At 36.9% G+C, this 144,179-nt stretch overlaps 8 protein-coding genes and 5 pseudogenes across 9 annotated transcripts; 7 read left to right on the top strand and 6 right to left on the bottom strand.

Moving 5' to 3' along the window:
- The first annotated feature begins 1,808 nt into the window (after positions 1-1,808).
- Positions 1,809-2,779, top strand: LOC143632499 (G-type lectin S-receptor-like serine/threonine-protein kinase At4g03230). The gene has a single exon (XM_077101005.1). The coding sequence runs from the start codon at positions 1,889-1,891 to the stop codon at positions 2,777-2,779; it is 891 nt and encodes a 296-aa protein (XP_076957120.1). The 5' UTR covers positions 1,809-1,888.
- A 1,575-nt stretch (positions 2,780-4,354) lies between these two features.
- LOC143632487 (G-type lectin S-receptor-like serine/threonine-protein kinase At4g03230) lies at positions 4,355-6,105 on the top strand (the record flags this gene model as incomplete). Its single annotated transcript, XM_077101000.1, has 5 exons — positions 4,355-4,591; positions 4,673-4,883; positions 4,980-5,217; positions 5,296-5,446; positions 5,526-6,105. Coding segments are annotated over 5 exons (1,149 nt in total), but the record flags the coding sequence as incomplete, so codon positions are not given.
- Positions 6,106-34,057: 27,952 nt separating this feature from the next.
- Positions 34,058-34,785, top strand: LOC143632478 (glutamate dehydrogenase A-like; annotated as a pseudogene).
- Positions 34,786-37,156: 2,371 nt separating this feature from the next.
- Positions 37,157-40,102, bottom strand: LOC143632468 (receptor-like protein EIX2). The gene has a single exon (XM_077100987.1). The coding sequence runs from the start codon at positions 40,100-40,102 to the stop codon at positions 37,157-37,159; it is 2,946 nt and encodes a 981-aa protein (XP_076957102.1).
- Positions 40,103-43,187: 3,085 nt separating this feature from the next.
- Positions 43,188-49,790, bottom strand: LOC143632458 (uncharacterized). Its single transcript, XM_077100979.1, has 4 exons — positions 46,810-49,790; positions 43,626-43,701; positions 43,466-43,552; positions 43,188-43,373 (listed from the first exon to the last, which is right to left on the bottom strand). Exons 1-4 carry the CDS (start codon positions 49,788-49,790, stop codon positions 43,188-43,190), a joined length of 3,330 nt encoding a protein of 1,109 aa, XP_076957094.1.
- Positions 49,791-50,721: 931 nt separating this feature from the next.
- LOC143632447 (glutamate dehydrogenase 2-like) lies at positions 50,722-64,165 on the bottom strand (annotated as a pseudogene). Its single transcript, XR_013153518.1, has 9 exons — positions 64,109-64,165; positions 53,317-53,419; positions 52,355-52,485; positions 52,190-52,264; positions 51,990-52,106; positions 51,639-51,889; positions 51,189-51,264; positions 51,030-51,115; positions 50,722-50,943 (listed from the first exon to the last, which is right to left on the bottom strand). The product of XR_013153518.1 is annotated as a glutamate dehydrogenase 2-like (transcript).
- Positions 64,166-64,187: 22 nt separating this feature from the next.
- On the top strand, positions 64,188-68,485 carry LOC143632436 (YDG domain-containing protein At5g47150-like; annotated as a pseudogene).
- Positions 68,486-77,020: 8,535 nt separating this feature from the next.
- On the top strand, positions 77,021-90,749 carry LOC143633463 (receptor-like protein EIX2; annotated as a pseudogene).
- A 1,634-nt stretch (positions 90,750-92,383) lies between these two features.
- Positions 92,384-97,626, bottom strand: LOC143632405 (uncharacterized). Its single transcript, XM_077100941.1, has 4 exons — positions 97,294-97,626; positions 93,057-93,386; positions 92,880-92,978; positions 92,384-92,690 (listed from the first exon to the last, which is right to left on the bottom strand). Exons 1-4 carry the CDS (start codon positions 97,624-97,626, stop codon positions 92,433-92,435), a joined length of 1,020 nt encoding a protein of 339 aa, XP_076957056.1. The 3' UTR covers positions 92,384-92,432.
- A 14,244-nt stretch (positions 97,627-111,870) lies between these two features.
- On the top strand, positions 111,871-118,498 carry LOC143633471 (receptor-like protein EIX2). The gene is made up of 4 exons (XM_077101779.1): positions 111,871-113,175; positions 113,456-114,467; positions 114,580-115,407; positions 118,286-118,498. The coding sequence occupies exons 1-4, from the start codon at positions 111,898-111,900 to the stop codon at positions 118,306-118,308; spliced, it is 3,141 nt and encodes a 1,046-aa protein (XP_076957894.1). The 5' UTR covers positions 111,871-111,897; the 3' UTR covers positions 118,309-118,498.
- Positions 118,499-129,615: 11,117 nt separating this feature from the next.
- On the top strand, positions 129,616-131,619 carry LOC143632397 (receptor-like protein EIX1). The gene has a single exon (XM_077100931.1). It carries the CDS (start codon positions 129,616-129,618, stop codon positions 131,617-131,619), a length of 2,004 nt encoding a protein of 667 aa, XP_076957046.1.
- A 3,127-nt stretch (positions 131,620-134,746) lies between these two features.
- Positions 134,747-136,936, bottom strand: LOC143632388 (receptor-like protein EIX2). The gene has a single exon (XM_077100924.1). It carries the CDS (start codon positions 136,934-136,936, stop codon positions 134,747-134,749), a length of 2,190 nt encoding a protein of 729 aa, XP_076957039.1.
- Positions 136,937-140,026: 3,090 nt separating this feature from the next.
- LOC143632376 (glutamate dehydrogenase 2-like) overlaps positions 140,027-144,179 on the bottom strand; it is a 10,514-nt pseudogene continuing 6,361 nt past the window's right edge.

The following is a 144,179-nucleotide window of genomic DNA, read 5'->3' as shown; positions in this document are numbered from 1 at the left end:
ATAACATAAACAATGAATGCGTGATACATTCAATATTGGTAAATGATTGGAGCATGAGCCGATAATATACAACAACCCGTGTTATAAAAATCGCTAGTCACTAGTCGGGCGGTGGGTGGGGACTAGCGATTAATCGGGATTAGTCGAGATTAATCGGGATTAATCGGATTAGACTTTAATATATGATTTTCAGTTTTATATATATACACACACATGTTTATATGTAATTTTCAGTTTTATAAATACATAAACACATTTTGGCCGTAAAGTGGCTAGAATATCGGTGGGAACTGCTGAGTTTTGTATAGATCTCGCGGGAAATAACTGATTTTAGTTGGAATCTCACCGGAACCGCTTATTTTGGACGAAATGACGCAAAAAACCGTGGATTTTGGCTAGAACCTCATCAGAAAAACGCCGATTAAGTTTGATTAATCCTAATTTTGGCCGGATTTGATCATTGACTGATTGTTTGGCCGATTAGCCCAAAATTAATCAATGAAGTGGGGACTAGCGATTAATCGGTGATTAATCGACGCCTAGTCAGGATTTTTGCAACACTGATAACAACCATCACTCGATTATATAAATGGTGGAAAAAGTTAGCATACAAATTAAATTAACATGCTAACTGTGCGAATCAAGTAGTGTAATTATGTATACAAGTAGTGTAATTATGTAACTACATCGTAGTATTACACTATGCTGTAATTACACTACAATATAATTACACTATGTTGTATATGTAATTACACTACTTGCAGGGCCGACCCCGATAATCCTTAACAATTCAAGGGTTCGGGCAAATGAAAAAATGGGCCCTGAAAATAAAACTTAATAACTTGTATGTAAAAGGTCAATATTACAAAGATAGTTATGATAAAATTAACAAAATAAAGTTATTGTAACATTGATCTAATTATAACATGTATACTTAAACAAATCGTGAGTCTCTTCTAACGTTTTTTATTTTAAATGAAAAGTCATTTTGGTCTGAAAATAAAAATTCAATAACTTGTATATAAAAGGTCAATATTATAACGATAATTATGATAACAATTAACAAAATAAAGTCATCGTAACGTTGATCTAGTTATAACTTGTATACTTAAACAATCGTGAGTCTCTTCTAATGTTTTTTATTTTAAACGAATAGTCATTTTGGTCTTTAAATGCATATAAATAAAATAATATGATAACAAAAACATTAACAAAATATAAGACACAATGACTAGATAAAAACGGGCGCATATTAAATTAACCAACAAGCCTTCACATTAAGACCCCAAATTTAAGTGAGGTTTGTGCTTTCCAACAAATAAATTAAAAAAATTGTCAATTGAACCTGAATAGTCAAAATGATAGAAAAAACATCCTACCGGTTGAACAAAATTCAATTTATAAACTTATATTGGTTTATTTGTATATGATATAAAAAATGCAAAAAAAATTTATGGGCCCTAAAAGATGTTGGGCCTTGGGCTAGCTGTTGCCCTCCCTGCCCATCCTATGGGCCGGGCCTGACTACTTGATTCGCACAGTTAGTACGTTAATTTAATTTGTAGTTGATTCAAACTCTATAAATGATTAACCTTCGGTATTTCTTCTATATTTTCCCAACTAATATAATGTATGGGCTCACTTTATTACCTATGAGTATATCACTAGAACATGCTTCGATTTATATCTGTCACTTTAGGCTACATTTATTTGTTGAGTCATCTTTCGACACTTGATTGTTTTGGTTACTAGAACCACTTTTGATTGAAAACAAAACAAAGCAAAAACTGAAGTTTACTCTCATGGTACTGCAGTAGGAGCGCCTCTAACAGCACTGAAGTTATATGATAATGGAAATGCTGTATTAATAAACGTTGCATCAGGAAGCATGTTGTGGCAAAGCTTTGACAATCCTACTGATACGTTTCTTCCTGGAATGAAAATGGGCACGGACATGAAGTTGACATCATGGAAAGGTGCAACCGACCCTGGATCTGGGAGCTTCCAGTTTCAGCCCGAACAAGACTCAACCCGGTATTCTATTTTGAACGGGCCAGCAACGTATTATTGGAAAAGTGCAAAGTCGTCAACCAATAGTTTTGATGACAACCAAATATTCTCCACGGCATTCAACTTACTGTCAAACACACCCCCACAAAAACGAAATATCATCTTACCTAACCGTACAACATCTTCTGAAACTGTTCCTGTGGTTTACCCTAATTCGAGGTTGGTAATGGATCGTTCAGGGAAGTTACAATATTTTATTTGGTTAGAAAGAACAAGACAGTGGAATTTGGAATGGCAGGAACCAAAAGATCAATGTAGCATTTATAAGGTGTGCGGGCCATTTGGGATGTGTTCGGGAAATAATGGCTCGTGTAGTTGTCTGCCTGGATATGAACCTATTTCACCTGATAATCATTCGGATGGATGCAAGAGAACTACTAAAATCTGTGATGGAAAAGAAACATTCATAAACCGAGCTCTGATTAGTATGGATGATCCAACTCTACCCATCTTTAATACAAATAATGAATCAAAATGCATAGAAGCGTGCCTTAAAAACTGCACGTGTGTGGCTTATTCCTATAGTTCTCAAAACAAAGGAGGGATATGGGATTCTAGTCGTGTGAGTACAGAAGGTTGCTGGTTCTGGGAAACAGAACCAAACAATCTTAGAGGGGGTGCACATAATATTTCCTTCCGTTTTTCAGAAGGTACGTTTTCTGGCACTCAACTTGTTGCACAGATTGCATGCTCAATGCACTTTTCATAGCGTTTCTAATTGTGTTTGAAGAAGAAACATACTAACGATAAAGCTGAAATCACTGACAGAGGAGTATGCTGTATGCTATATTAAAGTCCAATAATCAAAACAGGCTATTATACTTCTTTAAAATTTCTATGTTTACGCCCTGCTTGCGGTGCGCGCATATAATGTATATATGTGTGAACCCTCGGGTGGGCAAAAGTAAAATTGCACTAATTTTGACGTTATTTTACTAATCTCGTGAAAATAACGTTAAAAGTGGCGGAAGGTTAATCAGGCATCATGTGGTGGCGTTGATAGCCGAAAGACAAGAGCACATGCACCGATCAGCCGGTGTCCCGATGATTGAGTGCTATGTGCCTTATGTCCAAGGCTTGATGCAAAACTACTATCGAGCCGGGGGTCTCACCGGAAGCAGTCTCTCTATCCCTATGGGATAGAGGTAAGGCTGTCTACATCTTACCTTCCTCAGACCCTACCATAGCATTGCTATTGGTGGGATATACTGAGTACGATGATGATGATGATGATGATGATGATGATGATGATGATGATGATGATTAAAATTTCTATGTTGAGCCAAGTAAAATATATAGGTTCTAGCTAGAAAAGAAACATCCTAGTTTTAGCATGGATTGAAGCTTTTAAGCACCACATATACGAAACTGGTTTGCTTGGCATATACCTTCCTCTGCGGGCCAAAAAGACTTATGAAAAGAGCTAATAAATATCACTACACAGTACACAGTTTTTGTTGGGTTATTCGGTTTGTTTACGGGACACGCGGGTTAACGGGTCACGAGTACGAATGGGTCATGGTTTGGATAGCGGAAAGTGGGTTATCCATGTTAGTTACATATGAGGGAAAATGGAAGTTGAGTTTGACCGAGTTTGTTGGGTTTGGAATATGCATAATGCACTTTGAGTAAAAGAACTAGTCTTTTGGTTGTACCAGATTTTTAGGAAAAGTAGTGTTTTATTATTTTTGCATGTTCCCACGTTGTTATCTTTTATGGCTATATAAAGCCTTTGTTTATTCAATAAAGAGGTAACCCTTTTAGCATTTATCAAATACACAGTAAACATTCATTCAAATTGTGTGTGTTAAGTGTGTTTCTTTTGGGGCCTGAACCAACAGTTTTAATATAAGTTCCCGGCTAGGTTCAAAGTGTAAAAATATTATAATACTGAGGTTTCCTCACTAGCTTACAACTCTTTTATGCCAAAATACTCTCAAACTTTTACTTAGTTAATTGGGATGTTAATTAGGTGTTTCACTAACTTCATGTTCTTCTGTACATATATGCTCTACATGAACTCAATTTTCCTCGTTTTTATACCTAGACCCTAGCATCAATACAACATCCGGGAACTCCGACACTGAAACAAAATCGTCATCCACGAAACGAGTCCTTGCAATTTCTATGGTTGGTTCAGCCCTGGCCCTATCACTACTTTGCGGCATTAGCTACATTATTTACAAACAAATGGTGAACAGAAGAAGTAAGTCTATGACTACTGCATCTATAAACATTATTATTCATTTGAGTTTGTCATTAAAAGTTCTCGCTATAAAATGCATGCAAATCTTTACCCATTGCCTTTCGTTACACAGACAATAACCAAAATAACATAGAATTTGAGTCTCGTAATGCGTGGACACATATCAATGAGTTACTTCATCTCAATCACTCTAAAGAAAATGATGGAGAAGGCCTAGATGTGCCATATTTTGAGCTGGAAAGCATCATAGATGCTACCAACGACTTCTCAGAGGAAAATCGGCTTGGAGAAGGTGGTTTTGGGCCAGTCTACAAGGTAGGTAACAAAGAAGTTCTTTATATGTAATTTTTTTTTCTATTAAAGGTAGTATGTAAACTACTATGAATATTTGATCAGGGTAAGCTTCCGGGAAGCAAAGAAATTGCAGTAAAGAGGTTGTCCAGCCTCTCCGGACAAGGCTTACAAGAGTTCAAAAATGAGGTCACACTAATTGCTAAACTTCAACACATAAATCTTGTTAGACTACTGGGATATTGCGTTAGAGGAGAAGAAAAACTGCTACTCTATGAATACATGCCAAATAGAAGCTTAGATCATTTCATTTTTGGTTAGTAATTTTGGAATTCATATGCTTACATTTGTAGAAAAACAGACGCTTGTGCACGTTGTACATATTAATATTTATATGCTTATCTTTTGCAAGACCGGACACTTTGTACATCACTGGACTGGCCGATGAGATTCAATATCATTATGGGAATTGCTAGAGGACTTAATTATCTTCATCATGATTCTCGGTTGAGGATTATTCATAGGGATTTGAAGACAAGCAACATTTTGCTAGACGAGGACATGAATCCTAAAATTTCAGATTTTGGTTTGGCCAAGATAGTTAAAGGAAAAGACATGGAAGCAATCACGAACAGGGTTGTCGGAACCTTGTACGTTAGTGTTCCCTCTTCTTAAACAAGTGCGAAAAATCAATCATGTGTTCCCTAACAATACTTTTTGTTTCTCAGTGGCTATATGTCTCCCGAGTACGCACTTGATGGCCTGTTCTCTATTAAATCTGATGTTTTTAGCTTCGGAGTGGTATTGCTTGAGATAGTAAGTGGAAAAAGAAACACCGGATTCTATCAATCCAAGAAGCGTATGAGTCTTTTAGGGCATGTAAGTTATCTTAAGAACTAATTTGTAGTTACTAGCTACATAGTTTCTTTTTGCTAAATTTATAAATTATATATCTTAGGCCTGGAGCTTATGGGTAGAAGACAGACCATTTGATTTGCTGGATCAAGTACTAACAGAATCGTGCAATTTAAGTGAGGTATTAAAGTGTATAAGTGTCGGACTGATGTGTGTACAAGGAGACCCTGACGATCGTCCTACCATGACAAATGCGATCATGATGCTTGGAGGTGATATGGCCACCCTCCCAAATCCAAAAGAACCAGTGTTCATTCCAAGAAGAGAACAGGCGATTTCCTCTTCTTCCAGTTCGTCTAAACATGATATGCAGACAAAAAATATGTTGACGATTACAGAGGTAGTCGGGCGCTAACTGGGCATTTATTTCAACTATGGGTTCTCTGATAATTCTTCCTATTGACCACAATATTCTTTTGTAATCCTTAATAATGGTTATTGGGTGATAAGCTTTCTGTTGAGTAACCTATCCTTGTAAAATATAAGCTCAATATTTATGGACTCCTTTTTATGAAGTTTATTAAGCTTGAAGATGGAGCTCAGGCGAGTGGTGTTGCACTATCTAATCAGTTTCACTACCTAGTCTGAAGAAAATAACTGATTGAAAAGCACAGCTAAACAAAGTAAACTAGAAAACAATAAAAAGCAGACGAAAAGAGTTTTGTAATACAATAGGATACTACTTCCCCTCACTTAATGATAGCAGTTATGTTGATTAAGATAAAAAAACATATTTCATTAGTTTCATAGTCTAATACCCTATTCTAATTTCTAAGTCACCAGAAACAAAGACCTAGATTCGGCTAACTATCAATTATGAGGTATCATTCCTATACTTGGAAAAACAGAGAAAGGTGTCTTGACGATGGGGTTGTTACTTACCAAAATAACTAGCTATAGGAAACCTACTCTGAGATTTGATGTTACTTTTACACATAACTTATAAGCATTTATGAATAATAGCACGTCTCGTGTGTGAGACTAGCGTTTTTGCCCCTTACACCTCGTCTTTTAGGACGTTAACATAGACAGGTTGCGAAATGGGGTCAAATGGGTGACGTCTAGTTTTGGTCAAGAACTCAAAGTGAGTTGGTTGGGCTGCCTGCAAATATCTTTCACTCTGTTTCCGAGAGAATTAGAGAGACCAGATTTCATGATATTTAGCAACAACATGTGTGAGGAGCAATTTGTAACACCACCAAAGATGAAACATAACTCAAATTGACCAGTTTTGCATATATAAAGGGGAATTGCTCGCGAGATAACGATTTGTGAATCACAAAAATTTTGGATACAAGCAATCAAAATATGCATATAACGCAAAACATCGACATATTATACAACATTTTTAAACGCATAACGTAGTCACAAATACATAACTCAAAAATGAAAAACCTAACGCATCTTAACCTTTTTATTACCATGAGAGGGGAAAAGGCTCAATACAGCACTTTCATCTTTTGCCATTGATCCTTTCAATAACAGTAATCAGCCCCCGAGTCCCAAGCTTACCATCAACATTAACGGCCATACCTGAAAACAGTTGCTTACACAAACTCGCCCCGGGTAACATTGCCACCTCACCACCATCCTCCTTCACTACATCCAAACCCATCCCCAAATCCTTCACCATATACTCAGCAAACCGACCCAGCCTAAAATCCCTCCCTATCATCCTTTCTTCAAAACTGGTGTGATCAATTATGACACTTCAGGGGGTTATTGAGGATACAAGTCAATTAGTCGAACATCTGGTGCGTCCCAGCATCGCAAATATGATGTCACTTGTTCTACTGACTTCTGCTGGGAAATTGACTTACTTATAGTGGTACTGAAGTTGTAAACGAGTTAAGCGGTTCAGTGGATTGTATAAATGGGTTAAAAAAAGTCAGCTCAAACACGTACGCCACATTTATTTTACTAGACGGGTTAGATGTAATTACTCAAACTCTTCTCACGTGATTACAAAAATCCGTCTCCGAAAATATATATAATCTGTATTGTAACGTTAAACATTATGTTCTATTCGATTGTCTTGAAATGTTTAAATGACCAAACATATATACCGGATGATCTTTTGTAAGTAATTTTGTCAGGTCTAACTAATGACTTAGAATTGAGACCGATTCGCACTTATATACTTTATACAATCTATTTGGGTTACAGTGCAAGCAATCCAAGTTATAGTCCTAAAAAATAATAATTATGTATATTACGAATCAAGGACAAGAGGTCCAACAATAATACGCAGTTTCTGGTACCAGTAGTTGGTCCTATATAATCTTAAAGTTTTCCAAGATATCGTCAAAGAATATTGTTTTACAGTGTCGCTAGTTACCTCTTATATCTAATTGTCTTTATTAATAAGTATCAAAGTAGATATTAGGTTCGATCAAAACAAACAAGACCGGCCAGCCGCCAACAATCCATTTTTTATATAAATGAAAAGTATTTTAATAAACAAATTATAAAGAAAAAATAAATATGACCACCAAAGACTTTAATGACAAATAGTCGACGACTTTGATGAGTTCATCTACACCACTTATCATATATCATCATGCACATGACTCATGAGCACATCCAATATATATATATCCTCCTCAAAACAGTTCTAACTCACTGTAGAAATTAGTAACTTATATATAACCATGATTCCATCAACCACCAACAGCCATATGACCATCTTTTTGTGTACCTTTATGGTTTATTGTTATTGCTACTCTTGTTCAGCTAAAGACAACATTACAACGGGGGAATTGATCAATGACGGTTTCGGTTATTTAGAATCTGAGGGGATGAAGTTTCAAATGGGCTTCTTTTCACATGGGAAGGCATCAGAAGTAAGAAGATATGTGGGAATATGGTACACAATGGATCCAGAGACAGTTGTGTGGGTTGCTAACCGTGATACACCAGTGCTCGATTCCACCGGAGTTCTTACAGTTGCGGAAGATGGTAATTTCAAGGTGCAAAACAAAGATCCAGCTGGTTTTTATTTCTCAACAGACATAGGTAACATATATAGCCCAACTTAATTAGTTTATGTAATTTAATGTGGACTATAGCTTATTATCACATCTAGATTATAAGTCTGTCATTGTGTCATCAGTAGTCAAAGTTTGTTGGTTTTTTTGATCAAATATATTATTGGGTACTAATTTCAGCAGGTCACATGCTGAGTTAGTGAGTAGAACCTGTTAAATTATAAACTTAAAGACCAAATTTTAATGTAATATGGTTTTTTTGTGTTCTGCAATTGCAATAATGTTAGATTATTATATACTGCAATTGCAATAATGCTGGTGGCCCGGTTCACTATTGTGTCAACGTCATGTCCCACATTTTTGTCGTATCTTCTCATAAGGAAATTAATAATAAGAAAAAGACAAGGTAAATCACAAATTGACTTTTAAACAAGCAGCCTTGATTTATAAAATTTGACGCGCAACTGATCATTTCTCGTGCGAGAGATTCTTCACAGTTCACCACCTTTCTGAAATTAACGAAATAGAACCACGCATGGCGCACAAGATCCATGTTCTTGAGCCAGGGGCCCACCAACCACCAAGTCTCATCTCAAGTCAAATCCTATGCATGGCGCATTATAGCTGTGTGTAGCGGAGAGGTTACAAAATGAGGCGACTTGTAAAATGTGGCGCCTAGTAAGCAAATGGTAGGTTGTTGTTTTAGAGGTGAGTGTAATGATGTTGTAGCCATATATATATATATATATAGGATCAGGATCTTGAGAGAATTTTTTGAAATTGAGAACCATGAGAGCCATTTTTGACCACAAAAAACTCAAAAATAAAAAAAAATCATAAAATAAAAAAAAAACACAAAAATGAAAAAAGTAAAAAAACCAAAATTCTTATTTTAACATCCCGGTTTCATAAAAAAACTCGGTTTAGCCAAATTATATACACATATGTATAATATATACATATATGTACATTTACATGATTTTTTTATACACATGTGTATAATTTAAGATAAATGACACTGTACATATGTGTATATTACGTAACTAAAGATTAAATAAAATTATACATATGTGTATAATACGACGTTTTTTTTATTTTTTTAATGAAACTGGAATGAAATATAAGAATTTTGGTTTTTTTACTTTTTTAAAATTTTTGTTATTTTTTGTTTTATGATTTTTTTAAATATTTTTTTCAAAGGTGTTTTTAGTGGTCTAAAATGGTTCTCAAAGTTCTCAATTTGCCGTGGGTTCTCTTAGGATCCTTACCCTATATATATATATATATATATATATATATATATATATATATATATATATATATATATATATATATATTGGTATTGGATCATTTCAGAAAATGGTTAAAATTAAAAGACATGGTTTTGTAGGAAGAGTAGGAATAACATAAAATTTAGAGTTATGAAACTATTTAGCCTAAATCCTAGATCTTAGGAAACTATTTGGTATTTTAAAAACTACCAATCTCAACCACTAGATCATAAATCCAAGGGCTTAGATTTATTCTTACTCTTCTAGAAAACTATTTCTTTTTATTATAACTCACCCCCCTCTCTCTCTCTCTCTATATATATATATATATACGAGAATGTTAACGTACAAATGAAATTAATGTGCTAAACGTGATAATCAAGTAGAGTAATTATTATAGAGTATTTACATAATTACTCTACTTGATTTCTCACGTTTAGTCCATTAATCTCATTTGAATTTGATCCAAACCCTATATATATATATTATATATATATATATATAGGGTTTGGATCAAATTCAAATGAGATTAATGGACTAAACGTGAGAAATCAAGTAGAGTAATTATGTAATTACATCATAATCTTCACTTCTCGTTGCAAAAAAACTTCTGAAATGATCCAATACCATATATATATATAGGGTATTGGATCATTTCAGAAGTTTTTTTACAGCGAGAAGTAAAGATGTAACTCCATTAATCCATAATTTCACTCCCTTTCTTATTGTGTAGGTGCACATATGTACTTGTGTAGGTACGTATTTTTGTATATGTGTATGTATGTTTGTATGTGTGTAGGTATGTAGGTTTGAATGTGTGTAGGTACACATGTATATGTGTGTAGGTAGGTTTGAATGTGTGTAGCTAAGACATAAATACAACCAACCTACATACATGTAAGTAACATCATAAGAAAGAGAGTGAAATTAGGGATTAATGGAGTTACACCTTCACTTCTCGCTGTAATATCACTTCTCGCAAAATCCATCCACTATATATATATATAACACAAACTTATGATAATAACACAAGTCTGAGAGTTTTAAGTCTTCGCTCTAACAAACTTGAAGGTAAAATCCCAGATGAAATATGTCAGCTCAGCTCTCTTCATATCTTGGATCTTGCTCATAATTATCTTTTTGGGAGCCTGCCGACATGCTTTACAAATTTATCTGCCATGTCTGGAGGTGAGACCACAACTCCAATTATTCTATCATATATCTCAGAAATTAGCCCAAAAGCTACTGCATCGTTGGTGACAAAGGGAAATACTTATGAATATGGCACCACACTTTATCTAGTCACTTTATTAGACCTTTCTGACAACAAGTTTTCGGGGTCAATTCCTGATGAACTTGTCACACTTTTGGGTTTGCGATTCCTGAATCTGTCACACAATGATCTAACAGGAAGAATTCCCAACCTGTTTAGTCAGAATGGAACGCTTGAATCGTTAGATCTGTCTATGAACCATCTTGAAGGAAATATTCCCTTGAGCCTGTCACTATTAACTTTGTTGGGTTGCTTGAACTTATCCTACAACAATCTTGTAGGAAGAATCCCAACAGGCCCTCAGCTTCAAACCTTCAGCGAGTTGAGTTACACTGGAAATGCACTTTGTGGGGATCCTCTTCCAGCGTGTTCACGAAATAATGGCAATACCGAAGGGACTACCGATGGACATGTTGAAGCTAATGGTATTGATTGGATCCAAGTCATACTTACACTTGTTGGATTGGTTTTTAGTTTCTGGATCATCCTTGTCCCGTTGTTTATAAGTAGACGATGGAGAATTACATATTATCATTTTCTTGAAGAAATATGGTCGAAGCTTCAAAATTTCATCTTTCTCCTATTCCTCCGTAAGTCTTGACCTGAATTTTACATTTCCATTAAATTCCTTTTCTATTAAATTACACGGTTTAAATGTCTTTTTGTTCATAATTAAAAATTTTTAAGTAGAACCCGAGCAACTTTTCATATATATATTTATAAGAAACATTTCAAAAATGTTTAAAATGATATAAGGGCGGTTCCATGTTGAAAATTACACGTGTGTCATCCATCACGCATGGAATTAATTTCCTTTGTATATTATATGGAACAGAAACTCGAGCTATACCTCATTTTTTAACAACACACACCCCTAAATTTTCATCTATTTCTTTGTGTTTTGTTTAAAAAGACAACATTACCTTTATGTCCTTTCTTAACCATTTCTAGTCCACTAGCCAACCTAAATTTTAATTTAATATTTGATTTTTATTAGTTTAATATGAAAAAAAAACAACTTAGTTATTTTATGCTTTATTATTTATCACTTTATTTATTTCAAGATTTGTAATTTACCTCGTACTCGCTTGTATCTTCAATTGCATGTTCTTAAACCGGACAGAAAAAAAATATTAAATCGAGAGTTAGATATTGGACAATCGAAACTACTCCCACGCACATGAAATTTTTAAGTCAGCTACTGTTTAATTTTGATAATAAACATGGAGTTCTTGCAATCTATTTGCAAAAAAAGATCTAAGATACGTGATTTATTTGGAGGTAAATTTATATATACTTAGGTAATATAAATATCTCTCACACATAAATTTGCATGTGTTTATACGAGCACACAGAGACGCATACACATACACACATCTGACCATACACAAACTTTGCATCGAAGTTTTAATTTTGTGTTTTAAACTGATTTTTGTTTTTGTATATATGCTTGTGTGTGCGATTTAATTATGAGTTTATTTGAAAATTAGGGTGTCTTCACGTGTTGAATTTAATTAAGTGGAAAACATAGTTTTTAACACTTTTTTATACAAATAGCTATATATAATTATTCTTTACTTAATTACCTGTTATTGGGTTTGGTTGTGCTTAAAGAGAGTTCGCAATGATGTAAGAAGTGCCTAAAATAGAACAAAGGTGAATAAGATATGTTTCCTATGTGTTTGAAATAAATATAATTTATGAAATTGGGTTGAAAGTTGTTCTATTTAGGCGGGTGAACAAACCTTGAGATTGTTTATAGATAACGAGTCAATCTAAATGATAAATTCCTAGTTGTATTATAATCAAACAGCTACAAGGACGCACGGCAGTGTGCATGCCCTTGTTGTGTAGGCATGAATGTCCAACCAAAACATTTGGCTTACATTGTCGGATTTTACTCTGAACTATTGTCTTTCACATAGGATCCCTTGCCACTCACATAATCTTTCTCTAAGATGTGAAGCAAAAGAAATGTATCTTACACACTTTTTCCTAAACAATTCATGAAATGTGCATACTTTTATCAATTTGTTGACACAAAAACATGTATAGTATGTCACATTAATGATTGTAGGGGAATATTAAAAGATATACCAAGTATCTAAAATATAAAATTCGCAACAATATGAACTCTATATTTCTTAGTGTACATGAACTTTATATTTTATCACAGTTATATGTGTTAACGTTTGCTCTACAATTAATTCCTGGCTAGCAGGTCTCACAAGGAGGTTTAGGTCCATTTAAGAGGAAACATGATTATGGCTACTCCAACCGATAATCTTGGAAATAAACTTCGCCGATCAAGTTTAATTGAAAGTGTAAAACTAAGTGCTCTCTATTGTTATTTGTAATTAATGATCAATTATCCTATTCTTAGGTATGTAAGATATAATAAAAGTGTTTTATTCATGTTAGTTAAAATCTCCGGCTGGATTGGTAGAAGATCATCCAGTTATAACTAGATTGAGACCACGTTTTGGATTGAGTTTAGTTGGGGAGGAAAATATTAAATAATGTTGGTCAAGGGCAATAAGCCAAAAAGATAGTCAAAATTGGAGATTATGGAATGTTGGTGACAAATTCAAACGTTGACCAAAAAGTCAACAATAGTTCGAATAAAGTTAGCTAAAAAACTTGATTTGAAACAACCTGAGCTGACTTTGCTCATTTTTGTAATCGAGCCAAAATCGACCATGGCTCGGCTCAGGACATGGCTCGGCTCGTTGGCTCTATCTTAGGCTCATTTAACTTCATAATCAAGCTTAAGCCTAGGTAAAGTGGCATAGGATCTGTTGGGCCAAAATGAGAACAGGATATTATATATGTGTTGAGTAGTACGAAGAGTCTAAGAGGGCCTTGTTTTACTACGCTAACCATTTTAGTAGGGATTGTAGGGCTCAGAATAACTAGGATTAGCTATGGGCTTGCCAATTGGGCTGTTTATATTTGCAAGTTCAGGAATTGGGTTAACCGGTCACATATTGGATTTTATCTTCGAAATAGACGAATGTTGGGCATGAGTAGGCTATCAGATGGGATGCATTCAAGCCCTCGTGGAACAATTGGAAAAAGCCATTTAGTTATCAGTTAGCCGTAATAAAGTCAAAGACGAAGTCTTGAAACAATTTGAAGCGTATTTGGGAAGGTGGCAATCCATTTTGAGTTTGCTGGAATATAAAATGGGTTGCATCTTATACTCAAGGTGTCAATATATATAACACCTAATAAAGTTATAGATGTGTGACAAACTGATATGTGTTGATACCCTTTCGGACATAGAATTAATTTTGGTAGAAGCATTACATCAAGCAGTTGGCGCCATCTTGAAACCTTATCTTTTTGAAGAAACACTAACCGGACCCCGGACAGATTACAGGTAACCTGGGGGTTGGATAGCTGTTTCCCACGAGGGGTTAGACCCTTGGAAGATGGTTCTTCTGATAACCTGCAAAACAGGCACCGTGAGCTCGTCACTGAGAAGGGGGGGGTTCCTCCTTGTGACCACCCTCCGGCGTGAGAATCAGACTAGATTGCTCTTTAAATATAAAAGTATATTAAGAGATTGCTAGAGCAGATATCAGGTATATTATGATGATAATATGATAATGTAATGTTATTGGATAATACAAGATAATAATCAGATGGTCATACCATTTGGGGTATTTATAGCCGAAGGTAGGTTTCCAAGGAGGTATGGCCGGCTGCAACAGTGTTCCTGTTCATCAACAGTAGCCTACGCACGTGCCCTGCTGGTAGTTGGTGGGTAGGCAGTGGCTGATAGTGACCAGGCCTGCTGCACACTATTCCCTTTCTACCAACTGCCGGCTACGCACGTGGTATGACAGTAGTTGGTGAGTAGGCAGCGGCTAATAGTGATACAGTACAGGAGCATGCTGCTCGCCATACTGTATCAGTGAGCTGTCGTATCTCTGATCAGATCTTTCGCCCATACCTCGTCAGGTACGGTAAAAGATCCTTCAGTATACGGACTGGCTTGGCGGGAGTATTCCCCCTCCCGCCTCTGTGCGGGATTGCTCCCGGCTTGGCTCATTCCTTCAGGTGACACTGAAGGATCGAGAGCTAAGTGCCTTGTGCGTGTAGCCATGCTGCGCGGGTGGCCTTCCCTGATGGCTTGTATCCGAGGCTGCGGGAACAGGCGGAGTCCTTCACCATTGGGAGGCATTTCCTGCGGGACCAGCTTGCGTACTGCGCGTAAGGACGTCACGTCTCTGAGCATGGTTGGTCCTGCGGATGCAGTTGGTCTCTGCGCAGACGTCCCTGTTTAAGGTGAGTCTTGCGGGTCCAACTGGGCTCTGCTGGGACCTACCTCTTCAAGTCCCCCCAGTCCAATGTTCTTCTCATGCATGTTTAATAAAGTGAGGTGAACTTTTGGACTTAAGCAAAGGGTTTTGAAAAGGGTTTTGTAAGGTTTTCCATGGGGATTCTTTCCGCGGAAGTCCTTGTCACTTGCAGAAATGCCCGAGTTTCCTGCTTGATCTTTGGGTATGATGCGGGTAGGTCTGTAACCTCCTCGCAAGTCAGGAGCATTGAGTTCCAGTTGTATGGATTTTCCATGAGGTTTTGGTAGGTTTAAACATAGTGATCAATTATGTTAAGACCACCAATTCCGTCCTGGAGCTTCAAACAACGTAGTTCTCGACGTTCCTGCTATGCGGGGATGCTATTTCCGTTTCCGCAAGCATTGCCCAGAAGATCCTTCTTGGTTTCAATTCCCAGCGGAGCGCTAGGTATGTGAAGGGTTTTGCCTTAACACTGTACCTGCGCTCGTCTTACGGTTACTTTACTTCCAAGGTATTCCTGGCGTCAATTCCCTGCGGGTGCTAGGTATGTGGGGTTTTGCCTTAACATTGTACCCGCAGCCGTCTTATAGTTACTTGGTTGCCGAGGTACTTGGCTTCAATTCCCTGCGGGTGCTAGGTATGTGAACGGTTTTGCCTTAACACTGTACCCGCATCCGTCTTACGGTTACTTGTTTGCCAAGGTTCTTGGCTTCAATTCCCTGCGGGTGCTAGGTATGTGAAGGGTTTCGCCTTAACACTGTACCCGCATCCGTCTTACGGTTACTTGTTTGCCAAGGTTCTTGGCTTCAATTCCCTGCGGGTGCTAGGTATGTGAAGGGTTTCGCCTTAACACTGTACCCGCATCCGTCTTACGGACTACGGTTACTTGTTTGCCAAGGGGTAAGGGGTATTTTCCCGCTTATTTTTTAATATTTTCGAATTTTGAATTTTGAAATTCGAAGAGTTGGTAAGGATAAGAATAATCCAAACATCTGAAACGTCGTGCGACAGTTTCTTCTGACTGTGTCAGGACGTGCAGGAAGTTATGGTGACGTGACAGAACATGGTCATTCCAATCGCTTTTTCAGGCGCGTGGGCGTGATTTTTCGGGCGCGTGGCCGCGAAATTACTGGCACACGTCCTTTCAACAGCTGTTGCCAGCTTGCTTTTTGCCACGTGTCATAGTTTCATTGCACCTTTGATTTCTCTCTCCTCCGCATTAAATTCACCGCATTAATTGCGATTACTATATAAAGGGGAAGAGGGTTATTTGCAATTCACACTTTCACCTCTCTTCTTCTTCTTCTTAGTGATTTCCGGCAAATACTCCCCTTTTTCAGGCAAGCATTTTCCCGAAATCACTTCTCATTCTGCAAAAATGTCTTCTCATGATGCTGAAGCTGTAGCCGACGATAGGAGTACTGCTGGCGAGTGCCAGTGTGCTCTACCTGTCGATCAGTACCAGTACATCGTCAGGAAGTTCATGCTCGAGTCTCCCGAGCCTGAGTTTCCTGAATCTCATCAGACTGTGTACGATGCCCCCAGTGGCAAGATCGGGGTATATGCTGCATTCTTTGTTTATGGGAACCTTAGGTTCCCATTGACAAAGTTTATGTACCGTGTCCTGGAAAGGCACGGGGTGCACCTGACCGAGGTGCATCCGATGGCGATTGCCAAGGTCCGGCACTTCGAGTGGGTGTGCCGGATTCTGGGTATTGAGCCTTATGTGGACCGCCTGATGACCTTCTATACTTGGAGGTGCGTCCAGGGGTGGTACACGTTGACAACCCGGATTAAGGGTTTAAAGATCTGCGTGACCGAGCGCAGTCTCCGATCGTGGAAGCGGGAATTCTTCTACATCTCTGCCCGCGCCATCCCCATTGCTATGAAGTTCAAGAAGGGTCAAGCACTTCCGAGCCTTCACGCTTCCAACTACCAGGAGGCGGAATGGTTCGCGAAGATATCCCGGGTCCAATCTCCGGTTTACCGGTTTGCGGAGTCCGGGATGGTGCTGCTGGGGATGAGCCGGGTATGGAAGGATGCGTCTCGGTTCCCTATCCTTCTCGAATACGGTTTGAACTCTATTCCTTATGGTATGTCTTGTCTTTATTGCTGATATTAGTTTATTTTCTAACTGTTTCTTTTCTTTCAGAGGGGAATAATTTGGAGTCGCTCCTGTTCCCGCGGGAAGCTGACAGTCCCGTGCGGGTGGGCACTCGTGCTCTGGACGACAATGAGTTGCCCATCCTGGAGCAAACGGCGGATAGGTTTGTGGAGGTCTATCCGCCGGGCCAAGAGATCCTGAGCCACCGGCGGCCAGGTAAGGAGATATTCTATCCTGAACCTCTCAATGCTGTACCCGCTGTTGGAAATCCTTACATCCTGTCTTCCTCTGAGGAATCCGCAGATGGTCCTCCCCTTGTGCGGAAGAAGAAGGCTGTTGCCGGTGTGAAGGGGAATGAGAAGGCCTCAACAGCTGATCCGGTGGTTCTCTCTGACTCGGGGTCAGATAGTGAAGAGGTGGCGGGGAAGCCCGGTGGTGAGAAGACCACTGCTCCGGAGGCTACGACCGTTACCTCCGGAGAACCAACGAAGACGACGGTGACCGGTACCAAGAGGCCGGCTCCATCGGGTTCCTCCCCGCCCGTCCGTACGTTCAGGGTCAAGAAAACCCGTAAGTCTATTCATAATGCCTTTGTAGATTTGTCACTTTATAATTTTATCTAACACTTTCTTCTTTATGCAGGCGTGGATGTTGACGCATTCCGGGGTGAACCGCAGGGGAGTATCTCCCCGCCAATGACGGTAGGCTCGGTCAGCCTTCCTGAGGCGTCGACCCAGGCGCCTACGCCTGCATCCGCTGGTCCAGTTGCTCGTTCCTTCGAGCCAACTGTTCCGGCCGAGATGACGTCACCGCCGGCCGTGAGTGCGATTTTTACAGCATCCTTCACGGAGCCGGCGGTTACTGCTGCTGCTAAGGAGGCGGCGACCGCGACGGCGACAACGGCGACCACGGCGGCTGCCACCATGCCCGCGCCATCGGTACCGACAGCCGGACCATCAGGTACGCGCAGGGCTTCCCGCCGATCTTTGCCACCTTCCCATCTGCCTGACCTGTTCGATGGATTTCCTTTAGGTTCAGGTGATGGGTTTGGCGGATATCGGCCTGTCATTGACCCTACAGGTGCGTAGGGTTCTTCTTTTTCCTTGTATTTTTTTATCATCTTTTCCTTACTGTCTTTGTTTCTTTTGCAGTGTCGGATTCCAATGAAGTGTATGTTCCACGATGGAACATACGCCGAGGAACAACCCTTCGTACCCCTGTGGAGTGCGTGGACTGGGCTCGCCACGCTGCTCCACATGGTGCGTTGGGGGAAGCCATGGCTAGCTACCAGGAGGGTAGGCTAACCAATGAGCTTCGGGTTCTCCAGGCCCGGATGCAGCCGCGCGTCGAGCTGCTTTGTCGTGAAAACGACAAGTTGAAAGCAGCTCGCGCCAAAGACGTATCTGAAGCGCGTGCTCTCCGGGAGGAGAACCAACAGCTGGTGGCAGCTGCCGCCGCCAAGGAGAAGGCCTTCAAGGCCCTCGAGGTTGAAGTCCAGGCGTGACTCGAGGCCCGTTCCAAGGCTGCCCAAGCTGTGAATGAACAGCTTCGGCTGGCCAGGGACACTGCGCGAAACGCAACCGAGAGGGCTGCCCAGGCTGAAGCCGTTGCTGAGCCTTTGCGTTTGGAGAATGAAGAGCTGAAAGGCAAATTAGAGGCTCTCCAACGCGCTCATGATGCCTTGGCAATGGAGGATGCCAAGAAACTCCAGGAAATCCTGGACCAGAGGGGGGTGCTTGACCAGACCGAGCGGAAGCTTAAGGGCGTCGAAGAGGCTGCCGCTAAGGAAGTTTTACTTGCCAACCTTAACAAGAGCGAAGCCGAACGCGCCCATACCGAAGCTCAAGCTGCCCTCCAATGGCTTCTTCGAGAAGCGTTGCCTCAGGTATGTTTAGCTTTATCTTCACGCATTTCTTTTGTAAGAAAAGGTTCTAATACTTGTATTTTTTCTCTGTAGGTTGTGCGTCGGGTCTTTTCAGAGACCTCTTACGATGATGCAATGACCGCAGCCCTCAACGCTTCTCATGAGGATGGGGAAAAGGCCGGCTTCATGCTTGGTCTAGGGTTTGTTGAGAAAGGCGTCCCGCCTTCCAACTTCCCTTTGTTCGATGTGGATACCGAAGCCATTTATGACCAAGCTTTGAACCAATACGCCGCCTTCCCGCATCCAGTGGTGGAGAAGGTGGACGAAGTAGCTGCTGCTGATGATGGGTTAGCTGTCCTCAAAGCGTTCCTCGAACCACCCCGTTCTTCTGACGGAGCGGGTCCAAGTGGAAGCGGCCCTGAAGCTTGATCTTGAAGATCCCTTCCCATTGCTGACTTGTATAGTTTTATTCTTTTAGGCGGGTAGTTACCCAGCCATTCTTGTAATATATTGTGAAATATTAATCTTTTTGCGTATAAGATTGTTATTTCCTTCCTTGGGTTCCTTGCTTTATAAACTTATGACTTGCATACTTAGTTTAAATTAGCAATTTTCCAAGTGTTTAGAATGAGAACCTTTGAACGTGGTTGATGATGGGTTAAAGTTTCGCTTCCTCCTTCGTGATTGTGCGGGTAGAACCGTCACTTGCACTTGGTAGGATGGCTAAACTTTAACCTTTATCTGACCTGCGTGTAGGTTTTCCTTTTCGAAATTTCTAAGGCATTAAGTTAAACCTTTGAACGTGGTTGATAATGGACTAAAGTTTTCGCTTCCTCTTTCGTGATTGTGCGGGTGTAACCGTCACTTGCACTTAGTAGGATGGCTTTAACTTTAGACCTATATCTGACCTGCGTGTAGGTTTTCCTCACCTTTTGAGGATAAGTTAACCTTTGAACGTGGTTGATAATAGGTGAAGTTTTGCTTCCTCTTTCGTGATTGTGCGGGTAGAACCGTCACTTGCACTTAGTAGGATGGCAAAACTTTACCCTTATCTGACCTGCGTGTAGGTTTTCCTCACCTTTTGAGGATAAGTTAACCTTTGAACGTGGCTGATAATAGGTGAAGTTTTGCTTCCTCTTTCGTGATTGTGCGGGTAGAACCGTCACTTGCACTTAGTAGGATGGCAAAACTTTACCCTTATCTGACCTGCGTGTAGGTTTTCCTCACCTTTTGAGGATAAGTTAACCTTTGAACGTGGTTGATAATAGGTGAAGTTTTGCTTCCTCTTTCGTGATTGTGCGGGTAGAACCGTCACTTGCACTTAGTAGGATGGCAAAACTTTACCCTTATCTGACCTGCGTGTAGGTTTTCCTCATCCTTTTTTGAATTTTTGTTTTGAACCGTTCGACGCGCAGTTGTCAATAGGTTAGTGCAGTTTCCTTTAATGATTCGTGCGGATAAACCGGCACTTTCATTTAATGGGATAATTGAACTTCCCTTCAACTGACATGCGTGAAGGTTTGTAACGTTATTGGGTTCGTGCGGGTAGGACCGCCTTCCCACGCAACGACTTCACGTAATGTGAATGCCGTCACCAGTGTTGCATAGTTTAACCGTTCGACGAGCGGTTGTTGATAGGTTTTTATTCAGTTTCCTTTAATGATTCATGCGGATAAACCGGCACTTTCATTTTTGGGTGCTGAACCTTTTTTTCCCCTTCAACTGACCTGCGTGAAGGTTTGCCACGTTATTGGGTTCGTGCGGGTAAGACCGCCTTCCCATGCAATGACTTGACGTAATTATGCGGTGAAAACCGGCATATTAGTTCAGAAAAGTATAAATGTAAAATCATCAGCTTCGATGTTCTTAAAAGAGAATCATTTCCATTAGAAGTGGCTCTTGGCCTTTTCTTTACAAATTGGAATTGATTACATGCAAACTGTGTAAATGAGCTCCCTTCCATGTTAGGATGGGAGTGCCATCGAGCCGATACGCACCTGGTTCGGGATCTCGTTCTTTACGCAGCATGTAGTCTCGACATTGAAGCTGGAATTTTTATTCGTTTATCCCCATCTGGGGTTCTACACGCACCCGCCTGCTCAGCCTTTATTGCGCCACAAGGTGCGCGAGCGTCCCATCTCTGACAAATGCTTCGACCATGTCTTTTACGTCTATGCATTCTTCAGTGTTATGGCCTTTTGTCTTGTGAAAGTCACAGTATTTGCTTCGATCAGCATCGTGACGATGTCGGATCATTGGAGGCTTTGGCCACGGGAGCTCTTCAGTGGCGAATATCTCAGTGACGCTTTTGGTGAGTGGCGTCCATCTGGAGTTTCGGTGCGGCTGTACATTATCCCTTCCGCCCAACCGATGTTGTAAGCCGGATGAGGTGTCAAAGTTTACCCTTGACTGCCAAATGCCTAGCTTTCGTTTTTTATTTAGTCGGGCGGTGAGGATGTTGTCTTCCCTCGTCCTCTGGGTGTAGAGGTTTGTGCTCTGTGGGAGATCTCTACCCAGTTGCTTCTCCGTTTCCGCATAGCGTTTTGCTGCTGTCATGATGGCATCCCATGTGGATGGCATGCCATCTTTACCCGTTAGGGTGCGGATGAGTTCTGGGTCATGCGCGCCCTGGATGAAGGCAGCGCGAACAAGATCTTCGCTGATATTGCCCAAACTTAGCTTCTTTGAGTTGAAGCGAGTGATGAAGTTTGGCAGAGATTCATCTTCTTCTCGTATGCATTTGAGGATTGTCCATTGCTCCTCGGTATATTTCCGTTGCTGGCTGAAGTGTTGGCTAAACTTCTGTTCGAAGTCTGCCCAGTCGTAGATGTGGTTGACCGGTAGACGATCGAACCAAGCTCTAGCAGCCCCCACAAGCGTCATTTGGAACATGTAGCACCACGTGGGTTCCGTCCAATTGCTAACGGTTGCCCCCGCTATGAACCTGTTCAAATGATCGTCTGGATCAGATATACCGTCATATGTGCCTATGTTGGGCATTTGTTTGGCACTCCTTGGGGCGATTGCTTCAGCAATGTCCCTTGCAAATTTGGACGTTCCTGCATTTGCAACGTTTGGTCTGAACGTTTTGGAGAAGTCTCGTGGACTTCCACCTGTGCTTTTTGGTTTGTAGGCTTGTCCAAATTGCCTTTTCGGTTGGGGTTCCATTTCCTTACGCTTCCCTTTTGCCCTATGGCGAGGGTTCGCGTCGGAGTCGGATTCCTCCGAGTCATCCTCCCAGTATTCGAACTCGTCGGCCTGTTGCACGGAACGCAAGCGTTCGTCCAACTCAGCCTGGAATTCTTTTTGTCGTGCCTCCGCCCATGCCTTGACTTCATCGAGAGTCTGGCGGGGGAGTCTTCGTTTCTCAAACTGGGTATCGGTGGATCCCAGTAGGTGATTATTTACTGCACTTGCCCCAGCTTTGGTAAGTGGGGTAGTGTTCGTAAAATTTACTTCACTTGCCCCGGCTTCGGTAGCCGGGGTAGTGTTCGTAAAAACTGTGTTGCCGGTATTCCCCCCAATAGCTGGGGTTGTGGTTACCGGAATTTCTCTAACCATCTTTGTAAAAGTTTGAAAAAACTGGAGAAAATTGCAGTTCTAACTTTATGCACGGATGGCGCCAATGAAGAAACACTAACCGGACCCCGGACAGATTACAGGTAACCTGGGGGTTGGATAGCTGTTTCCCACGAGGGGTTAGACCCTTGGAAGATGGTTCTTCTGATAACCTGCAAAACAGACACCGTGAGCTCGTCACTGAGAAGGGGGGGGTTCCTCCTTGTGACCACCCTCCGGCGTGAGAATCAGACTAGATTGCTCTTTAAATATAAAAGTATATTAAGAGATTGCTAGAGCAGATATCAGGTATATTATGATGATAATATGATAATGTAATGTTATTGGATAATACAAGATAATAATCAGATGGTCATACCATTTGGGGTATTTATAGCCGAAGGTAGGTTTCCAAGGAGGTATGGCCGGCTGCAACAGTGTTCCTGTTCATCAACAGTAGCCTACGCACGTGCCCTGCTGGTAGTTGGTGGGTAGGCAGTGGCTGATAGTGACCAGGCCTGCTGCACACTATTCCCTTTCTACCAACTGCCGGCTACGCACGTGGTATGACAGTAGTTGGTGAGTAGGCAGCGGCTAATAGTGATACAGTACAGGAGCATGCTGCTCGCCATACTGTATCAGTGAGATGTCGTATCTCTGATCAGATCTTTCGCCCATACCTCGTCAGGTACAGTAAAAGATCCTTCAGTATACGGACTGGCTTGGCGGGAGTATTCCCCCTCCCGCCTCTGTGCGGGATTGCTCCCGGCTTGGCTCATTCCTTCAGGTGACACTGAAGGATCGAGAGCTAAGTGCCTTGTGCGTGTAGCCATGCTGCGCGGGTGGCCTTCCCTGATGGCTTGTATCCGAGGCTGCGGGAACAGGCGGAGTCCACCATTGGGAGGCATTTCCTGCGGGACCAGCTTGCGTACTGCGCGTAAGGACGTCACGTCTCTGAGCATGGTTGGTCCTGCGGATGCAGTTGGTCTCTGCGCAGACGTCCCTGTTTAAGGTGAGTCTTGCGGGTCCAACTGGGCTCTGCTGGGACCTACCTCTTCACTTTTCTTTCACCAAAACAAACCATTTCTATTATCACCACACATATAAACAATTTTTATATATCCAATAATAAAACAAAACAAGAAGACAATTAAAAGCTTGAAGATTATTACATTTGTGACAACAACATGCAGATTCATCATATATAGTCCTTTTGAATTTTGTCAGTGTACTCGAGCAAGCTGCTGACTGACGTCATCTCTAATTGCTTCTTCTTTCACCTGTAAAACAAAACAAACCCAAACTTCAATTGTTAGTTATAAAATACAAACCAACCATAACAACCAAATTGATTAAAAATCCAAATATATTCACACAGGCATTTTATCGAGCAGTTGGCATGCATAATTTCAAAACAATGTAGGAAGGTCAAACTTCACAAGAATCATGCCAGGAGGAGGAATTAGACTGAGGTAATTTTGATCAATGGACAACATGTCTCCTGGCCGCGACAAACCGACAGTGTCGGAATCGATCGCTCCATTAGCCGAAACCCTCACCAACAACTACAAAGAGCAGTCTTGGAAGTTCAACACTTCAACCTGCTCATTACCAAACTACTCTTCGCAGCACCATTGTTACAATTCTATTCGAGACGAACCAAAACTCCAAGAATGGCTACCAAAGAAAGAAATTAAACGAAAATTTTTCTTATTAACCACTAAAATAAAACGAAATAAATTAAATACAAAACTAAACTGATAGAAACGAAAAGTACTAACATCCAAGAATTATCCATTATATTGATGTTACGGGAAATTAAATATATTTTGCTAAATATTAAACATAGCTTAAATCCAGTGGCGAAGCTTGGACTAAGATACCGGGGCCGGACTCAAAATGTATACACGTTTTCACAAACGAGGAGGGCGGACTCAAATTTTTTTTACCAAAAACGGTTAAATTTACACTACGTGTAAAAAAAATATGTTGAGAACGGACAAATTTACACTACTGCGCAAAAAACAGTGGGGCGAGGCTAACCCGGGCCCTAAATAAGCTTCGTCAATACTTAAATCCATAATGATGTTTTTACTTTAAGTCATTGAGTGACATTAGGATTTTTAAACTTAGTTTTTAGAAGTATATATAATTTTCTTATGTGATATTTGTGTTCTCGATTGGGGTGGTCATTATTAATTAAGAAAGCTATCGGTGTTGGTGCATTCATTTTGAAGGTCCCCGCACAAGGACTTCCACAACTTTGACTATTTCCGTGGCGAAGAATTGAATGCAAGATACAGAAGGACGAGACATGCTAACTATTTTATAAATGGTAGGAAAATATATATAGGCTAATCTTTTTAATAGAAGCTAGGAGACAAAAATAATAATCTCTTCTTATGTTCTCTCTCTTTCCTCATTTGGCCTATGGTTTCTCTTGATTCGTCATTTTGCATGTTCTTGTAATCAAAACTCAAATCTTGTTCAATGCATACCCACGAGAGTTTGGCTCTTATTAATCTTAAGAACAATCTCATTGCCCAAGCAAAGCAAACGACACGTTGATGTAATGTTTTGACGAGGTGGGCATACAAGTAAATGATTGAGAAGTTTATGGGAAAAAAGAACTTTAGGAAAGATTAAAAAGAAAGATCGACCAATATATCTCTTCAACCCTTATGAAAGAAAAAACAAAACTAAATCTCTCTGCATTCTTCATCACGTTATTTTGTTAACGTGTTTTAAATCCATTATAAATAAAAGAAATATTTTAGCGTATATTTTGGTTTTATTATAATTTTAATACTTTAAAAAATTTCTAATTAATTTATTTGACTAAGAAATTGATTAACACCTTCTGATATCTTTTTTTGAAAGGTGAATATTATTAAAACCAAAAAGGGGCAACTTGCAAGTTACATGAAACCCAAACAAACAAAAAGGATATACAACTTATCAAGATGAAGCAAACAAAAACAAACCAAATTACAAAGGAAAATTGACAAAGTTAAACATGCATCAATTTTCCTAATCCACACTCGATCTTCGACTCCTATACATCAATCAGCCCAAAAGAAAGATGTAGATTTGATATCAGCAACCACCTTATTCACTGAAACCGGCTTATTCTTGAAACAAATCATCATTCCTATTTCTCCAAATCAACTAGCATGTTACAAAAGAGATTGCTTGTATTATCAAACACTCTAATCCTTATTCCTCTTTAGCTTTATCGGGTCTTCAGACAGATCCTTAACCGATTCAAAGTAGGAAGAACCCGAAAATTTGGCCCAGTTTTGAATAATAGAGCAAAATCGTATAGCGACTCTATAATGTACCATTAAATGCCCGATGATTTCGGAAATAAACTGCATAACTCACAAATATCATCACTAACGTTTATACCTCTACTCGTTAACGCCATTTTTATTGACGGTAACTCACAAATTTCACACCGTAGATAATTGACAGTAAAATTATCCTCTTTACCCTCTAGGTCTCGGCCCAAACCCCTTCCGATATCTCTCTCCCAAAATCAATTTCCCTCTCGTAACCGCAATTAATCCGCCATCGTCTTATGTTCTGTCAATGTCTTTATCTACACAATCTTCTTCTTCTTCCTTTTTTTTTCTGGTAGGTTAGATTTCGTCATAATTTTTAGATTTTTAGATGGTGTTTTAGTTTTTTATTTTGGTCTTTGCACGCAGCGTGTTTGATGAAATGCCAGACAAATCGAGCACTACAATTTAGAACCTAACGAACCGTTGCCACATGGATTTTGTCTAATGTTCGGTTATTGCTGACAAAAAAAATGGTGAAAAAGGATTTTGCATTTAAAGGTTTAAGTCTAAGGAAACTTTTTATACATTGATTTAAATTTAAGGAGTTTATATAATATAGGAGTGTTTGATAACTCTTTTTGTTCAATAAAAATAAGATTAAGACTTTTTTTTAATTTTAATAGAACTGAAAAACTTTAGCTGTGCTATCTTTTATTTGGACAAAGCACCTTTTCATGTTTTGTTTAAAAGAGTTTTTTTTTTGTTTAGTAGTCTTCAAGAAGTCCACCGACAAAAGGAAATTTAATAAAATGGTTTCTAATTTAAAAATAAAATAAAATCACATATATCTCTGCCCTCCCCCCCCCCCCCCCCCCCCCACACACACACATATCTCATCACCCTTTCCATTAATCATCACCACAATGAAGACTCTTACACTTCTTCCTGTATCTTTTTTCTCATCTTGCCTATGGTTTCTCTTGGTTTCTTCACTTTGCAACATATGTTTTTGTAATCAAAATTCAGACCCAGTTCAATGCATACCCACGGAACGATTGGCTCTTATTGATCTCAAGAACAATCTCACAAACCATGCATACCATCTATCTTCATGGGTAGGCAAAGACCGTTGTAGTTGGTCCGGTGTCGTCTGCGACAATATCACTGGTCACATCCACGAGATTCACCTTCGTGAACTTGACATTTTTAATGGACCTTATGACACCTTTGATGAACTAATGAAACATATGTTAGGAGGATCCATAAGTCCATCGGTGATCAACCTGTTACAGCTCAGACACCTCGACTTGAGCTGCAATGATTTCGGGAGCAGTTCGATTCCAGCATTCATTGGTTCTTTCCAAAATCTTGTATATCTTAACCTCTCACGCTCGAAGTTCGGTGGGGAAATTCCTCACCAACTTGGAAATCTATCAACATTGCATGTCCTAGATCTTCACGGAATTGATGCCAAATCTAAAAGCTTAGCATGGGTAAAGAATCTTAAAGGGTTGCAACACCTGGATATGGGTGACATCAACCTCATATTCGCTTCAGATTGGTTTCCGGTAGTCAGCAACCTCACTTCTTTGCTAGAGCTTCATTTTTCTTATTGTGGGTCATATCAGTTACCTAGTAATCCAACAACAGTTAGTTATACATCCCTTATTGTCCTTGATCTTTCATATAACAGCTTTGACACTAGTATGTTACCTGGGTGGATTTTTAGCCTCCGTAATTTATCTTTATTAGATCTTACTGATTGTCGTATTAGTGGTGCGAATCTGGGAACTCATGGTGGTTTCCATAGCATGCCTTCTTTAAGGACTCTTTTTCTTGCAAGAAACACTTTTATGAATTCTTCGTCCTTACTGAGTGGATTGTCTAAGCTAAGTAATCTTCGTCAGCTTGATCTTAGTAACTGTGATATTTCTTCACCGATCCTAGGCAACCTATAGAACTTGTCTTTGATTGAATATGTTGTCTTATTTGATAATCGGATTGTTGAGGAGATACCGAAATCATTAAGTAATCTTTGCAACATCACTACCCTTTATCTGAGAGGGAACAAATTTTCTAGTAATGTGTCGAAACTTCTTGAAGGGTTTTGTGAATGTGATTCAACTAAGTTGAAAAAATTAGCTTTCGGTGGTAATTATCTGATTGGTCAATTACCGAAAAGACTAGAAAAATTGAAAAATCTGATCTGGATTGATCTTTCTGGCAATCCATTAACAGAGGCCATTCCTGAAAGTATTGAACAACTCAGTAAACTATCATCTCTAGAGCTTCAGAACAATTTATTAACGGGCATTCTACCTGAAAGATAGGAAAATTGAAAAGTGTGATCCGGATTGGTCTTTCTTCTAATCAATTAACAGGGGCCATTCCTGAAAGTATTGTACAACTCACTAAACTATCATCTCTAGAGCTTCAGAACAATTCATTAACGGGTATTTTACCTGAAAGATTGGGAAATTTGAAAAAATTGTTTCTGATTGATCTTGCTTACAATCAATTAACAGGGACCATTCCGCATTCTATAGGAAGTTTGTCACTGTTGTGGGCATTATGGTTCAGTAACAATCAATTCTCAGGTTTGATCCCAAATACGATTGGTGGCTTATCATCGTTGGCACATCTGGATCTATCGTACAACAAGTTGAATGGAAGTCTTCCTGAAAGTATTGGACGACTCAGTAATCTACAAGATCTAAGTCTTGATAACAATTCATTAATAGGTATTTTGACCGAAAACCACTTTATCAATCTAACATCCTTAGCATTATTGTCGGTTGGGGATACCAAGTTGGTGTTTAAGCTAAATGTTAACAATTGGATTCCACCTTTCAAACTTCACGTGTTGAGAGCCGGTTCTTGCAGTTTAGGCCCTCAATTTCCTACATGGATTCAGTTGCAAACAGACTTACAACAGTTAGATGTATCCAATGCAAACATATCAGACACCATCCCCAATTGGTTTTGGACAATATTCTCTATTTTAGATTACTTGAATATATCCCACAACAACATTCAAGGAAAGTTGGGAGATGTTATTTCTTTTTCACCTGATGTTGCAACAGTAGATCTAAGTAACAACCGTTTACATGGTAGGCTACCTGGTAATTACAGTACAACAAAATTCCTGGATCTTTCTAACAATAGAATCTCAGGATCTCTAGAACAGTTCTTGTGCTCCGGTATTCAAGAACCGCAACCGTTAGAATTTCTTAATCTAGCAAACAATAACATGTCAGGTGTTATGTCAGATTGTTGGATGAATTTTGGTCGTCTAAACATTCTGAACCTAGAGAAAAACCGCTTTTCAGGTATAATCCCATCATCTCTAGGCAATATGTCTTACTTAGAATCACTGGAGATGGATGAGAACACGCTATATGGTAACTTACCTCCATGGTTACTGAATTCCACCAGCCTGGTAGTCATCAAGCTTGCAGAAAATGAACTGACGGGCAAAATACCATCATCAATTGGGAAATAATACAAGATTGAGGGTTCTAAGTCTCCGTTCAAACAAACTTGAAGGTAAAATCCCAGATGAAATATGTCATCTCAGATCTCTTCAGATCTTGGATCTTGCGCATAATGATCTTTCTGGGAACCTACCGACATGCTTTACAAACTTTTCTGTCATTTCTGGAAGGGAGACCTCCGGCCCGATCTATCTGTACCAAGCTACAATAATTACTGCATCGTTGGTGACAAAGGGAAATACTTATACATATGGCACCAAACTTTATCAGGTGACATCATTAGACCTTTTTGATAACAAGTTTTCAGGGTCAATTCCCGATGAACTTCTCAGACTTTCGGGCTTACGATTCTTGAATCTGTCACACAATAATCTAACCGGACGAATTCCCAACCTGTTTAGTCAGAATGAGACGCTTGAATCGTTAGATCTGTCAATGAACCATCTTGAAGGAAATATTCCTTTGAGTCTGTCACAGTTAACCTCTTTGAATTGCTTGAACGTATCGTGCAACAATCTTGTTGGTGGAATCCCAACAGGCCCTCAGTTTCAAACTTTTGGCGAGTTGAGTTTCATTGGAAACTCACTTTGTGGGGGTCCTCTTCCAGCGTGCTTACAAAATAATGGCAGTACCGAAGGGATTACTGATGGACATGGTGAAGCTGACGGCATTGATTGGATCTTGGTGATATTTACACTTGTTGGATTGGTTGTTGGCTTCTGGATTATCCTTGCCCCGTTGTTTATAAGCAGACGATGGAGAATTGCATATTATTGTTTTCTTGAAGAAATCTGGTTCAAGCTTCAAAATTTCATCTTTCTCCTGTTCCTACGTAAGTATTGACTTAAATTTTACTTTTCTATTACATTCTTTGTTTATGAGTATGAGTTAAACAAATGTTCGCTAATAAAAGAATTTGAAATAAAATCCAAGTACCTTTAGTTATAAATATTTTTGCTCATTTACTAAATTGACTCACAACAATCTTCGTTACACCAAATGCATTTCCCCATGAGAGATGTATAAAATGATCTTGACTCACACATCGATTTACATTATTTTTATATAAACACAAACAGATATGTTAGCGTACATATGCACACATCTGACCGTATACACAAACTTTGCATCCAGGTTTCAGTTGTGTTTATTTTTAAGTTCGTATAAATGTTTTTATGTGTGATTTAATCATGAGTTTATTTGAAAATTATGGTGTGATTGATGTGCTGAATTTAATTTAGTTGAAAACATAGTTTTCAATAGTTATTTTTATGCAAATAACTATATTTATAAATTGTTTATACACCTGTTAATGAGTTGTGGTCTTCTTAAATGGAGTTTCGCACGAGGTAAGAAGTGCCGCAAGTAGACAAAATAGTTGAATGAGTTATTTTTGCATAAAGTGATGTGTCTGAAATTAAATTAATTTTGAAATTGGGTAAGCGTTTGTTCTAAATTGGTGGGTGATTGAACAAACCTCATTATATATTAGCAAATGTTCTAAATTGCTAATTAACATGAATGTCCAATCAAAACTCTCAGCTTACGCAGCCAGGTTTTACTCCAAATTATAGTCTGTCTCATTGGATCCCTTGGCAATTACGCAATCTTTCTATAGGATGTGAAGCAAAAGAAATGAAAATTACACATTTTTTCCTGAAGTTTAGGAAAATGTGTAGAATTTTATCAAGTTGTTCAAACATAAGTTGTTACATTTATAAGTATGCAGATGTATAAAGAAATAAAAATTAAAGTTTTAACTAACAAGTATGTGAAAAGTAAAATTTTCGACAAAAAGATGTCGGTAGTTTACTGCAACAACATGAACTCTATATTTGGTAGTGTATATGAATTTTATATTTTATCCTAGTTATTAGTGTTAACATTTGTTCAACTAATAATAGATTGGTTCACATGCAGGTCTCACAAAGAAGTCTACCTAGCTATGTCCATATAAGAGGGACCCTCCTGCAGGAACTAATCTTGAAAATAATTAAACTATGGTGATTAAGTTTGAAAAAAGTGTGTAAAACTAAGTACTTGGGATATATGCTATTGATATGTTTGTAATGATTTTCTATACATTTGCTTACAATGTAAGAAACAATAAATATATATCTAGACATCAACATGAAATGGGTTGATATGGGTCATTTAATTACAGTAACCTTCGCATAGATGCAAGAAGCGACTGATGCACAAAATCTCATGAAATGTGCAAGCATTGCATCGATAACTTCTAACAGCTTTTTAAACTTTGGCAAACTTAGACGATGAACCGAATTAGGAGTACTACTTCCATTACCTCCAAGTTGTTCGTGGGCTACTGATACGTGCCTAAGTTAACTATGAAACAGACCACGTTTATTATTATGAATGTGTTTTATTTGTTTTGTTTTTAATTCATGTTAGTGGTTAGTTTATTAGGTTAGTGGGTATATGCATTATAGCCATGTTCTCCTAATTAGTTGCATTTGCACCTTTGATATTTTGCATCTTTGTATGCCTATTTAAGGGCTTTATCATTGAGTACTAAAGTAAGAAGAAAATTGATAAAACAATGTCTCGTTCTCTCTATTATTTCTTTGGAGTCTAACCCGCTCAAAGGGTCACTATCTTGGAAGATTAGCCATCTCGAATCGGCTTCTATCAGCTACCTAGAGTTTGACACAACCACACCGGAAGTCAGTACGTGATCACTAACACCCTGTTGTGGTTGAAATAACGAGTTGTATCAATATAAGTAACACAAAACATGAATAACCCCAAAAAAAACATTTCAAACAAAAAATAATAGGTGAACATGATTTCCTCAGTTCTAACTACGATAAAAGAATATCATAATTCTCAATTGAATTGACTTATTTAAGTAGGTCACTGCAAAAGCACTAAATTTACACCCAAATGTAAAAAATTATATGTCTTCACATATATGTTCTGCAAATAATAACAAATTCAAAGATGAAATCGTACCAAAACACATTGACGCCGCAAATCTGAGGGCAATTTCAAGTCGTCGTCGGTGGAGAAATCGGTGTTCATCAACGCTCTATTGGACACTTGTTTCTTTGGTTTTCATATAAACACTCGAGGCTAGAAATGATATCCCATTATGGCTGCAAACCAGCAAAATAGTTGCCTTGCCAAATCAATGAACATTTTTTTATGATCATCAGAGCCTTCCGAAATCTGATCGTACCACGTACAAACCTCATTATATATTAGCAAATGTTCTAAATTGCTAATTAACATGAATGTCCAATCAAAACTCTCAGCTTACGCAGCCAGGTTTTACTCCAAATTATAGTCTGTCTCATTGGATCCCTTGGCAATTACGCAATCTTTCTATAGAATGTGAAGCAAAAGAAATGAAAATTACACATTTTTTCCTGAAGTTTAGGAAAATGTGTAGAATTTTATCAAGTTTAAGTAACAAGTATGTAAAAAGTAAAATTTTCGACAAAAAGATGTCGGTAGTTTACTGCAACAACATGAACTCTATATTTGTTGTTGTATATGAATTATATATTTTATCCTAGTTATTAGTGTTAGCATTTGTTCTACAATTAATAAATTGGCTCACATGCAGGTCTCACAAAGAGGTCTACCTAGGAACTAATATTGGAAATAAACTTCGGTGGTCAAGTTTGAAAAAAGTGTGTAAAACTAAGTACTTGGGATATATGATATTGGTGTTTTGTAATGATTTTCTATACATTTGCTTACGATGTAAGAAACAATAAATATATATCATGACATCAACATGAAATGGGACGCTCAACCCCATGCCAGTAAGCGTGTAAAGCGGTATCGGGCACGCATAAGCGCAATATGAAGCCTTTACAGGTGCAACTCGGTGTGTCAGGACGCACACAATGCGACATCAAACTTTTACCTGTGCCGGTACACGGGTAACCCATTAAATGATTATAATCAAATCAGCTCATATTGCGCTGATTAGGTGACTAAAATCAATGAAGTTTACACAACAGAGAATTCTAAGCTTTGCTTAAAGGAATCCACAAATCACAAGTTTGATTATAATAAAAGAACATGTGAACTAAAGTCATTTTAGTTGAAGCATTTCATCGAGCAGTTGGTGTGCATCTGCAAACCATATGTTTTCTCTCATCTACAAACAAACCTGATAACATATTACATACCATTCCTTTTCACCTTTTGAATATTGTGAGTGTTCCCAAACTTCATTTGTTATATGAAAGATGAACCATAACAAGTGGATTGATTAAAGATCCAAATATATTAACACAGGAATTTTATCGAGCAGTTGGCGTGCATAATTTCAAAACAATGTAGAAAGGCTAAAATATGTTCATAGAGTTAATCAATCGTGTTAAAAAACAAACTCCAAGTTGAAAGACTGGTTTGAGTGGACTACTAACACTAACTGGGCTTGGGTATAATTGGACTTGTTTTTGCTTATAATCGGGTGCTCACCAAATGAATTGTCAATGAGTGAGCTTGAACGACATACCCGTGTCTTCACTCAAAAGATTCATGATCTTATTGGAGTAAATACCGACATTCCAGATATGGGTAACAATGGTCAGGTTTGTACTGTTGATCATATTTATGATTCTTCTAATTTAATATATTAAAGAATTTTGACAGACCATGGCTTGGATTTTGGATGAAAACTCGAAATTCCATGGTTACTCGCCGGCTATTGTGACCGGCAAGCCATTAGTAAGCATTTATGATATCAATATAGAGTTTCTTATAACTATATTGGACTATTTGAATTATTATAGCATGCCCTTGATTTCTAGGATCTTGGTGGATCACTGGAAAGGGAGGCTGCAACGGGCCGTGGTGGTGTTTATGCCACAGAAGCGCTACTTGCCATGTTACCGGAGCGATAAAGAACCCAAATGGTATTGATATACCTGCATTGCTTGGGCATAAAGAGAAAAATGGGAGCTTAAGTAGTTTTGATGGTGGAGATGGCATGGATGCTGATGAATTACTTGTTCATGAATGTGATGTACTTGTACCATGCGCCCTAGGTGGTGTTCTTAACAGGTATTGCCATGTTTTTTGAATTTTCTTTTTAAATTACCATTTAATGCCTGTTTTTATAGATTTATTTCAAGTTATATATAAACATTTTAGAGATGTGCCTAGAAAACAGTTAGTGTAACTGCAAAACATAAAAGTCTTATCTTGGAAACATTTATTATGATAAACGCTGATGTCAAATGAAAACTTCTAATGTTGACATTTGAGGTCAATAACTCAAAATAACAGATACACTTCCATTTTAATTCTAAATCAATAAGATTCGAACCAGATATGAATTAAGTTGCTTTTTAATTCTAAATCGAGTTAGATTCAAATTTGAATTTACTCGGAAGAAATTTAAACCCCAAGAAGCCAAGGTAATTCGAAACAGATTCGCAAAACAGCCATAGTGGATGTGCTAACCGACGAGCTCCTTTACCTTCTCAACTAGGTTTGTTTTTCGAAGTTATTTACAAGATCTTTATAACACGTTAAAAATATTATAATTAGCATTTTGCATTTCTCCTTTTCATGTTTGTTATTTTTAATTTGTAATTTTCAAACATTGTTTTTGTTATAAGTCTTCAAGTCCACGGAAAAATTATATTTAATAAAATGGTTTTCTAATAAAAAAAAAATTTAACCACATATATCTAATCACATCTCAAATCATATCTCATCACTCTTTGCATTCATCATCACCGCAATGAAGTCTCTTACACTTCTTCCTGTATGTTTTTTCTCATCTTGCCAATGGTTTCTCTTGGTTTCATCAATTTGCGGCATATGTTTTTGTGATTAAAACGCAGATCCTGTTCTATGCCTACCCACCGAACGATTGGCTCTTATTGATCTCAAGAGTAATCTCACAGACCATGCAAACCGTCTATCTTCGTGGTTAGGCAAAGACTGTTGTAGTTGGTCCGGTGTCGTCTGCGACAATATCACTGGTCACGTCCACAAGATTCACCTTCGTGGACCTGACTTTCATGGACCTTATGACACCGAAGATGAACTAATGAAACATATGTTAGTAGGATCCATAAGTTCATCGGTGATCAACCTGTTACAGCTCAGATACCTTGACTTGAGCTGCAACGATTTTGGGTACAGTTCGATACCAGCATTCATCAGTTCTTTCCAAAATCTTAAATATCACAAAGAGGTCTATGTAGCTTGGTCCATAAAAGAGGGACCCTCCAGGAACTAATCTTGGAAATAAACTGTGATCAAGTTTGAAAAAAGTGTGTAAAACTAAGTACTTGGGATTTATGCTATTGCTATGTTCGTAATGATTTTCTATACATTTGCTTACGATGTAAAAATAAATAAATAAATATATATCATGACATCAACATGAAATGGGTCCTTTAAAAAAAACTTTTGAGTTGATATGGATGATTTGTGAGTTGATTCATGAGATAACCCTTTCTATAAAACAAGTCGGTTGGTGTTATATTTCAAATGGGTCAGAATGGGTTTGCGTACGTTTTTTAATGGGTTAGAATAAGTTGCTTTGGAACACCCAACCCCGCGCCAGTAAGTATCGGGCACATAGAAGCGCAATATGAAGCCAATGTGAAATCAAACGCGTAACCGGTGCTGGTTGACGCATAACCCGTTAGATGATTATAATCAAATCAGCTCATATTACAAAACATATAATTAGGTGATTAAAATCAATTCAGTTTAAACAACAGAGAATATAGCCACACATACAAAAGATTCATGACATTTAATTCTAAGCTTTGTACAAAAGGAATCCACAAATCACAAGTTTCATGATAAATAAGTTACCAAAGATCCACTAATATAGTAAAAAAAAACATGTGAAATAAAGTCATTTTAGTTGAAGCATGTCATCGAGCAGTTGGTGTGCATCTGCAAACCTTATGTTTTCTTTCATCAACAAACAAACCTGATAAAATACTATTCCTTTTCACCTTTTGAATTTTGTCAGTGTTCCTAAACTTCATTTGATATATTCGCCCAGGCTTTTTATCGAGCAGTTGGTTTGTGTTCTGCTATGGAAACTTTTTATTGACACTCAACTTTCCATCATAACCGCATTGCACATCATATTCATAAATTTTGCATATTCTGCATGTTTATGTGTCGACAAATTGATAAAAATCTACACATTTTCATGTAATGTTAAGAAAAAGTGTGTAAATTACATTTCTTATTATATATGTGAGTGACAAGGGATCCTATTTGAAAGATATATATATGATCACAAAATCAATTTGTGCATCTTTCAAGTGTGAGGTGGGAAAAAGATGGTTTGAAGGTTACCTGATTTTGTAAATAGATTACTAGAATCCATGGTTATATATTGTCAATACTTTTACTTCAATTTCTAGAATACAATAAAATGTTTTCAAAAGTTTCTTCTAAATATTCATAAGAAAAGGTGCTTGGGCTTTATTTTCAAATCTTAATTTTACCATCAAACAGACATTTAGCTCGTACCAGCAAACAAATAATGTAATAGAAAAATATAATCAAGGTCAAGACTTACCGAGGAATAGGAGAATGATGAAATCTTGAAGATTGAACCAGAAATCTTCAAGAAAATTATAATATGCAATTCTCCATCTTATGCTTAAAAACAACGGGGCAAGGATGATCCCAAAACCACCAACCAATCCAACAAGTGTAAGTATCACTAGGATCCAATCAATGTGATTAGATTCATCATGTCCGTCGGTAGTCACCTCGGGATTGCCATTATTTAGTAAACATGCAGGAAGAGGATCCCCGCAAAGCGCATTCCCAGTGAAACTGGACTCGTTGAAGGTTTGAAGCTGAGGGCCTGTTGGGATTCTTCCTACAAGATTGTTGTATGGCACGTTTAACCAATTCAGAGCAGTTAAGTGTGACAGGGTCAAAGGTATATTTCCATTAAGATGGTTCATTGACAGATCTAACGACTCAAGCTTTCCAATTTGATTGAACAAGTCAGGAATTGTTCCTGTTAAATCATTGTGTGACAGATTCAGGAACCGTAAGCCCAAAAGTCTGACAAGTTCATCAGGAATTGACCCTGAAAACTTGTTACTAGAAAGGTCTAATGCTGTAACTTGATAAAGTATGGTGCTATATGTATAAGTATTTCCCTTCGTCACCAACGATGCTGTAATTATTGAAGTTCGGTACTGAAAAATCAGACATGCGGTCTCATTTCCTGACATGATAGAAAAGTTTGTAAAGCAAGTCGGCAGGTTCCCAGAAAGATCATTATGAGCAAGATCCAAGATCTGAAGAGAACTGAGATGACATATTTCATCTGGGATTTTGCCTTCAAGTTTGTTAGAACGGAGACTTAGAACTCTCATTGTGGTTTTATTTCTCCCTATTGATGATGGTATTTTTCCCCTAAATTCATTTTCTGCAAGTTTGATGACTACTAGGCTGGTGGAATTCAGTAACCATGGAGGTAACTTGCCGGATAGCCTGTTATCATCCATTTCCAGTGATCGTAAGGAAGAAATATTTCCTAGAGATGATGGGATTATACCCGTAAATTGGTTTTTGTCTAGCTTCAGAATTTTTAGATAAAGAAAGTTTATCCAACAATTTGAGATAACACCTGACATGTTGTTGTTTGCTAGATTAAGAAATTCTAACTGTCGCGGGTTTTGAATGCTAGAACACAAGAACTGTTCTAGAGATCCTGAGATTTTATTGTTAGAAAGATCCAGGATAATTGCTGTGCTGAAATTACCAGGTAGCACACCACGTAAACGGTTGTTACTTAGATCTAGTACTGCTCCAGGTGCAAAAGATATAACATCTCCCAACTTTCCTTGAATGTTGTTGTGGGATATGTTCAGGTAATCTACATAAGGGAATGTAGTCCAAAACCAATTGGGGATAGTGTCTGATATGTTTGCATTGCATACATCTAAAGACGTTAAGTCTGTTAGCAATTGAATCCATGAAGGAAAATGAGGGCCTAAACTGCAAGAACCTGCGCTCAACACTTGGAGTTTGAAAGGTGGAATCCAGTTGTTAACATTTATTTTAAACACCAACTTGTTATCCTTAACCCACAACTGCTTCAATGATGTTAGATTTGCAAAGTGGTTTTTGATCAGAATACCTGTTAATGAATTATAATGTAGAACGAGATACCTTAGGTTACTGAGTCGTCCAATACTTTCAGGAATAGTCCCTGTTAAGTTATTGTTACCAAGACTAATCTGAATCAGATTCTTTAATTTTCCTAGTCTTTCTGGCAGTTGACCAATCAAATTATTATATTGAAGAGATAACAATTCCAATTTAGGTGACTCACATTCACAAAATTTTTCAAGAAGCTCGGAGACATTACCCGAAAAGTTGTTATATCTCAGATAAAGGGTAGTGATGTTGCAAAGATTACTTAATGACTTAGGTATCTCCTCAGCAATCCTATTGTAAGATAAGTCAACATATTCAATCAAAGACAAGTTCTGTAGGTTGCCTAGAATCGGCTTAGAAATATCACACTCACTAGCAAGAAGCCGACGAAGATTACTTAGGCTAGACAACCCATTCAGTAAGGATGAAGAATTTACAAAAGTGTTTGTTGAAAGAGAAAGAGTCCTTAAAAACGGCATGCTATGGAATCCACCATGAGGTCCGGGATTTACACCACTTATATGGCAATGACTCAGATCTAAATAAGCTATATTATGTAGGCTGAAAATCCACCCAGGCAACATACTGTCAAAGTGATTATACGAAAGATCTAGGGCAATAAGGGATGTGAAACTAACTGTTGTTGGATTACTAGGTAAACGTTTTAACCTACACGAAGGGAAATGTAGTTCTAGCAAAGAAGTGAGGTTGCTGATTACCGTAAACCAATCTGAAGCGAAGGCGAGGTCGATGCCACCCATATCCAGTTGTTGAAGCACTTTAAGATTCCTTAGCCATGCTAAGCTTTTCGAATAAAGACTACATGAGTATGAGAGATCAAGGACACACAATGTTGATAGATTTCCAAGTTGATGGGGAATTTCCCCACTGAATCCTGAATATGATAGATTAAGATATATAAGATTTTGGAAGGAACCGAAGAATGCTGGAATCGAGATGTCACCAAAATTGTTGTAACTCAAGTCGAGGTATCTAAGTTGTAACAATTCGATCACTGAAGAACTTATGGTTCCTCCTAACCTTTGATCATAGTAAGGCCCACGAAGGTGAATCTCCTGTACGTGACCCGTGACATTGTCGCAGACGACACCAGACCAAGTGCAACAGTCTTTGCCTGCCCAAGAAGATAGACGATTTGCATGGTCTATGAGATTGCTCTTGAGATCAATAAGAGCCAATCGTTCGGTGGGTAGGCATAGAACATGATCTGAGTTATGATCACAAAAACAGATGCTGCAAAGTGACGAAACCAAGAGAAACCATAGGTAAGTCGAGAATAAACATACAGGAGGAAGTGTGAGAATCTTCATTGTGGTGATGTTGAATGGAAATAATGATGAGATATTGAGATATGATATATATGTGGAATTAAGGTGATGCGATATGTGTGGTTTTAAATTTCTTTTATTATAAAACCTTTGTATTCAATATCATTTTGTCTGTTGACTTGAAGACTTTTAAAAAAACACTGTTTCAAAATTACAAATTAAAAAAATATATATTTGAAGAGGTGCTTTGTCTAATTAAAGAAAACAGAATTTAAGTTTTTTCAGTACTTTTAAAATGAGAAATAAAAAAGTCACCTTATTTCCTGTTAATTCAACTTTCGCACAAATAACTTATATAACTTGTGATGACGTGTATTATCTTTATCCGTTTATGTTTTTCTAAAATTCACTGGTCTAACTAAGAAAAATACTGTTTTTTTATATTCTACAAAAAATTGACTCTGTTTTGCAACTATTAAAAAAAACATATTGTCTAACTAAGCACATTTCAAATTGTTTTTTTCGAATCTGTTTTACAATCAAAGTCGCAGTTTCTTTTAAGTATATTGAAATTCTAACCGAAATTTAAACTAAAATTAAAAAGCAACTTAATTTGTGTCTGCTTCGAATCTCGAGTTTTCAAGTCAATTCGAATATGAATACCCTACGTCTTATCATCCGATGAGCACACAATGATGAAATCAGTTTTGTTTGAACGCAGCCTAACAGAGTAACACATATCATCTAATTTTTTATTGTTAATGCTCTAATCGACTGTTATGCTTGAACTTGATTGTTAATGTTCAAATCAGGAAGAATTAACAGACCTTTCACAAAAATCTATGGCAATAAATCGTATATATTTTAAATATGAGCTTATATAAAACGGTACCTCGTAGGATGAACTTGGCTTTAACATCTCCTAAATGTTTGCGGCCATAATATTCGCAGCATTGTTGTTTGCAGCCATTAGTTCTTAATGTTTTATAAATTGCTAATAAATGTACTTCTATTAATTATATAAAATCTATCTATTTTGTAATAATTATACATAATTATAGAGAAGCATTGTAATAAACAAAATAATAACACATGCGAAACTATTTCAGAATGTAAAGTGATTCATTAAGGGATTATTATGTTTGTCTCCTCAAAAGATTAGCCTATACTTTTCCTACTATTTATAAAATTGTTAGCATATGTTTTTTTTGAAGAAATATCACACCTACTAACATCAAGATGACGAAGATTGCTTAGGCTAGACAATCCATTCAGTATGGACAAATAATTCACAAAAGTGGTTTCTATAAGACGAAGAGTCCTTAAAGAAGGCATGCTATGGAAACCACCATGAGTTCCAGAAAGTACACCACTAATAGAGCAACCACTCAGATCTAATAAAGTCAAATTACTTAGGCTGAAGATCCACCCAGGCAGCATACTGTCAAAAGTAGTTATATGAAAGATCTATGGCAATTAGGGACCTAAAACTAACTATTGTTGGATTACTATGTAACCGATTTAACCCACACTTAGAAAAATGAAGCTCTAGCAAAGAAGTGAGGTTGTTGATTACCGGAAACCAATCTAAAGCATTTGTGAGTTTGGTGCCACCCATATCCAGGTGTTGCAATCCTCTTAGATTCTTTAGCCATGCTAAGCTTTTAGAATGAAGAAGATCAACATCATAAGGCTCGCTATGAAGATCAAGGACACGCAATGTTGATAGATTTCCAAGTTGGTGCGGAATTTCCCCACTAAATCCCGAATATGAGAGGTTAAGATATATAAGATTTTTGAAAGAGCCGATAAATTCTGGAATCAAGGTTTGCACAAAGTAGTTACAAGTCAAGATGTCTGAGTTGTAACAGTTTGATCACTGATTGACTTATGGTTCCACCTAGCATTTGTTCATATTCGGTGTCATTCTCAGGTCCACGAAGGTGAATCTCATGGATGTGACCGGTGATATTGTCGCAGACCACACCTGACCAAGTGCAACAGTCTTTGCCTACCCAAGAAGATAGACGGTTTGCATAGTCAGTGAGGTTGCTCCTAAGATCAATAAGAGCCAATCGTTCCATGGGTATGCATAGAATAGGATCTGAGCTTTGCTTACAAAAGCAGATGCTGCAAAGTGATGAAACCAAGAGAAACCATAGGCAAGACGATAAAAAAGATACAGGAAGAATTGTAAGAGACTTCATTGTGGTGACTGGTGACGATGAATTGAAAGGGTGATGAGATATGAGATATGTAGGGGAAGGGTGATGAGATATATGTGGTTTTAATTTTATATAAGACTGTTTTGCAACCATAAAAATCTGCATATATATGTCTATTGAAGCATTAAATGTAAACATGCCATATCAATTAGGCAACTTCAATAAAGACATCCTTCTTTTATCTGCATAAATCCATGTAGCAACGATTCGTTAGGGTGTAAATTTTGGTGATCTATGCAGCATTTCATCAGAGCATCCAAACACGTTTGAACAATGTCATTCTGGATTTATAAAAAAAAAACTAAAAAAATAAAAAACTGCTTACTTTTTGCAATGTCACTTTAGATTTATAAAAACCACTTATTTTCTTCATGTAATGTGTTAAAGCGTTAGTTTATTTAAAAGATATTTATAACACATTAAATAATCATAATTAGTATTTGACATTTGAATTAAGCACATCTATCTCCTTCCTCTGGCAGCCTCCTAACCAATGAGCTTCTTCACCTTCTTCTCAACTAGGGCTATTTTTCAAATATGTTTTGGATTACCTGGCTTATCAAAATTGCAATTTCTTTTAAATAAACTCACATTCAAACTAGAATTAAAGAAACTTCATGTATAACTGGTTCGAATCTCGGTTTTTCAAATTTGAATATGAAATACCCTTCTTCTTAACATCCGTGAGTAGACGATGATGAAATCAATTTTGTTTAAACAATCAGCGTATGGAATGACAATAACAAATTAGCAATTTTTTTGGAGTGGTATACATCTTTCTAACAACCCAAAAAGGGGCCTTGTTGAGTTATAAAAGATTCAACACTACTTATTATATGTGACCAGACACGAATCTTCGAGTATAGATTGTACATAGATTAATATAAGCAAATCAATATTATTTAAGCCTCCCATCCTCTTAAGACGGTGGAGCGCGCAACTCGACTGACTCCCAATGTGAAGGCGCCCATCCGAAGGTTGCAATCGTGCGTTCGACACATGTTTTTGATGCTATGAAAAGCTTTTGTCATGTATTTCTTCAACTCCTCATTCACCTTCTCTTCGTTCCACATAAATGCCTGCATGTTCTGCAAATTCAAACACCAAAAATGAGAATTTGTATCGATACATATACGAGAAAAACCAAAATGATCGAAGTGTTTTTTAATCAGATTAATACCTGAACCCACTCAAAGTAGCTAACAGTCACACCTCCAGCATTTGCATATATATCAGGAAGAGTTATAACTCCTTTATTTGAAAGAATCTACAGAAATAAAACATATATAGAAGTAAGTAATATATCTAATAAATTTGCATAATTTATATGTAAACGGTACCTCGTCTGCTTCAGGATCAGTAGGGTGATTTGCTGCTTCTATGATGAACTTGGCTTTAACGTCTCCTGCATTTTCTCTTCAATCGACGATTTCAAGAAAAATAAAAACCAAATCCAAATTAGAATTAGAATAATGAAAATCATAGAAGTGGCAAATCAGATATTAAAGAGTCGAAGACGAGCAGCGTGACGGAAGTTACGGTATGTTGCGGTTATGATGGAGAATTGAGTGTGAATAAAAAGTTTCCATAGCAGAACACAAACCAATTCACCACCAAAAAGAACTTCTTGTAGGAACGAGCAAATGTGGTATTTCATCAGACCATCCAAACCAAACCACACCAAAGGTAGCCATTTCCGCTCATTTAGGCCCGTTCTGGTCCGGTCTGTTCTGTTTCGTGAGTGCAGACTACAGACCCTAACAACACAACAATGTGGGACAATAATCACTTAACAGATTACACCAATTCTCACCAAAATCAGTCAACAATTGCAGGAATATAAACAGAGATCAAAATTATAAACAAAAACAAGTCCAGTTATATTATACCCCAGCACAGTTAGTGTTAGCAAACCAATCTTTCAACTTGGACTTTGTTTTTTAACACGACTGATTAATTCTATGAAGATTCTTGTGTTTTGAAATTATGCACGCCAACTGCTCGATAAAATGCCCGTGTGAATATATTTGGATCTTTAATCAATCCACTTGTTATGGTACATATTTTATATAAGTTCTTGCTAATGTTTTATAGCAAATGATGTTTGGGAACACTCACCAAAATCAAAAAGGTGAAAAGGAATGGTATGTTATCAAGTTTGTTGATATAAGAAAACATAAGGTCGGTTCGCAGATGCACACCAACTGTTTGATGAAATGTTTCAGCTAAAATGACTTTATTTCACATGTTTTATTGCTGAAAAGATTTTAGATAAGTTCTGTAATGTATGAGCTGATTTGACTACAAAATTGGGCCAAATTGTCGGGTTCTTCCTACTTTGAATCGGTTAAGGATCAGTTTGAATACCCGATCAAGCTAATAAAGAATAAGGAAGAGTGTTTGATTATACAAGCAATCTCTTTTGTAACGTGCTAGTTGGTTTGGAAATATAGGAATAATAAAATTTTCAAGAATAAGGTGGTGGTGGCTGATATCAAAGCTACATCTTTCTTTTGTAACGTGCTAGTTGGTTTGGAAATATAGGAATATTTGGATCTTTAATCAATCCACTTGTTATGGTTCATCTTTTATATAAGTTCTTATTGATGCTTTGTAGCAAATGATGTTTGGGAACACTCACAATATTCAAAAGGTGAAAAGGACTGGTATGATATCAGGTTTGTAGATGAGAGAAAACATATGGTTTGCAGATGCACACCAACTGCTCGATGAAATGCTTCAACTAATATGACTTTAGTTCACATGTTCTTTTATTAGATTAGTGGATCTTTGGTAATGTAATTTACAATTAAACTTGTGATTTGTGGATTCCTTTTGTGCAAAGCTTAGAAGTATATCTTTGGTAATTTATTTATAATCAAAGAGAGAATATAGCCGCTATATTCTCTGTTGTGTAAACGGAAAAGATTTTAATCGTCTAATTGGTGTCAAGTCTTTGATATGTTTTGTAATCTATGAGTTGATTTGATTATAATCATCTAACATGTTACACGTGTGATGTCGCATTGCGTGCATCCTGACACTGACTTGCACGTGTAAAGGCTTCATATTGCGCTTCTATGTGCCCGAAACTGCTTTAAAAACTTACTAGCGCGGAGTTGGCCGCCCCATATCAACTCATTCTAACATGTTTGAAAAATAACACAAACCCATTCTAACTAATTTGAAACATAACACCAACCGACCTTTTTATAAAAGGGTTCTCATGAATCAACCTACAAATCACCCATGTCAACTCAAAAGACCCGTATCAACCCATATCATGTTGATGTCATGATATATATTTATTGTTTCTTACACCGTAAGCAAATGTATCGAAAATCATTACAAACATTCAAATAGCATATAGTACTTAGTTTTACACACTTTTTTCAAACTTTATCACCGAAGTTTATTTCCGATATTAGTTTCTAGGTAGACCTCTTTGTGAGACCTGCATGTGAGCCAATTTATTAATTGTAGAACAAATGTAAACACTAATAACTAGGATAAAATATAAAATTTATATACAACAAATATAGAGTTCATGTTCTTGCAGTAAACTACCGACATCTTTTTGTCGAAAATTTTATTTTTCACATGTTAGTTAAACTTTAATTTTTGTTTCTTTATACATCTGCATACTTATAAATGTAATATATTCAACATGTTATGTTTGAACAACTTGATAAAATTCTACACATTTTCCTAAACTTCAGGAAAAAGTGTGTAATTTTCATTTCTTTTGCTTCACATCCTATAGAAAGACTGTGTAATAGCCAAGGGATCCTATGAGACAGACTATAATTTGGTGTAAAACGACTGCGTAAGCTGAGAGTTTTGATTGCACATTCATGTTAATTAGCAGTTTATAACAAATGCTAATATATAATGAGGTTTGTTCGATCACCCACCAATTTAGAACAAATGCTTACCCATTTCAAAATTAAATAAATTTCAAACACATCACTTTATGCATACATAACTCGTTCTACTTTTTCGTCTACTTGCGGCACTTCTTACCTCGTTGCGAAACTCCATTTAAGAAGACCGGTGTAAACAATTTATACATGTAGTTGTTTGCATAAAATACAATTGAAAACTATGTTTTCCACTAAATTAATTTCAGCACATCAATCACACCATAATTTTCAAATAAACTCATGATTAAATCACACATAAAAACATTTATAGGAACTTAAAAATCAGTTTTAAACACAACTGAAACCTGGATGCAAAGTTTGTGTATACGTCAGATGTGTGCATATGTACGCTAACATATCTGTTTGTGTTCATATAAAAATAATGCAAATCAATGTCTGAGTCAAGATCAATTTATACATCTCTCGTGGGGAAATGCATTTGGAGTAAGGAAGATTGTTGTGAGTCAATTTAATAATGAGCAAAAATATTTATAACTAAAGGTACTTGGATTTTATTTCAAATTCTTTTATTAGCGAATAGTTGTTTAACTCATACTCGTAAACAAAGAATGTAATAGAAATGTAAAATTTAAGTCAATACCTTCGTAGGAATAGGAGAAAGATGAAATTTTGAAGCTTGAACCAGATTTCTTCAAGAAAACAATAATATGTAATCCTCCATCGTCTGCTTATAAACAACGGGGCAAGGATGATCCAGAAGCCAACAACCAATCCAGCAAGTGTAACTATCACCAGGATCCAATCAACGCCGTCAGCTTCACCATGTCCATCAGTAATCCCTTCTGTACTGCCATTATTTTGTAAGCACGCTGGAAGAGGACCCCCACAAAGTGCGTTTCCAATGAAACTCAACTCGCTAAAAGTTTGAAACTGAGGGCCTGTTGGGATTCCACCTACAAGATTGTTGCAGGATACGTTCAAGCAATTCAAAGAGGTTAACTGTGACATGCTCAAAGGAATATTTCCTTCAAGATGGTTCATTGACAGATCTAACGATTCAAGCGTTTCATTCTGACTAAACAGGTTGGGAATTCGTCCTGTTAGATTATTGTATGACAGATTCAAGAATCGTAAGCCCGAAAGTCTGACAAGTTCATCAGGAATTGGCCCCGAAAACTTGTTATCAGAAAGATCTAATGATGTCACCTGATAAAGTATGGTGCCATATGTATAAGTATTTCCCTTTGTCACCAATGATGCAGTAATTTTTGTATATCCGTACAGATAGATCGGACCGGAGGTCTCCCTTCCAGACATGACAGAGAAGTTTGTAAAGCATGTCGGTAGGTTCCCAGAAAGATCATTATGCGCAAGATCCAAGATCTGAAGAGAACTGAGATGACATATTTCATCTGGGATTTTGCCTTCAAGTTTGTTGGAACGGAGACTTAGAACTCTCAGACTTGTATTATTTCTCCCAATTGATGATGGTATTTTTCCCACAAGTTCATTTTCTGCAAGCTTGATGACTACCAGGCCGGTGGAATTCAGTAACCATGGAGGTAAGTTACCATATAGCCTGTTCTCATCCATCTCTAGTGATCGTAAGGAAGAAATATTACCTAGAGATGATGGGATTATGCCTGAAAATCGGTTTTTCTCTAGGTTCAGAATGACTAGGTGACCAAAATTCTTCCAACAATCTGAGATGACACCTGACATGTTATTGTTTGCTAGATTAAGAAATCCTAACACTTTTGGTATTTGAATACCGGAGCACAAGAACTGTTCTAGAGATCCTGAGATTCTATTGTTAGAAAGATCCAGGAATATTGTTGTACTGTAATTACCAGGTAGCTTACCATGTAAACGGTTGTTACTTAGATCTACTGTTGCTTCAAGTGTAAAAGAATTAACATCTCCCAACTTTCCTTGAATGTTGTTGTGGGATATGTTCAAGTAAAATAGACTAGAGAATATTGTCCAAATACTTTCAGGAATGGTCCCTGTTAATTGATTGTAAGAAAGATCAATCAGAGACAGATTTTTCAAATTTCCCAGTCTTTCAGGAATGGTCCCTGTTAATTGATTGTAAGAAAGATCAATCAGAGACAGATTTTTCAAATTTCCCAGTCTTTCAGGAATGGTCCCTGTTAATTGATTGTAAGAAAGATCAATCAAAGACAGATTTTTCAAATTTCCCAGTCTTTCAGGTAGAATACCCGTTAATGAATTGTTCTGAAGCCGTAGAGAGTATAGTTTACTGAGTTGTCCAATACTTTCAGGAATGGCCCCTGTTAATTGATTAAAAGAGAGATCAATCCAGATCAGATTTTTCAAATTTCCAAGTCTTTCAGGTAGTTGACCAATCAGATGATTTTTATAGAAATCTAATACTTCCAACTTAGGTGACTCACATTCACAAAACCCTTCAAGAAGCTCTGACACATTTCCAAAAAAATTGTTGGAAAGCAGATCAAGGGTAGTGATGTTGCAAAGATTACTTAATGATTTTGGTATCTCCTCAACAATATGATTGTAAGATAAGTCAACATATTCAATCAAAGACAAGTTCTGTAGGTTGCCTAGAATCGGTGAAGAAATATCACAGTCACTAAGATCAAGAAAACGAAGATTACTTAGGCCAGACAATCCATTCAGTAAGGACGAAGAATTCACAAAAGTGGTTTCTTTAAGACGAAGAGTCCTTAAAGAAGGCATGCTATGGAAACCACCATGAGTTCCAGAAAGTACACCACTAATAGAGCAACCACTCAGATCTAATAAAGTCAAATTACTTAGGCTGAAGATCCACCCAGGCAGAGCATTCTCAAAGAAGTTATATGAAAGGTCTAGGGCATTAAGTGACATAAAACTACCTGTTGTTGGATTACTAGGTAACTGATATAACCCACAGTAAAAAAAATGAAGCTCTTGCAAAGAAGTGAGGTTGCTGACTGACAGAAACCAATCTGAAGCTTTTATGAGGTTGGTGCTACCCATATCCAGGTATTGCAGCCCTTTAATATTCTTTAGCCATGCTAAGCTTTTAGAAACCAATCTGAAGCTTTTAGATTGGGCTCCATAAAGATCTAAGACATGCAACGTTGATAGATTTCCAAGTTGGTGAGGAATTTCCCCACGGAAGTTAGAGTATGAGAGGTTAAGATATATAAGATTTTGGAAAGAACCGATGAATGCCGGTATTGAGCTGCCCCCGAAATCATTGCAGCTCAAGTCAAGGTATCTGAGCTGTAACAGGTTGATCACCGATGAACTTATGGATCCTACCAACATATGTTTCGTTAGTTCATCTTCGGGGTCATAAGGTCCATTAAATAAGTCAGGTCCACGAAGGTGAATCTCATGGACGTGACCAGTGATATTGTCGCAGACGACACCGGACCAACTACAACAGTCTTTGCCTACCCACGAAGATAGCCGGTTTGCATGGTCAGTGAGATTGCTCCTGAGATCAATAAGAGCCAATCGTTCGGTGGGTATGCATAGAGCAGGATATGAGTTTTGATTACAAAAACAGAAGCTGCAAAGAGATGAAACCAAGAGAAACAATAGGCAAGATGAGAAAAAACATGCAGGAAGAAGTGTGAGAGTCTTCATTGTGGTGATGATGAAAAATGGAAAGAGTGATGAGATAAGGTATATGTGGGGGGAAGGATGAATATGAGATATGAGATTTGTGGGTGGAAGGGTGATGAGATATATGTGGTTTTAAATTCTTTTATTAGAAAACCATTTTATTAAATATATTTTTTCCGAAGAGTTTTAACAAAAACAATGTTTGAAAATTACAAATTAAAAAATAACAAACATGAAAAGGTGAAATTCAAAATACATATAGCAATGATCTCGGTGGAAGTCATGGCATTTCTCCATGTAACATGTTAAATTTGTAGAATATTAATTTCTTCATGTAACATGCTAAACCCTTTGTTTATTTGATATTCAAAAAGAACAACTATCTAAAATACCTTTGAACAATGTTATTCTACGTCTATTGAACAATGACATTTTGGATTTATAAAAACTATACATATCTTTTCTTCACGTAACGCGTTAAAAAATTATAACTACTAATATTTGATATTGAATTCAATGTAAAACGCTAGTTATAATATTTTAACGTGTTACAAAGATCTTGTAAACAACTTCGAAAAACAAAACCTAATTGAGAAGGTGAAAGAGCTCGTCGGTTTGCACATCCACTATGGCTGTTTTCCAAATCTGTTTCGGATCACCTGGCTTATTGGAGTTTAAATTTATTGTGAGTAAAGTCAAATTTGAATCTAACTCGATTTAGAATTAAAATGGCAACTTAATTCATATCTGGTTCGAATCTTATTGGTTTTTCAAGTCTATTTGAACATGGAATACCCTTCGACTTAACATCCGATGAGCACACACTGATGAAATTAATATAACCGAAGCAAGATTATTTAAGCCAAAACAGAACAGCCAAAAAGGGGCCTTGTAGAGAGAAAAAAAATTCAACAGTTATTATATGTGACCAGACACAAATCTTCGAGTATAGATTGTACACAGATTAATATAACCAAAGCAATATTATTTAAGCCTCCCATCCTCTTAAGACGGTGGAGCGCGCAACTCGACTAACCCCCAATGTGAAGGCGCCCATCCGGAGGTTGCAATCATGCGTTCGACACATGTTTTTGATGCTATGAAAAGCTTTTGTCATGTATTTCTTCAACTCCTCATTCACCTTCTCTTCGTTCCACATAAACGCCTGCATGTTCTGCAAATTCAAACACCAAAAATGAGAATTTGTATCGATGCATATACGAGAAAACCAAAATATTCATGTTTTTATTAGATTAATACCTGAACCCATTCAAAGTACTAACAGTCACACCTCCAGCATTTGCATACATATCAGGAAGAATTATAACTCCCTTCTTTGACAGAATCTACAGAAATAAAACATATATAGAAGTAAATAAAATATCTAATAAATTTGCATAATTTATATGTAAACGGTACCTCGTCTGCTTCAGGATCAGTAGGGTGATTTGCTGCTTCTATGATGAATTTGGCTTTAACGTCTCTTGCATTTTCTCTTCAGTCGACGATTTAAAGAAAAACAAAACAAAATCCGAATTAGAAGAATGAAAATCATAGAACTGGCGAATCAAATATTAAAGAATTCGTATCAAATTCGAAGTCTGAAATCACCGGTTTTAACCTTAAAAGTCAACTTATCCACTTTTAGAAAATGGAAATGTATCTGTTATGTTGATCTCAAATGTCAACATTAGAAGTTCTCATTTGACATTGGCGTTTATCATAATAAATGTTTCCAAGATAAGACTTTTATGTTTTGCAGTTACACCAACTGTTTTCTAGGCACATCTCTAAAATGTTTATATGTAACTTGAAATAAATCTACAAAAACAGGTATTGGATGGTAATTTAAAAAAAACATGGCAATACCTGTTGAGAACACCTCCTAGGGCGCATGGTACAAGTACATCACATTCATGAACAAGTAATTCATCAGCATCCATGCCGTCTCCACCATCAAAACTACTTAAGCTCCCACTTTTCTCTTTATGCTCGAGCAATGCAGGTATATCAATACCATTGGGGTTCTTTACGGCTCCTGTAACATCACTCACTGCAACGATCTTACCACCTTTTTCATGAATCAGCCTAGCCACCCAAGATCCCACATTGCCAAACCCCTAGAAAAGTCAACACCACGACCGTCAAACCTTTAAAGCCAATTCTAGAAATTGCCTATCTGGTCAATACAATAAATCTTACACAATTGTCAAACCATACCTTAATAACAAAAGTCAAACCGTTGATTGACTTCCCATGTTCGCCAAGTAACGCTTCTGTGGCATAAACAACACCACGACCCGTTGAAGCCTCCCTTCCCAGTGATCCACCAAGATCCTAGCAATCAACGAGATGCTATTATAATGAAGACAGTTCAATATAGTTATTACATGCTCGATATCGATATCATAAATGCTTACTAATGGCTTTCCAGTCACAATAGCCGGCGAGTAACCATGGAATTTTGAGTACTCGTCCAAAATCCAAGCCATGGTCTGTCAATATAAATCAGACTTGCATATAACGTACAAAATTCTTTAATATATTATATAAGAAGAATCATAAATATGATCAACAGTACAAACCTGGCCATTGGTACCCATATCTGGGGCGGGAATGTCGGTATTCCACCCTTGGCTCCACAGTAAGGAACATTGATCACCGCAGTCTTCCATGTCATTAGTTGAGCCAAAGCATTCACCTCTCCATGTTCAACCTTGTAAAAGCCAAAATACCAAACATATCATGCAACTTTCAAGGCGTTTCGTTAATGTATCGATATAATTTTCCCTTTGAATATGGAATGAAAATCCAGGGTAAAATTGTATTTTAGATGCTGCAAACTTATATAAAATCTATGAGTCATCATCATCATGATTACTAATAAGAGTGAACATATATACTAAAAAAATACGATTCATACTTTCTCATTTCCAATAATACAATCCCTAAATCAACTGAGAATTAATCATCCTATTGTACACCGAAAAATAGGAAATCGACAACAGAAATTATCACCAAAGTCAATTAATCAACAACATTTAGACCACATTTCAATGGCAGACATAATTTACAGGTATACAACCCAATCAAATATAACTGAAACTTTAAAACTAATGAACCCGCCGTTTGTTTACAAATCGGCTCAGACCGTGAGCACGGTTTAAAAATACCAAAAAACAGTTCAATTCCGGTTTTGAAACAAGCTGCACTGAATCCATGTTTGATAGCATGTGTCGGCTTTTAAAAAAAACCTCGAAACATAACCGAACCAAACCAAACCACACCAAACATAGTCATTCCCGGTCATATAGGCCCGTTGTGGTCCGGTCTGTTCTGTTTTTTCAGTGCAGACATCAGACCCTAGCAACACAACAATGCGGGACCACAAACACAAACTCTCACCAAAATCAGTAAAATCTGTCACCAATTACAGGTAATATAATCTCTAAACCCTAGATCTCCATAAATCAATCAATAACCAAACACATTCACACTCCACACACAAAACACAACTCAAAACAATAACAAAAATCAGTAAAATCACCTCGGGATGATACCGAATTCCGCCTTTCATCGGACCACGAGAGTTATCATGCAGCACTCTAAATCCAACAAACGACGTCATCCTTCGGAATCATACACTCCACCTGATCAACATCATTCCAAATCACATCACACAATCAACACTCATTTATTTACATCAACAATCAATGACGGAAGTTACGGTTCGTTGCGGCCAGAGCGTTTATTGTGTGTGTGAAAATGACAGAAGCAGAGGATTTGGGAGTGTGTAATGCGTTGCGAACGACGTCAATGTCCCGTCATCCTTCAGAATCGGCGGTATGATTCAAGCTTGTTAATTAGTGTATATTTAGGGACGGTTGAATTGGAATCGGCGGAGGCATATTTGCGGTTGGCCTTGAGATTTAACAGTGTTTTACGGCGTCGTTGATTGAAATCAAATTGATGGGGATAAGATTATTGCTATTTTTTTATTATAGTTTTTCTTTATTTTGTTAGTTATTTTTTTAAAGAAGGTACAAAGTTATTTTGAGAATTCGTTAATTGACAATTTTAAACAATTTATTGGCTTAAAATAAATGTTTTTATTTACTTATTATTCTAATTGTTTTCACTTTGATTGCCGATACAATAGTTTCTCAAGCAATCATGAACCAACTATACATAGATTTATATAACTTTTTTTTATAATTCATTAAGGTACTATGTACAGTAAAATTATGCCTCTAAGAGCATTCTCATCCGGATCTCAATCATCATCTTTATAATTACACTATAAAACACTACATTTTTCTTTCCTGTTCAATTAAATAATCATTACTTTATACATGTTCAATTAAAAGCATAACTTGAATTCCATCGCACAATCTTGTCACTAATTCATGGATCAAAGAACACAGCTTCCAATAAAATGTCAAATTAAAGGAAAAATTCCCAAAATAGTTCAAAAGTGGACAGAGAAATACAAAATAGTCCAAAAGTTTGTAAAATTCCCATTTTGTAAAATGGTCCAAAAGTTTGTAAAATTTTATATATGAGTATTTTATTCTTTTTAATTTGAGTATGGCATTGTTGCACTTTTATCATTTTAAAAACTTAATGTGTTACGTGGTTACCATTAAGGACCAACAAACAAGTAGGGCGAATTTGGCTGTTTGGATCATGGGTCTAAAAGGTTATGGTTGGAATGGGTCGAGACAAAAAAGGTTAACTTGGTTTGGGTCCGGCCCGCATTACAAGCATACTATAGCCGGGTTACGCATAACTTTTGTGAAGTCACGCACTTACTGAAACAATAATACTAGTTACGCGTTCGATGTCATGTTTGCATACATATCCCATTGTATCGTGGACACCTAACTAGTATAGATAAAGAATCGTTATAAAAAAACTATATTTACGTGTTTTTACGTTTTGGGAACCCTCCGATTGCATTTTCATTATTAACAAGTATTTGTAGGTGTGGATCTAGGGGGTGTCCGGGGTTACCCTCAACTTTCACAGTGAAATGCAAAATGTTTGTTTAATCCATATTTTTTTTTGTGTTCAAATACTCATGCGTATAAAATAAGGACACTCTTAGGACCATAATTTATTTTGGGATACCTTTGAATTTTACTTCTGGATTCGTCATTAAGTATTTGTTATCGTGCGTTGCGGCGGGGATGTGGTTGCAACTGAAAGTCGATCGGTATCGATTCGATTTGTTACAATAACGACATACGCTATGGCAATCGATGCGTGTGACATGTCTAGTTTATCAGTTCAAGAATATTATAACGATAAATAGGGTTCGCATTTAAAATACAAACTCTCCGGCCAATGCTATGATCTCGTTGCTGGAAAATGAATATTAATTACTTTTTGGTATATGAATATCGTTCTTTTTCCCAATCATCTCTAGTACAAATGATTAAAGGATACACCAAATGATCTCGTTGCTAAATTTATTGTTCAATTTTGATGATCATGATTGGTTAATGTTGACATATTGTGTCATGTACAAATGGCTTTTTGATGGCTATGTAAATATAAATTGTTGTATTATATATTGATTAACATATTATGTATTTGTTTTACTTTTTCAACATTTTATGTAAATATAAATTCGTTTTTAAGTCATTCGACAAGTGTACATATGCTCATTGAGTAAAACTTTGAATTCTTGTCAAAAGGTTATTATTATTATTATTATTGTTATTATTATTATTATTATTACTACTACTAGACGAGTGTCCGCGCGATGCAGGAGTGTTTAAACGCGAACCCTATTAATCACGTAACAGTTATGAGTGTTCATGGTTCGGTTTAAAACCTTGAACCGGTCATCGGTTTGGTTTCACCGCTGAGTTTTTTACTTTCAGTCGGTTGTTTTTTACTTTCTTTATCATTTCAAGTTTCATATTTTGACTTAGTTGGAATTGATGATACGGTTAAATTAATAATCATTTAAACAACTTTATTATCAAAGCTTAAACTGTTAAACCAAACCAACCCAGAACCGGACCGTTATTAACAGTTTTGTTTCAATTTTCAATGGTTTAGTTTTGGTTTTGGATGAAAAAAGATGGGTACTAACGGTTGGACTCACAAGCTTATAACTTAAAAACAATCCAAACCGGCATTGAACATCCCTACGTAACATATTAACTTTTTTAATGAAAAAATTTTAACAATATTATACTCAAATTAAAAAGAATAAAATACTCGTTTTTATGGTGCAATATTTTTACAAAAATATTAACGTATGAAAAACTTATTGTCGTTTAAAAATCGTGGGTGAGAAGTTGGTTTAAAATTGAAACTAAAAAAAGAATATGATTAAAGATGAGGGGGCAAACTTGTAAGTTGGTGATTTGTGTTTAAAAGACATGCATACCCCTAATTACACATGTACTTTATGTATTAAAACTCTTAAAATCAAGTGTCTTAATCTGCCCTTGTTTAATTTATTATATATAGTATAGATTATTATTATTATTATTTATTATTTTTTTTACGGTTCCAGCGCAACACATGGCTCAACATGTGTGCACGGTTAACATTTTCACGTATGTTTTTTTTATATTCTTTAACGGTTCTGTCGCAATGCACGGGTCTTAAATTATCATCTATTGGTGTGTTTTCTCTTGAGAGTGGAATAGCGATTATTGAATGGGTTAGTGGACCGTCAGTGAGTGATCTGAATTGACCGTTAAAAAAATGGTAAATCAACCTTTGGGTGGGCCCGCCAGGATCTGTGTTAAAGTCTCGATAGTACTGGCTTTCAATAAAGCCCAAGATTTGAAATTTGGTACGAAGAGGCTTCTAATTAGGCCAAACAATTCTTTAACGGACACAATCCTTAATTTACTAATTTAGTCATAAACTAAGTGTAATGTTAAAATACAACGTACAACAATAATGAGAAATGTGAGACGGAATCTAATTCATTAATTTTGTATTTGGATGGTGAATATTACTTTAAGAATAAAAATTGATGAGAATGACATGAAGGTAATACCCACTTATGATAACTTTCTCTTTTTACATACAAGACATATGTCAATTTCTTCATCATTTTAAAACGTATATAATTATTTCATACGACATTTTTAATTTTTTGTTTTAGCATAAAAACAAGCATTTTTTTATCTTTAATATGAATTTTATATTGTTATATAGAAATAAAAAAAAGTTAGTGGATTTTTTTATATTGTGTTATTTGGTTGTCCATTGTATTTTTAATTGAGTTTTTCTATGCAATGTGTTATAGATTTTGGTCATTGTGTTTTTCAGTTGATACTCATATTAAAGATAAAATTAAAACAAAGATTACATCATAGTGTCTTTTTGTTCGTCATTGTGTCTTAACTCAACATTTGTCTTTCTACTTATCATTGTGTTTTAGTCATTGTGTTCAACATTCACTTAAGTTGAGAAATTAGTATTATGTTCATTGTGTATTACGTTCAAGTTATTGTGCAATATGTAGATTTCATAGTGTTTTATATTGGGAAAATTACCAAAATAGGCATGTTTGACCAAGAATTTACTAAAATAGACATGCCTATTTTAGCCTACATCTCTCCAATCATTGTTTTTTAGACCAATAAACAGCTGACACGTCATCGAAGCAGCCGCCTTAGCCGCCACTTTATAGGCACGAAATTGTATGAAAAGTAAACGGGTCCCACCTTTAGCCAATAAAAATTCGACACGTGTCAAAGGCGGCTAAACTTAGCCTACATCTATGGATATTTAGCCGGCATCTCTGACTCTTAGCCGGCTTCGGGATACCTGTCTATTTACTTAGCCGGCTCCAAATATTCCTTCTTAACCGACTCCAACTCGGCTTGTAGGCTAAGGCTTCATTTAGACGCCTTCTTTTTTTCATTTAGCCGTCTAATTTTAGCCGCCAAAATTAAATATTTTACCAACTTTACCAACTTTATTAAATATTTAGCCGGCTTCACTTAGCCGTCTTCTTAGCCGGTGTAAATTTAGCCCCCAAAATTAAATATTTTCCTACCTTACCAAGTCTATTAAATATTTAGCCGGCTTCACTTAGCCGTCTTCTTAGCCGTTGAAATTTTAGCTGCCAAAATTGAATATTTTACCAACTTTACCAACTCCATACCAAATTCGCCCGATGTTAGTCAAACTGAAAGTTTATTTTGGGGCTTTGTTGGCCAACCTTCGCTACTGGAGGAGGTCTGGACGGGAAGAAAACTTTTTGGGTTTGATAGTTCTGGCAAATATGTGCAGCCCAACCACACTGTTCAGGCGGAAAATTTGGGGGTATTTGCTTGTATGTTAATGAAAAATTTATGTTTTGAAAAACAACTTAATTTTAAAGAAGATTTTAAGGAGAAAATGCTTAAATACCGAAGGTTTATGGCAGAAACAATTTACATTTGGCATTGTCGGCCGACCATCGAGTAGATTGTAATCGTTATTTAATATGCTTTGTTATTATTATGTTTCTTAATTTTTATTATTAATGAATATTTCCGTGTATTACTTTTTTGTTAGTATCTACATACATAAAAATAATTTTAATAAGTTAATTTATTCATAAAAAAGCCCGGCTAAGTAAAGCATACAATCTGATCTAAGTAAACGACGACGTTAACAAACATATTTTTTTTTTTAAAATGAGGATCTTTTGATAAGAAGGTAAAAAAGTTTGATAGGATGAAGATGGTTTTATAAGATGGAGTGGAGATGGTTGTATAGTTTTATAAAAATGGTTGGTGAAAAATTAAATTTGGGTAGGTAAATGTATTTATTTCTAATGGCTAAGAAAAAAAATTGACGGCTAAGCGAAACCGGCTAAATAATTAATTGAGTGGGTAAAAATATTTAATTTTGGGGGCTAAATTTACACCGGCTAAGTAAAGCCGGCTAAATATTTAATAGAGTTGGTAAAGTTGGTAAAATATTTAATTTTGTCGGCTAAAATTAGACGGCTAAATGAAAAAAAGAAGGCGGCTAAGTGAAGCCATAGCCTACAAGCCGAGTTGGAGCCGGCTAAGAAGGAATATTTTGAGCCGACTAAGTAAATAGACACGTATCCCGAAGCCGGCTAAGAGTCAGAGATGCCGGCTAAATAACCATAGATGTAGGCTAAGTTTAGCCGTCTTTGACACGTGTCGAATTTTTATTGGCTAAAGATGGGTTCCGTTTACTTTTCATACAATTCTGTGCCCATAAAGTGGCGGCTAAGGCTTGTCCGCCTTAGCCGGCTTCGATGATGTGTTAGTTGTTTATTGGTCTAAAAACCAATGATTGGAGAGATGTAGGCTAAAATAGACATGTCTATTTTGGTAAATTCTTGATCAAACATGCCTATATTGGTAATTTTCCCGTTTTATATTTCAGGCCATTGTGCTATATGTGTATTTATCATTGTGTCTTACATTTAAGGTCATTGTGTTATACGCATTCATTATTGTTTTTTACATTTTAAGTTATTGTGTAATATGTATCATCATTGTGTGTTATGTATTAGATAATTTGTTGGCATTTTTCATTAAATATACATATTATTTCCCAACGGTGTTACTAGTATTTAAAAAAAACACGATGATCAGTTGAAAGACACAATGTCGAAAAAAACAAATTGACAAAAAAAAGACACAATAGTAAGCAAAAAGACACCTTGACGTATTTTTTTTTCTAGTTTTATATAACAAAATCATACTCATATTAAAGATAAAAAAACGCTTGTTATTATGGTGAATTTTATTTTTAAAAAAATATCATATAAAAAGGTCATAGACGTTAAAAATGATGAGGAATTAATTAACATGTGACTTGCACGCGGAGAGAGAAAATGTGTTCTATTAATTTTATACCATTTTTCCTTTGGTACTTACTTGACACATGTCAACTAATTATGGTTTATCACAGTTCTCATTTTTGTTGGTATTTGCAGAATAACTCAATCTATTTTAACAATATATATCTAAAATTTATATCTATATTTATATTATATATGAAACATGAGTGAGAAACCTCTTAATTTAAAAGGTATCAAACTTGTTGTTTTAATTACAAACAATAATGCATAAAATTAAAATAATTTTGCCTTTTATCAAATTCATCTACGGTTGATTTTAATCTATTAATAAATAATTACAAGTTTGGTCATTTAACTTTAATAACATTTTGTTAATTTATAGAATAGTTACATATATACACCTTATTATAAACCGACTACCCCACGACGTTTAAACGTTTATTAATTTTTCACACGTTAATATATTTTTAAAAACTTTATAGTACTAGGGGTGTACACGGACCGAACCGGAACGGACGAAAGCATGTCCGTGTCCGTCCGTTAAGCTTTTGACGGACAAACGGACTGTTCACGAACACTCCACCGAACGAATATTAATGTCTGTGTCCGTCCATTAAAAATTGAGTTTGTCCATGTCCGTCTGTTAATATTGTAAACGGACGTTAACGGACAATAATGGACAAACGGACACTAATGTTTATTAATGGACAATCTATACTCGAAGATTCGTGTCTCGTCACATATAATAAGCAGTGTTGAAATTTTTATATCTCTTCAATCCATTAACGGGCGTTACGTGAAGAAAAAATATGTAGTTTCTATAAATCCAAAATGTCGTTGTTCAATAAATACAGAATGGCATTTGTTCAAAGGTATTTGGATAGTTTTTCTTTTTGAATGTCAAATAAACTAAGGGTTTAGCATGTTACATGAAGAAATAATTTAAACTAACAATTTAACGTGTTACATGGAGAAATGCCACGACTCCCACCGACATAGTCACATAGTCATGATCATTGTTTCTCTTTTAAGTTCATTTCTTGCTGACATCACATATATATATATATATATGGGATGGTTATTTTGAGAACCATGACGAGTTTTAAGAACTTTAAGAACTCAATTTTGAGCCACAAATTTAATAAAATGATATGATATATGTGGCTAAGATTAAATTTAATTAAAAAATTAAGCAGGAGAGAGAATAAGTAATTTTGATAATTACACAAGTTTAAACGTTAGTTACACATGTGTAAAAAGTCGATTCGTTGTGTAAAAAAATACCGTAATTTTTTGTACATCACTTACACTTGCGTATTACACATGTGTAAAAAAATTTCGAAAAAAAAAATTGTTACGTTGAGTTCGAAAAAAATTGTTGCGTATGAAAACATTAGGTAGTAAGCTAAATTTCCCATTGTAAACACAGGCATGGTTGAGAGAGCTACCCATGGATACTTTAGTTATTGCACATATTTTTACATATTGCGCCTAAGCAACACATGAGCCCTTTCTGAAACTTTTTGCACCTTACAGATTTGACTACCTAGACTTCAACACATACACCAAAACTAAGATATATAAAGAATAACAAAACAAACGGACGCTTTAATAATGCATATATCACATGCACAACTATGAAAAGCGTAACTTTTCTTTTATTGTCTGACTTTCTTCAACACTACTATGAATGAATTAGTGATTTTTTTTGTTTAGCTAATGTGAAAGATTATCCTTAAATTTCTAGTTCCTGCAATGTGATCAGTTTATTGATGTGAAAGTCTTCTTGGTTTTCTCAGTCATCACAAGTACTTTGACTTGTTCCGAGACTCGCAGGGAAAACGACATAATTTGAGCTTTTATTACTTAATTGACATAATTAAGGTTTTTGGTTGTAGCTGTGGATGAGAATGCTAATAGCTTTCTGTCGTATTTCAAGTTTTATTTCTCGAGAGAGAATCACTTTGAATTAGTATATTATAGAGGTATGGTACCAAAAAGACCCAAATACCCTTAAGTATTACCCGTGGGTCACTGAGGAACCTCTCATATATCACCCGCGGGACATTCGGATCACCCGCATATCATGGGAAAGGAAGAACATCCGCGTACCACGTGCGGAAGCATCCTGGCACCCTCAGAATTCATCCGCAGGACAGGACATCTGTCCGCCAAAATGATCAGAAGGCAATGCCAACGGGACAGCTGTCAACAACCAACTATACTCTAGAAGAGCGTCCACGATTGTCACGTAAAGAGTATGTGACTTGTTCACCAATGAAAGAAGGACACCTGACCAGTTTGTTATAACCGTGCACATGGCCAGGGTGCAATTCGTCCTATCATCAGGTGACGCGTGTCCAGGTTGTTATACCCTTGCACATGGGACATATAACTCAACCTATCATAAGAGGACACGCGTCCAGGTAGTTATCAAGATCTTCTAGAAGAGGACAACTGACCCAATCACCTTCCTACCTCCTTCGGCTATAAATACCTTGTCAACCTGCATGAGGTATCCATTCACATTCACTCGCTTGCATTCTGACTACACTTAGTCTACTTTACTTCAGTATTTCTTTCACTACGAACGTTACTGATTCTCATGCCGGAGGGTGGTTACAGGAAGACCCCCCACCTTGTCCTTCCTGTAACGAGACTCACGGTGTTTGTTTTGCAGGTTCCGGTCATTGGACTTTGGGAAGTTGTACTCGTACTGTGTTAGTAGTTATCGTATTTTACCATGTGGACTCACTGGATCCAGGACCCATAACAGGGGATTGGATCCGTGTTTCTTCATATATGATTGAACTTACAACTCAACTATTTCTAGTTTGATGCAGATATTGGAAATCCGCATTCACGCAATATCGTAGCTTATTATTACAGTTCACTCAAGTAATCATCTTGTCTTAACTTTTCAGATAACAGGTTAGAAGCTTGCACCAACGTGTTCAAACAAGCTAGCATATATTCGTCATTTTTCCCGTAATGAGAAAGTAATCACATTGTCTCCCTTCTATGAAACAATTCTGCTCATATATCTTACTAGCTGCCCTTGTATGGATTTGTTGTCTACATTGGAGGAACAAGAAGACTCAAAATCAAGATATTGGAAAGTTTCTGGAAAAGAGAGTATGTGCTTTTAGTTTGCCTTTCTACTTGTTGTCCTGACAAATTAAGTATTTCTGTATAAGTGAGGGTTGTTTGGAGTGAATTATGATAGTTGGATAACTCCTTTGAATGTACATATAATATGACTATGTAATCCTTTAAAATACTTGAGGGAATCTGAAGAGGATCCCTGCAAGGTGACAAACATCCCACCACCTCATTGTCATGTAGGTATAAAACACCCACATAAAGTGTGTAATAGTTTCACATGAAAAAGAAAACTGTTTGCTTATGATTGGTTAAGATAAATATTATATAAATAAGCGAACTTGATCCATGGCCAACACCCATTTTTCACACAACGAGAGAGCCCCCAACGCTCCGAAAACACCCCATACATTATGGTTGGGTGCGAGTGTTTGTCTTAGGTGGCATGGGGTGTTAGGGTGCTACTTGTGTTGTCAAAAGCCGTTTGGTCACATGCCTAGACCCATATGCGAGGCACAAGGAAAACACCTTGCTGCCATTTAGCGATGGAAAAGATTCCGGTCAGTATCTGTTAGATTTCATGAGATGTTGGCCAAATCCTGAAAATTCCAACAAAAGTTTGCAAATTCCTAACAAGCTTGTTTAAAACATATAAACTTGAATTTAAAGTTGAGTAAAATATCTTAACATCTTGTAAAGAAAACGAGAGATTAATTAAATATATCCATTAACTAATTGAATAAATTTGAAATGTATATGTTAGCTAATTACGTAATTTTTTGAAATTTACAAAAAATGATCCAATAATATTGATTTTATGGTAATTATATAATGAATAAAATTTAATTTGAAAGGCATCAGTTACAAAATTGAATAAATTTTGAAATATATCCGTTAACACCCTTAAGCATTTAATTCAAATTTTGAAATGTATCTGTTAGGTAATTGAATTAATTTTTAAACGTATATGTTAAAACCATCTTCTGAAGAAAATGAGAGATTAATTAAATATATCCGTTAGCTAATTGAAAAAAAAATTGGAATGTATATGTTAGCTAATTACGTAACTTTTTGAAATAAACAAAAAATGATCCAATAATATTGATTTTATGGTAATATAATGAATAAAAAATAATTTGAAATGTATCCGTTACAAAATTGAATAAATTTTGAAATGTATCCGTTAACACCCTTAAGCATTCAATTCAAATTTTGAAATGTATTCGTTAGGTAATTGAATAAAATTTAAAATGTATCCGTTAACACCCTTAAGAATTCAATTCAAATTTTGAAATGTATCCGTTACGTAATTAAATAAATTTTAAAATGTATCCGTTAACACCCTTTAAGCATAAATCTGTTATAAATACAAAGGCTTCCTTTTTAAAACCGACAGCCACTACAATCATCCCACAGCCACCACAATCACCACACTGTGGCGTAACCATCCGCCATTGTCCTCACTCAAACTATCTACCAATGCCATTCATACATTGCAAGTAAACAGAATGAAGATGAAGGGGGAAAAGATTGCTTATTGTTTGGAGGCTGTCAAATTAACCAAACAAATGGTGAAATGGATGGAGTTTGTAAAGAGCTTAGGCCCCGTATGTGGTGTACGAATTGTTCCTAGAAAGTGGTCGTCTGAGGAATTTAACGATCGCCATCTTGAGAAGCTGATCAGGAAACCAAAACTGATGGTGCAAACAGTTCACAATTTCCCTCTTGCAAATTGTGGATTCAAAGAATCAGACACAAAGCCATTGAGGAATTTGACAAATGTCCACTCAGATGTGGAAAATAAGAAACTGATGAGTAGCTTGAAGCCGAATAAATTCGGTCGCCCCACTGATTTTACTGGCACAAGACCACCAAGTGGTGAAGTGAAATTTTGGGATCCCGGAAGTTCAAACAATGGCGGTGCCCATAAACCGAAAGTCACCACCACTGTAACTGTGAGAAAACCGTTGAAGCCTTTAAATGGTGCAGACACTAATGCTAATGTTTCTTTAAAGCGGGCAAGAATGCGTTCAAGTAAGTGATCGTAATCTAAGCTTTAAACATGTTATATGATAATACTAGCACCTATGGGCTATGCATCTTATTGTAATATTTACGAGAACTGATTGTTCTGGCAGAAGTGAAGTGTGTAGAAAGCTGTATGAGAAAATGATTACTAGATTCAGTATTGTGACCCGTGGTATCCTTGGAAAATTGTTTGTTAGAGAGCCGGCAAGTAAATGGGATGCTAGTGCGTGTGCTGTAATGTCTGAATACTCGCAAAAAATAGGTGGAAAAAGCTTCAGTTCGCGGTATGGAAGCTGGGAGAGTTGCCTCAACGGTTCTTCTTCCTCTAACTAGTCGATCGATTTATCCTCATTCATGATGAAACTTCTAAACGTTGCTGTGGATTTCAAACTTGTGTTCTTTACTTTAAGCATGAGAAAATAACTCTTAGTATGCAACTTTGTATGGATATTATGTGTGTGGTCCGTGCCAAAGTTTTATAAGAGAATTGAATGTTTGTATATAATTAGTATGCTGCGCGCTTACTGCTCTACTTTGCAGCGACCAAGCTCAGACACTAGTTCATTGATTAGAAATTGTTACTTACGTACACAACAATGTATGGCACATATATTAAACCAACGGGCTTGTACCTAAAGGCATATATCAAGGTGTGTAGTAAAGGTGTTTCTTCCAAAGTGGCTGAGGGTTCTAGTTCCATAGTACTAGCTAGATATTGTTGTGGATTTATTAGGAGTAGGTTCAAATTGTGTGAGAGTAAACCGTTCTAAAATAAAGAAATCTATATATATGATACGCTGCCTATAAGAAAAGAAAATGAATTAAGCTTAAATTTCTCTTAGTATGCTCATTACCAGATGTTGGAGTTCTCCGTGCATATATACTTGTTCTGGTTTGTTATAGCTAGCAAGTTGTTTTGTTAGTTTGTTGTAACCATTTTCTGTTATATAGTTTAGCTAGCGATGTATATCTGTTTACAATTTTTTGAAATTGCATCACTCAGTGACTCATTTGTTTAAGATGCAAACCTATTTATTAAGTAGACATTTCACAATATCTTCATCCTGTAGATTGTTTTTATATGAAAAATTCATACAGACTCAGATTTACATGGAGCGCGCAAATTTTTTTTAACCAAACCAAGGGACACGAAACAAGCTTTTGAGGTCTAAAGTGACTTCTTAAATCATGACATGTATGTAATAACAACGTTGATTAACACTTTAAATTAACTATAACTAAGAAACGTATCCCCCCTACCCCCCATTCGACCCCCAACAACAACAAAAAAGACACCGAGTTCCCTTTTACGCTATGGGTTTAAGCAATATATCAATTTTTGTTGTTATTTAAAGTATTTCTTCATGCAACTTGGTATATGAAGATTGTTAGCTTCTTTTATTTGTTTCAACAGTTTTTTTTATTTGGTGATGTGATAAGACGGTAAAGGTATGAAATATGAGGTCATGGGTTCAAACGGTGGAAAAACCCAAGTGTTGTCGGTCCCGGGCATTGAGGCGGTAACTCGACACAAGTTCAGTCAGTTTCGGTTACTTTCATTATGATACCGGAGCTAAAAAAGGGGGAAATCTAAAAATTTGAGGTGGACAATGGGGTGATGTTGGTTGGTAAACTCAGGCGTTGGAGTTGGTCTTGAGCGTTGAGGTTGTGAGTCTACGGCTATACATGAATTCGGTATGTTTCTGTTATGTTCATTACGCTGCCATAGCTAAAAAATGTTAATGACCAATGAGGTGCTGCTAAGTGACCCAGTCGGGACTTAGCGACACCAAACTTGGTAATTGTTATGTGTAATAATATGATCCAATAATATTGATTTTACGATAATATAATGAATATAATTTAATTTGAAATGTATCCGTTACAAAATTGAATAAATTTTGAAATGTATCCGTTAACACCCCTAAGCATTCAATTCAAATTTTGAAATGTATCCGTTAGGTAATTGAATAAATTTTAAAATGTATCCGTTAACACCCTTAAGAATTCAATTCAAATTTTGAAATGTTTCTGTTAGGTAATTAAATAAATTTTAAAATGTATCCGTTAACACCCTTAAGCATTTGAATCCGTTATAAATACGAAGGCTTACTTTTTGAAAACCCGCAACCACTACAATCACCCCACAACCACTAAAATCACCACACTGCGGCGTAACCATTCGCCATTGTCCTCACTCGAACTATCCACCAACGCCATCGTAACTATTCCCATCACCCCTTTGATTTTAATCTTTACTCTAAATTTGACGAATATTCATAAATATAATGCAAGTAAACAGAATGAAGATGAAGGGGAAAAAGATTGCTCACTGTTTGGAGGCTGTCAAATTAATCAAACAAATGGTGAAATGGTTGGAGTCTGTAAAGAGCTTAGGCCCCGTATGTGGTGTACCGATTGTTCATAGAAAGCAGTCGTCTAAGGATTCTAACGATCGCCATCTCGAGAAGCTGATCAGGATACCAAAACTGATGGTGCAAACAGTTCATAATTTCCCTCTTGCAAATTGTGGAATCAAAGAATCAGACACAAAGCCATTGAGGAATTTGACAAATGTCCACTCAGATGTGGAAAAATATGAGAAACTGATGGGTAGCTTGAGGCCGAATAAATTTGGTCGATCCACTGATTTTACTGGCACAAGACCACCAAGTGGTGAAGTGAAATTTTGGGATCCCGGAAGTTCAAACAATGGTGGTGCTCATAAACCGAAAGTCACCACCGCTGTAACTGTGAGAAAACCGTTGCAGCCTTTAAATGGTGCAGACACTAATGCTAATGTGAAGATGTGCTCGCGCGTTAACATTAAGGAAGGCTCACTGTATTCACAATATTTTGACCAAGACAAACTCAAAAGCAAGAAGCAACCAGAAGTCGGCAGAAACAAACCTTCATCCAGCTCGAAGCCTGCTGGAAAGGTTAAATTTTGAGACCCTCTAACAGCGGGTCATGACCAACAGCCAAAGGTCACCACCACTATTCATGTATCAAGGGGAAAGCCTTTGCAGAATTCTGAAAATGTTGTCTCAAATGGTGAGGCTAAAAGGCTAAAAGAAGGCAAGGCCCAAAAATCAGCAGTCACGACAACTACTGTATCACGAAAGGAAAACGAAAAACGTGAGAAGATCAAAGAAGCAATGAATGTCTTTGGTCAAGTCCACCCCCAACTTTTGCATGAAAACCAAATGAAGATAAACGGGAAAAGATTGGTCATTGGAAGGTTCCTTTGGAAGCAGTCAAATTAACGAAACAAAAGCTGAAATGGATGGAGCCTGTAAAGAACTTAGGCCCCATATGTGGTGTAAAAATCGGGGATAAGTTCAAATACGGGCACAGCTTAAGATGATCGGTCTTCATTGCCAACTTCAATCGGGTATTGATTATACCAGGATTGAAGGAAAAAACTTGGCAATAAGTATCGTTGACTCTCATCGGTATGCAAATGAGACCGGATCTGCTGATATGTTGATATATTGTGGTCATAGTGGTCTTAAATTCTTAGGGCCTAAATCGCTACCAGAAGATCAAGAACTTAAACGTGGTAATCCGGCATTGAAGAACGGTATGGATGAGAGAACTGTAATCCGAGTGATTAAGAAGCTTAAATTTGATAAGAATGAGGTGTTTGTGTATGATGGTTTGTATGTTGCGAATCATTATACACGACATAGAAATGAAGATGGCAAGACTATGTTCAAGTATCGTTTAAATAGAGTACCCGCCAGCACTTCACCAAATGCTGAATGCTAGCTGCTGATAACAGTTCTGCCATCTCTGCACCTTTCAAACACTTGAATCTGTATTTGAGTTTAGCAACCTGTCTAATTGTAACTTTTTTTTTCTTATGAATACAGTTAGCATGTTTAGTTCTCTTGTTTTTAGCTAGTTATGGGCCATCTGTTGTTGAAAAATGTTAGTATTTGAAATATACAAGGTTATCATCTTTTTTGCCTCAACAATATTTAGTTATGCATTTACCTTATCATCCATTTTTAACCACCTGACTGTATTTGAGTTGTGAGTTTACCTTGACATCTAACACAAATATGGAAATTCTCTTTTATGCCGAATCAGATGTTACTAGCAACCAACCTGTGTTAATAAGCTTTTCGGGGGTACGTTGTAATTGTTGGTGACTTGGTTCAGGCCCTGGTTATACGCACACTAAACACACACTATGGAAAGTATTTTCTGATGTTATTCCAACTTCAATTATGATTACATGGGATAAACAAACTGGAAATAAAGGATGCTATATGATGCGTACCTTTTCTTTAGCAGATAATGTTGACTTCTCTTACAGTTTTCCTTTTTTACCCTTGTATTCAATTAGTTAGTACTAATTGTTAATTAGTTAATCAGTTTGTTAGATGACAGTTAGTGGATATATTAGGGCTTGTACAGCTTCTTTGATTTAAATAACAGAAATCAGTTTCTTCCCAAATTTCATGGTATCAAAGCAGGATCATCCTCTCTGATTATCATTTCTTCATCATCTTCGTTCGATCGTTCTCTATTTCGCTTCCGTTTTCTTCAATTTCTTTGTTTTTTTTTCAATCAGAAATTGAACCATGTCAGATTCAAACAGTGGTTCTGTTCATACTTCTTCAATCATCGATTCATCTAATCCTCTATACCTACATCCATCAGATCATCCAGGTTTGATGCTAGTTTCAAAAATTTTGACGGAACAGGATTCGGTCCTTGGAAAAGAGTGATGACTATCGCGCTTTCTGCGAAGAACAAGCTCGTTTTTGTCAATGGCGATTTTGTCATACCTACTGATTCTTCTCAAGTTGCTCTATGGAAACGTTGTAATGATATGGTGATTTCATGGATCTTGAACACTTTATCTCAAGAAATCAGTGCAAGTGTATTGTACGTTGAATCTGCTCAACATTTGTGGTTGGAATTGATTCATAGATATGGTCAAATCAATGGAGCAAAGTTTTACCAGTTGCAGAAGAATATTTTTGAAACTGTTCAGGGAAATTGTGATGTTGCCACATATTTTACTAAACTCAAGACAAATTGGGATGAATTAAGTACCCTAAATTTGATCCCATCTTGTACATGTGGAACTGCTCATTTCATAGCTAAAAGAGATGAAGATATGAAGTTGGGTGCAATTTCTTATGGGCCTAAATCTATGCTATGAATCAATTAGAGGTAATATTCTTATGATGCAACCTTTACCTTCAATTAATCAAGCGTATGCACTCCTTATGCATGATGAAAAGCAACGTGAAATTCATACAACTGTCATGTTTCCTTCTGATTCTGCATCAATGAATGTAAATTCTCAAGCACAAAATACTCAATATGGTAGATATGATAACAAGAAAACAGTTCCTTGTTCAAATTGCAAACGAAATGGACATCATGCAAGTAAATGCTATAGGCTTATTGGATTTCCTAAGGATTTTAAGTTTACTAAGTCCAAAAGAGGTACTGCTAATATGGTGGAAAATGAAAGAGAGACATCTGATCAAGCGTATTATAATCCATTTGCCTCTAAGAGTTCTCAGGAAACCGTGTCTTCTGGTCATTCAATCACAACAGAGCAATATCATGAACTGATGCAACTTTTGCAGAAAACTCACTTGCCTAAGGAGTCTATCACACAGCCTGCGTCATCCATTAGCTATGCTAATTTTGCAGGTATGATGACTTGCAACTCATCAAAATTCCACTCAAATTGGATCATTGATACGGGTGCCAGTGATCACATGTGTCATGATATTAGGTTGTTTACAAATCTAAAATCTTTTACAAAACCATTTTCCATTGGTCTTTCTAATGGTCATTCTCTCAATGTTCATCAATATGGGACTGTTTGTTTTAGTCAAAATTTGTCCCTTCCTAATGTTCTTCTAGTTCCAGATTTCAAACACAATCTTCTTTCAATCCCAAAACTTTGTGATGATACTAAAGGAATAGTATATTTCTCTAACAAACGTTGCATTTTACAGGGCCCTTCAATGAAGAAGCCACTGGTTCTTGGTGATCTTTTGAATGGGCTCTACATTTTCAAAGCACCCAATACTCATTTCAGTTGTAATCGTTCGAATTTGTTTACTACTTCTCTTTGTAATTCTGTTGTAAACAGTAATGTATGGCATAGTAGACTTGGTCATTTACCTTCTTATAAGATGAAACAATTAAGTGTGTTGTCTAATACATCTTTGTCTTCTATTGATCAGTGTCATATTTGTCCTAAGGCTAGACAACAGCGTTTACCTTTTCCACATAGTCATAGATCATCTACTGCAATATTTGATCTTATACATATTGACATTTGGGGTCCATATCATACTTCAACATATAGTGGTTACAAATATTTTCTAACCATTGTGGATGACTTTAGTCGAACCACATGGACCCATCTGTTGGCTACCAAAGCAGGCGCGTTTCCTGTTCTTCAAGGCTTTGTAGAAATGGTTGCTACTCAATTTAATGCAAAAGTTAAATGCATTCGATCTGATAATGCTTTTGAACTTGGTAGTGGTCATAAACAGGCTGAATACTTCCTTAGTAAAGGTATTTTGCATCAAACTTGTTGTGTCCAAGTTCCTCAACAAAATGGAGTTGTTGAGCGTAAACATAAGCACCTGTTAGAAACCTCTAGAGCTTTGCTTTTTCAATCAAATCTTCCACTTCAATTTTGGGGAGATTGTGTGCTCACAGCAACCTATTTGATTAACCGATTTCCTACTACTCTTCTTGAGGGTAAGACTCTGTATGAAATATTGACAAATAAAGTTCCTACTTACAATCATTTAAAGGCTTTTGGCTACCTTTGTTATGCATCCACTCTTGCACATGGAAGAGATAAGTTCAAACCTAGAGCACTACCTTGTCTATTTGTTGGTTATCCCATTGGCAAAAAGGGTTATAAGTTGTATAATCTGCATACTCAAACTGTTTTTGTTTCCAGGGATGTGGTGTTTTTTGAACATTTATTTCCCTCCATTACATCTTCTACATCATCTCATCTTTTTCCCTCAATTGATAATTTGGAATTTTTTTTGACGATCCCGTTATTAATAATTCAGACACTTCTCATTTGTCATCACACAATTCTTCCTCACCTTTATCTCCTGGTCTTGTTTCATCTTCTTTTGTTCCTCCTAACTCATCCAATTCTTCTGTTCCTCTTCGAAAATCCTCAAGACAATCTGTTCCTCCTGCTTATTTGAATAATTATGTATGTCATAATGTGCATACTATTCATGATTGTTGTCATACAATCACCAATGCTTGTTCAGTCACTTCTCATGTTCCCTTTAATGAGTTAGCTGATTCCAGTCAAAACTTTGTTCACAATCTTGATATTTTACAAGAACCAAAAACATATAAACAAGCTGTTATGCATTCTTCTTGGCGTGATGCAATGGATAAAGAGTTTCAAGCCCTTCAAGACAACCACACCTGGTCAGTGGTTGGTCTTCCATTGGGTAAGAAGCCAATCAAGTGCAAATGGGTCTACAAGATTAAATATAATGCTAATGGTAGTGTGGAAAGATGAAAAGCTCGTTTAGTTGTTCGGGGTGATACTCAAAACCTGGTCTCGATTACAATGAAACGTTCTCACCCGTTGTTAAAATGACTACTATTCGTAGTCTCATTGCCATAGCTACAAAATTACAGTGGCCATTGTACCAATTAGACGTCAACAATGCATTCTTGCATGGTGACCTTGATGAAGAAATTTATATGACTCCTCCTCCTGGTATGGTTCTTCCACCTGATCAAGTTTTGAAGTTGCAAAAATCTCTTTATGGCTTAAAACAAGCATCTCGACAATGGTATGGGAAACTGTCAACTGTTCTAAAATCCAAAGGCTATGTTCGATCAACTAATGATTACTCATTATTCATTAAATCAATGGGTAGCTCTACTGTCCATGTTGCAGTGTATGTCGATGATATTTTGGTCACCGGGAATGATAATGAAGAAATTTCGGCTCTGAAAGATCATCTTCATTCTACTTTCAAGATTAAGGGTCTTGGTTTCCTCAATTATTTTCTTGGAATGGAAATTTTAAAACTTTCTAATGGGGTAATTATGACCCAGAGGAAATTTGCTAATGATTTGTTAGTTGAGTTCAACGAACATGAACTTCCAACAGTTTCAACTCCTTTACCAGTTCACTTACAACTAAAAGCTAATGATGGGGAGGTAGTTTCAGATCCATTACAATATCGGCAGCTGGTGGGAAAATTAAATTACCTAACTCATACACGTCCAGATTTGGCTTTTGCTTCAGTTTCTAAGTCAGTTTATGCAAGATCCTTGGGTTCTTCATTGGAACGCAACATTACACACTTTAGCCTATGTCAAAAGTTCTGCTTCCCAAGGATTATTTTTTAATGATTCCTCTCATTTTGATCTTCATGCTTATTGTGATAGTGATTGGGCTTCATGTCCAAACACGTGCAAATCAGTCAGTGGATATTTCATTTCGCTTGGTGGATGCCCAATCTCTTGGAAGTCCAAGAAGCAACCTACTGTTGCTTTGAGTTCAGCCGAGGCAGAATACCGATCAATGAGACGGGTCACGGCTGAATTAGCTTGGTTGACTCGTTTACTACATGAGCTTAATGTACCTAAAGTCACACCTATTCCCGTTAAGTGTGATAGTCAAGCGGCAATTTACATTGCAAAGAATCCGGTTTTTCACGAGCGCACTAAACATATTGAGATCGATTGCCATTTTGTGCGAGAAAAGTTACAAGAAAGCTTAATTTCCTTATCGCATACTCGGACTCATGATCAAGTTGCATATAGTTTTACTAAGAGTCTTGCTAGCCCACAACACCGAGAATTATTAGACAAGTTGGGTGTTTTAACACCACCAACTTGAAGGGGGTGTTGACTATTACTTGTTGACTTCTCTTACAGTTTTCCTTTTTTACCCTTGTATTCAATTAGTTAGTACTAATTGTTAATTAGTTAATCAGTTTGTTAGATGACAGTTAGTGGATATATTAGGGCTTGTACAGCTTCTTTGATTTAAATAACAGAAATCAGTTTCTTCCCAAATTTCAGATAAAAACCCATCTTTCCTTTTCTTTAGCATCAATCCAAGTCCACCGCCACCTGACTCGGTCAATCTTTGACAACTTGTTACCCATGACCCATTAATTTTTGGATGACTGATTTACGGATTTTCCAGCTAACATATGCATATACTTTGGATAGTTTGTATTTAATGAGGATAGCACGATTTAACATATATAATACAAATGCCTTGTCGTAATTTGGTTCGTGATTGGTCAACTAATTCGTTAACAGGTACTCGGTACTCTGGTTGAAAACCACTTTGCCAATCTAACGGCCCTGGAGTATTTGGTAATTGCGGAGAACAAGTTGGTGTTTAAGCTATATGTTAACTGGATCCCACCTTTCAAACTCTACGGTTTTAGAATAAAATCTTGCAGTTTAGACCCTCAGTTTGGATTCAGTCACAAACAACTTAACACAATTAGATGTAGCCAACACAAACATATCAGACACCATCCCCAATTGGTTTTGGACTACATTCGACAGTGTAGATTACTTGAACATATCCCACAATTAGATTCAAGGAAAGTCAGGAGACATTACTTTTGCAAAGGTCCGTAATTGCATAGGTCTGTTTTGTGTTCTGTTTTGTTATGTTATGTTATGTTCGGTCAACACCTCTGTAATGAACTATACCCGAGCCCAACCAGCCCAATTAACATGATGAATGATTTGTGTGTATCTTCTTCTCCCATCTACCACTATAATATGATTTTCCCACCCCCTCTTCTAGTTTGTAATCATTCCATTAAATCACATATCATTATCATCGTTGTGTCAAATTAAGGTCACAACAGCCTCCAACGTATGACACAACATTATCATTATTTCTCTAGTAAGTTAATTTTCTTGCTGACATCGATTATGCTATATTTTATGTTAAGCATTCCACCAACTTTCTTTGATTTGCTATATTAGGTTCTTGAATTGTCTTATACGCCTTGGTTGCGGGGGGCGCATATAATGTATATATGTGAGGGCCATCGGGTGGGCAAAAGTGAAATTGCACCAATTTTGACGTTATTTTACTAATTTCGTGAAAATAACGTTAACAATGGCGGAAGGTTAATCAGGCATCATGTGCTGATGTTAATGGCTGAAAGACAAACGTACATGCACCAATGAGCCGGTGTCCCAATGGTTGAGTGTTATGTGACTTATGTGATGCAAAACTACTATCGAGTCGGGTCTCACCTGAAGCAGCCTATTTATCCCTACGGGATAGAGGTAAGGTTGTCTACATCTTACCCTCCTCATATCCTACCATAGCTTTGTTATTGATGGAATTACTGAGTAAGATGACGATGTTCTTGAATTGTGTTCTTTTTTATTTTTGTGTTTGCACACGTGTTTGATGAAATGCGCATCACAATTTAGAACCACACCTGGTGAAAAATAATTTTGCGTTGATTTAAAGATTTTAAGGCCAATCAGAAGTCGTTTGTCACGTTGCATTTCTTGTCTTGTGCTATTAAAGCTTTTTATACATTGATCTAAATCTGACTTATATAATTATGAATAGGGGTGACAAATGTGACCCCGTAAGAATTGGTATGAGTTTAAATAAATGCATAGTTCCTCAAAATGAGTCAAACTAAAGGAAGAGAAAAGTTGGAATGAGTCAAAATGGGTGACATTTTTCAAGAGGTTTTTTTTTCGGAATAAGGATGATAGAAGAATCTTTTTAATTTTTTTACTATTTTAGTTTTTGATTTATTTTTTGAGTTACAAATTTTTTTTAATTATATTTTTTGATTTTTTATAAGGAGTTTTGATATCTCGGCCCTTTCTAATTTATTTTAGTTTTTTTTAGTGTGACCAATTCTAATCCATTATACATTTTACTAAAACTCACATAAACCCTTATGGATCACATTTGCGAGCCACCCCTATATACGAGTGTTTGATAACTCTTTGTTCAAATATCTAATTAAGAAACTGATAAAACTAATAACAATGTCTTCATCGGTTATACCATTTTAGTTAAAGTACGTTGTATGTTCTAGAAAGACCACTTGTATAGTCCTACATCTATATACTTCTTTGTTTGAATTCTTTTAATAATATAATCTTTTGCTGGGTTCCACAGCTTCCGTCCCCTTTCCAAAAAAAAGTATGTAAGGTTAGTCATTGTTTCTTTTTTAAATTACACAAGGCATCTTTTCATTCTCTTTATAATTTATTAGTTTAAAAACAAGTGCTTTTGTTAAAAGTCTTTCAAGTCCACGTAGGAATCTAAGAAATAAAGGTTGAATCAGTCAACGGTACTTTTTGTTAAAAGTCTTCAAGTCCACGCAGGAACTTAAAAAAGGTTGAATTAGTCAACAGTGGCTTTTTGTTAAAAGTTAAAATTGTCTCCACGGAAGCATTTATGAAAAAAAAATTTGAATTAGGGTGTGTTTGGGATTCCTTATTTAGAGAGAAAATGTCTTTTTGTGATAAGGTAAAAAGGTCTTATGGTTTTTCAATAAGGAGTTTCCAAAAAAGTGTTTGAATTAACATAAGACAATAAGTTATTTTTTAAAAAGTGTTTGACTTAACTTATTGATGTAAAATGACTAAAAAGGACATTTATGTATTGAAGCAACAGCTAACTCATCTGGCCTCTCTATGAATTGAAGCAACAAAATAAAAAAAATATAACGATTAATATAGTTGATTAGCTAATGCTCATACAGAGGTATAATGATATGAATTGGATAAAATAAATTTCCAGAATGTATGAAATCAATGGACATAGACCTCAAAAGCCAACAAAATAAAGTCCTAAATATAAAACTCTACATTACAACAATCAAAGATACACTTGATAGAAAACCCCAATCGGATCTCTAAAATTAGAAACAACTGGAACTAAAATCAACAAGCATACCTAACATCCAAGCGAGCTGTAGAGAGAGTGCAGATATGAGAGGTTTTGGGGTTTTGAATCGTAGAGGCAGCAAGCAAACCCATAGATACATGTGTGATAGAGCAGTAGGAGCGTTGCAGATGGAGCTGGGTTGATGAGGGTGTAATGGGAAGTATGATATTGATAAGGAGATAAGTTGGGAAATCCTAACTTATTGAAAGCTTATAGTTTAGCCTAGGAGATAAGGAGAAATGGAAAAGGACTTTTGTATTGCCAAACACTATTTTAACACAAAAATAACTTATTCTATCACAATAAGTTATAAGGAGAAGAAAATAAGGAATCCCAAACACATCCTTAGTCAAGACCACATCACCCTTCCCTCACATGTAACATATATATATATATATCATATTGTATCACCCTTTATCATCACTCCAATGAAGACTCTCACACTTCATCCTTTATCTTTTTCCTCATTTTGCCTATTGTTTGTCTTGGTTTCGTCACTTTTCAGCATATGTTTTTGTAATCAAAACTCAGATCCTATTCTATGCACACCCACGGAACGACAAGCTCTTATTGATCTCAAGAACAACCACACTGACGAGGCAAACCGTCTATCTTCTTGGGTAGGCAAAGACTGCTGCAGCTGGTCCGGTGTGTTCTGCCACAATATCACGGGTCACGTACACGAGATTCACCTTCAGGGTGATTGTGATGGACCATATTACATCGAAGATGAAGAAATGTTAGGAGGAACCATTAGTCCTTCGGTGATCAAACTGTTACAGCTCAGACACCTCGACTTGAGCTGTAATGCTTTTGGCAACAACTTGATTCCAGGATTCATTGGTTCTTTCCAAAATCTTATACATCTTAATCTTTCATACTCGGGTTTCAGTGGGGAACTTCCTCACCAACTTGGAAATCTATTAGCATTGCGCGTCCTTGACCTTCATGATGATCCTCTTTACGGTAGTCTTCATTCTAATAGTATGGCATGGCTAAAGAATCTTAAAGGGTTGCAATACCTTGATATGGGTAGCATCAACCTCAAAGAAGCTTCAGATTGGTTTCCGGTAGTCAGCAACCTCACTTCTTTGCTAGAGCTTCATTTTTCTCGGTGTGGGTTAAATCGGTTACCTAGTAATCCAGCTACGGTTAGTTTTACATCCCTTGTTGTCCTAGATCTTTCACATAACAGCTTTGACAGTATGTTGCCTGGGTGGATTTTTAGCCTCCGTAATTTAGCTTTATTAGATCTATCTGGTTGCTCTATTAGTGGTGTAAATCTTAGAAGTCTTGGTGGTTTCCATAGCATGCCTTCTTTAAGGACTCTTCTTGTTTCAGGTAACACTTTTGTGAATTCTTCATCCTTACTGAATGGATTGTCTAGCCTAAGTAATCTTCGTCACCTTGATGTTAGTGAGTGTGATATTTCTTCATCAATTCTAGGCAACCTACAGAACCTGTCTTTCATTGAATATGTTGATTTATCTTTCAATGGTATTGTTGAGGAGATACCTAAATCATTAAGTAGTCTTTGCAACATTACAACCCTTAATCTACTATCAAACAATATTTTTGGTAATGTGTCAGAGCTTCTTGAAAGATTTTGTCAATGTGAGTCACCTAAACTAAGATTATTAGCTTTTCGTGGTAATTACCTGATTGGTCAACTACCAGACAGACTAGGAAATTTGAAAAATTTGATCCAGATTGATCTTTCTTACAATAACTTAACTGGGACCATTCAGGATTCTTTAGGAAGTTTGTCATTGTTGCAGAGATTAGAAGTTAATGCAAATCAACTCTCTGGTTTGATTCCGGATACAATTGGTGGTTTATCATCATTGAGGCATCTGGATCTTTCGTTCAATATGTTGAATGGAAGCCTTCCTGAAAGTATTGGACGACTCAATGAACTTTCTTTTTTAACTCTTGATCACAATTCATTAACGGGTATTTTGACCGAAAACCACTTTGCCAATCTAACAGCCTTGGAGTATTTGTTAATTTGGGACAACAAGTTGGTGTTTAAGGTAAATCCTAGCAATTGGATTCCACCTTTTAGACTCAGAATGTTAAGAGCAAGTTCTTGCTGTTTAGGCCCTCAGTTTCCATCATGGATTCAGTCGCAAACAGAGTTAGAAGTATTAGATGTAGCCAACGCAAACATATCAGGCACCATCCCCAGCTGGTTTTGGACTACATTCCCTAGTGTAAATTACTTGAACATATCCCACAACAACATTCAAGGAAAGTTGGGAGATGTTATTTCTTTTGCACCTGAAGCAACACTAGATCTAAGTAACAACCATTTACATGGTAATTTACCTGGTAATTTCAGTACAGCAAAATTCCTGGATCTTTCTAACAATAGAATCTCAGGATCTCTAGAACAGTTCTTGTGCTCCGGTATTCAAGAACCGCAACCGTTAGAATTTCTTAATCTAGCAAACAATAACATGTCAGGTGTTATGTCAGATTGTTGGATGAATTGGCAATCTCTAGTCATTCTGAACATAGAGAAAAACCAATTTACTGGTATAATCCCATCATCTCTAGGAAACGTTTGTTCATTACGGTCACTGGATATGGATGATAACAGGCTATCCGGCAACTTACCTCGATGGTTACTGGATTCCACCAGCCTGGTAGTCATCGAGCTTGCAAGAAATGAACTGATAGGGAAAATACCATCACCATTAAGGAGTGGTCGTACAAGTCTGAGACTTCTAAGTCTTCGTTCTAACAAATTAGAAGGTAAAATCTCAGATGAAATATGTCATCTCAGTTCTCTTCAGATTTTGGATCTTGAACATAATGATCTTTCTGGGAACCTACTGACATGCTTTACAAACTTCTCTGTCATTTCTGGAAGTGAGACCTCCAGTCCAATCGTTCTGTACCGAACTTGAAGAGGTAGGTCCCAGCAGAGCCCAGTTGGACCCGCAAGACTCACCTTAAACAGGGACGTCTGCGCGGAGACCAACTGGATCCGCAGGACCAACCATGCTCAGAGACGTGACGTCCTTACGCGCAGTACGCAAGCTGGTCCCGCAGGAAATGCCTCCCAATGGTGAAGGACTCCGCCTGTCCCCGCAGCCTCGGATACAAGCCATTAGGGACTGGCCACCCGCGCAGCATGGCTACACGCACAAGGCACTTAGCTCTCGGATCATTCAGTGTCACCTGAAGGAATGAGCAAAGCCGGGAGCAATCCCGCACAGAGGCGGGAGGGGGAATACTCCCGCCCAAATAAGCCAGTCCGTACACTGAAGGATCTTTTACTGTACCTGACGAGGTATGGGCGAAAGATCTGATCAGGGATACGACAGCTCACTGATACAGTATGGCGAGCAGCATGCTCCTGTACTGTGTCACTATTAGCCGCTGCCTACTCACCAACTCTTGTCATACCACGTGCGTAGTTGGCAGTTGGTGGAATAGGAATAGTATACAGCAGGCCTGGTCACTATCAGCCGCTACCTACCCACCAACTACCAGCAGGGCACGTGCGTAGGCTACTGTTGGTGGAACAGTATCACTGTTGCAGCCGGCCATACCTCCTTGGAAACCTACCTTCGGCTATAAATACCCCAAATGGTATGATCATCTTATCACATTACATCACATTACAACATTGTGTTATCTTACATTATCTTATCTGATATATCATATTATACCTGATATCTGCTCTAGCAATCTCTTAATATACTTTTATATTTAAAGAGCAATCTAGTCTGATTCTCACGCCGGAGGGTGGTCACAAGGAGGAACCCCCCCTTCTCAGTGACGAGCTCACGGTGTCTGTTTTGCAGGTTATCAGAAGAACCATCTTCTCAGGGTCTAACCCCTCGTGGGAAACATCTATCTAACCCCCAGGTTACCAGTAATCTGTCCGGGGTCTGGTTAGTGTTTCTTCATTGGCGCCATCCGTGCATAAAGCTAGAACTTTATCATTTCTTCAGTTTTTTCAAACTTTTGGAAAGATGGTTAGAGAAATCCCGGTAACCACAACCCCAGCTACTGGGGGGAGTACCGGCAACACAGTTTTTACAAACACTACCCCGGTTGCCCAAGCCGGGGCAAGTGAAGTAAATTTTACGAACACTACCCCAGATACCCAAGCTGGGGCAAGTGCAGTAAATCGCTCACTGGGATTCACTGATACCCAGTTAGAGAAAAAAAGACTCCCCCGCCAAACACTCGAGGAAGTGAAGGCATGGGCGGAGGCACGACAAAGGGAATTCCAGGCTGAGTTGGACGAACGCTTGCGTTCCGTACAACAGGCCGACGAATTCGAGTACTTGGAGGATGACTCGGACTCCGACTCCGACGTAAACCCTCGCCATAGGGCAAAAGGGAAGCGTAAGGAAACGGAGTCCCAACCGAAAAGGCATTTTGGACAAGCCTTCAAACCAAAAAGCACAGGAGGAAGTCCACGAGACTTCTCCAAAACATTCAGACCGAACGTTGCAAATGCGGGAACGTCCAAATTTGCAAGGGACATTGCGGAAGCAATCGCCCCAAAAAGTGCCAAACAGATGTCAAGCATCGGCACTTATGATGGTATATCTGATCCAGACGATCATTTGAACAGATTCATAGCGGGGGCAACCGTCAGTAGTTGGACGGAACCTACGTGGTGTTACATGTTCCAAATGACACTGGTAGGGGCTGCTAGAGCGTGGTTCGATCGCCTACCGGTCAACCACATCTATGATTGGGCAGACTTCCAACAGAAGTTTAGCCAACACTTCAGCCAACAACGAAGGTATACCGAGGAGCAATGGACAATCCTCAAATGCATCCGGGAGGAAGATGAATCTCTGCCAAACTTCATCACTCGCTTCAACTCAAAGAAGCTAAGTTTGGGCAATATCAGCGAAGATCTTGTTCGCGCTGCCTTCATCCAGGGCGCGCATGACCCAGAGCTTATCCGCACCCTAACAGGTAAAGATGGCATGCCATCCACATGGGATGCCATCATGACAGCAGCGAAACGCTTCGCGGAAACGGAGAAGCAACTGGGTAGAGATCTCCCGCAGAGCACAAACCTCTACACCCAGAAAACAAGGGAAGACAACATCCTCACCGCCCGACTAAACAAAAAGCGGAAGCTAGGCATTTGGCAGTCAAGGGTAAACTTTGACACCTCATCCGGCTCGCAGCATCGGTTGGGCGGAAGAGATAATGTACAGTCCCACCGGAACTCCAGGTGGACGCCACTCACCAAAAGCGTCAACGAGATATTCGCCACTGAGGAGCTCCCATGGCCAAAGCCTCCAATAATCCGACATCGTCACGATGCTGATCGGAGCAAATACTGTGACTTTCACAGGACAAAAGGCCACAATACTGAAGAATGCATAGACGTAAAGGACATGGTCGAAGCATTTGTCAGAGATGGGACGCTCGCGCACCTCGTGGCGCAATGAACGCTGAGCAGGCTGATGCGTGTAGAACCCCAGCTGGGGAAAACACGAATAAAAATTCCAGCTTCAATGTGGAGACTACATGCCGCGTAAAGAACGAGATCCCGAACCAGGTGCGTATCGGCTCGATGGCACTCCCATCCCAACAACATGGAAGGGAGCTAATTTACACAGTTTGCATGTAATCAATTCCAATTTGTAAAGAAAAGGCCAAGAGCCACTTCTAATGGAAATGATTCTCTTTAGAACATCGAAGCTGATGATTTTACATTTATACGTTATGAACTTATTTAACACTAATATGCCGGTTTTCACCGCATAATTACGTGAAAAGTCGTTGCGTGGGGAAGGCGGCAAGACCCGCATAAACCCAATAAACGACAAAACCTTCACGCAGGTCAGTTGAAGGGGAAAAGTTCAGTTCTCATTAAATGAAAGTGCCGGTCTATCCGCATGAATCATGATAGAGGAAACTGAACACTAACCTATCAACAGCCGCGCGTCGAACGTTTAAACTGTAACACTAGTAACGACATTCACATTACGTGGAGTCGTTGCGTGGGAAGGCGGTCCTACCCGCACGAACCCAAAAGCGTGATAAACCTTCACGCAGGTCAGTTGAAGGGGAAAAGTTCAGTTCTCATTAAATGAAAGTGCCGGTCTATCCGCATGAATCATGAAAAGAAACTGAACACTAACCTACTGACAACCGCGCGTCGAACGGTTCAATCAAAATCCTTAAAAGGATGAGGAAAACCTACACGCAGGTCAGATGAAGGTTAAAAGTTAGCCATCCTACTAAGTGCAAGTGACGGTTCTACCCGCACAATCACGAAAGAGGAAGCAAAACTTTAACCCATCATCAACCACGTTCAAAGGTTAACTCATCCTCAAAAGACGAGGAAAACCTACACGCAGGTCAGATGAAGGTTAAAGTTTAGCCATCCTACTAAGTGCAAGTGACGGTTCTACCCGCACAATCACGAAAGAGGAAGCAAAACTTTAACCCATCATCAAACCACGTTCAAAGGTTAACTCATCAGGAAAACCTACACGCAGGTCAGATGAAGGTTAAAGTTTAGCCATCCTACTAAGTGCAAGTGACGGTTCTACCCGCACAATCACGAAAGAGGAAGCAAAACTTTAACCCATCATCAAACCACGTTCAAAGGTTAACTCATCAGGAAAACCTACACGCAGGTCAGATGAAGGTTAAAGTTTAGCCATCCTACTAAGTGCAAGTGACGGTTCTACCCGCACAATCACGAAAGAGGAAGCAAAACTTTAACCCATCATCAAACCACGTTCAAAGGTTAACTCATCAGGAAAACCTACACGCAGGTCGGATGAAGGTTAAAGTTTAGCCATCCTACTAAGTGCAAGTGACGGTTCTACCCGCACAATCACGAAAGAGGAAGCAAAACTTTAACCCATCATCAACCACGTTCAAAGGTTAACTCATCCTCAAAAGACGAGGAAAACCTACACGCAGGTCGGATGAAGGTTAAAGTTTAGCCATCCTACTAAGTGCAAGTGACGGTTCTACCCGCACAATCACGAAAGAGGAAGCAAAACTTTAACCCATCATCAAACCACGTTCAAAGGTTAACTCATCAGGAAAACCTACACGCAGGTCGGATGAAGGTTAAAGTTTAGCCATCCTACTAAGTGCAAGTGACGGTTCTACCCGCACAATCACGAAAGAGGAAGCAAAACTTTAACCCATCATCAACCACGTTCAAAGGTTAACTCATCATCAAAAGACGAGGAAAACCTACACGCAGGTCGGATGAAGGTTAAAGTTTAGCCATCCTACTAAGTGCAAGTGACGGTTCTACCCACACAATCACGAAAGAGGAAGCAAAACTTTAACCCATCATCAACCACGTTCAAAGGTTAACTCATCCTCAAAAGACGAGGAAAACCTACACGCAGGTCAGATGAAGGTTAAAGGTTAGCCATCCTACTAAGTGCAAGTGACGGTTCTACCCGCACAATCACGAAAGAGGAAGCAAAACTTTAACCCATCATCAACCACGTTCAACAGGTTAACTTATTCTAAAACACTTGGGAAATTGCTAATTCAAACTAAGTATGCAAATCATATAAGTTTATAAAGCAAGGAACCCAAAGAAAGAAGGAAATAACAATCTTATCCGCAAAAAGATTTATATTTCAATAATATATTACAAGAATGGCCGGGTAACTACCCGCCTAAAAGAATGAATCTATACAAAGCTATATCTATCTTAGCAGCGGGAAGGGATCTTCAGGATCAGGCTTCAGGGCCACTTCCACTTGGACCAGCCCCTTCAGTAGAGCGTGGCAGTTCAAGGAAAGCTCTGAGGATAGCTAGCCCGTCATCAGCAGCAGCAACTTCATCCACCTTCTCCACTACTGGATGCGGGAAGGCGGCGTATTGATTCACTGCTTGGTCGTATACAGCTTCGGTATCTACATCGAACAAAGGGAAGTTGGAAGGCGGGACGCCTTTCTCAACAAACCCTAGACCAAGCAGGAAGCCGGCCTTTTCCCCATCCTCATGAGAAGCGTTGAGGGCTGCGCTCATAGCGTCATCGTAAGAGGTCTCTGAAAAGACCCGATGCACAACCTGCAAAGGAAAAAATACAAGTATTAGAACCTTTTCTTACAAAGAAAAGCGAGAAGACAGCCAAACATACCTGAGGCAACGCTTCTCGAAGAAGCCATTGGAGGGCAGCTTGAGCTTCATTTCGGGCGCGTTCGGCTTCGCTCTTGTTAAGGTTGGCAAGTAGCACTTCCTTTGCGGCAGCCTCTTCCACGCCCTTTAGCTTCCGCTCAGCATGGGCAAGCACCCCCCTCTGGTCCAGAATTTCCTGGAGCTTTTTGGCGTCTTCCATTGCCAAGGCATCATGAGCGCGTTGGAGAGCCTCTAATTTGCCTTTCAGCTCCTCATTCTCCACACGCAAAGGCTCAGCAACGGCTTCAGCCTCTGCAGCCCTCTCGGTTTCGTTTCGCGCAGTCTCCCTGGCTAACCGAAGCTGTTCATTCACAGCTTGGGCAGCCTTGGAGCGGGCCTCGAGTCGCGCCTGAACGTCAACCTCGAGGGCCTTGAAGGCCTTCTCCTTGTCGGCGGCAGCTGCCGCCAGCTGTTGGTTCTACTCCCGAAGAGCCTGCGTTTCAGATACTTCCTTTGCGCGAGCTGCTTTTAACTTGTCATTTTCACGACAAAGCAGCTCGACGCGTGGCTGCATCCGGGCCAGGAGAACCCGAAGCTCATTGGTTAGCCTACCCTCCTGGTAGCTAACCATGGCTTCCCCCAACGCACCATGGGGAGCAGCGTGGCGAGCCCAGTCCACGCACTCCACAGGTGTGCGAAGGGTTGTTCCTCGGCGGATGTTCCATCGTGGAACATACACTTCATTGGAATCCGACACTGCAAAAGAAACAAAGGCAGTAAGGAAAAGATGATAAAAAATGTATAAGGGAAAGAAAGGAACCCTACGTACCTGTGGGGTCAATAACAGGCCGATAGCCGCCAAACCCATCACCTGAACCTAAAGGAAATCCATCCAACAGGTCAGGCAGACGGGAAGGTGGCAAAGATCGGCGGGAAGCCCTGCGCGTACCTGATGGTCCGGCCGTCGGTGCCGGTGGCGCGGGCATGGTGGCAGCCGCCGTGGTCGACGTTGTGGTCGCCGCCGTGGTCGCCGCCTCGTAGTCAGCAGCAGCAGTAACCGCCGGCTCTGTGAAGGATGCTGTAAAAATCGCCCTCACGGCCGGCGGTGACGTCATCTCGGCTGGAACAGTCTGCTCAAAGGGAGCAACTGAACCAGCGGAAGCAGGCACAGACGCCTGGGTCGACGCCTCAGGTAGGCTGACCGAGCCTACCGTCATCGGCGGAGAGGTACTCCTCTGCGCCTCACCCCGGAATGCGTCAACATCCACGCCTGCGTAAAGAAGAAAGTGTTAGATAAATTTATGAAGTGATAAATCTACAAAGACAGAAATTATGATTGTACTTACGGGTTTTCTTGAGCCTGAACGTACGGACGGGCGGGGAGGAACCCGATGGAGCCGGCCTCTTGGTACCGGTCACCGTCGTCGTCGCTGGTTCTCCGGAGGTAACAACCGTAGCCTCCGGAGCAGTCTCCTCACCACCGGGGTTCCCCGCCACCTCTTCTCTATCTGACTCGGAGTCAGATAGAACCACCGGATCAGCTGTGGAGGCCTTCTCCTTCCCTTTCCCGCCGGTAGCCTTCCTCTTCCGCACCAACGGAGGAGCATCTGAGGATTCCTCAGAAGAAGACAGGTCAGGAATTCCAGCAGCAGGTACAGCATTGAGGGATTGAGGATAGAATATCGCCTTACCTGGCCGCCGGTGGCTCAGGATCTCGTGGCCCAGCGGATAGACCTCCACAAACCGATCCGCCGTTTGCTCCAGGATGGGCAACTCGCCCTCATCAAGAGCACGAGTACCCATCCGCGCAGCACCGTCAGCTTCCCGCGGGTACAGGAGCGACTCCAAATCATTCCCCTCTGAAAGAAAAGAAACAGTTAGAAGACAAACTCATATCAAAAAGAAAGACTAAGACATACCATAGGGAATAGAGTTCAAACCGTATTCGAGAAGGATGGGAACCTGAGACGCATCCTTCCACACCCGGCTCATCCCCAACATGACCATCCCGGACTCCGGAAACCGGTAAACCGGAGATTGGACCAGGGATATCTTCGAAAACCATTCCGCCTCCTGGTAACTGGGGGCGTGAAGGCTCGGAATAGCTTGGCCATTTTTGAATTTCATGGCAAGGGGGATGGTGCAGGCAGAAATGTAGAAGAATTCCTGCTTCCACGCGCGAAGACTGCGCTCGGTGTCGCAAATCTTCAAACCCTTGATACGGGTTGTCAGGGTATACCACCCCTGGATGCACCTCCAGGTATAGAAGGTCATCAGGCGGTCTACATGGGGCTCGATGCCCAAAATCCGGCACACCCACTCAAAATGGCGAATCTTGGCGATCGCCATGGGGTGCAGCTCGGTCAAATGAACACCGTGCCTCTCAAGGACACGGTAAACAAATTTTGTCAATGGGAATCTAAGATTCCCATAGACAAAAAATGCAGCATAAACCCCGATCTTGCCTCTGGGGGCATCGTACACGGTCTGGTGGGATTCAGGAAACTCAGGCTCGAGATGATCGAGCATGAACTTCCTGACAACATACCGGTACTGATCGCCGGGCAGAGCACACTGGCACTCGCCAGCAGTACTCCTGTCGTCGGCTACAGCTTCAGAAGACATCTTGCAGAAGGAAGAAAGTGATTTCAAGGGAATGCTCGACTGAATAGAGAAGTATTCGCCGGAAATCACTAAAGATGAAGAGAAATTGTGAAAGTGTGAATTGGAAAGGAACCTCCATCCCCTTTATATACTAATCGCAATTAATGCGGTGAAATTAATGCGAAGGAGAGAGAAATGGAAGGTGCAATGAAACCATGACGCGTGGCAAAAAGCAAGCTGGCAACAGCTGTCAAAAGGACGTGCCAGTAATTTCGCGGCCACGCGCCCGAAAAATCGCGCCCACGCGCATGAAAAAGCGACTGGAATGACCATATAATGTCATGTCACCATAACTTCCTGCACGTCCTGACACAGTCAGAAGAAACCGTCGCACGACGTTTCAGAGGTTTGGACTGTTCCTATCTTTCCACCAACCTTTCGAATTTCAAAATTCAAAATTTAAAATTATTAAAAAGTAAGCGGGAAAATACCCCTTACCCCTTGGCAAACAAGTAACCATAAGCCGGGTGCGGGTACAGTGTTAAGGCAAAACCCTTCACATACCTAGCACCCGCAGGGAATTGAAGCCAAGTAAAACCTTGGCAAACAAGTAACCATAAGCCGGGTGCGGGTACAGTGTAAAGGCAAAACCCTTCACATACCTAGCACCCGCAGGGAATTGAAGCCAAGTAAAACCTTGGCAAACAAGTAACCATAAGCCGGGTGCGGGTACAGTGTAAAGGCAAAACCCTTCACATACCTAGCACCCGCAGGGAATTGAAGCCAAGTAAAACCTTGGCAAACAAGTAACCGTAAGACGGATGCGGGTACAGTGTAAAGGCAAAACCCTTCACATACCTAGCACCCGCAGGGAATTGAAGCCAAGTAAAACCTTGGCAAACAAGTAACCGTAAGACGGATGCGGGTACAGTGTAAAGGCAAAACCCTTCACATACCTAGCACCCGCAGGGAATTGAAGCCAAGTAAAACCTTGGCAAACAAGTAAACGTAAGACGGATGCGGGTACAGTGTAAAGGCAAAACCCTTCACATACCTAGCACCCGCAGGGAATTGAAGCCAAGTATTCCTCGGCAACCAAGTAACTATAAGACGGGTGCGGGTACAGTGTAAAGGCAAAACCCTTCACATACCTAGTACCCGCAGGGAATTGACGCCAGGAATACCTTGGAAGTAAACTAACCGTAAGACGAGCGCTGGTACAGTGTTAAGGCAAAACCCTTCACATACCTAGCGCTCCGCTGGGAATTAAAACCAGGAAGGATCTTCTGGGCAATGCCTGCGGAAACGGAAATAACATCCCCGCATAGCGGGAACGTTGAGAACTACGTTGTCTGAAGCTCCAGGATGGAATTGGTGGTTTTAACATAATTGATCACTATGTTCAAAACTACCAAAACCTCATGGAGAATCCACACAACTGGGACTCAATGCTCCTGACTTGCAAGGAGGTTACAGACCTACCCGCATCATACCCAAAGACCAAGCAGGAAACTCGGGAATTTCTGCAAGTGACAAGGACTTCCGCGGGAAGAATCCCCATGGAAAACCTTACAAAAACCCTTTTCAAAACCCTTTGCTTAAGTCCAAAAGTTCACCTCACTTTATTAAACACGCATGAGAAGAACATTGGACTGGGGGGACTTGAAGAGGTAGGTCCCAGCAGAGCCCAGTTGGACCCGCAAGACTCACCTTAAACAGGGACGTCTGCACGGAGACCAACTGGATCCGCAGGACCAACCATGCTCAGAGACGTGACGTCCTTACGCGCAGTACGCAAGCTGGTCCCGCAGGAAATGCCTCCCAATGGTGAAGGACTCCGCCTGTCCCCGCAGCCTCGGATACAAGCCATTAGGGACTGGCCACCCGCGCAGCATGGCTACACGCACAAGGCACTTAGCTCTCGGATCATTCAGTGTCACCTGAAGGAATGAGCAAAGCCGGGAGCAATCCCGCACAGAGGCGGGAGGGGGAATACTCCCGCCCAAATAAGCCAGTCCGTACACTGAAGGATCTTTTACTGTACCTGACGAGGTATGGGCGAAAGATCTGATCAGGGATACGACAGCTCACTGATACAGTATGGCGAGCAGCATGCTCCTGTACTGTGTCACTATTAGCCGCTGCCTACTCACCAACTCTTGTCATACCACGTGCGTAGTTGGCAGTTGGTGGAATAGGAATAGTATACAGCAGGCCTGGTCACTATCAGCCGCTACCTACCCACCAACTACCAGCAGGGCACGTGCGTAGGCTACTGTTGGTGGAACAGTATCACTGTTGCAGCCGGCCATACCTCCTTGGAAACCTACCTTCGGCTATAAATACCCCAAATGGTATGATCATCTTATCACATTACATCACATTACAACATTGTGTTATCTTACATTATCTTATCTGATATATCATATTATACCTGATATCTGCTCTAGCAATCTCTTAATATACTTTTATATTTAAAGAGCAATGTAGTCTGATTCTCACGCCGGAGGGTGGTCACAAGGAGGAACCCCCCCCTTCTCAGTGACGAGCTCACGGTGTCTGTTTTGCAGGTTATCAGAAGAACCATCTTCTCAGGGTCTAACCCCTCGTGGGAAACATCTATCTAACCCCCAGGTTACCAGTAATCTGTCCGGGGTCTGGTTAGTGTTTCTTCAGAACTACAATAATTGCTGCATCGTTGGTGACAAAAGGAAATACTTACATATATAGCACCATACTTTATCTAGTGACATTATTAGACCTTTCTGATAACAAGTTTTCAGGGTCAATTCCTGATAAGCTAGTCGGGCTTTTGGGCTTACGGTTTCTGAATTTGTCACACAATGATTTAACAGGAACAATTCCCAACTTGTTCAATCAAATTGGAAAGCTTGAATCGTTAGATCTGTCAATGAACCATCTTAGCGGAAATATTCCTTTGAGCCTGTCACGGCTAACTGCTCTGAATTGGTTAAACGTGTCACACAACAATCTAGTAGGAAGAATCCCAACAGGTCCTCAGCTTCACACATTCAGCGAGTCCTGTTTCACCGGAAATGCACTTTGTGGGTATCCTCTTACAGCATGCTTACAAAATAATGGCGATACCAAAGGGCCTATGGATGGACATGATGAACCTAATGATTTTGATTGGATCCTAGTGATACTTACACTTGCTGGATTGGTTGTTGGTTTTTGGATCATCCTTGCCCCGATATTTATAAGCAGACGATGGAGAGTTGCACATTATCGTTTTCTTGAAAAAAAATTGGTTCAAGCTTCAGGATTTCATCTTTCTCTTATTCTTCCGTAAGTCTTAACGTGAATTTTACTTTTCTATTACATTAATACATCCAAAAGATTTTCTTATTGACATTGGACCTTTTATGTTTTCAAATTGTTACCAATTTCGTACAATTCGCTAACTCCGTCTACTTTTATCGTTAATTGACGGGCATATTGTCTTTTCATATAGTTGTCTTAAACAGAGAATAAAAAACAATAATAATAATAATAATAATAATAATAATAATAATAATAATAATAATAATGATTATTATTATTATTATTATTATTATTATTATTATTATATAAGTACTTTAACCCCACCCTACCCTGAACCTTTTCTTCAATTCTTTTCCATGCCCTCACCGGACACTGCTTCAACTCTGATTACCGATTTCTGGTGAGCGGCGGCTGGTAGCTGTTGGTGGTGGTGAAGGCAGTTTCAGCGTAAAATATATTCTTTCACATAGGATCGCTTGTCACTCACATAATCTTTCTTTTAAACAATGTGAACCAAAAGAAATTTAATTTACACTCTTTTTCCTAAACAATTTATATAAATGTGTAGACTTTATCAATTTGTTGACACATAAACATGTAGAATATTTTTAAATATGTATGGATTCACTGCAACAATATATATGAACTCTATATTTCTTAGTTTATATTTTATTTCAGTTATTTGTGTTAACACTTTCTCTACAATTATTGCATTGGCTCTCAGGTCTCACACAGAGGTTTAGGTCCAGATAAGAGGAAACATCACTAGGGCTACTCCAAGAAACAATCTTGGAAATAAACTTCATCAATGACATTTGATTTTGGTTTAAGTGGAATATAATGCTGACCATGGATGATAAAGCAGAAAGATATTAAAAAAAACAAATTGGAGATTTGGAATCTGGTTTATAAAGTCAACGTTGACCAAAAAGTCAATAATAGTCAATGGCAGGAGAAGAGTCAATGTTGGTTGGGGGATTTGTTTAGCTAATAAGTGTTATATATAGATTTGTTTGTTTGGTTTGACACAACTTTTCTCTAAATTTATTTTTGTGATTTAGGACTGAAGAAGTAAACAACAGCAACACGTTTATAGAACATCTTCTCATTCATGTCACTGCAAGAAATTTCACCTAATATGACGAAAATTATACCCCCTATAGCCGCGACTTGTCGTTGCCTAACCCTTTAGCGACGACAATTCGTCTCAATCTTTGTCGCTGCCTAAGTGATGTTGCTATAGGTCTCGAAGTCGTCGCTATAACGTCGTTGCTATAGAGTTCACTTATTACCACAATTTCTCGTCACTATAGGCTCTCGTCGCAAACTATTTTCAGTAATAAAAATAAAGATTTAATAAATATTAAAAATATTTATTGCTACGACATGTCGTCACTATAGGGTAATTAAATAATAATATACACTTACTTTGTAGATATGACAAGTCGTCGTTACTGATATTTATATATAAAATATATTTTAAAAGCGTGTTCTTCTGAAGAGACGACTTGTCGTTGCTATAGGGTAGAAAAGTTTTTTCCCAGATTTTTTAATTAATTTTCCAATTTTTTTAATTAATCAAAATTTTTTAGCAAATAAAATCATAAACCAACAAATTATAAAACAACCTAAATTACGAACGTTTAAACCGTCAAATTACAAACGTTAAACCGTCAAATTGTTTAGATTATCATCATACTACAAGCCACTAAATTGTTCATAACTAATCACATACTGCCTTCGCTTTCATCATCTTCATCATCAACATCCATTTTTTCATTTTCAACATCTTTACTCATTCACCTTTTTTCTTTTCAAGTTCATTAACACGGGTGATCAATTGACTCATTTGTTGTTGCATGGTGTCCCATTGTGATGGTGTTGGTTCGTACACAGACGCGTTATTGGCTGATGAATTTTTCAGCTTTCGTTCAATGCCTCGTTCCCAGTCACTACGAGAACCAAGTGCACGTCGAAGAAACTCTACCTCATCAATTGGCTTATCATCACCCGCATCCCTTTGCATCCTACTAACCTCCTCTTGAATTTTGTCCTAAATGGTTAGATTTATAATCTAATTGCTTTCAAACTTCACTATAAGTTATCCTAAATTTGGTAGCTTCAAGCTTTGGACAGCATATTGGTAAAACAAATCCTTTTCAGTAATAGGTTTAATTAAAAAAAACTACCCATTCTTACAATCTTACACATTATATATCAAAATATAAACAAACAAACTTACCCAATCTTGAGCCGCTCGGTTGTTAACCCATCCACCTTTCACATTCAAGTGCATTGACCTCCAATTGTCGATTTCACTTGTCTTTCCAGTAGATTTCAACTGTAAACATTATTAATATTACTAAGATTTGAATAAGTTCTAAATACTTCTTTAAATTATACTAATAATTTTTCTTACATCCAAGTGTCTTGTTTGAGCATACGGCCTACTCCCACCACAACTTGGGTAAGATTGTTTTGCTCTATTTATTGAGTTTTGTTCTGAGCGCTCAATATACTCGGGAGTAAGAAATAGGTCATCAATAAGCTTGTTCCACTTTTTTTTGTCAATTAAGGAATGAGGCTTCTTTCTTGAATTTTCCAAATCTTCTTTACCTCCAACTTTCTTGAAATGTTTACCAAATTTACTTTTAAGACCCCGGAAGCGATTAGCACAATCGCTATTAATGCCATCGTTTATTTTTCTCCAATGTGGTGAGTTAATCCATGGGGCGAGATCAAAATAACTCTACAAAAAGTGTTTAATTGGGGGAAATGGTTCAACCAAACAAGAAGGTTGAAGACTTGAAGGTACATTCACTAGCAGAATTAGGCTACGACAGAAGAAGGCAGCAGATGGTGGCGCCTCATTGTAGTATGTAGAGGGCGGTGGAGGCAGACGGTGGCAAAGGGTGGTGACGGAGTACGACGTGCGAGAGAGGGAGAGAGTTCATGGTGCAGGCGGGTGACTAGGTTTTACCAATTAATTTGCATTCCCCTTTTCCAAATTTGTTAGTAGCTAACATAAGAATAAACATATTAATTGATATGATGTATCGTGGTAATAGGTTGACCAATTTTTAAGTTTCAGAATTTTGAAGTAAAATAAATCAAAATTATAAAAGAAAATACCTATAACAACAATAAATCGTCGCTATAGCGTTTTCCATTCGCGGTATCTTTTTCCTTTTCCCGCTCAACAATAAAGCTACGATATGTCGTCGTTACAGGCAACATAAAAGAAAATTTATGTTACACTCTATTGCTACGACAAATCGTTGTTATACTTGATATTTAGCAACGAATTGTCGTTGCTACAGGGTTCGTCATATCAGGTGAAATTTCTTGTAGTGTATGTGTTGTCAATTTATTTGTTTGAGTTTTTGTCATGGAAATTTGTGTTTGATTCTTTGATATGTGATGTTGTGTACAAAATTAATTAGGGTTATACATCCTAGAAGGTGTATGTTGGTTTCAAGATTCTTGCTTCAACTCCTTTGTATGTTGATAACTCATTTGAATGTACATTTACTATGACTATGGAATTCTTTAAAATACTTGAGGGCATCCGTAGAGGATCCACCGTAAAGTGAAAAACATCCCGTCACATCATTATTATCATGTAGGTATAAAGCATCCACATAAAGTGTGTAATAGTTTCACATGAAAAAGAAAAGTGTGTGATTGTGATTGGTTAAGATAAATATTAAATAAATTAACACACTGATTGATCCATGCCCTACACCCGTTTTTCACTCAACGAGAGAGCCCCCAACACTCCGAAAACGCCCCATATATACATTTTGGTCAGATGCGAGTTTTTGTCTTTGGTGGCATGGGGTGTTGGGTGCTACCTGTGTTGTCAAAAGTTCTTTGGTCAGACGCCTAGGTCCTTATGCAAGGCACAAGGAAAACACCTTGCTTCCATTTAGTGATGGGTAAGATTCCGGTCAGTTTCAGTTAGATTTCATGAGATGCTGGCCAAATCCTGAAAATTCCAGCAAAAGTTCGTAAATTCCTGACAAACTTGTTTAACACATAAAAACTTGAATTTAACGTTGAGTACAGCATATGAATATCTTCTAAAGAAAACGATAGATTAATTAAATATATGTGTTAGCTAATTGAATAAATTTTAAAATGTATATCTTAGCTACTTACATAATTTATCGAAATGCATGAATAATGATCAAATAATATTGATTTTATGATAATATACATAATAGAATTTTGAAATGTGTCTATTACAAAATTGAAAAATTTTCGAAATGTATCCATTACAAATTTGAATAAATTTTGAAATGTATCCGTTAACACCCTTAAGCATTCAAATTAAATTTTAAAATCTATCCGTTAGGTAAATGAATAAATTTTGAAATGTATCCGTTAACACCCTTAAGCATTTAAATCGGTTATAAATACCAAGGCTTACTTTTTGGAAACCCGCAACCACTACAATCACCACAGCGGCATAACCGTTCGCCATCGTCCTCACACGAAGTATCCCCCAAAGTTACCGTAAGCATTCTCCATATCCCTTTGATTTTAATCTTTACTCTAAATTTGATGCATACATATCTTTATAGGATTGAATCGTTGACCAGTATTCATAAATATATTGTTAAATTTTCGCTTTTTACCTTTATTCATGTACTGATTTGATTTAACTGATAATTTGATAACTTTGGTATGACTGAGTCTGGGCATTGAATTCGATTATTAACAATCGTGTATGGTCAAGATTACTCCATTGTTGTCTAATTGAAGTCGTAAAAAACGAGTATAACGATTAGGTTTTCTTACAATCCATTATTTCTCTCTTGATTGTGGCTTTAAAGGGAATTCATGAGGTTTTTACTGCGTAAATTTGTTCTTAATTCAAAATAGGCAGTTCATCATTATACTTTGGATTGAATTATCGAAATCATACACCATGCACCAGACCAAAAAACATGAATTGCAATTAGGTTTGTCTACAAATCTGTTATTTATTGCTTGATTATAGTTTCTAAGGGTATTTATGAGGAACTTTTTGTGTTAGTATGTTCTTAAATCAAAATAATTAATTAGTTCATCATTAGACTTTGCTATTTGTGACGGTTAGAAGCCGGTGAACATTGAAAATCAGGGTTAACTGATTTGATTTTCTCCTGCAATCGATGTGTAGGACGTTTGTATGTGTTGTTTCAAATTTTAAATCTGTAATTGGAAATTCTAGTTTACATTTTCCTGAATCTTCTTAATCTTCAAATTTCTTACCAAAGTAACACTTCTGATTTGAGAATGCAGTTCTTGAAGAACTCACGTGAGCCTATAATTTCTAGAAAGCGATTGTTGGATTATTCTAACAATAGCGGTCTAGAAAAACGCAGAAAACAGAAACCAATGGTGCAAGCGGTTCATGATTTCCCTCCTCGTTGGGGAATGAAAGGAGGCGCTAAGCCTTTGAAGAACTCAACAAATGTTTACTCAAATCTTGAGAATAATAAGCTCAGTAGCTTGAATCCTAATGAATTTGGAAGAACCAATGGTTCTTCCGTCTGAAGTCCATCAATTGATAAAGTAAAAGTTAGGGATTGCGCAAGTTCAAACAATGGTGGTGCCCAAATTCGGAAGTCACCAACACCATTGTTACTATGAGGAGCCAGGGAAGCTTCTAGATAATGTAGACACAAATATTTGGAAGTTGAACTCTCATTTTTGGAGGATAAGAAATTCAAAAGCATTGAATATGCATATGCAGAATTCTGGAAGAACAAAACCTTCATTTGGGTAAAAGTCTACTTGAAAAGGTCAAATTTTGTGACGCTATAAAGGAGGATCATGACCAACAATCAACGGTCACCGCCACCAAAGTGTCAAGGAGAAAACATTTGAAGAATGCAAAGAATGTTGCCTCAAATGTTAGAAAGTTGGCTTTAAATGGAAAAAATAAAAGGTTTCAACCCATATAATTGGGCAGAAACAAACATTCTTTTGCTCAAATGAAAGTGAGGCCAAAACGTCAGAAGTCAAAACGAATACTGTATCGCGTTTGGAACACACGAAACATGGAAAGACCAAAGAAGCAATAAGTATTACCGTTCAAGTCTACCTACAACTTTTGCGAGAAAACAGATTGAAGATATAGTGAGAGACGAATGCTCATTGGAGGGTTCCTGTGGAGGTTGTCAAGTTAGTCAAACAAATGCTGAAATGGATGGAGCCTGTAAAGAGCTTAGGCCCCATATGTGGTGTAAAAATTGGGGATAAGTTCAAATACCGGGCACAACTAAAGATGATCGGTCTTCACTGCCAACTTCAATCGGGTATTGATTATACCAAGATTGAAGGAAAAAAATTGGCAATAAGTATCGTTGACTCGCATCGGTACGCAAATGAGTCCGGATCAACTGATATGCTGATATATTGTGGTTAGGCTAGTCTTTGGATTCTTGTGGCGCAAATTGCTATCAGAAGATCGAAAACTTATACATGGTAACCTGGCTTTGAAGAACATTATGGATGAGAGAAACGTGATTCAGTGATAAAGAAACTTGAAGGGTTTGATAAGAATGAGGTGTTTGTGCATGATGGTATGTATGTTGTGAATCATTGTACACAATAAAAAAATAAAGAAGACAAGATCAAGTTGAAGTTACATTTAAATATAGTACCTCGGCAACCTGCACTTTACCATATGTTTGTGTGTAACAGCTAGCATTCAATACATGGTCAATTGCAGGCTGTCTAGTTAATCTATTTAAATGAAACCCAAACACAATCCTGCCATCTTCATTTCTTGTTTGTCTATAATGATTTGCATCATACAAACCATCATACACAAACACCTCATCCTTATAAAATTCAAGCTTCTTAATCACTCGGATTACAGTTTTCTCATCCATACTGTTCTTCAACGCCAGATTACCGCGTTTAAGTTCTTGATCTTCTGGTAGCGATTTGGGCCCTAAGAATTTTAGACCACCATCACCATAATATATCAACATATCAGCAGATCCGGTCTTATTTGCGTACCGATGAGAGTCAACGATACTTATTGCCAAGTTTTTTCCTTCAATATTGGTATAATCAATACCCGATTGAAGTTGGCAGTGAAGACCAATATCATCTTTAGTTGTGCCCGGTATTTGAACTTATCCCCAATTTGTACACCACATATGGGGCCTAAGCTCTTTACAGACTCCGATCATTTCAGCATTTGTTTCGTTAATTTGACTGCCTCCAAAGGAAGTGAGCAATCTTTTCTCTCTTTATCTTCAATTTATTTTCTTGCAAAAGTTGGGGGCAGACTTGATAAAAACACACATTGCTTCTTTGATCTTTTCACATTTCGTGTGTTCCTTACTCGATAGAAGGTCTATTGTGACTTCTGACTTTTTTGGCCTCACCTTCCTTAGAGCCAAAAGAAGATTTGTTGTTGCCCAATTATTTGGGTTGAAACCTTTTATCTTCACCATTTGAAGTCAACCTCCTAATGTTTGAATCAACATTTTCTTATTTCTTGATAAGTTTCTCAATGGCAGTGGTGACCCTCGTTTGTTGATCATGACCCTCCTTTGAAGGGTCCAAATTTTAACCTTTCCGGCAGACTTTGACCTAAATAAAGTTTTGTTCCTCATGAATTCTGCATGTTTCGTGCTTTTGAGTTTATTTTCCTCCGAATACCGAGAATTCATCTTCCAAAATTGTCTACATTATCTAATAGCTTCAATGGCTTCATCACATTAACAATGGTGGTGGTGACTTTGGGTTTTTGGTCTAACCATTGTTTGAGCGTGTGGGATCCATAACATAACTTTACCAGTTGGTGGTCTTGTGCCAGTAGAACCAATATGGGCTCTAACAAACTTATTAGGCTTCAAGCAACCAAGTTTATTCTTTACTTAATTACCTGTTATTGGGTTTGGTTGTGCTTAAAGAGAGTTTCGCAATGATGTAAGAAGTGCCTAAAATAGAACAAAGGTGAATAAGATATGTTTCCTATGTGTTTGAAATAAATATAATTTATGAAATTGGGTTGAAAGTTGTTCTATTTAGGGGGGTGAACAAACCTTGAGATTGTTTATAGATAACGAGTCAATCTAAATGATAAATTCCTAGTTGTATTATAATCAAACAGCTACAAGGACGCACGGCAGTGTGCATGCCCTTGTTGTGCAGGCATGAATGTCCAACCAAAACATTTGGCTTACATTGTCGGATTTTACTCTGAACTATTGTCTTTCACATAGGATCCCTTGCCACTCACATAATCTTTCTCTAAGATGTGAAGCAAAAGAAATGTATCTTACACACTTTTTCCTAAACAATTCATGAAATGTGCATACTTTTATCAATTTGTTGACACAAAAACATGTATAGTATGTCACATTTATGATTGTAGGGGAATATTAAAAGATATACCAAGTATCTAAAATATAAAATTCGCAACAATATGAACTCTATATTTCTTAGTGTACATGAACATAATATTTTATCACAGTTATCTGTGTTAACGTTTGCTCTACAATTAATTCCTGGCTAGCAGGTCTCACAAGGAGGTTTAGGTCCATTTAAGAGGAAACATGATTATGGCTACTCCAACCGATAATCTTGGAAATAAACTTCGCCGATCAAGTTTAATTGAAAGTGTAAAACTAAGTGCTCTCTATTGTTATTTGTAATTAATGATCAATTATCCTATTCTTAGGTATGTAAGATATAATAAAAATATATTATGACATCGTGAAACATAGAGTTTTTTCCTAAAAGAGTGTTATGAGAAAAAATATTTACCAATCTAGTGTTCATTCAAAACTATTTACTAAAATGGTGTTACTTTAACTTTATTTCTCAAACTATAATTTCTTTCTCCTAATTTCATTGGATAACCTATTTTTTAATAAAATATAATATAACCTGTTTTTCTGCATTTTATCTAATATGTTTATTCTTTTTATACTTTGTTCCCTCAAAATTGATACATAAAATATGCATATGAAAAATTTAAAACCTTGTCCTCTAACGATTTAAACTTGGTGGGATATTAATATTTATGTAGTGATTTTCTATGGGAAAGAAACATGAAAATGATTTTAAAAAATATACTAATTTTTTAAAGAAAAATTATGGTTTTTTGCTTTATCAATGGGTGCTATTTTCGCAAATCATTAACTTGTATATATATATATATATATATTCCAACGCACGTAATATTTACAAAAAAATATTAATCAGTTTCTTTAGAAAATTTTCCAAACAAGAAATTTATTCTATAATTACTTTTATTATTTTAAGCTTATATAAATTGAAGAAAAATTATAGCTTTTTAAATGCATTGTTATTTAGATCAATTTTGTTTGAGCAAATACATAAAATATGTGGGTTTGGAGTAGGAAAGCGTTGTAAGTTTAACTTCGTTTATTTATCTATTTAATTGATTTGTAAAAGTTTTTTAGTTTGGTATTTGTTCCTTTTTTTTCTTGTACGTTCGGGCTTCTTGCTGTTGGTAAACCATTTTCTTGCTTTATGAAATTGGGCCTTACAAAAAGAAAATAATAAAAAAAGTTATTCTATTCATTAACCAGTATATCAACTTTATTATTTATCTATAATATTTATTCATGTTTTTATCTATCTAATAATAATATTTAAATTTTATATGTTTTTATGATATATGCATAATCATACATAATAATAGTTATATTATAAGGAAATTGTTTGATAGAAAAACGTCTTATTTGAAAATGTTAGAATATTACAGATAGGTTTTCTTAAAAACATATAGGTGTATTTAAATCTTTTGTGCAATGCTTTATTACAATTTCTAAAAAGTAAAAAATAAAATAAAATAAAATAATATTAAATATACCAATGCGTTTAGCAAAAATATAAAACATATTTTCCGAAATATTAAAACTTCACATGTACGTGGTTGTCAATATTTATGTGTATTTTTTTTTCTTTTTAAAATATACTTTATTTTATTGATATATGTTAACCAATTATATTAGGAGTGAGAAAATACAATCTTTTAAAGAACACTCTTTTGGTAAATAGTTTTGAAGGAACACTACATTGATAAATATTTTTTCTCTTAACACTCTTTTAGGAAAAAATTCATGAAACATAATACCTGTCTTCATTTCAAAATATGTATATGCTGAAAATATAATTGCACCAAAGTGGCCATTTATTATTTGAAACTTTTGTCATTTACGAAACCCAAATGATCATTTCCAACAGGTGATGACAGGTAGCTAGGAAAAACTACCGAGAGGCTATTGTCTCTTAGATGGAAGGTCTCGATTTCAAATCCAGACATGGGGCATATTAGTTTGGAGTACGTATGACTAGGGGTAACGTTAAACAAAATAAATCAAATTAAGACTACACATCAAATGTAAAAGTGTTTTATTCATGTTAGTTAAAATCTCCGGCTGGATTGGTAGAAGATCATCCAGTTATAACTAGATTGAGACCACGTTTTGGATTGAGTTTAGTTGGGGAGGAAAATATTAAATAATGTTGGTCAAGGGCAATAAGCCAAAATGATAGTCAAAATTGGAGATTATGGAATGTTGGTGACAAATTCAAACGTTGACCAAAAAGTCAACAATAGTTAATGGCTGAATTGGGTCAATGTTTCTTTCCATATAGAGTAATGGTCTGAAAATGATACTGATAAATAGAACTAGGCCCTAAATATGGATTTATAAGTTATATCTGTTAATGGCCTGGTTTAATTTCATCGGGTGTTCAAAAAGCTTACGGCTCGAAGCCCGGGCTCGCTCGATTAAAGCTCAAATAAAGTTAGCTAAAAAACTTGATTTGAAACAACCTGAGCTGACTTTGCTCATTTTTGTAATCGAGCCAAAATCGACCATGGCTCGGCTCAGGACATGGCTCGGCTCGTTGGCTCTATCTTAGGCTCATTTAACTTCATAATCAAGCTTAAGCCTAGGTAAAGTGGCATAGGATCTGTTGGGCCAAAATGAGAACAGGATATTATATATGTGTTGAGTAGTACGAAGAGTCTAAGAGGGCCTTGTTTTACTACGCTAACCATTTTAGTAGGGATTGTAGGGCTCAGAATAACTAGGATTAGCTATGGGCTTGCCAATTGGGCTATTTATATTTGCAAGTTCAGGAATTGGGCTTGCCAGGCCAAGCACTTTTAAGGAAAGCCTCATCCAGTCCCAACAGATCCCTACCTATTGCTTTGAACCCCTTTTTCAAAGACCCCAAACAGATGTATATCCTCTTGAATTGTCTTGTCTCAGATGTTGGATCTGAGCATTCTTCTAATTCAAGCTTCACTGTTGTATCTGGATTAGTCCTCTTCAACTCTTCAATATAATCCCTCAATAACCCATATTGGCCTCTGAAATTTCCAATTATATGTTCCCTGGCCAACATCTTTGCCCTATAAGCTTTCATCTCAGACACACCAACTTCAAACCTCCTTTGAAACCTTTCTTTGATGGATTTAACTTTCAGCTTTGGGTCATCTTGAAGATCAGTAACCAAATTGTTTGAGAGGAACCCGGCTGTGCAAGCATAAATTTCCCTAGATTGAAGACATTTATGTTCATTTATCAACCTTGTAATTTTCCATGAAGCTGTTCTTTTTTGGTATGACAACAACAGTACCCAAGGGCATCTAATAGCAAGTGGGTCTTTCCTTTTTCCCCTACCCCAATACTTTTCTGGACTGGTCCCTCATCTTTATTAGCACTGCTAGATCCAACCCCCTGCATGTGGGACCCATCTTTCATATCTCCTTCACACACAGCCCTGACCCTTACCAAATCATCTTTTCTTATCCTAATTTGTCTTCTTGTTTCAACTGCATGTGCCTTGATCATATCCTTCACCTCTGCTTTTGTACCAAAAACTTGTCCCACATGGAAAAGATAATCCATGTCCCCCTCATTTCTTTGTTTCTCATTATACATCCTATCATTATCCAACATCACATCATCCATTTCTATGTCCAAAACCTCTAAACTACAATTTGCATCCTGCTGTTCAACTTCAAAATCAGTATGCAGTCTGAAATCCCTCATATCTACATCTACATCATGTGTTTCACCATCTTCATAGTTGAAGTCACTATCTGAATCACTTTCTGAATCTTCATCACCATCCCTAGTTTTCTTAACATTTTTAGATTTCTTTTTGTTCTTAGATTTCTTCACATTCTTTGGTTTCTTAACTGGACAATCCTCTAGATGTTCATCATCATCAGAACTCTCATCTCTCATTTCATAGTTAGAATCCCTACTATCATCAGTTCCACTTTCATCTGAACTTGAAGATTCATCTCCACTTTCTTCATCTGAAATTGAAGAATCTTCACTATCTTCATCCCCACCTCCATCCCCACGTCCATTGTAATCCATATCCACCTCATTTGTAGGCTGCACACCATATCCACCTCCATCCCCACCTCCATCTACATCACCATTGTAATCAATCTCCACCTCATTTGTAGGTTGCACACCAAAAGCATCCTCTCCAAACATAGGGTCAAATTCTGGATCCTCATGACATATATCAATCTGGTCTTGTTGTTCAACAACACCAACATTATTCTCTTCTTGAACATTCACATTTGCATCCTGTTTGTCTTGTTCCACAACTACCTTTTGAACAACAACCTCATTTGTGCTATCTTGCCATTCCAACAACAACCTTTTCTTAACTGAGTTTACTTTATCTAGTACGACCTCACTTGCAAGAAACTCCTCATTTGTTATCTCTTCAATGGTAAACTTTGAGGGTGAGCAGAAGTATGTGTGTACAGAGGTGAACTCATGCTCAACATACACATTCATTAACTGATTAAAAGCTCCAATATACTTAGCAAATCCCCTAACATCATCATCACTTCCCAAAGCTCTAAGCCCCAATCCAATTCTGAACCCGATACTACATAATGGTAGAATCTAACCTTATCTGTAGGATAGGATAATTCAAGCAAGATTCGATCAAGCTCGTGAACTGAAAACTTGTCAATATCTAGCATGTCAACAAAATGGACAACGGCTCTTTTATAAACCCGTCCAGGAAATTTAGTGAAACTGCCACCATGGTGCATCTTGATCGTGAACAAATGTGGATTATTTACTACACAAACATGATTAAACAGCTGTTAGTTAAATAAACCCAATTATAAACCCTAAAGTTTTAACTTACCATAAAACGCATCAGCATTTGATTGTTCATCAGCTTCACGAATGTAGAATCGATGAGGAGGAGGATCATCCATCTTACGTTTTTAAGTTCTGAGAATGATGTGCAATTTAAGGTATTAGCTGTCGGGTTGTTGAGTCGAGTCGGATACGAGGGTTTAGGGTTTAACTGTCGGGTTTTTAATCGCCGGGAATTGATTCGATTGAGAGGGAGGGGGAAGAGTGATACAGGGCTTAGTTGCAGAGATATATGAAAGGACAAAAGTACCCTCACATGCGCCTCACGTGATGGGATTTAACTGACTTTTTCTAACCCAGTTAGCGTAAAGGACAAAACTTGTAGGAAAAAAAAGTTTAAAGTACACCGCCTGCAAGAAAACTAAGAAAAGGACACGAACCGTAATTCGTCTTATTTTAAAGGACAAAATTTGTAATTCTGTCAAAAAATAAATCAAATTAAGACTACACATCAGATGTAAAAGTGTTTTATTCATGTTAGTTAAAATCTCCGGCTGGATTGGTAGAAGATCATCCAGTTATAACTAGATTGAGACCACGTTTTGGATTGAGTTTAGTTGGGGAGGAAAATATTAAATAATGTTGGTCAAGGGCAATAAGCCAAAAAGATAGTCAAAATTGGAGATTATGGAATGTTGGTGACAAATTCAAACGTTGACCAAAAAGTCAACAATAGTTAATGGCTGAATTGGGTCAATGTTTCTTTCCATATAGAGTAATGGTCTGAAAATGATACTGATAAATAGAACTAGGCCCTAAATATGGATTTATAAGTTATATCTGTTAATGGTCTGGTTTAATTTCATCAGGTGTTCAAAAAGCTTGCGGCTCGAAGCCCGGGCTCGCTCGATAAAAGCTCGAATAAAGTTAGCTAAAAAACTTGATTTGAAACAACCTGAGCTGACTTTGCTCATTTTTGTAATCGAGCCAAAATCGACCATGGCTCGGCTCAGGACATGGCTCGGCTCGTTGGCTCTATCTTAGGCTCATTTAACTTCATAATCAAGCTTAAGCCTAGGTAAAGTGGCATAGGATCTGTTGGGCCAAAATGAGAACAGGATATTATATATGTGTTGAGTAGTACGAAGAGTCTAAGAGTGCCTTGTTTTACTACGCTAACCATTTTAGTAGGGATTGTAGGGCTCAGAATAACTAGGATTAGCTATGGGCTTGCCAATTGGGCTGTTTATATTTGCAAGTTCAGGAATTGGGCTTGCCAGGCCAAGCACTTTTAAGGAAAGCCCCATCCAGTCCCAACAGATCCCTACCTATTGCTTTGAACCACTTTTTCAAAGACCCCAAACAGATGTATATCCTCTTGAATTGTCTTGTCTCAGATGTTGGATCTGAGCATTCTTCTAATTCAAGCTTCACTGTTGTATCTGGATTAGTCCTCTTCAACTCTTCAATATAATCCCTCAATAACCCATATTGGCCTCTGAAATTTCCAATTATATGTTCCCTGGCCAACATCTTTGCCCTATAAGCTTTCATCTCAGACACACCAACTTCAAACCTCCTTTGAAACCTTTCTTTGATGGATTTAACTTTCAGCTTTGGGTCATCTTGAAGATCAGTAACCAAATGGTTTGAGAGGAACCCGGCTGTGCAAGCATAAATTTCCCTAGATTGAAGACATTTATGTTCATTTATCAACCTTGTAATTTTCCATGAAGCTGTTCTTTTTTGGTATGACAACAACAGTACCCAAGGGCATCTAATAGCAAGTGGGTCTTTCCTTTTTCCCCTACCCCAATACTTTTCTGGACTGGTCCCTCATCTTTATTAGCAATGCTAGATCCAACCCCCTGCATGTGGGACCCATCTTTCATATCTCCTTCACACACAGCCCTGACCCTTACCAAATCATCTTTTCTTATCCTAATTTGTCTTCTTGTTTCAACTGCATGTGCCTTGATCATATCCTTCACCTCTGCTTTTGTACCAAAAACTTGTCCCACATGGAAAAGATAATCCATGTCCCCCTCATTTCTTTGTTTCTCATTATACATCCTATCATTATCCAACATCACATCATCCATTTCTATGTCCAAAACCTCTAAACTACAATTTGCATCTTGCTGTTCAACTTCAAAATCAGTATGCAGTCTGAAATCCCTCATATCTACATCTACATCATGTGTTTCACCATCTTCATACTTGAAGTCACTATCTGAATCACTTTCTGAATCTTCATCACCATCCCTAGTTTTCTTAACATTTTTAGATTTCTTTTTGTTCTTAGATTTCTTCACATTCTTTGGTCTCTTAACTGGACAACCCTCTAGATGTTCATCATCATCAGAACTCTCATCTCTCATTTCATAGTTAGAATCCCTACTATCATCAGTTCCACTTTCATCTGAACTTGAAGATTCATCTCCACTTTCTTCATCTGAAATTGAAGAATCTTCACTATCTTCATCCCCACCTCCATCCCCACCTCCATTGTAATCCATATCCACCTCATTTGTAGGCTGCACACCATATCCACCTCCATCCCCACCTCCATCTACATCACCATTGTAATCAATCTCCACCTCATTTGTAGGTTGCACACCAAAAGCATCCTCTCCAAACATAGGGTCAAATTCTGGATCCTCATGACATATATCAATCTGGTCTTGTTGTTCAACAACACCAACATTATTCTCTTCTTGAACATTCACATTTGCATCCTGTTTGTCTTGTTCCACAACTACCTTTTGAACAACAACCTCATTTGTGCTATCTTGCCATTCCAACAACAACCTTTTCTTAACTGAGTTTACTTTATCTAGTACGACCTCACTTGCAAGAAACTCCTCATTTGTTATCTCTTCAATGGTAAACTTTGAGGGTGAGCAGAAGTATGTGTGTACAGAGGTGAACTCATGCTCAACATACACATTCATTAACTGATTAAAAGCTCCAATATACTTAGCAAATCCCCTAACATCATCATCACTTCCCAAAGCTCTAAGCCCCAATCCAATTCTGAACCCGGTACTACATAATGGTAGAATCTAACCTTATCTGTAGGATAGGATAATTCAAGCAAGATTCGATCAAGCTCGTGAACTGAAAACTTGTCAATATCTAGCATGTCAACAAAATGGACAACGGCTCTTTTATAAACCCGTCCAGGAAATTTAGTGAAACTGCCACCATGGTGCATCTTGATCGTGAACAAATGTGGATTATTTACTACACAAACATGATTAAACAGCTGTTAGTTAAATAAACCCAATTATAAACCCTAAAGTTTTAACTTACCATAAAACGCATCAGCATTTGATTGTTCATCAGCTTCACGAATGTAGAATCGATGAGGAGGAGGATCATCCATCTTACGTTTTTAAGTTCTGAGAATGATGTGCAATTTAAGGTATTAGCTGTCGGGTTGTTGAGTCGAGTCGGATACGAGGGTTTAGGGTTTAACTGTCGGGTTTTTAATCGCCGGGAATTGATTCGATTGAGAGGGAGGGGGAAGAGTGATACAGGGCTTAGTTGCAGAGATATATGAAAGGACAAAAGTACCCTCACATGCGCCTCACGTGATGGGATTTAACTGACTTTTTCTAACCCAGTTAGCGTAAAGGACAAAACTTGTAGGAAAAAAAAGTTTAAAGTACACCTGCTGCAAGAAAACTTAGAAAAGGACACGAACCGTAATTCGTCTTATTTTAAAGGACAAAATTTGTAATTCTGTCAAAAAATAAATCAAATTAAGACTACACATCAGATGTAAAAGTGTTTTATTCATGTTAGTTAAAATCTCCGGCTGGATTGGTAGAAGATCATCCAGTTATAACTAGATTGAGACCACGTTTTGGATTGAGTTTAGTTGGGGAGGAAAATATTAAATAATGTTGGTCAAGGGCAATAAGCCAAAAAGATAGTCAAAATTGGAGATTATGGAATGTTGGTGACAAATTCAAACGTTGACCAAAAAGTCAACAATAGTTAATGGCTGAATTGGGTCAATGTTTCTTTCCATATAGAGTAATGGTCTGAAAATGATACTGATAAATAGAACTAGGCCCTAAATATGGATTTATAAGTTATATCTGTTAATGGTCTGGTTTAATTTCATCAGGTGTTCAAAAAGCTTGCGGCTCGAAGCCCGGGCTCGCTCGATAAAAGCTCGAATAAAGTTAGCTAAAAAACTTGATTTGAAACAACCTGAGCTGACTTTGCTCATTTTTGTAATCGAGCCAAAATCGACCATGGCTCGGCTCAGGACATGGCTCGGCTCGTTGGCTCTATCTTAGGCTCATTTAACTTCATAATCAAGCTTAAGCCTAGGTAAAGTGGCATAGGATCTGTTGGGCCAAAATGAGAACAGGATATTATATATGTGTTGAGTAGTACGAAGAGTCTAAGAGTGCCTTGTTTTACTACGCTAACCATTTTAGTAGGGATTGTAGGGCTCAGAATAACTAGGATTAGCTATGGGCTTGCCAATTGGGCTGTTTATATTTGCAAGTTCAGGAATTGGGTTAACCGGTCACATATTGGATTTTATCTTCGATATAGACGAATGTTGGGCATGAGTAGGCTATCAGATGGGATGCATTCAAGCCCTCGTGGAACAATTGGTAAGGGCCATTTAGTTAACAGTTAGCCGTAATAAAGTCAAAGACGAAGTCTTGAAACAATTTGAAGCGTATTTGGGAAGGTGGCAATCCATTTTGAGTTTGCTGGAATATAAAATGGGTTGCATCTGATAGTCAAGGTGTCAATATATATAACACCTAATAAAGTTATAGATGTGTGACAAACTGATATGTGTTGATACCCTTTCGGACATAGAATTAATTTTGGTAGAAGCATTACATCAAGCAGTTGGCGCCATCTTGAAACCTTATCTTTTCTTTCACCAACATACCAATAACAAACCATTTCTATTATCACCACACATATAAACAATTTTTATATATCCAATAATAAAACAAAACAAGAAGACAATTAAAAGCTTGAAGATTATTACATTTGTGACAACAACATGCAGATTCATCATATATAGTCCTTTTGAATTTTGTCAGTGTACTCGAGCAAGCTGCTGACTGACGTCATCTCTAATTGCTTCTTCTTTCACCTGTAAAACAAAACAAACCCAAACTTCAATTGTTAGTTATAAAATACAAACCGTAACAACCAAATTGATTAAAAATCCAAATATATTCACACAGGCAGAGCAGTTGGCATGCATAATTTCAAAACAATGTAGGAAGGTCAAACTTCACAAGAATCATGCCAGGAGGAGGAATTAGACTGAGGTAATTTTATTCATCTTTTGATCAATGGACAACATGTCTCCTGGCCGCGACAAACCGACAGTGTCGGAATCGATCGCTCCATTAGCCGAAACCCTCACCAACAACTACAAAGAGCAGTCTTGGAAGTTCAACACTTCAACCTGCTCATTACCAAACTACTCTTCGCAGCACCATTGTTACAATTCTATTCGAGACGAACCAAAACTCCAAGAATGGCTACCAAAGAAAGAAATTAAACGAAAATTTTTCTTATTAACCACTAAAATAAAACGAAATAAATTAAATACAAAACTAAACTGATAGAAACGAAAAGTACTAACATCCAAGAATTATCCATTATATTGATGTTACGGGAAATTAAATATATTTTGCTAAATATTAAACATAGCTTAAATCCAGTGGCGAAGCTTGGACTAAGATACCGGGGCCGGACTCAAAATGTATACACGTTTTCACAAACGAGGAGGGCGGACTCAAATTTTTTTACCAAAAACGGTTAAATTTACACTACGTGTAAAAAAAATATGTTGAGAACGGACAAATTTACACTACTGCGCAAAAAAACAGTGGGGCGAGGCTAACCCGGGCCCTAAATAAGCTTCGTCAATACTTAAATCCATAATGATGTTTTTACTTTTAAGTCATTGAGTGACATTAGGATTTTTAAACTTAGTTTTTAGAAGCATATATAATTTTCTTATGTGATATTTGTGTTCTCGATTGGGGTGGTCATTATTAATTAAGAAAGCTATCGGTGTTGGTGCATTCATTTTGAAGGTCCCCGCACAAGGACTTCCACAACTTTGACTATTTCCGTGGCGAAGAATTTTCTTCCAAACATTTAATTTAACATGTTGCAATAACTTGGAAGCAGCGTTGTACCATCTAAATTGAATGCAAGATACAGAAGGAAGAGACATGCTAACTATTTTATAAATGGTAGGAAAATATATATAGGCTAATCTTTTTAATAGAAGCTAGGAGACAAAAATAATAATCTCTTCTTATGTTCTCTCTCTTTCCTCATTTGGCCTATGGTTTCTCTTGATTCGTCATTTTGCATGTTCTTGTAATCAAAACTCAAATCTTGTTCAATGCATACCCACGAGAGTTTGGCTCTTATTAATCTTAAGAACAATCTCATTGCCCAAGCAAAGCAAACGACACGTTGATGTAATGTTTTGACGAGGTGGGCATACAAGTAAATGATTGAGAAGTTTATGGGAAAAAAGAACTTTAGGAAAGATTAAAAAGAAAAGATTGACCAATATATCTCTTCAACCCTTATGAAAGAGAAAACAAAACTAAATCTCTCTGCATTCTTCATCACGTTATTTTGTTAACGTGTTTTAAATCCATTATAAATAAAAGAAATATTTTAGCGTATATTTTGGTTTTATTATAATTTTAATACTTTAAAAAATTTCTAATTAATTTATTTGAGTAAGAAATTGATTAACACCTTCTGATATCTTTTTTTGAAAGGTGAATATTATTAAAACCAAAAAGGGGCAACTTGCAAGTTACATGAAACCCAAACAAACAAAAAGGATATACAACTTATCAAGATGAAGCAAACAAAAACAAACCAAATTACAAAGGAAAATTGACAAAGTTAAACATGCATCAATTTTCCTAATCCACACTCGATCTTCGACTCCTATACATCAATCAGCCCAAAAGAAAGATGTAGATTTGATATCAGCAACCACCTTATTCACTGAAACCGGCTTATTCTTGAAACAAATTATCATTCCTATTTCTCCAAATCAACTAGCATGTTACAAAAGAGATTGCTTGTATTATCAAACACTCTAATCCTTATTCCTCTTTAGCTTTATCGGGTCTTCAGACAGATCCTTAACCGATTCAAAGTAGGAAGAACCCGAAAATTTGGCCCAGTTTTGAATAATAGAGCAAAATCGTATAGCGACTCTATAATGTACCATTAAATGCCCGATGATTTCGGAAATAAACTGCATAACTCACAAATATCATCACTAACGTTTATACCTCTACTCATTAACGCCATTTTTATTGACGGTAACTCACAAATTTCACACCGTAGATAATTGACAGTAAAATTATCCTCTTTACCCTCTAGGTCTCGGCCCAAACCCCTTCCGATATCTCTCTCCCAAAATCAATTTCCCTCTCGTAACCGCAATTAATCCGCCATCGTCTTATGTTCTGTCAATGTCTTTATCTACACAATCTTCTTCTTCTTCCTTTTTTTTTTCTGGTAGGTTAGATTTCGTCATAATTTTTAGATTTTTAGATTGTGTTTTAGTTTTTTATTTGGTCTTTGCACGCAGCGTGTTTGATGAAATGCCAGACAAATCGAGCACTACAATTTAGAACCTAACGAACCGTTGCCACATGGATTTTGTCTAATGTTCGGTTATTGCTGACAAAAAAAATGGTGAAAAAGGATTTTGCATTTAAAGGTTTAAGTCTAAGGAAACTTTTTATACATTGATTTAAATTTAAGGAGTTTATATAATATAGGAGTGTTTGATAACTCTTTTTGTTCAATAAAAATAAGATTAAGACTTTTTTTTAATTTTAATAGAACTGAAAAACTTTAGCTGTGCTATCTTTTATTTGGACAAAGCACCTTTTCATGTTTTGTTTAAAAGAGTTTTTTTTTGTTTAGTAGTCTTCAAGAAGTCCACCGACAAAAGGAAATTTAATAAAAATGGTTTCTAATTTAAAAAAAAAATAAAATCACATATATCTCTGCCCTCCCCCCCCCCCCCCACACACACATATCTCATCACCCTTTCCATTAATCATCACCACAATGAAGACTCTTACACTTCTTCCTGTATCTTTTTTCTCATCTTGCCTATGGTTTCTCTTGGTTTCTTCACTTTTCAACATATGTTTTTGTAATCAAAATTCAGACCCAGTTCAATGCATACCCACGGAACGATTGGCTCTTATTGATCTCAAGAACAATCTCACAAACCATGCATACCGTCTATCTTCATGGGTAGGCAAAGACTGTTGTAGTTGGTCCGGTGTCGTCTGCGACAATATCACTGGTCACATCCACGAGATTCACCTTCGTGAACCTGACATTTTTAATGGACCTTATGACACCTTTGATGAACTAATGAAACATATGTTAGGAGGATCCATAAGTCCATCGGTGATCAACCTGTTACAGCTCAGACACCTCGACTTGAGCTGCAATGATTTCGGGAGCAGTTCGATTCCAGCATTCATTGGTTCTTTCCAAAATCTTATATATCTTAACCTCTCACGCTCGAAGTTCGGTGGGGAAATTCCTCACCAACTTGGAAATCTATCAACATTGCATGTCCTAGATCTTCACGGAATTGATGCCAAATCTAAAAGCTTAGCATGGGTAAAGAATCTTAAAGGGTTGCAACACCTGGATATGGGTGACATCAACCTCATATTCGCTTCAGATTGGTTTCCGGTAGTCAGCAACCTCACTTCTTTGCTAGAGCTTCATTTTTCTGATTGTGGGTTATATCAGTTACCTAGTAATCCAACAACAGTTAGTTATACATCCCTTATTGTCCTTGATCTTTCATATAACAGCTTTGACACTAGTATGTTGCCTGGGTGGATTTTTAGCCTCCGTAATTTATCTTTATTAGATCTTACTGATTGTCGTATTAGTGGTGCGAATCTGGGAACTCATGGTGGTTTCCATAGCATGCCTTCTTTAAGGACTCTTTTTCTTGCAAGAAACACTTTTATGAATTCTTCGTCCTTACTGAGTGGATTGTCTAAGCTAAGTAATCTTCGTCAGCTTGATCTTAGTAACTGTGATATTTCTTCACCGATCCTAGGCAACCTACAGAACTTGTCTTTGATTGAATATGTTGTCTTATTTGATAATCGGATTGTTGAGGAGATACCGAAATCATTAAGTAATCTCTGCAACATCACTACCCTTTATCTGAGAGGGAACAAATTTTCTGGTAATGTGTCGAAACTTCTTGAAGGGTTTTGTGAATGTGATTCAACTAAGTTGAAAAAATTAGCTTTCGGTGGTAATTATCTGATTGGTCAATTACCGAAAAGACTAGGAAAATTGAAAAATTGATTGATCTTTCTGGCAATCCATTAACAGAGGCCATTCCTGAAAGTATTGAACAACTCAGTAAACTATCATCTCTAGAGCTTCAGAACAATTTATTAACGGGCATTCTACCTGAAAGATAGGAAAATTGAAAAGTGTGATCCGGATTGGTCTTTCTTCTAATCAATTAACAGGGGCCATTCCTGAAAGTATTGTACAACTCACTAAACTATCATCTCTAGAGCTTCAGAACAATTCATTAACGGGTATTTTACCTGAAAGATTGGGAAATTTGAAAAAATTGTTTCTGATTGATCTTGCTTACAATCAATTAACAGGGACCATTCCGGATTCTATAGGAAGTTTGTCACTGTTGTGGGCATTATGGTTCAGTAACAATCAATTCTCAGGTTTGATCCCAAATACGATTGGTGGCTTATCATCGTTGGCACATCTGGATCTATCGTACAACAAGTTGAATGGAAGTCTTCCTGAAAGTATTGGACGACTCAGTAATCTACAAGATCTAAGTCTTGATAACAATTCATTAATAGGTATTTTGACCGAAAACCACTTTATCAATCTAACATCCTTAGCATTATTGTCGGTTGGGGATACCAAGTTGGTGTTTAAGCTAAATGTTAACAACTGGATTCCACCTTTCAAACTTCACGTGTTGAGAGCCGGTTCTTGCAGTTTAGGCCCTCAATTTCCTACATGGATTCAAATGCAAACAGACTTACAACAGTTAGATGTATCCAATGCAAACATATCAGACACCATCCCCAATTGGTTTTGGACAATATTCTCTATTTTAGATTACTTGAATATATCCCACAACAACATTCAAGGAAAGTTGGGAGATGTTATTTCTTTTTCACCTGATGTTGCAACAGTAGATCTAAGTAACAACCGTTTACATGGTAGGCTACCTGGTAATTACAGTACAACAAAATTCCTGGATCTTTCTAACAATAGAATCTCAGGATCTCTAGAACAGTTCTTGTGCTCCGGTATTCAAGAACCGCAACCATTAGAATTTCTTAATCTAGCAAACAATAGAATGTCAGGTGTCATCTCAGATTGTTGGAAGAATTTTGGTCGTCTAAACATTCTAAACCTAGAGAAAAACCGCTTTTCAGGTATAATCCCATCATCTCTAGGCAATATGTCTTACTTAAAATCACTGGAGATGGATGAGAACAGGCTATATGGTAACTTACCTCCATGGTTACTGAATTTCACCAGCCTGGTAGTCATCAAGCTTGCAGAAAATGAACTGACGGGCAAAGCTTCGTTTTTAGCAGGATTGGCTTTGCTGTTCAAAAGGGGGTTGCGGCGCAGCTTGTTGCCCGTTTGCCTGCCACTTTATTGTAATCGTTTTATAGTAAATTATATAAAAAAAATACCATCATCAATTGGGAAATAATACAAGATTGAGGGTTCTAAGTCTCCGTTCAAACAAACTTGAAGGTAAAATCCCAGATGAAATATGTCATCTCAGATCTCTTCAGATCTTGGATCTTGCGCATAATGATCTTTCTGGGAACCTACCGACATGCTTTACAAACTTTTCTGTCATTTCTGGAAGGGAGACCTCCGGCCCGATCTATCTGTACCAAGCTACAATAGTTACTGCATCGTTGGTGACAAAGGGAAGTACTTATACATATGGCACCAAACATTATCAGGTGACATCATTAGACCTTTCTGATAACAAGTTTTCAGGGTCAATTCCCGATGAACTTCTCAGACTTTCGGGCTTACGATTCTTGAATCTGTCACACAATAATCTAACCGGACGAATTCCCAACCTGTTTAGTCAGAATGAGACGCTTGAATCGTTAGATCTGTCAATGAACCATCTTGAAGGAAATATTCCTTTGAGTCTGTCACAGTTAACCTCTTTGAATTGCTTGAACGTATCGTGCAACAATCTTGTTGGTGGAATCCCAACAGGCCCTCAGTTTCAAACTTTTGGCGAGTTGAGTTTCATTGGAAACTCACTTTGTGGGGGTCCTCTTCCAGCGTGCTTACAAAATAATGGCAGTACCGAAGGGATTACTGATGGACATGGTGAAGCTGACGGCATTGATTGGATCCTGGTGATATTTACACTTGTTGGATTGGTTGTTGGCTTCTGGATCATCCTTGCCCCGTTGTTTATAAGCAGACGATGGAGAATTGCATATTATTGTTTTCTTGAAGAAATCTGGTTCAAGCTTCAAAATTTCATCTTTCTCCTGTTCCTACGTAAGTATTGACTTAAATTTTACTTTTCTATTACATTCTTTGTTTATGAGTATGAGTTAAACAAATGTTCGCTAATAAAAGAATTTGAAATAAAATCCAAGTACCTTTAGTTATAAATATTTTTGCTCATTTACTAAATTGACTCACAACAATCTTCGTTACACCAAATGCATTTCCCCATGAGAGATGTATAAAATGATCTTGACTCACACATCGATTTACATTATTTTTATATAAACACAAACAGATATGTTAGCGTACATATGCACACATCTGACCGCATACACAAACTTTGCATCCAGGTTTCAGTTGTGTTTATTTTTAAGTTCGTATAAATGTTTTTATGTGTGATTTAATCATGAGTTTATTTGAAAATTATGGTGTGATTGATGTGCTGAATTTAATTTAGTTGAAAACATAGTTTTCAATAGTTATTTTTATGCAAATAACTAAATTTATAAATTGTTTATACACCTGTTAATGAGTTGTGGTCTTCTTAAATGGAGTTTCGCAACGAGGTAAGAAGTGCCGCAAGTAGACAAAATAGTTGAATGAGTTATTTTTGCATAAAGTGATGTGTCTGAAATTAAATTAATTTTGAAATTGGGTAAGCGTTTGTTCTAAATTGGTGGGTGATTGAACAAACCTCATTATATATTAGCAAATGTTCTAAATTGCTAATTAACATGAATGTCCAATCAAAACTCTCAGCTTACGCAGCCAGGTTTTACTCCAAATTATAGTCTGTCTCATTGGATCCCTTGGCAATTACGCAATCTTTCTATAGGATGTGAAGCAAAAGAAATGAAAATTACACATTTTTTCCTGAAGTTTAGGAAAATGTGTAGAATTTTATCAAGTTGTTCAAACATAAGTTGTTACATTTATAAGTATGCAGATGTATAAAGAAATAAAAATTAAAGTTTTAACTAACAAGTATGTGAAAAGTAAAATTTTCGACAAAAAGATGTCGGTAGTTTACTGCAACAACATGAACTTTATATTTTATCAAGTTGAATTTTATCAAGTTGAATTCTTCGCTTAAATTAATAGGGCTTATTTGGTAGTGTATATGAATTTTATATTTTATCCTAGTTATTAGTGTTAACATTTGTTCAACTAATAATAGATTGGTTCACATGCAGGTCTCACAAAGAAGTCTACCTAGCTATGTCCATATAAGAGGGACCCTACTGCAGGAACTAATCTTGAAAATAATTAAACTATGGTGATTAAGTTTGAAAAAAGTGTGTAAAACTAAGTACTTGGGATATATGCTATTGATATGTTTGTAATGATTTTCTATACATTTGCTTACAATGTAAGAAACAATAAATATATATCGTGACATCAACATGAAATGGGTTGATATGGGTCATTTAATTACAGTAACCTTCGCATAGATGCAAGAAGCGACTGATGCACAAAATCTCATGAAATGTGCAAGCATTGCATCGATAACTTCTAACAGCTTTTTAAACTTCGGCAAACTTAGACGATGAACCGAATTAGGAGTACTACTTCCATTACCTCCAAGTTGTTCGTGGGCTACTGATACGTGCCTAAGTTAACTATGAAACAGACCACGTTTATTATTATGAATGTGTTTTATTTGTTTTGTTTTTAATTCATGTTAGTGGTTAGTTTATTAGGTTAGTGTGTATATGCATTATAGCCATGTTCTCCTAATTAGTTGCATTTGCACCTTTGATATTTTGCATCTTTGTATGCCTATTTAAGGGCTTTATCATTGAGTACTAAAGTAAGAAGAAAATTGATAAAACAATGTCTCGTTCTCTCTATTATTTCTTTGGAGTCTAACCCGCTCAAAGGGTCACTATCTTGGGAGATTAGCCATCTCGAATCGGCTTCTATCAGCTACCTAGAGTTTGACACAACCACACCGGAAGTCAGTACGTGATCACTAACACCCTGTTGTGGTTGAAATAACGAGTTGTATCAATATAAGTAACACAAAACATGAATAACCCCAAAAAAAACATTTCAAACAAAAAATAATAGGTGAACATGATTTCCTCAGTTCTAACTACGATAAAAGAATATCATAATTCTCCATTGAATTGACTTATTTAAGTAGGTCACTGCAAAAGCACTAAATTTACACCCAAATGTAAAAAATTATATGTCTTCACATATATGTTCTGCAAATAATAACAAATTCAAAGATGAAATCGTACCAAAACACATTGACGCCGCAAATCTGAGGGCAATTTCAAGTCATCGTCGGTGGAGAAATCGGTGTTCATCAACGCTCTATTGGACACTTGTTTCTTTGGTTTTCATATAAACACTCGAGGCTAGAAATGATATCCCATTATGGCTGCAAACCAGCAAAATAGTTGCCTTGCCAAATCAATGAACATTTTTTTATGATCATCAGAGCCTTCCGAAATCTGATCGTACCACGTACAAACCTCATTATATATTAGCAAATGTTCTAAATTGCTAATTAACATGAATGTCCAATCAAAACTCTCAGCTTACGCAGCCAGGTTTTACTCCAAATTATAGTCTGTCTCATTGGATCCCTTGGCAATTACGCAATCTTTCTATAGAATGTGAAGCAAAAGAAATGAAAATTACACATTTTTTCCTGAAGTTTAGGAAAATGTGTAGAATTTTATCAAGTTGTTCAAACATAAGTTGTTACATTTATAAGTATGGAGATGTATAAAGAATATAAAAATTAAAGTTTAAGTAACAAGTATGTGAAAAGTAAAATTTTCGACAAAAAGATGTCGGTAGTTTACTGCAACAACATGAACTCTATATTTGTTGTTGTATATGAATTATATATTTTATCCTAGTTATTAGTGTTAGCATTTGTTCTACAATTAATAAATTGGCTCACATGCAGGTCTCACAAAGAGGTCTACCTAGGAACTAATATTGGAAATAAACTTCGGTGGTCAAGTTTGAAAAAAGTGTGTAAAACTAAGTACTTGGGATATATGATATTGGTGTTTTGTAATGATTTTCTATACATTTGCTTACGATGTAAGAAACAATAAATATATATCATGACATCAACATGAAATGGGACGCTCAACCCCATGCCAGTAAGCGTGTAAAGCGGTATCGGGCACGCATAAGCGCAATATGAAGCCTTTACAGGTGCAACTCGGTGTGTCAGGACGCACACAATGCGACATCAAACTTTTACCTGTGCTGGTACCCGGGTAACCCATTAAATGATTATAATCAAATCAGCTCATATTGCGCTGATTAGGTGACTAAAATCAATGAAGTTTACACAACAGAGAATTCTAAGCTTTGCTTAAAGGAATCCACAAATCACAAGTTTGATTATAATAAAAGAACATGTGAACTAAAGTCATTTTAGTTGAAGCATTTCATCGAGCAGTTGGTGTGCATCTGCAAACTTTAAGTTTTCTTTCATCAACAAACAAACCTGATAACATATTTTCTTTCATCAACAAACAAACCTGATAACATATTTTCTTTCACCTTTTGAATATTGTGAGTGTTCCCAAACTTCATTTGTTATATGAAAGATGAACCATAACAAGTGGATTGATTAAAGATCCAAATATATTAACACAGGAATTTTATCGAGCAGTTGGCGTGCATAATTTCAAAACAATGTAGAAAGGCTAAAATATGTTCATGGAGTTAATCAATCGTGTTAAAAAACAAACTCCAAGTTGAAAGACTGATTTGAGTGGACTACTAACACTAACTGGGCTTGGGTATAATTGGACTTGTTTTTGCTTATAATCGGGTGCTCACCAAATGAATTGTCAACGAGTGAGCTTGAACGACATACCCGTGTCTTCACTCAAAAGATTCATGATCTTATTGGAGTAAATACCGACATTCCAGATATGGGTAACAATGGTCAGGTTTGTACTGTTGATCATATTTATGATTCTTCTAATTTAATATATTAAAGAATTTTGACAGACCATGGCTTGGATTTTGGATGAAAACTCGAAATTCCATGGTTACTCGCCGGCTATTGTGACCGGCAAGCCATTAGTAAGCATTTATGATATCAATATAGAGTTTCTTATAACTATATTGGACTATTTGAATTATTATAGCATGCCCTTGATTTCTAGGATCTTGGTGGATCACTGGAAAGGGAGGCTGCAACGGGCCGTGGTGGTGTTTATGCCACAGAAACGCTACTTGCCATGTTACCAGAGCGATCATCATCATCAATCATCAATCATACCCAGTAAAATCCCACCGACAGCAGAGCTATAGGTAGGGTCTGGGGAGGGTGGGATGTAGGCACACCTTACCTCTATCCAAAGGAATAGAGAGGTGGCTTCCAGAGAGACCCTCAGCTCTAAGAACATGTGTATGAAGCAAAAAAAGGAAATCAAAGTTTAACAGTTATATAAAAACTACTACTAATTATAATAATATTAATAATAAGGTCACAGTTTAACCGCAATATAAAAGCTAATAATAATAATAATAATAATAATAAAATATGTAAGGGAAATACCATTATGGTATGTGACCTAAATAAGTTAAGTCTAAGCCCTAAGGTATTCAATTCTCTCTAAAAATCCTTAACTTTAATTCTACTTCTCCACGAATTCCTATCCTCAACCATGTCCTCGGAGAGGTTTAGGTCTATTAAATCATGCCTAATCCTCTCATCCCAAGTCAATTTCGGTCGTCCTCTACCCCTCCTCCCCTCTATAGTAATGTTTTCTACGGATCTAACAGGATTCGTCGTCTGTCTTCTCTTTACATGTCCAAACCATCTCAATCTCCACTCTCTTATCTTGTCTGCTATGTTCGCCACCCCTAATCTCTCGCGAAGCACAACGTTTCTTATTCTATCTAGCCTTGTGTGCCCACACATCCAACGTAGCATTCTCATTTCTGCTACCTCCATCTTCCGCACTTGTGCCTTCTTGATGGCACAAATGGTATTGATATACCTGCATTGCTTGGGCATAAAGAGAAAAATGGGAGCTTAAGTAGTTTTGATGTGGAGAAGGCATGGATGCTGATGAATTACTTGTTCATGAATGTGATGTACTTGTACCATGCGCCCTAGGTGGTGTTCTTAACAGGTATTGCCATGTTTTTTGAATTTTCTTTTTAAATTACCATTTAATGCCTGTTTTTATAGATTTATTTCAAGTTATATATAAACATTTTAGAGATGTGCCTAGAAAACAGTTAGTGTAACTGCAAAACATAAAAGTCTTATCTTGGAAACATTTATTATGATAAACGCTGATGTCAAATGAAAACTTCTAATGTTGACATTTGAGGTCAATAACTCAAAATAACAGATACATTTCCATTTTAATTCTAAATCAATAAGATTCGAACCAGATATGAATTAAGTTGCTTTTTAATTCTAAATCGAGTTAGATTCAAATTTGAATTTACTCGGAAGAAATTTAAACCCCAAGAAGCCAAGGTAATTCGAAACAGATTCGCAAAACAGCCATAGTGGATGTGCTAACCGACGAGCTCCTTTACCTTCTCAACTAGGTTTGTTTTTCGAAGTTGTTTACAAGATCTTTATAACACGTTAAAAATATTATAATTAGCATTTTGCATTTCTCCTTTTCATGTTTGTTATTTTTAATTTGTAATTTTCAAACATTGTTTTTGTTATAAGTCTTCAAGTCCACGGAAAATTTATATTTAATAAAATGGTTTTCTAATAAAAAAAAAATTTTAACCACATATATCTAATCACATCTCAAATCATATCTCATCACTCTTTGCATTCATCATCACCGCAATGAAGTCTCTTACACTTCTTCCTGTATGTTTTTTCTCATCTTGCCTATGGTTTCTCTTGGTTTCATCAATTTGCGGCATATGTTTTTGTGATTAAAACGCAGATCCTGTTCTATGCCTACCCACCGAACGATTGGCTCTTATTGATCTCAAGAGTAATCTCACAGACCATGCAAACCGTCTATCTTCGTGGTTAGGCAAAGACTGTTGTAGTTGGTCCGGTGTCGTCTGCGACAATATCACTGGTCACGTCCACAAGATTCACCTTCGTGGACCTGACTTTCATGGACCTTATGACACCGAAGATGAACTAATGAAACATATGTTAGTAGGATCCATAAGTTCATCGGTGATCAACCTGTTACAGCTCAGATACCTTGACTTGAGCTGCAACGATTTTGGGTACAGTTCGATACCAGCATTCATCAGTTCTTTCCAAAATCTTAAATATCTCAACCTCTCATACTCTAACTTCAGTGGGGAAATTCCTCACCAACTTGGAAATCTATCAACATTGCATGTCCTAGATCTTCACGGAATTGATGCCAAATCTAAAAGCTTAGCATGGCTAAAGAATCTTAAAGGGTTGCAACACCTGAATATGGGTGACATCAACCTCACAAAAGCTTCAGATTGGTTTCAGGTAGTCAGCAACCTCACTTCTTTGCTAGAGCTTCATTTTTATTATTGTGGGTTATATCAGTTACCTATTAATCCAACAACAGTTAGCTATACATCTCTTATTGTCCTTGATCTTTCCGAAAACAGCTTTTACACTAGTATGTTGCCTGTGTGGATCTTCAGCCTAAGTAATTTGACTTTACTAGATCTTACTTATTGCTCTATTAGTGGTGTACTTTCTGGAACTCATGGTGGTTTCCATAGCATGCCTTCTTTAAGGACTCTTCGTCTTTCAGGAAACACTTTTGTGAATTCTTCATCTCTACTGAATGGATTGTCTAGCCTAAGTAATCTTCGTCAGCTTGATCTTAGATTTTGTGATATTTTTTCACCGATTCTAGGCAACTTACCGAACTTGTCTTTGATTGAATATGTTGACTTATCTGAAAATGGGATGGTTGAGGAGATACCTAAATCATTAAGTGGTCTTTGCAACATCACTACCCTTAATCTGAGAGACAACAAATTTTCGGGTAACGTGTCGGAGCTTCTTGAAGGGTTTTGTGAATGTGAGTCACCTAAGTTGGAAGTATTAGATTTCAGTGGTAATTTTGGTCTGATTGGTCAACTACCAGAAAGACTAGGAAAATTGAAAAGTCTGATCCGGATAGATCTTTCTTTTAATCAATTAACAGGGGCCATTCCTGAAAGTATTGGACGACTATCATCTCTAGAGGTTTATAACAATTCATTGACGAGTATTCTACTGGGAAATTTGAAAAATCGGTTTCTGATTGATCTTTTTTTCAATCAATTAACAGGGACGATTCCGGATTCTATAGGAAGTTTATCACTATTGCAGACATTACGGTTCAGTAACAATCGTTCGATTCCAAATACGATTGTGGCTTATCATCGTTGGAATTACTAGATCTTTCATCCAACAAGTTGAATGGAAGTCTTCCTGAGAGTATTGGACGACTCAGTAAACTATCTGATCTAAGTCTTCATCACAATTCATTAGCAGGTATTTTGACGGAAAACCACTTTGTCAATCTAAAATCCTTGAAATCATTGTTGGTTGGGGATAACAAGTTGGTGTTTAAGCTAAATGTTAACAACTGGATTCACCTTTCAAACTCCAAGTGTTGAGCGCAGGTTCTTGCAGTTTAGGCCCTCAATTTCCTTCATGGATTCAATTGCTAACAGGCTTGCAAGAGTTAGATGTATCCAACGCAAATATAACAGACACCATCCCCAATTGGTTTTGGACTACAGTATTCCAAATTTTAGGTTACCTGAACATATCCCACAACAACATTCAAGGAAAGTTGGGAGATGTTAATGCAACTGAAGCAATACTAGATCTAAGTAACAACCGTTTACATGGTAGGTTACCTGGTAATTACAATACAGCAAGATTCCTGGATCTTTCTAACAATAAAATATCAGGATCTCTAGAGCAGTTTTTGTGTTCTGGCATTCAAGAACAGCGATGGTTAGAAATTCTTAATCTAGCAAACAATAATGTCAGGTGTTATCTAAGACTGTTGGAAGAATTTTGGTCGTCTAATCGTTCTGAACCTAGAGAAAAACCGATTTTCAGGTATAATCCCATCATTTTTAGGAAATATGTCTTCCTTACGATCATTGGAAATGGAGGATAACAGGCTATCTGGCAACTTGCCTCGATGGTTACTGGATTCCACCAGCCTGTTAGTCATCGAGCTTGCAGAAAATGAATTGACGGGCCAAATACCATCATCAATAGGGAGGAATAGTACAAGGCTGAGAGTTCTAAGTCTCTATTCGAATAAATTGTAAGGTAAGATCATGATCTGGTAGAGAGACAACAAATCCGATTTTAAATATACAATAATTACAGAATCGTTGGTGACAAAGGGAAATACTTATACATATAGCACCACACTTTATCTAGTCACTTCATTGGACCTTTCTGATAACAAGTTTTCGGGGTCAATTCCTGATGAACTTGTTGGACTTTTGGGGTTACGATTCCTGAATCTGTCACACAATGCTTTAACAGGAATAATTCCCAACTCCTTCAATCAAAATGGAACGCTTGAATCATTAGATCTGTCAATGAACCATCTTGAAGGAAATATTCCTTTGAGCATGTCACTGTTAACTACTTTGGGTTGCCTGAACTTATCCTACAACAATCTTGTAGGAAGAATCCCAACAGGCCATCAACTTCAAACATTCAGCCGGTTGAGTTACACTGGAAATGCGCTTTGTGGGGATCCTCTACCAGCATGTTCACAAGATAATGGCGACCCCGAAGGGACTACAGACGGACATGATGAATCTAATGGCGTTGATTGGATCCTAGCGATAGCTATACTTGTTGGATTGCTTGTGGGTTTCTGAAGCATTCTTGCCCCGTTGGCTTTAAGCAGACGATGGAGAACTGCATATTATCATTTTCTTGAAAAAATTTGGTTCAAGCTTCAAGATTTCATCTTTCTCCTATTCTTCCGTAAGTCTTGACCGAAATTTTACTTTTCTATTACATTCTTTATTTAATCTGACCATACCCAAACTTTGCATCAGGTATCAGTCTGAAAGTTTACATTCTTTATGTTTTTGTGTGCGATTAAATAATGAGTTCATTCGAAACTATGGTGTGATTCATGTGTTGAATTTAGTTTAGTGGAAAAAATGGTTTCCAATTATTCATGGTTCGGGTCTTCTTAAAACCAGGGAGTTTCGGAAAGAGGTAAGAAATGCCTCAAGTAGTCCAAAGATGAATGATAGATGTTTGCATAAACTGACGTGCTTGAAATGAAAATAATTTTTTTTAACTTGGGTAAGAATTTGTTTTTAATTGGTGGTTATCGATCAAACCTTGAAAGTGTTTACAGTAAGTGAGTCAACATACATGATAAACTTCTACTTGTATTTTAATCCGAGTACGCATGACAATGTGCATACCCACGACGAGCGAACACGAATGTCTAACTAAAATTTTTGGCTTATTCCACCAGGTTTTACTCCTACTCTGAACTATAGTCTTTCTCATAAATGTGTGCAGATTTTTATCAAGTTTCTCACACATAAACGTGTAGAATATGTTAACATTTATGAATATGGAGAATTATAAAACAAGTAACAAACAAACATGCAACATTAATAAAAATGTAAGCAGTTTAGTGCAACAATTATAACTCTATATTTGTTAATACTCAGTATATATAAATTTTATAGTTTATCCCATTTATTAATTAGCATTGATATTTGTTCTGCAATTAATACATATGTCTCACATGCAGGTCTCACAAAGAGGTCTAGCTAAGTCCATATAAGAGGGGGCCTCCTTCCTGCAGGAACTAATATTGGAAATAAACTTTGGTGAACAAGTTTTATTGAAAGTGTAAAACCATGTACTTATGTTCTTGGTATGTTTGTAATGACTTGTTATCCACTACCTTAAGATGTAAGAAACAATAATATATATTGTATGTAATGTACATGAAATCTAATCGTTTCCCACAAAATATTGATGTGTGGAAAATATAATATTGAATTTCAACAACGAATATTATCTAATTTATCATGAATCAAGTCTATAAATGTTGTCTGCAGATTCATCACATATTTGGTTTACTCAGTTGACGTGTCGTAATCAAGATAATTAGATTAGCTGCGGTGGCAGAGACGGTGTGTGTAGCATTGGTGACAGCCGTGGTTGTGATTGCCAGCCATCTGATGATGCATTTTGTTGGGCCGAGTGATCCTACTGATGTCGGTTCCAGAGATTCACATTTTGGTTGGTCCACTGATTTTTCGGCTATAAGCCGGCATGATGGAGTGTTCACAAGCCGTTGGAACAAGCTGAACGCGAACTTGTCGGCCAGTTTAAATACACGTGTTCAACCCATATTATACTAAAACTGGCAGCATAACAATTAAATTACCGAACTCACCTTTCATTCTCTATAAGCCTCTTGTTAAATCCTTTCCTAGTCTTAAACAATACAATAAACGTACATTACATATTTTACTATAAATCATCAATTGTAAAATGGATAGCCAACTTGTTCAACTATAAATCATAAATGGTAATTATAGCATATTAGTTGTGAAATGCATAACCAACTTACTCAACTATAAATAATATCTGCTGGGCCAGAGATCATCCCGATATAACCAGATTGTGATCATGCTACGGATTGGGTTTTGGTTCGGGTGGAAAATAATGCTGGCAGTCACCGGTATAAAAACCAAAGAAGATATTCAAAGTTAGAGATAATTGTGGATTTTGGAATCTGAGTGGTAAAGTTAGCGTTGACCAAAAAAGTCAACGTTAACCCAAAGGTCAACAATAGTCAATGACAAGAGAAAGGTCAATGCTCGAGATAGAGAGTATTGGTCTAACTGGACTCATAAAATCGGATTTATAAGTTGTATTTGTTATTTGGCTGGTTTAATTTCATTATAAAAACATGGTATGAGATGGATTTTAGTTGGGCTGCTACCATATAAGCAGAAAATTAATAAAATCCAAAGGGCTGATATTACCTGCGTGAAGTGGTGTAGGAATTATTAGGCTTGAACTAGAGGTGCACAAACTACCGGTTAATTTTAAACCCGGTTAGAGATCAACGGTCAAGTAATCGGTTAGACCGGTTAATCGGGTTAGGTACTACCCGGTTTTGAGTCAAGAAACCCCTACTCGTTTTTGGTGGTAAATAACCGGAAAAAAACGGTTTAAAAAAACCTAAAAGCCAGTTTTGGTTAACCGGTTTCAGAGCTCAATAGTAAAAACAAGTTTCTAACCACTGGATTGAATTGCGTGTTTTCTATGGATCGGGTACTAACCGATTAGGAATTCAAGTAGAAACTGGTTAACCCGGTAGCTAGGATGTGCGCCTCTAGCTGAACTAGGCCTAAAATGAGAAAAAAATATATGTGTTTGATACTAAGTGGGGTTATGTTTACTAAGGTACACACTAAGAGCATTCTCATCTCATTCCTCATCCTTATCTCTATAATTACACTAAAAGACACTACATTTCTCTCTCCTGTTCAATTAAATAATATTTTTTTATACCTTTATCATTACAGTTTTCTCTCTCATCTACTCACAACCAATCCAACAAATATTAAAAAATAAATAGGGGCAAACAATGTTCCCCATTTATCTGTTGAACTCGTCCATCAAAATCGAAGGAAATTCACTCTTGAGAGGAACACGATCATAAAAGAAGTAGTTGAAAAACTTCTTAAGGCCGGTATGATCAGAGAGGTTAAGTATCCTCGATGGTTAGCTAATGCGGTTGTTGTTTCTAAAAAGAATGGAAAGTGGAGGATGTGTGCCGATTTTACTGGTTTAAACAAGGCATGCCCCAAGGATCCTTTCATGTTACCACATATAGATTCCATGGTGGATGCAAACATGATTTGTTATTAATTTTTGGATTTCATCAAGTATTTTGAAATATATAGTAAAATAATATGTTAATATTTAATTTGAAATAAACTGTAAAAGGAAAATGAATGTGACATATATTACGGTCAATTAAGATCTTAGTTTTGAAGGGAAAAAAAGTTGTGAAGTTTAACCACAAAGTGACATGTGTCACAGTTATTTTCTTTTATTAGAATAAGTAGATTTTAAAAGGGTTAATAGTATAAATAATACTTTCTTAATTTTTTTTTTTTTATGAAAAGTCTACAACTTAAAACTCTATGGGACGCATCTAAGCTCATGTGTGGAACAATTGGTATGGGCCGGTGGTTAGTTATCAGTTAGCCGTTTTAAATCTATGGTGGCAGTTTTAGTACAAATTGGTTTTTATATGGGCTAAACTATGCTATTATGGTAATGATCTTTGGGCTTGGATTACTTGGGTTAAGATAAATTTATGTTGTTGGGCCTTAATAAACTCAAAGATGAGATTTTGGCAATCAATTTTGAGTTTGTTGGAACATAGCAAATGGTTTGCATCTTACTGTCAACGTGTATACATTTCAATGATGATTTTTCTAATCAACTTTAACCATCTGGTCAAATACAATCAGCGAAGAAGAGTTGACAAATCTCCTTTATTTATTTATTTATAATGTAGTTATGAGACTTGTATCTTGTTTTTGTGTTGGGACTTGTTATATGTGTTCTATGATAAAGGTGGTGAAGGGACCACCATGGGATGAGACTACAAAGAAACAAAAAATAGCTATTTCATATGAGGTTAACATATTTTTTGATATTTCATACAAAGTTTTCTTTTTTGTTTAGCTCAACTTTATAAATATATTTTAATATTTTTTAGTTATCCTTTTCGTTTGCACAGAAATCGACCTTGTTGATTGTTACAAATTGCAATATGTACTTATCTTAGCGAAAAAAGTTTATAAAAAATTTGTTTTTAACAATAAATATAATTAATAACAATTAAATAAACCATTTACATTAATCATTTTTTTAATTATTAATAAACGTCCCACTTGATATACTTTTATTTAAATATCTGTTATTTTGTAGTTAAAGTTTAAAATCTAACTATACTAATAAAAGAAAATAATGAGGATGATGTGTCAATCCCACATTCATTCTAAGTCTAATCTCTCTTCTCATTTATCCTACATATCCATGGGTTATGGAGCAAAACCATATTGATAAATGAGTTATAATTTCCTTTCTAATTCTCTAATTTATCATCTCATTCATTTTAACTATCCATTGGTCATGGGCCAAAATAATTTTGGCAAATGGGTTACAATTTCATTTTCAATTCTCTAATTTATCATCTTATTTATCGTGCATATCCATGGGTCATGGGACAAAACAGTTTTGAGAAATGAGTTATAATTTCTCTTTTAATTCTCTAATCTGTCATCTCATTTATCATATTTATCCACGGGTAATTGGTCAAAACAATTTTTGCAAATGTTGTATATAAAAAAATCAAATTTGTAAATTTGAGATTTAGACTTCTTATTGTTTATACTATATATATATTATCTTCTTTTTACCTATAATTCTGTTCATTTCTTTTAGATAATAGATCTTTTTATTTTTATTATTTGACAAATCCCGTGTAATACACGGGTTCACAAGCTAGTACAAGATATATAAAAATGAGAAATATGAGAAACAATCTAATCCATTAATCTATATCTGAATGGTATATAAATGATGAAAATGACATAAATGGAAATATCACAAATTTGTTAACATTTTATCTCCACGTGCAACACACATGTTAATTCTCCAACATTTTAAAACATCAATAACTTTTTTCATAAAACAACTTTTAAAAAAATCACCATAATAACTAGTGTTTTTTGGTTTTATTTATATCTTCAGTATGATTATCGTATTACTATGTATTTTTTTTTTTAAAAAATAGTGAGTTTTTATAAATAATTATTATAGGAGTGTTTGATAACTCCTCTTGTTCAAGTAATTAATTGAGAAACTTGTTAGATAATAAGCATGTCTTCATCGATTTTGCCTAAGTTATTTATGTGAAAACTTGAATTAACAGAATATAAGTTTAGACTTTTTTTTTACTTAACCGAAAAAGCTTTATTTGTGTTTTCTTTAATTTGGACAAAGCAATATATTCATATATATATATATATATATATATATATATATATATATATATATATATATATATTTGTATTTATAATTTTAAAGCAGCGTTTTTTTTGTTACATGTCTTCAAGTCGAACAAACGCAAAATGGTTTTCTACTAAAAAAGAAATCAAAGACCACATATATCTCATCACCCTAATTTCCACACATTACACATATATCATATCTCATCACTCTTTCCATTCATCATCACCACAATGAAAACGCACACAATTCTTCCTGTATCTTTTTTCTCATCTTGCCTATGGTTTCTCTTGGTTTCATCTCTTTGCAACTTCTGTTTTTGTGATCTAAACTCAGATCCTGTTCTATGCATACCCACCGAACGATTGGCTCTTATTGATCTCAAGATCAGTCTCACAAACCATGCATACCGCCTGTCTTCATGGGCAGGCAAAGACTGTTGTAGTTGGCCCGGTGTCGTCTGCGACAATATCACTGGTCACGTCCACGAGATTCACCTTCGTGGACCTGAGTTAATTAATGGACTATATGGCACCAACGAAATTGAAGAAACAAGAAAACAAAGGTTAGGAGGAACCATAAGTCCATCAGTGATCAAATTGTCACAGCTCAGATACCTCGACTTGAGCTGCAACGATTTTGGCAACGGCTCGATTCCAGCATTGACTGGTTCTTTCCAAAATCTTATACATCTTAACCTCTCATGCTCGCACTTCCGCGCGGAAGTTCCTCACCAACTTGGAAATTTATCAACATTGCGTGTCCTAGACCTTCATGATTGTCCTAATTACATTGATGCCTATGTTGTTCCACCGACAAATTTAGAGGGTCTTCATTCTAAAAGCTTAGTATGGCTAAAGAATCTTCAAGGGCTGCAATACCTGGATATGGGTTTCACCGACCTCACCAACGCTTCAGATTGGTTTCCAGTAGTCAACAATCTCACTTCTTTGCAAGAGCTTCATTTTTCTTTATGTGGGTTAAATCGGTTACTTAGTAATCCAACCACAGGTAGTTTTACGTCCCTTATTGCCCTAGATCTTTCATATAACTACTTTGACAGTATGATGTTGCCTGGGTGGATTTTCATCCTACGTAATTTGACTTTATTAGATCTTACTTATTGCTGGTTTAGAGGTGTAACTCCCGGAACTCATGGTGGTTTCCATAACATGCCTTCTTTAAGGACTCTTATTCTGTCAGGTAATGCGTTTGTGCTTTCTTCATTTTTCCTAAATGGACTGTCTAGTCTAAGTAATCTTCGTCGGCTTGATTTTAGTTACTGTGATATATCTTCACCGATTCTAGGCAAGCTACAGAACTTGTCTTTGATTGAACATGTTGACTTATCTGAAAATTGGATGGTTGAGGAGATACCTAAATCATTAAGTAATCTTTGCAACATCACTACCCTAATTTTGAGTTTTAACGAATTTTCGGGTAATGTGTCGGAGCTTCTTGAAAGGTTTTGTGACTGTGAGTCACCTAAGTTGGAAATATTAGATTTCTATAAAAATCATCTGATTGGTCAACTACCTGAAAGACTTGGAAATTTGAAAAATCTGATCTCGATTGATCTCTCTTTTAATCAATTAACAGGGGCCATTCCTGAAAGTATTGGACAACTCAGTAAACTATACTCTCTACAGCTTCAGAACAATTCATTAACGGGTATTCTACCTGAAAGACTGGGAAATTTGAAAAATCTGTCTCTGATTGATCTTTCTTACAATCAATTAACAGGGACCATTCCGGATTCTATAGGAAGTTTGTCACTGTTGTGGGCATTATGGTTCAGTAACAATCGATTCTCAGGTTCGATCCCAAATACGATTACGATTGGTGGCTTATCATCGTTGAATTCACTAGATCTTTCAAACAACAAGTTAAATGGAAGTCTTCCTGAAAGTATTGAACGACTCAGTAATCTACAAGAACTAATTCTTGATCACAATTCCTTAACAGGTATTTTGATGGAAAACCACTTTGTCAATCTAAAATCCTTGAAATATTTGTGGGTTGGGGATAACAAGTTGGTGTTTAAGCTAAATGTTAACAACTGGATTCCACCTTTCAAACTTGTACAGTTGAGTGCAGGTTCTTGCAGTTTAGGACCTCAGTTTCCTTCATGGATTCAGTCGCAAACAAACTTAGAATGGCTGGATGTATCCAACACAAACATTTCAGACACCATCCCCAATTGGTTTTGGACCACATTCCCTAGTGTAGTTACTTGAACATATCCCACAACAGCATTCAAGGAGAGTTGGGAGATGTTAATTCTTTTACACCTGATGCAACAGTAGATCTAAGTAACAACCGTTTACATGGTAGGCTACCTGGTAATTACAGTACAACAAAATTCCTGGATCTTTCTAACAATAAAATCTCAGGATCTCTAGAACAGTTCTTGTGTTCTAGCATTCAAAAGCCACGAAAATTATATTTTCTTAATCTAGCAAACAATAACATGTCAGGTGTCATCTCAGATTGTTGGAAGAATTTTGGTGGTCTAATCATTCTGAATCTAGAGAAAAACCGCTTTTCAGGTATAATCCCATCATCTCTAGGAAATATTTCTTCCTTACGATCACTAGAGATGGATGAGAACAGGCTATATGGTAACTTACCTCCATGGTTACTGAATTCCACCGGCCTGGTAGTCATCAAGCTTGCAGAAAATGAACTTGTGGGAAAAATACCATCATCAATTGGGAGAAATAATACAAGTCTGAGAGTTCTAAGTCTCCGTTCCAACAAACTTGAAGGCAAAATCCCAGATGAAATATGTCATCTCAGTTCTCTTCAGATCTTGGATCTTGCGCATAATGATCTTTCTGGGAACCTACCGACATGCTTTACAAACTTCTCTGTCATGTCTGGAAGGGAGACCTCCGGTCCGATCGATCTGTACGGATATACAATAATTACTGCATCATTGGTGACAAAGGGAAATACTTATACATATGGCACCATACTTTATCAGGTGACATCATTAGATCTTTCTGATAACAAGTTTTCGGGGCCATTTCTATTACATTCTTTGTTGATGAGTATGGGTTAAACAAATATTCGCTAATAAAAGAATTTGAAATAAAATCCAAGTACCTTTAGTTATAAATATTTTTGCTCATTTATTAAATTGACTCACAACAGTCTTTGTTACTCCAAATGCATTTCCCCATGAAAGATGTATAAATCAATCTTGACTCACACATCGATTTGCATTATTTTTATATGAAAACAAACAGATATGTTAGCGTACATATGCACACATCTGACCATATACATAAACTTTGCATCCAGGTTTCAGTAGTGTTTAAAACTGATTTTTAAGTTCGTATAAATGTTTTTATGTGTGATTTAATCACGAGTATATTTGAAAATTATGGTATGATTGATGTGCTGAATTTAATTTAGTGGAAAACACAGTATTCAATAGTTTTTTTTATGCAAATAACTATATTTATAAACTGTTTATACACCGGTTAATGTGTTTGGGTCTTCTTAAAGGGAGTTTCGCAACGAAGTAAGAAGTGTTGCAAGCAGAAGAAAAAGTTGAAAGAGTTATATATGTTTGCTTAAAGTGATGTGTTTGAAATTAAATGAATTTGAAATTGGGTAAGCATTTGTTCTAAATTGGTGGGTGATCGAACAAACATTATTATTAGCAATTTGTTCTAAATTGCTAATTAACTCTCAGCTTATGCAGCTGGGTTTTACTCCAGATTATAGTCTGTCTCATAGGAGACCTTGGATGTGAAGCAAAAGAAATGAAAATTATACACTTTTTCCTAAATAGTTTAGGAAATTGTGTAGAATTTTATCAAGCTGTTCACAAACGTGTGGATATGTTACATTTATAAACATAGAGATGAACAAAAAAAATACAAATAAAAGTTTAACTAACAAGTATGTGATAAGTAAAATTTGTGACAAAAAAATGTTGGCAGCTGGTGCAACAACATGAACTCTATATTTGTTAGTGTATATAAATTTACTATTTTATCCTAGTTATTAGTGTTAACATGATTAATGCATTGGATCACATGCAGGTCTCGCAAAGAGGTCTACGTAGCTTGGTCCATAAAAGAGGGACCCTCCAGGAACTAATCTTGGAAATAAACTGTGATCAAGTTTGAAAAAAGTGTGTAAAACTAAGTACTTGGGATTTATGCTATTGCTATGTTCGTAATGATTTTCTATACATTTGCTTACGATGTAAAAATAAATAAATAAATATATATCATGACATCAACATGAAATGGGTCCTTTAAAAAAAACTTTTGAGTTGATATGGATGATTTGTGAGTTGATTCATGAGATAACCCTTTCTATAAAACAAGTCGGTTGGTGTTATATTTCAAATGGGTCAGAATGGGTTTGCGTACGTTTTTTAATGGGTTAGAATAAGTTGCTTTGGAACACCCAACCCCGTGCCAGTAAGTATCGGGCACATAGAAGCGCAATATGAAGCCAATGTGAAATCAAACGCGTAACCGGTGCTGGTTGACGCATAACCCGTTAGATGATTATAATCAAATCAGCTCATATTACAAAACATATAATTAGGTGATTAAAATCAATTCAGTTTAAACAACAGAGAATATAGCCACACATACAAAAGATTCATGACATTTAATTCTAAGCTTTGTACAAAAGGAATCCACAAATCACAAGTTTCATGATAAATAAGTTACCAAAGATCCACTAATATAGTAAAAAAAAACATGTGAAATAAAGTCATTTTAGTTGAAGCATGTCATCGAGCAGTTGGTGTGCATCTGCAAACCTTATGTTTTCTTTCATCAACAAACAAACCTGATAAAATACTATTCCTTTTCACCTTTTGAATTTTGTCAGTGTTCCTAAACTTCATTTGATATATTCGCCCAGGCTTTTTATCGAGCAGTTGGTTTGTGTTCTGCTATGGAAACTTTTTATTGACACTCAACTTTCCATCATAACCGCATTGCACATCATATTCATAAATTTTGCATATTCTGCATGTTTATGTGTGGACAAATTGATAAAAATCTACACATTTTCATGTAATGTTAAGAAAAAGTGTGTAAATTACATTTCTTATTATATATGTGAGTGACAAGGGATCCTATTTGAAAGATATATATATGATCACAAAATCAATTTGTGCATCTTTCAAGTGTGAGGTGGGAAAAAGATGGTTTGAAGGTTACCTGATTTTGTAAATAGATTACTAGAATCCATGGTTATATATTGTCAATACTTTTACTTCAATTTCTAGAATACAATAAAATGTTTTCAAAAGTTTCTTCTAAATATTCATAAGAAAAGGTGCTTGGGCTTTATTTTCAAATCTTAATTTTACCATCAAACAGACATTTAGCTGAGATGACATATTTCATCTGGGATTTTGCCTTCAAGTTTGTTAGAACGGAGACTTAGAACTCTCATTGTGGTTTTATTTCTCCCTATTGATGATGGTATTTTTCCCCTAAATTCATTTTCTGCAAGTTTGATGACTACTAGGCTGGTGGAATTCAGTAACCATGGAGGTAACTTGCCGGATAGCCTGTTATCATCCATTTCCAGTGATCGTAAGGAAGAAATATTTCCTAGAGATGATGGGATTATACCCGTAAATTGGTTTTTGTCTAGCTTCAGAATTTTTAGATAAAGAAAGTTTATCCAACAATTTGAGATAACACCTGACATGTTATTGTTTGCTAGATTAAGAAATTCTAACTGTCGCGGGTTTTGAATGCTAGAACACAAGAACTGTTCTAGAGATCCTGAGATTTTATTGTTAGAAAGATCCAGGATAATTGCTGTGCTGAAATTACCAGGTAGCACACCACGTAAACGGTTGTTACTTAGATCTAGTACTGCTCCAGGTGCAAAAGATATAACATCTCCCAACTTTCCTTGAATGTTGTTGTGGGATATGTTCAGGTAATCTACATAAGGGAATGTAGTCCAAAACCAATTGGGGATAGTGTCTGATATGTTTGCATTGCATACATCTAAAGACGTTAAGTCTGTTAGCAATTGAATCCATGAAGGAAAATGAGGGCCTAAACTGCAAGAACCTGCGCTCAACACTTGGAGTTTGAAAGGTGGAATCCAGTTGTTAACATTTATTTTAAACACCAACTTGTTATCCTTAACCCACAACTGCTTCAATGATGTTAGATTTGCAAAGTGGTTTTTGGTCAGAATACCTGTTAATGAATTATAATGTAGAACGAGATACCTTAGGTTACTGAGTCGTCCAATACTTTCAGGAATAGTCCCTGTTAAGTTATTGTTACCAAGACTAATCTGAATCAGATTCTTTAATTTTCCTAGTCTTTCTGGCAGTTGACCAATCAAATTATTATATTGAAGAGATAACAATTCCAATTTAGGTGACTCACATTCACAAAATTTTTCAAGAAGCTCGGAGACATTACCCGAAAAGTTGTTATATCTCAGATAAAGGGTAGTGATGTTGCAAAGATTACTTAATGACTTAGGTATCTCCTCAGCAATCCTATTGTAAGATAAGTCAACATATTCAATCAAAGACAAGTTCTGTAGGTTGCCTAGAATCGGCTTAGAAATATCACACTCACTAGCAAGAAGCCGACGAAGATTACTTAGGCTAGACAACCCATTCAGTAAGGACGAAGAATTTACAAAAGTGTTTGTTGAAAGAGAAAGAGTCCTTAAAAACGGCATGCTATGGAATCCACCATGAGGTCCGGGATTTACACCACTTATATGGCAATGACTCAGATCTAAATAAGCTATATTATGTAGGCTGAAAATCCACCCAGGCAACATACTGTCAAAGTGATTATACGAAAGATCTAGGGCAATAAGGGATGTGAAACTAACTGTTGTTGGATTACTAGGTAAACGTTTTAACCTACACGAAGGGAAATGTAGTTCTAGCAAAGAAGTGAGGTTGCTGATTACCGTAAACCAATCTGAAGCGAAGGCGAGGTCGATGCCACCCATATCCAGTTGTTGAAGCACTTTAAGATTCCTTAGCCATGCTAAGCTTTTCGAATAAAGACTACATGAGTATGAGAGATCAAGGACACACAATGTTGATAGATTTCCAAGTTGATGGGGAATTTCCCCACTGAATCCTGAATATGATAGATTAAGATATATAAGATTTTGGAAGGAACCGAAGAATGCTGGAATCGAGATGTCACCAAAATTGTTGTAACTCAAGTCGAGGTATCTAAGTTGTAACAATTCGATCACTGAAGAACTTATGGTTCCTCCTAACCTTTGATCATAGTAAGGCCCACGAAGGTGAATCTCCTGTACGTGACCCATGACATTGTCGCAGACGACACCAGACCAAGTGCAACAGTCTTTGCCTGCCCAAGAAGATAGACGGTTTGCATGGTCTATGAGATTGCTCTTGAGATCAATAAGAGCCAATCGTTCGGTGGGTAGGCATAGAACATGATCTGAGTTATGATCACAAAAACAGATGCTGCAAAGTGACGAAACCAAGAGAAACCATAGGTAAGTCGAGAATAAACATACAGGAGGAAGTGTGAGAATCTTCATTGTGGTGATGTTGAATGGAAAGAATGATGAGATATTGAGATATGATATATATGTGGAATTAAGGTGATGCGATATGTGTGGTTTTAAATTTCTTTTATTATAAAACCTTTGTATTCAATATCATTTTGTCTGTTGACTTGAAGACTTTTAACAAAAACACTGTTTCAAAATTACAAATTAAAAAAATATATATTTGAAGAGGTGCTTTGTCTAATTAAAGAAAACAGAATTTAAGTTTTTTCAGTACTTTTAAAATGAGAAATAAAAAAGTCACCTTATTTCCTGTTAATTCAACTTTCGCACAAATAACTTATATAACTTGTGATGACGTGTATTATCTTTATCCGTTTATGTTTTTCTAAAATTCACTGGTCTAACTAAGAAAAATACTGTTTTTTTATATTCTACAAAAAAATGACTCTGTTTTGCAACTATTAAAAAAACATATTGTCTAACTAAGCACATTTCAAATTGTTTTTTTCGAATCTGTTTTACAATCAAAGTCGCAGTTTCTTTTAAGTATATTGAAATTCTAACCGAAATTTAAACTAAAATTAAAAAGCAACTTAATTTGTGTCTGCTTCGAATCTCGAGTTTTCAAGTCAATTCGAATATGAATACCCTACGTCTTATCATCCGATGAGCACACAATGATGAAATCAGTTTTGTTTGAACGCAGCCTAACAGAGTAACACATATCATCTAATTTTTTATTGTTAATGCTCTAATCGACTGTTATGCTTGAACTTGATTGTTAATGTTCAAATCAGGAAGAATTAACAGACCTTTCACAAAAATCTATGGCAATAAATCGTATATATTTTAAATATGAGCTTATATAAAACGGTACCTCGTAGGATGAACTTGGCTTTAACATCTCCTAAATGTTTGCGGCCATAATATTCGCAGCATTGTTGTTTGCAGCCATTAGTTCTTAATGTTTTATAAATTGCTAATAAATGTACTTCTATTAATTATATAAAATCTATCTATTTTGTAATAATTATACATAATTATAGAGAAGCATTGTAATAAACAAAATAATAACACATGCGAAACTATTTCAGAATGTAAAGTGATTCATTAAGGGATTATTATGTTTGTCTCCTCAAAAGATTAGCCTATACTTTTCCTACTATTTATAAAATTGTTAGCATATGTTTTTTTTGAAGAAATATCACACCTACTAACATCAAGATGACGAAGATTGCTTAGGCTAGACAATCCATTCAGTATGGACAAATAATTCACAAAAGTGTTACTTGAAAGACAAAGAGTCCTTAAAGAAGGCATGCTATGGAAACCACCATGAGTTCCAGAAAGTACACCACTAATAGAGCAACCACTCAGATCTAATAAAGTCAAATTACTTAGGCTGAAGATCCACCCAGGCAGCATACTGTCAAAGTAGTTATATGAAAGATCTATGGCAATTAGGGACCTAAAACTAACTATTGTTGGATTACTATGTAACCGATTTAACCCACACTTAGAAAAATGAAGCTCTAGCAAAGAAGTGAGGTTGTTGATTACCGGAAACCAATCTAAAGCGTTTGTGAGTTTGGTGCCACCCATATCTAGGTGTTGCAATCCTCTTAGATTCTTTAGCCATGCTAAGCTTTTAGAATGAAGAAGATCAACATCATAAGGCTCGCTATGAAGATCAAGGACACGCAATGTTGATAGATTTCCAAGTTGGTGCGGAATTTCCCCACTAAATCCCGAATATGAGAGGTTAAGATATATAAGATTTTTGAAAGAGCCGATAAATTCTGGAATCAAGGTTTGCACAAAGTAGTTACAACTCAAGTCAAGATGTCTGAGTTGTAACAGTTTGATCACTGATTGACTTATGTTTCCACCTAGCATTTGTTCATATTCGGTGTCATTCTCAGGTCCACGAAGGTGAATCTCATGGATGTGACCGGTGATATTGTCGCAGACCACACCTAACCAAGTGCAACAGTCTTTGCCTACCCAAGAAGATAGACGGTTTGCATAGTCAGTGAGGTTGCTCCTAAGATCAATAAGAGCCAATCGTTCCATGGGTATGCATAGAATAGGATCTGAGCTTTGCTTACAAAAGCAGATGCTGCAAAGTGATGAAACCAAGAGAAACCATAGGCAAGACGATAAAAAAGATACAGGAAGAATTGTAAGAGACTTCATTGTGGTGACTGGTGACGATGAATTGAAAGGGTGATGAGATATGAGATATGTAGGGGAAGGGTGATGAGATATATGTGGTTTTAATTTTATATAAGACTGTTTTGCAACCATAAAAATCTGCATATATATGTCTATTGAAGCATTAAATGTAAACATGCCATATCAATTAGGCAACTTCAATAAAGACATCCTTCTTTTATCTGCATAAATCCATGTAGCAACGATTCGTTAGGGTGTAAATTTTGGTGATCTATGCAGCATTTCATCAGAGCATCCAAACACGTTTGAACAATGTCATTCTGGATTTATAAAAAAAAAAACTAAAAAAATAAAAAACTGCTTACTTTTTGCAATGTCACTTTAGATTTATAAAAACCACTTATTTTCTTCATGTAATGTGTTAAAGCGTTAGTTTATTTAAAAGATATTTATAACACATTAAATAATCATAATTAGTATTTGACATTTGAATTAAGCACATCTATCTCCTTCCTCTGGCAGCCTCCTAACCAATGAGCTTCTTCACCTTCTTCTCAACTAGGGCTATTTTTCAAATATGTTTTGGATTACCTGGCTTATCAAAATTGCAATTTCTTTTAAATAAACTCACATTCAAACTAGAATTAAAGAAACTTCATGTATAACTGGTTCGAATCTCGGTTTTTCAAATTTGAATATGAAATACCCTTCTTCTTAACATCCGTGAGTAGACGATGATGAAATCAATTTTGTTTAAACAATCAGCGTATGGAATGACAATAACAAATTAGCAATTTTTTTGGAGTGGTATACATCTTTCTAACAACCCAAAAAGGGGCCTTGTTGAGTTATAAAAGATTCAACACTACTTATTATATGTGACCAGACACGAATCTTCGAGTATAGATTGTACATAGATTAATATAAGCAAATCAATATTATTTAAGCCTCCCATCCTCTTAAGAAGGTGGAGCGCGCAACTCGACTGACTCCCAATGTGAAGGCGCCCATCCGAAGGTTGCAATCGTGCGTTCGACACATGTTTTTGATGCTATGAAAAGCTTTTGTCATGTATTTCTTCAACTCCTCATTCACCTTCTCTTCGTTCCACATAAATGCCTGCATGTTCTGCAAATTCAAACACCAAAAATGAGAATTTGTATCGATACATATACGAGAAAAACCAAAATGATCGAAGTGTTTTTTAATCAGATTAATACCTGAACCCACTCAAAGTAGCTAACAGTCACACCTCCAGCATTTGCATATATATCAGGAAGAGTTATAACTCCTTTATTTGAAAGAATCTACAGAAATAAAACATATATAGAAGTAAGTAATATATCTAATAAATTTGCATAATTTATATGTAAACGGTACCTCGTCTGCTTCAGGATCAGTAGGGTGATTTGCTGCTTCTATGATGAACTTGGCTTTAACGTCTCCTGCATTTTCTCTTCAATCGACGATTTCAAGAAAAATAAAAACCAAATCCAAATTAGAATTAGAATAATGAAAATCATAGAAGTGGCAAATCAGATATTAAAGAGTCGAAGACGAGCAGCGTGACGGAAGTTACGGTATGTTGCGGTTATGATGGAGAATTGAGTGTGAATAAAAAGTTTCCATAGCAGAACACAAACCAATTCACCACCAAAAAGAACTTCTTGTAGGAACGAGCAAATGTGGTATTTCATCAGACCATCCAAACCAAACCACACCAAAGGTAGCCATTTCCGCTCATTTAGGCCCGTTCTGGTCCGGTCTGTTCTGTTTCGTGAGTGCAGACTACAGACCCTAACAACACAACAATGTGGGACAATAATCACTTAACAGATTACACCAATTCTCACCAAAATCAGTCAACAATTGCAGGAATATAAACAGAGATCAAAATTATAAACAAAAACAAGTCCAGTTATATTATACCCCAGCACAGTTAGTGTTAGCAAACCAATCTTTCAACTTGGACTTTGTTTTTTAACACGACTGATTAATTCTATGAAGATTCTTGTGTTTTGAAATTATGCACGCCAACTGCTCGATAAAATGCCCGTGTGAATATATTTGGATCTTTAATCAATCCACTTGTTATGGTACATATTTTATATAAGTTCTTGCTAATGTTTTATAGCAAATGATGTTTGGGAACACTCACCAAAATCAAAAAGGTGAAAAGGAATGGTATGTTATCAAGTTTGTTGATATAAGAAAACATAAGGTCGGTTCGCAGATGCACACCAACTGTTTGATGAAATGTTTCAGCTAAAATGACTTTATTTCACATGTTTTATTGCTGAAAAGATTTTAGATAAGTTCTGTAATGTATGAGCTGATTTGACTACAAAATTGGGCCAAATTGTCGGGTTCTTCCTACTTTGAATCGGTTAAGGATCAGTTTGAATACCCGATCAAGCTAATAAAGAATAAGGAAGAGTGTTTGATTATACAAGCAATCTCTTTTGTAACGTGCTAGTTGGTTTGGAAATATAGGAATAATAAAATTTTCAAGAATAAGGTGGTGGTGGCTGATATCAAAACTACATCTTTCTTTTGGGGGCGGGGTGATGTACAAGAGTCGAAGATTGAGTATGGATTGGGAAGATTGTTGCAGGTTTAACTTTGTCAATTTTCCTTTGTAATTTGGTTTTTTTTAGTTGCTTCATCTTGATAAGTTGTATCTCCATTTCGTTTGTTTGGGTTTCATGTAACTTGCAAGTTGCCCCTTTTCGGTTTTAATAATATTCACCTTTCGAAAGAAGATATCGGAAGGTGTTAATCAATTTCTTTCTCAAATAAATTAATAAGAAATTTATAAAGTACAAAAAATATAATAAAACCAAAATATATACTAAAATATTGTTTTTATTTATAATCACGTTAACAAATAACCTATCACTATCAAAATTTTATTTTATTTAATTATAAATATAATAAATGTGATGAAGAACGCAGAGAGGTTTAGTTTTGTTTTCTCTTTCATAAGGGTTGAAGAGATATATTAGTCAACTAGTATATTAGCATGTGTTACACACGAGTGGAAAATATTTCAAACGTTATATATATGTAGATATCATAAGAATTTTTTACCTTGTTTTCTGCAAAATCACAAGATGTAGGAAAAATATGTATAAATTGTGGAATGAGAAACTATTATAAAAATCATTGAATTGCTAAAAATAATAGTCATACTAAAAAAAGAAACACAAAATCAGTTATAAATAATTAATTGTGGTCAAAATCGGTTTTTAAAATAATTTGAAAGCAAATGGTTGGTTATAATTATAGAAAACATTAATTAGTGAATTTATGATTGTAGAAAATATTAATTAGTGAATTATGTGACAATTCTAAACCGGATGACTTGAAACCCTATGTGGACATGCTAGTTGAAGGCTCTGTGAATATCTTGTGTTGCTTTATAGTATAGTAAGATATTTTCTTTTTTAATCTTTCCTAAAGTTCTTTTTTTCCCATAAACTTCTCAATCATTTACTTGTTATGCCCACCTCATCAAAACATTACATCAACGTGTCGTTTGCTTTGCTTGGGCAATGAGATTGTTCTTAAAATCAATAAGAGCCAATTGACCCGTGGTTATGCATTGAACAAGATTTGAGTTTTGATTACAAGAACATGCTGCAAAGTGATAAACCAAGAGAGACTATAGGCCAAATGAGGAAAGAGAGAGAACATAAAAAAGACTATTAGTTTTGTCTCCTAGCTTCCTTTTAAAGATTAGCCTATTTTTCTACCAATTATAAAATAGTTAGCATGCCTACTTCCTATCTTTTTATGTAACATGTTACGTTAAATGTTTGAAAGAAAATTCTTCGCCACGGAAATAGTCAAAGTTGTGGATGGCCCTGTGCAGGGACCTTCATAATGAATGCATCTATGACCTACCGATAGCGTTCTTAATTAATAATGACCACCCCAATTGAAAACACAAATATATACTTCTAAAAACTAAGTTTAAAAAATCCTAATGTCACTTAACCATTAACGAAGCCTACTTAGGGCTCGGGTCGGCCCCGCCCCTGTTTTTTTACGCAGTAGTGTAAATTTGCATGTTTTCAACCGAAATTTTATACGTAGTATAAATTTAGCCGTTTTGGTAAAAAAAATTGAGCCCGTCCCCTCGTTTGTGAAACGTGTATACATTTTGAGTCCCCCCCCCCCCACCCCCGGTTATCTTAGTCCAGGTTTCGCCACTAGATTTAAGCTATGTTTAATAGTTAGCAAAATATATTTCATTTCCCTTAATATCAATATAATGGAAATCAACAAGCTTGTTGCATTATCTAATAAGTATTGGATGATTCCTGGATATTATTATTACTATAAACTTCTTGTTAAATAAACTAATTAACCCAAATAAGGTGTTTAAAATTACAATTGCGAAAAAGTTAAAATATTTAATTTGTGTGTTCCACTCGTCAATAGCATATATCCTGCATACATAGCATCACAAACATATCAACATATATCCGGAGTACATAGCATTACAAACATATCAATAGCTTATATCCTGAGTATCAACCCATATCATGTTGATGTCATGATATATATTTATTGTTTCTTACACCGTAAGCAAATGTATCGAAAATCATTACAAACATTCAAATAGCATACATCCCAAGTACTTAGTTTTACACACTTTTTTCAAACTTTATCACCGAAGTTTATTTCCGATATTAGTTTCTAGGTAGACCTCTTTGTGAGACCTGCATGTGAGCCAATTTATTAATTGTAGAACAAATGTAAACACTAATAACTAGGATAAAATATAAAATTTATATACAACAAATATAGAGTTCATGTTCTTGCAGTAAACTACCGACATCTTTTTGTCGAAAATTTTATTTTTCACATGTTAGTTAAACTTTAATTTTTGTTTCTTTATACATCTGCATACTTATAAATGTAATATATTCAACATGTTATGTTTGAACAACTTGATAAAATTCTACACATTTTCCTAAACTTCAGGAAAAAGTGTGTAATTTTCATTTCTTTTGCTTCACATCCTATAGAAAGACTGTGTAATAGCCAAGGGATCCTATGAGACAGACTATAATTTGGTGTAAAACCC

This window comes from Bidens hawaiensis, unplaced genomic scaffold (assembly GCF_021521415.1).
Source record: "Bidens hawaiensis isolate Kalapana, Puna unplaced genomic scaffold, B.hawaiensis_p1.1 tig00000512_1, whole genome shotgun sequence".
Taxonomy (NCBI): domain Eukaryota; kingdom Viridiplantae; phylum Streptophyta; class Magnoliopsida; order Asterales; family Asteraceae; genus Bidens; species Bidens hawaiensis.
The sequence above is the reverse complement of the archived record's forward strand: the minus strand, read 5'-3'. Positions and strand labels throughout refer to the sequence as shown.

What these genes read in the sequence shown, in the direction of transcription:
- LOC143632499 (XM_077101005.1), top strand. Translation starts at nt 1,889, where the DNA reads ATGTTGTGGCAAAGCTTTGACAATCCTACTGATACGTTTCTTCCTGGA.
- LOC143632468 (XM_077100987.1), bottom strand. Translation starts at nt 40,102, where the DNA reads ATGAAGATTCTCACACTTCCTCCTGTATGTTTATTCTCGACTTACCTA.
- LOC143632458 (XM_077100979.1), bottom strand. Translation starts at nt 49,790, where the DNA reads ATGAAGACTCTCACACTTCTTCCTGCATGTTTTTTCTCATCTTGCCTA. An exon ending in TTTCTCCTATTCCTACGAAG is followed by an intron (nt 43,702 to 46,809) that starts GTATTGACTTAA and finishes CGTCGATTGAAG; the next exon opens with AGAAAATGCAGGAGACGTTA. An exon ending in GCTACTTTGAGTGGGTTCAG is followed by an intron (nt 43,374 to 43,465) that starts GTATTAATCTGA and finishes TTGAATTTGCAG; the next exon opens with AACATGCAGGCATTTATGTG.
- LOC143632405 (XM_077100941.1), bottom strand. Translation starts at nt 97,626, where the DNA reads ATGTTGATATATTATGGTGATGGTGGTCTAAAATTCTTAGGGCCCAAA. An exon ending in GTAAAGTGCAGGTTGCCGAG is followed by an intron (nt 93,387 to 97,293) that starts GTACTATATTTA and finishes CACTTTTTGTAG; the next exon opens with AGTTATTTTGATCTCGCCCC. An exon ending in ACCGAGCGGCTCAAGATTGG is followed by an intron (nt 92,691 to 92,879) that starts GTAAGTTTGTTT and finishes CTAACCATTTAG; the next exon opens with GACAAAATTCAAGAGGAGGT.
- LOC143633471 (XM_077101779.1), top strand. Translation starts at nt 111,898, where the DNA reads ATGAAGACTCTTACACTTCTTCCTGTATCTTTTTTCTCATCTTGCCTA. An exon ending in GACTAGGAAAATTGAAAAAT is followed by an intron (nt 113,176 to 113,455) that starts TGATTGATCTTT and finishes AATTTGAAAAAA; the next exon opens with TTGTTTCTGATTGATCTTGC. An exon ending in CATCTTTCTCCTGTTCCTAC is followed by an intron (nt 115,408 to 118,285) that starts GTAAGTATTGAC and finishes GCTCACATGCAG; the next exon opens with GTCTCACAAAGAGGTCTACC.
- LOC143632397 (XM_077100931.1), top strand. Translation starts at nt 129,616, where the DNA reads ATGAAAACGCACACAATTCTTCCTGTATCTTTTTTCTCATCTTGCCTA.
- LOC143632388 (XM_077100924.1), bottom strand. Translation starts at nt 136,936, where the DNA reads ATGAAGATTCTCACACTTCCTCCTGTATGTTTATTCTCGACTTACCTA.